The sequence below is a fragment of the Lissotriton helveticus genome, chromosome 2_1 (assembly GCF_964261635.1).
Source record: "Lissotriton helveticus chromosome 2_1, aLisHel1.1, whole genome shotgun sequence".
Taxonomy (NCBI): Eukaryota; Metazoa; Chordata; class Amphibia; order Caudata; family Salamandridae; genus Lissotriton; species Lissotriton helveticus.
In genome coordinates this window covers 1,622,909,815-1,623,053,993 of record NC_136059.1, presented here as the reverse complement: position 1 = coordinate 1,623,053,993, position 144,179 = coordinate 1,622,909,815, and the positions used below count along the sequence as shown (strand labels likewise).

Genomic DNA, 144,179 nt, shown 5'->3' with positions numbered 1-144,179 from the left:
TGTATTGGTTGTGACTTGTGTCTGGGCAGCCATGTCTGTCAGTTGCTCTAATGTTTCAGGATGCATTGTGCCCAAGGGGGGCTGAAGATCCTGTAGTTTTGGGGGTCAGATCTCATGCCCCCTTTAAAAATTGGATGGATGATGACTCTGCCATGACTCTGGAATGTGCTGACTGGACCAACAGTAGGAGAATAAGAGTGCCATATGTTTGGCCCAAAACTTGGTATCCACCTTATACAGGGCCAGAGGAAGTCGGTTTGCCCCAGGGGCCCCATCTGAATGGCCATTGGTTATGATTCATGCCGGTCAGATCACAGTTCCTCAGGTGCCTTTGATGCCTGAAATAGAAGCTCTTCTTGCTGGAGCGTGATTTCTGTATTGGTTGTGACTTGTGTCTGGGCAGCCATGTCTGTCAGTTGCTCTAATGTTTCAGGATGCATTGTGCCCAAGGGGGTCTACAGATGGCTTGGGGTGGTCGAGAGGGCGGATGGTATGGATTCAGCAGATATGCCCTCTTCCTTTTTGTGTACTCTAAAAGGAGCCGCTAAGAAGGATACCCATTCGTCTTCGCAAATGTTTGCACTGCTTTGCCCCTTTAGGCCTTGTGTCTTCCTGTACCTTTTGATTAGGATTTTTACTTGCATAGACTAATTTTGTCCAAAACTGGTCAGAGCTTTTTGTTTTTTCTCTAAATATTGCTTGCCTAAAAGCTTTTTGGGCTTGCTTGCAGTTGTTGTTTAACTATTCATCCCCCGGGCGCTTCCAAGCTTGTCTTATAGCTGAATTGCGCAGGGTATTTAGTTTTCTGGTCTCTGCAGAAACGAATGGTAGGTTCCTGTGTGTAGTTTTTCGTGAAATCTACAGGAATATATTGAGTAATTGACTTAAAAAGACTCCCAAACTGCAGTGGGCAAAATATCAGCAGGGCTTCTTGCATCTAGCAAGCCTCTACACGTTATCATTAATGTTGATGTGGAGGAACCTGTCCATTTGAACCTTTTGAGGTTCTCTGTAAAGATTCCGCTTGTAGTAGCTTGCTGAGCAACTCTGGAAGATAGAGTAATTACTTAGGGGCGATGATCGCTCTCTCCTCGGTCCACGATAGAATCATTTTCTGTCAAAGAGAATATCCCTTAATTACATAAGGTATAATCTAAGAGTGATTGGTGATTGAGTGTATCCATTTGTTCTTGTCCAGTATGTGGGTTTATCCAGGGATAAACAACCATTCAAAGTTGTATAACCCAGACTAATATGTTGTAATACCATATATTCTCCTAGTTTGCTATATCTATTACCGGTGGACTTTATTTGTTCCATAATATATATTTTACCCCCAGGCATATATCGTCGAACTCGTCTGCGGGATCTTGAAAGAGGTTTGTGTTGAAGTCACCTGAGATTAGACAAGGTGTTCTACCATATTCACTTATTAAGTTACACGTGACCCTGATCGGGTTCCAGTTTGGTCCTTACCTCCCTAGCATTTGGTGGGATGTGTAAATTAATCAGGAAAATTTGTTTGATGGGGTGGAATTCCTGATCTAGATGCCGGTGATCCAGTCTTCTTCAAATGCAAGCTAGTTGATGTTTACGTTTAGTTTACTAGCAACATATATCAACAGACCACCCCTGGGTCTACCGTACTTATACAGTCTTAAGGCGGGGGACTGGAAGTCCAAGTACCCTTCTATTGAGATACTTGTCTCCGACCATGTTTCCTGGAGGAGTATGATCTCATAGTTTTTTTAAGAACTGTATTGTGTCCGGTGATTGGGATTTCATAGTAAGGCCATTTATATTCCAGGAACACACTGTGAGGCCAAGATGAGTTCTGTTTCAATTGTGGGTACCCCCAGAAAGTGTTACTGGCATCCAGACCCAGTCGTCCGTCATGATGATTGAATTCTCTGTTACTTATTGATCGTTTCCTGCATGAACGCGACAGTGGGCAGATTTTAGTATTGAGAACACTGGACACATTGGACACAGGATCACACAGAAATTCTAAGTTCTGTACAAGCTGACCTGATAACTTCCAAACACTTACACATGTGTAAATACCACTAATTTGGTGATCCGTGTAGTCGTGGGTCAATCAAGGTACACTTACATAACCTTCAATGAAGGCGAAACTGTACCCATAGCATACATTTGTACATGAATGCTGAAATGTGTTTTGCATCCACAGAAAAGATACTACTGCTGTAGTGAGAGAAAGAGCACTAGCACAGGGGAAACACATAATTGTCATTACTCCAGTACCAACCTTAGAGGTTGTTACCAAAGCAAGTGTTCCAAACACAAAAGCACTGCATCCACGTTGAATACATAGGGCTAATTCTTTCACTGCAACAGATGTAGATTACAGATATGATCCTACACTGAAAACACCAGAATTTCTGAGAATATCCTCTCCCAAATGAAATCCTGCCTCTCGATCGGTATGAATGGATCATTTATACTGATGAATCTTCTCAGCCCACCATAGGAACTAAAAGCAATACTTTGCGGCTTGTGCAATTGTCAAAGGGCGCATGCATGGCGGAAAGTTCCGACCTGATAAAACACACATGAAAACCCTAGGGTACTGCACCGCGCAGCTGGCAGTGCTAAAAGCCCAGACACTGGCACTACAAAATATGGATTGTGAATTCCCCACATTCTTTGTGTATGATTCATTTTGTTGTGTCCAGTCATACAATGAATATTGGGGGCAGAAAATGTTTAGAGATTCCAAAGGTTCCACAATAAAGCACAAGCTGCATTGGGAACAGGTGGCAAAGCTGAAAGAATGCTTGCCATGGGCTCATATAATTCACATATTGAGTCATCAGTGAATTGGCGTGCACTTTGAAGGAAATTCATTGGCTGATGAAGCCACCAAGTCGACAGTGTGAACTGCTGCCGTTGCGGCAATCACTCATTCCAGCACAAGGATAGATGGACAAATAATCATATCTGTAAACGGCATGCGCAATAGCTCAGCCGTGGCAAAATGTTTTCCACTCAAGTACTCCTACAAGTTAGATGCCCAAAACATCCTGTATGCTCAAATTCTTGAAGGGTGGATCGAGTAATACCAAACATGGATCACAGATTAGGATTAATTCTAGCTGCACACGAGGGTCTGGTTTCAGCACACGCAGGTATCGCTGCAACTGTTTCACTACTGAAGCAGCGGTATTGGTGGCCAGGTCTTACTAAACAGACCAAGAGTTTTGTCCTCAAGTGCGACATATGTCAGCAGATGAAGGGTTCCACCATAGCACGCTCACTTCAAACATCACTACTGATATCAGACAGACCTCTTGCATGTGTCTACTTTGACCACTGCAAGTCCTTACAATCTGATGAGGTTTATAAGTACATCTAGATGGCAGTGGATTCATAATCTGGATTCCTGTGGATATGGCCTCAGCACTCGGCTGATGCTCAAACTGTTATAAAGGATTTGCGAGTCTTCATAGGGACATACCCAATTGGCACATTACATTCTGACCTTGGCCCTGTATTTAGCTCACGGGTGTACAAAGAAGCTCTGGCAAGTTTGGGTGTGGACTTGCGGCACTCCTCCCATATCATCCCGAGAAACTTCTATTGTAGGGAGGACGAACTAGGACTTAAAGCAATCCTTAACAGCTAGGGTATTAGGCTCGGGTGGCAGGTGGGTCACTCACCTATATGGGTTCTAGAGGGCACTTAACAAAATGCCAAGAAGTTCCCTAGTGGGCAGTACTTCATATGAAGTCCTGTTCGGGTTAAGAATGTAGGTACCATACCTCGATGCCAGCACAGTGGCAGATGAAAAACCATTTGACATCAATGATCGTTTGGTTGTTTTAAAGCAACTCAGTGATTTCCAGGCATTACAAAGCAACATCCAAGTAAAGCGCACCTCCACTAGAGAAGTATAAGCTCGGCCGGCAAGACCTACCTGGGTCTTGAACATTGAGGACCTGGTAAGAGAAAAGATAGTGGACAAAAAAGAATTTGGACCATCTTACAGAGCGCCTGTACCTGTCCTGGCTGTCGATAGAACGGGAACAGTACTTCTTCCGCCTCTTGCAGGCTTCAAAGATAAGAGATGTGTCTCAATTGATCTGATCAAACCACACTATGTGGCTGATACTCAACAGTAGGCCGAGTGGGCTCCTGGGTATCTACTGATCCCCTCGCGCTACATTACAGGAAGTTCAGATTGAAATGTTAATAATTTTTGAAGACTCCACTCCGTGAAGTGAAGGAGTTACCAACAATATAATGCAAATTGTATGTGTTAAAACTGAACAACATCAAACTACAAATGAAACACAGATCTCAATTCGACCTAACACCAACGTCTATGTGAATATGTTTCAAAAAGAGGCATCTGCCAATTCTTCAAAACCTGCTGAGCTACCAAAGATATATTGGACTGCGTCTGGCTACTTCATTGATTTTTACATTTTCTCTTTAGATCCAAGTGAACCCGAGTTACCGCCACCGCCTGTTCCCCACAGACAACAAATTTGTGATTTCTACCTTTGCCGCAAAAAGACCTACTTAGTTTTTCCCTGGCTACAGCTCTGGATTACAATTAGTCTACTGTTCCTAGTCCTTTGGATTGGTATAATGACTGTCTTCTTCTTTCTCCTGAATGGACATTACCTCCCAGAATGCTCTGCAGTGCAACATGTGAACTTTGTCCTTAACCTGCATTTATCATCATACCGTGAACAGGGGGACATGTCCTTAGTGAACATTACAGCAGTTCCAGTTCCTGAAGGAATAGTATGGGATAGAGTTCCCTCTGATGTATATGGTCCTACTGAACTTTTGAGAATACAGCATTTATTCTTAATTTCTCTTAGTGATATTGTCACCTTTAGTACTCACTCTGCTGTTTGGGACATTGAAACTGTGCATACTATGCTATCTGATTTAGAACAAACCGGTGCCTTTTCAAATGATGAGTTTTATGATGGTACATCTAATTTTGACACCATGTTTTGTTACCAAAAATATGGTCACCATTTTTTGCACGAAGCAAGTATCCCACATAATGTTTTCACTTACCATCAATGGGAACATTGCCCAACACCGTCTAAAGCTAGTTCAACCACATTTGCACTGAAGTTTGCTTATTTTTCTGGGTTTAACACTTCAGACCCGACCACTTATTACTATAAGCTTGCACCTACACCTGAAAAGAAAAAAATGCTCACAAACACTGACCTGATATACTCTGCTTCCTTTATTTCCAAACTATCTTTACAGGGTTTTGACGTTTGGAGGGACACTATGGACACAAAATCTGTCTGGGGAACCAAAGTTTGGCAAGTTTAGAGAACTGAGGCCTTATTTAGGGCATGCCTCATACCACATCAAATGATTTTCCTGAACGAGAAAGTGCACCAGACTTCATGGGCTAGCCAAGATCAAGGATCTGAACTCACCTCCGATTCCCTCACTTACGCACTTTGAGGGTTGGCAAAACTATACACTATACAGTGAGGATACATTAGATGCCATACTACACGATGGTTCGTACAATTCATCAGACCCCAATTGTAAGGGATTTCAGTCAAGATTCAGGGGTACCACCGAGGAGTTAAGTATCCATAGGCCTGACCAGCGTTATGTACAATCAGAACACTTGGGGTAGTGACAGCTTGGAGTGTTGGGAAGTAATGCCTAGAGTGGCTAAATACCTCGATACTGTTTGCAGGTGAACCAACACTTATCTCTTCTCTCGGATGACATAGATCTTAGGGATTGTTTGTGAGGTCCATAGAAGCCAGTTCACAAGTGCTTCTTGTATGCTATTTACAGTGAGCTATGGAAAATCTCTCAACAGGAGGCTGCTGAGAGACTATGTGAGATTGATATGGTTAATGTAAAAAAGGCTTTGGCAGTTGTTGTCAATGGTATGACCACACTATCATCCAGAATGTATTCACTGGGCAACAGTGCATCTTCTGCAATAGATATACTAGAACAGGATTAGTCCATTCTACAGCATGGACAATCGCAATTGTGATCCATTCTATTATTAAGCTAGACACTACAATCATTAGGTTTTGGACAGGTGCCCTGGCGTTACATTATCAGTATGACTCTGTTCTCTGTATACTATCTAACGGAAAGACAGATGGGAATGGCATGTAGAGATGCAAAATATACCATGTTGCACATTAAAAATTGGACCAATTACCTTTCACCATGGCTGAGTCACCATCCACAGAATGGTTAGCCCATGGCTATATTACACTGCTAGTCACAACATTCCAATTTCAATGCTATCTCCAATATCATGAGGTAGGCAGGTATGAAGAGCTAGGAGAAGAGTACACACACGAGTACTGGGAATTACCATACAGATTTTCGATGTAGGAATGGTAATACTGACGTTTTTCCTCAGCGGTTCTGTGAAAGTGCTTTAAGTGGGGACATTTCGTTTCATGGGGCCAGTAATGCTTCAGTTGCTAACTTGTATTGTCACTTAAAGGGTTCCCCGGCTGCTGTGATTCATCAGGTTTTCAAAGTGCTCTCGAATGGGAGCTATTTGATTCTGCATGATCAAGTATGTTGTGGGATGGTGCCAAGCGTCACATATCTGGTCACAGTAAGTTCCAGGGTTACTTGTGTGCAAGTATTGTTTCCACCAACCCACACAGTTAGGGAGGCAATGCTATGGCCTTTATTGAATGTTTCCTCTATAAGGTTTGATTCTCTGAGCAGACTGGAAGCCATGTTTTTTCAGAAGGATGTGGCCTTAACCTCAGCCCGAGAAACTTTTGATCTCCAGGTTGCAAGGTTTTCATCTGAGATACAGGCGCTGGTCCGGATGAACAGCCAGCTTCATTTTGGGGAAATGGTTCATTGTATCTTTAACATGTCTGATACGAGGGGGTCGTGCAACTATATAAAATTATAGATTCGGGACTAATGACCACCTTTCACACAATCTTCGGAGTTTTTCAGAATTCATACACTCCGTACTGGGAAGCGTTTTTGAAGGGGTTCCACTCATCCCACTACTTGTAGTGGGCATCCAAGCTTTAGTTTTCCTGCTACGCAAAGGACGGCCCAGTTCATTGAGAGATGGAAAAAGAACTACTTTTGCGATGTTGTCGTGAGCGCATGGTATGCCGCCTGGGCACACCTTGGCTTCGGAAGCTAAGCGATCATTGGTTCATATTGTTCAGACCAGTCTGGGTTCACTGCATCTTGCCTGTGTTCCGTTGTCTATTCTGCAGATTTGAATGCATGTTGGCCATGTGTCTGACCCTTCCACCAGTTGCGCCACCGGACATAGAAGTACTACTGGACCCCTTAAAGGCCTACATGTATCAATGTCCTCAGCATATTCCCATGTTGATGACAGCATTCTTAGAGGCTCCATGGGATGCTTCAGCTCCTCGCGGAACAAACAACGCCTCTACAAGAGGCTCACAGGTATCGAATGTTTCCTCATCAGCTGCCATTGGAACTGAAGAAGATCACCTTTGCTCTATTGACCTGATACAAGATGTGCTACAGGGAGCATTATCTGCAACCGCAAGCAACAGTGAAGTTGCGCTTCCCACACAGGACACATAAACATTTGGCTCTGAGTGATGCGAACAATTCTGCTTTTTTCCAAAACACAACCAAATTAAATGAAAACCATTGTTTTGTTTTATTATTCTGCTCTCACTGAGCACCATGGCTTTTGATGTGCTCAGTTAGTCTGATAATATATTGACTCTTTAGTGAACATGTAGAGTTTTTTTAATTGTAACCCCTTGGCTGCGGCGGTAATTCCGCCGCAGCGCTAGGGGGGCGGGGGGCCGCGCGGCGCTGCCATGCTTGTGACGGAACCACTCTGTCACGAGCCGCGGTGGCGCTGTGCTTGTGACGGAATGGTTCCGTCACGGCACCACCCGCCTAATAGAATGCTCAACGCAGGCGCGCAATCAGCGCCGCGCAGGCGCAGCGGCCAGGCCGTGATGGAACCATTCAGTTACCAGCACAGCACCACCATGGCTCGTGACAGAATGGTTCCGTAACGAGCATGCAAGGGGTTAATAGCATCCTTTTTTACATATAACATGTTTTTGATGTTTTTAGACACTGGTTTTAGGACAATGTTTTTATGCTTCTTAGTAGGCTTATTTTAGCATTAGTTGGCCTTGTTGACTTTTCAGATGAGGAGTGGGTGCTATGTACCCCAACCTAGGCCTTAGAAGCAAAGCGACCTTTTGCCTAAATTTGTCCTACTTTGCTCTTCATAACAGTTCTAGTACTGACCTTTTACCAATTCATGTGTTGAATAAATGTCAATTGGTTTCCTTGAAATGAGCATCATTTATTATGCATGAGGTCTCTTAGTAAAATCCCCTGTACATAACAGTATTAACATACTCTGTACGAAAGTCATGGCCAACTTCATCCTATGGCGACTGAACTACTTTGAATAATTACAATTATTGATTTAGGCTCATTTACAAAACCATACTCACAACATATTGATTGTGGTAGGAACCCTGAGGCTATCTTTGTGGTATAAAAGAACCGCACCTTCACTAGGTAACTGGAGGAGACCCTTCTACTTTGACGCTGACACGGAGGTCCATGCACGCTGAGGCTTCAACACGCAGCATTCTGACAACCTTTGCAGGGTGTCTAACTCGTAACCAAGATGAGGTGCTTCATTCTCTTCCATCAGGTAATGAGGTTGGCTCTTTCCTAGGGGATTCTTGGCTTCACACCTACATACATGCTAGGTACATTAAGGTACATTTAGGTGGGGTACACCTAGTTGGAGTGTGCTAAGATTATTGTTTTTATATATGCCTGCATACATTTCTTGCTTAGCACCATGGTAGAAATGTATCTACTATTTACTCTGTTGGTGCTTGTAATCACTTAAATTTGCTTCTGTCTATTGATTGTCGCAGCAAATATGTTTATACTAGAATGGCCCTGTTTCAATAAATGCTTATTGAAAATGTCCCTAACGTTTATTCTGTGTATCTGTCTGAGACTAAGTGAGCACGATTGACTGTTCACTGGTTGCCAGAAACTATTCGCTCCCTGGTAGTGTTCAGGGGCTGTGAGCTAGCTGATCTATAGGCTTACAATTCCTGTGGGGGTGTCTGGAATCAGTCTAGACACCAATCCCTCAGTTTATGTTGTCCCACAAACGCGCAGTTCTTATGTATTTTTTGGAACTACACAACAACTTTCCCATTTCGGCCCCCACCCACTCTTTTGCACCAGGCAGCCTACAAATCAACGGACCTTACCCTCGACTCTTATGCAGTGCCTCCCCCTCCTCACCTGGGGAGAGGTGACCCAGAGGCTGTTCCGCCTGCTCTTGTGTTTACTCATGACCAGAGCACTCTTCACGCTCCTGCTGCGGCTTGCACCAGGCTTCTTGGCAGGTGGCGGCTCTGTCAAGCAAGCTGCTACCGCTGCAGCAATACCGCCCGATGCGGACCGTGTCGAATGCGGACCCAGGCCTGACCGAGTACACCAGAACTGAGCAAGTCAGCCCTACCTGCTGCCCCAGCATTAACAGCACCTCCCGGACCGCGTTGTTGTCTGGTGTCGCCATGCCTATTCTGCCGACCGCGTTGCTGCAACACAGGTAGGGCTATAGGGTTAACCTAAAAACCTTCCAATCCCGGTGATGCTTGGTGTCAGGAAGAGGCCGGAATGCCTCACCTGACACCCATATAGCAACCTCAATAACCTGCACCTTCCCCATTCTAACCTATCCCCACCCTGTCCTGAGGCTATTACGATGCACCCTGGGGGAAGACTGATCTGCGACCTTCACTTTCTCTGGGAGCCGACATTGTTGTAAATAATTCGATTTAAAATATTTTGATTCTAAAAACATGGTTCTGTGCATTAAACATTGGTAAGGTATGTGGAATAGGCAGTGATCCTTGGAGTGTCCCAATCCTTCCTGCCCTCGTTGTCACAGCCCTTTCCTCTGCAGTCCCTCCTTCTTTTAGAAAGGTACATCCTTTTTCGCAAAAGAATTCTGAAATGTTCCACATGCATATCTCACGTGTCATCTCCTTTTACTTCATCACTTTCTTTTCACGTTGTTTTTTGCAAGTATCCTTGTGCATCACAGCCTTCCCTATGCTCTGTCTCTCTCTCTCACACACACACAAACATACTGACATTACTCACATGTAAACACAGCATTTTCTTTTTGGGATTGTATTTCAACAGATGTGTATTACTCCTTCACACACTTCCACACATAATTGTAATTACAGTTGTTACATGCGGCCATCGCTCTCTGCCCTCTGCATAGAGGCCAGAGTTGGAGGAGCATGTCATATGAGCATATTCACAGGCACTGTTAGAAACTCGCAGTGCCTTCAGTCTCAACTCCAGATCTCCCAATTGTGCCCTGTCAGGAACACCTACCCACAACCCTTACACATAGAAGCAGCTTAGTTCACAGTATGCACTGTACAGACGTCTTGTGTTGCATGAAAAAAATGCAACATTTGGAAAAAGTAAATACAAGGGGCCTCATTTATGAGGCTGTGCGTCAATTTTACGTCGCTGGTGCGTCACTTTTTGTGATGCACCAGTGGCGTAAAAAATGCGCCTTGTTGCGCCATACGTACAAAGTGAGACATCTAGGTAGATGCGTCACTTTGTAAACCCCTGCGCCACATTATACCTGCGCCAGGTATAATGTATGCAAGTGGGGCGTATTGACGCAAGAAAGGGTCATGGAAGTGACGCAGTGAAATCTTATAGATTTCACTGCGCCACTTCTAGGACACAAATGCGTCAATTTCACAGCAGGCGTAAGACTGACGCAGGACCTTTCACATGGGGCTTGCCCCATGTGAAAGGACACATTGCTGGAGTTGCGTCACTTTTGTGACACACTCCAGCAATGCGTCACTTTTGCGCCTACAGATACGTCAGAAATACTGACGTATCTGTAACTCCTTGTGCCATGATGTGTCATAATGAAAATCATTGGTTTTGCAAGGAGGGCGCAGTGAAAAGTGACGCATCGCTGTTTTCACGCAGCGATGCGTCACTTTTCATAAATGAGGCCCTCAGAGTTCAAGATGAAATAAAACATGTAAAATGTAAACAAGCACTACATTTTTGGCATGAATTATCTGAATGTTTTTTTTCGATCTGCGTTTATGCATGTAAGGTTATGTACATGAATATAGGTCCAGAGAGAGACCTGTTTCAAAGTCAATTTCTAACTACTGCGAGGTATAAAACATGGCAGGATTCGCCTCACTTAAAGGTCTGCTCCAAGCACCTCCACAAGGTGAGCACAAGGCAGATAGGACGTAGGTGATTATGAAGGAGCAGCTGCTGTTGGGATTTTGATAAGGGTCAAAGCCAGGTCAGCTCATTTCAGCAAGTTACGAGGAGGCATGTTCAGTCAGTGCCATTGGATACATATGAAGTCAATCGGAGATGTTTCAAGGGGCGGGGGATCATGTAAGTAGAGAAACAAGTGAAGTGGTGGGTGCAAGCCAGGTGACTTGTGGTGCTAGAGATTGCCAACTCCTTTGACGGTAGGTGAATTGCACAATGCTTTTGATAGATGTGAAGTATTGACAGTGTGTAGTATGAGTTGTTCATAGTTTTAGAATCCCTTCCTTAAGCTCCCTGGTTGGATACACAACTATTAGCCTGAAGTCTGCTAGGGAGGGTTTTTCATGTTGGTGGAGAAGGTTGACCCCTTTGACTCCCTGCCAAAGGAGAGTTTTTAGGTCTGAATGCTATCTGTGGTTTTCAAGAAGGAAGAGATTGAATGTTGGGTAATTCACCACCTCCCATATGCCAGAGTGAATCCACTGAACCTAAAAAATACATTATATGAGATGGTTGAGTCTGGCCTGGGAGGAAGCTGCTGGCACCTCTATGATCAAGGCTGACATCAAGTTTACATTCCTCCTCCTCCATCTTCACCTGACTGTTTCTTGGTAGAAAAGAGATTCTATTGAAACAGGAGCTACCCAAGGTGGGTGCTTTGTACTGTGCAGTATTTGAAAGGTTTACTGCACAGCCGCGGCCGGTAGTAGTTGTACCTGCAGGGCGATTACGTGGGGAGGGAGAGGGGCAGGGTGGGGGGTAGTAATGTATGGATTATGGACTTTAAAAAGTAAGTAAACATATAAAAAAATAAAACAAATTTCGTTTCGCGCACTGCATCGCATTTGGTGATGCAGTGCACACAACGAAATTCGTTTTATTTATTTATATGTTTACTTACCTGTTAAAGTCCATAATCCATACATTACTACCCCCACCCTGCCCCTCCCCCTCCCCACATCACCGCCCTGCAGGTACACCTACTACCGACTGTGGCTGTTAGTGCATTCCTGGAGTGGGAGTGGAAGCTGGGTGTGCTTTGGGTGGAATTGTAAAGTAGGTGGGTGATTTGTAGTCAGCATCATGGTGAAGCACTAATGAATGTATTAAATCGTTTCTGACCAATAGAAGTCAAATAGTCACTGTTGGACCATTATTGTCCCCTGACAGGTAACTCACGATGGAAGTACCTCAGGGCTCTTCCCTGAGCTCAGCTCTCTTCAATGTCTTTATGGCCCCCCTGATTTCTCAAAATTCCTCATACTGGATTGTCATAACATCTTGTGCAGACGATACCCAACTGACCCTGTCCCTTGAAAAAACTGATTGTTTTTGCTTGCCCTTACCTGTTGCTGCTGGGGTATGGTCGTAAGCCCTGCCACATCACCTTGAATTTACCGCCACTCTCGCCGCAAGAGACGGCTGTTTGAGGGGCACTGCAGGCATTGAGAACTCCATCTCCCAGCACGCCCTGGACTGCGCTTATTGAGGACGTCATTGTAAAGCGCCCTGAGGCGCTTAAATCAACATTGCGCATCCCGTGGCACGGGACGAGCGCAGGCGAAGCCCGGGCCAAGGGAGGGCCCGTCCTTGCCCATCTGTGACCGACTGAGGCTGGCTGGGCCCACCCTCTTGCCTCCCCCCAAGAACTCTACGACTGGGAAGAGAATTCTAAGTAAGAACCTATCCTGCTGGTCATAATAACTGTTTAATATTTGTTTGACAACTGACTTGGACCTGATCTCTACAAAACAAAAATTACCTAATTTCATATCAGCAGTACCGAATTTGCATGCCGATTTGTTTTGTGGGGTTTGAGCTGAGATATAAAGTTGTACTGTGATCAAACTGAGTAACATCTTTAAGTATGGGAAAAAAGAAAATGCCCACTCCGAAGGCAGGTGCAGTTAAAAGAACTCCAACAGACACTCAGCAATCCTTACTGAATTATCTAACAGGGGTAATGGGGGCTTTGAATAAACAGATTTCCTCTGTAGAGGAATCAATAGAGGCCGGTTCTTCTAAGTCTACCACCGAGTTAACTCAACAAGATGATCAGGTGTCACCCACTCAACCCATGGCCCCAAAAATCGCTAAAAATGGGAGTATCCAATTTATCTCTGAAGAGATTTCAGTAAGTGATTCTGACTCCCAATTGCAACCTCCTCAGAAAAAACAGAAGAACCCCCCTATTCTGGATGAGACCCCACGTCCTGTCAAAACTTGTGGCATGAAGGGCAAAAATACGTCTGAACGGACTGAGTCAGTAAAAACGAGCAATAAAGGTCAGAAAAAGACAGGTCTGAGAAAGGGTAGTGCCAGGGATAAAGAAGAGAAGGGCAGAATCACTGACAAGTCCACCAATGATATCAACAAATTAACCATTCTGGTGGAAAGACTAGATCTCTATCTCAGAGTTAACATGGACCAAATGAGGGAAAGACTAACTCTTATCGAAAAGCATATTGCTAGCAATCACAGTTATAGCAGGGACCCAATCTTAGGGACCGATGAGTCAAGAGCGAAGGATGACAGTAATAACGCCCAGCCTGGGTTCCCTAAGATCCTGGATAGAGGCCATCTTATAACAGGGGATAGGGAGTTCTCTATGATGGAAAATGATACCCTAAAAGTAGGAGTTAACGACACAATAAGGGCCCCTCCCCCTCAGCTTTAAGCATACAACCTCCCAAATAGCTTAGCTATAGACGGTAGGGATGGGGGGTCATTGAGATCTTTCAGTGCCCTAGGATCCAACAGGCTGCTATGTATTGCTCAGAACTTCCATTCTAGAGCTCCGATCTCGCTAGGTCAAAGGGGGGATAATTCAGGCGCAGATACACCTCTTCATCTTCCCCCGGAGGCTACACCTAATGTGATTGTGCTGGTGTCACGGGGTCGGTGACACTGACGGACGGGGTGTGGATTTTATTAACTGTTCCTTTCCACCCCGTCCGCAGGACACAGACGGCCCCTTTAATGCCGCTTGGATTTCCTCGGCGGACCCGCCTTCCATTCTGACGTCATCCCTTGTGGACCAATCCGAGGAGGTGAGGGCGGATAAGGAAGCACAACACAGTGACGAGAGCGCGAAAGCCGGAGGAGGAAGAGAACCAGAAGCGAGGAAGACGGACGGCGTTGCTGTATCGGAACACCAGAAGACGAACCCGAGCTTGGAAGAGGACCCGACCGGAGAGACCGTCACGCCAGGAGGCCACCGTTACCGCGAAGCGCCCCGCCGCACTTCTGGAGAAGTGTGGCTGGACAAGGTACGGGGCCGTTTAAGGGGACTTCTTTACTCACGGGGTGGGACGGGGTAAGAGGTGGTTGAGGGAGGTCACGGGGCTGTTCATGTTCTCCGTTGTAAATTCCCCAGTCACTCTAGCTGTAGTTTGACGAATTGTCTATGACGAGTGATGGTCCCCTGGTGATCACCTCACTTCCCCTGCTCTTCTCGTCATAATGTATGGCTCAGAACAAAGCTAGTAAACCGGGGTATTTCCTTTCTGTTTTCCTCCATGAGCCCGACCCCTGGAGAAGTATCCGGAAACCCCTGGAAAGACGTTGAAAGCCCAGGGAGAAAGTGAAGTTCGAAAGTGGATTACCGCCACCCCATCACTATTGTTTGTGATTGTTTTGGACTCAGAGGATATCTGTCGACTGCATTTGTTTATTTTTTTGGTGAATAAACAACCATCTAAGACAATCCCCGGTGTTTTAACCGCCTTATTCAGAGCCTCCTCCTAGGGAAACCCTGACAGCTGGCAAATGCTCCACTGAAGGGCCTTGTGGAGGTTGAATCTTGGGAGTCTCAAAGAAACAAATCGCTCCATTGGCTGGGCAAGAGGACTGGGCTAACTGGCTTACTTTTTAGGGAATTTATGATGGTGAGAAGGGTGCAGTGGGTGGGGAACTCAGGGAAATCGCTCCCAGGAGATTGTATTGTTTTGACATTACGATCCCCGGCTCTGGTTAAGGAAATCCTCTGAGGGGTGGGATATGACGTTCTAGAAGCAGAAAGGATCAATGTTTTGCCGCTTGGTTTTTTCTATCCCCCCACAAATAGGCCCTTAGGCGAGTTAAAACCAGAACCATCTCGTTAATCCAGGGTGAACACTATGGTGTCCCTACATCCAACAGATTTAGTTTGCTATCAGGTCTGGAGGGAGTCGATTGACTGGCTAAACTTAATTCTGGTTCTCTTGTTTCGGGGAAAGCTTTCACCCACATGCACAGAGATCAACAGGTCCGTACCCCTACCAACATCCGGGACCCAAGTACGAAGGATCACAGTAGCGAACTTAATATCCCTACACAAGTAAATCACTCACAATTGAGCACTTTAATCGACCCCTACATGTAGATAACACCAGAGGAATTAACATTCCTATCTCACATAATCTCCCCATAACAGAGTACTCTGATCCATCAACGCACGAGAAAACGGCCCCATATAGCGAAGGGATTAGTATTAAAGAGAAATCTCTACCAGCCGAAGGACCAATCGATCATGGTCCGACGTGCTTGGATTCCACGGAAGATCGTAACTATAAAATATTGTTTGGGAATGTAGCGGGTCTCCGCTCCAAGATGATTAACGATATTTGGCTCAGATTTGCAGGGGATTTTGATGTGCTCTGTTTACAGGAGACTAGGGCCACTGCACCCATCCATATGGAAGGGTATAAAACTTACTTCACTCCAGCGATCCCCTCAATTTCTGGGAGAGCCAAAGGGGGTTTGATAATTTTTGTCTCAAATCTCCTTGAGATCAAGGAAATCACAACACCCAGAATGGACCCCATTTTTAAAATAATAAATCTAAACATGAATAAAAGCGGCATTTGCACATTGGTGAATTTTTATAATAATCTACTGCTGGTCCAATTAATATCAACTTCATAGGATATTTCCCTCTCCCTTCAGGAATTACAAAATACTCACTTAAAAAATTCCTTGAGTATTTGGGGGGGGGGGGGTTAATCTTACCTTCTGTACCCTGAATATAAACTTAACCTGTGGTCTTCAAGATGAGGATGGAAATACCTTAGCCCATTTTCGCCATACATTAATTGGGGATTTTTTGAACAAGGTTTTGTTTACCCTAGATTTGGGCTTGGCAAATGAATTAGAAGACCCCACTGTCCCACTTACTCCCACTTTTATTGGAAGGGGCGCCTTAAGCACTATAGATTTGATTTTTGTCTCATGTAATGCAGTGTCTCGCATTTTGAATTTTAATACGCACGACAACGCTACTAGCGACCACTTACCCAATAGCATCACAGTATCTTTTCCTCATGAATTAGGTAAGCAAGAGCCAATAAGGAAATATGGACAAGGAACCTTGACCCTGGACAGGATGAATGGGTACTCGCTAAAATGGGACAAAGTAGATCCTTTAAAGTTTACCACAGAGGTAATAAAAAGCTCATTAGCATATATTAACAAATGCTTAGATATAACTACCTCTGACGAAGAGATCTTGGGTAGCTTTTTAAACATAACTGACACAGTAAAATCAGCACTAGGCAGGAAATAAAAAGAAATAAGGGTAAACCCACAGGATGGTTTGACAAATCTTGCACCAAAGCGCATTCAAACCTTAAAGCAGCACTCCATAAAACATCAAGAGATAAACAAGAAATAGCCAATCTCAGAAGGGCGTATAATTTGCTCATAAAACATAGGAAAGCAGAGATGAAAAATGAATTATGGACCCAATTACATAATAGCTGCATCATGAAGGATAACACTGCTTTTTGGAAAATGATTAAGTCGCCCTTCCTCTCGAAAGCAAGGGGCATTCCAAAAGTTGACATGGCAATAGAGGAAGCTTCGTGGATCGAACACTTTAACAGGATATTTGGCATGACAACTCAATACTGTCACGTTCAAAATGTAAAGGAAAGGACTAGTCAACCACCTGCCCAACCTGTTTTTCTCATAGAACTTGGAGTTTCTCACTTAGAAGTTGAGAAAGCACTAATGGCCAGTAGGGGGGGAAGGCTCCTGGACCAGATGGTGTTCCAGTAGACCTCTTTAAACACAACCTGGACCTATGGACCTCTCTGCTGACCAGGGTCATCCAAGCATCCTGTGCAGTGGGGCTCATTAAAACATGGTCTGAGTCCATCCTGGTCCCGATTTTTAAAAAGGGTGACAGTGCCCATCTTGCTACCACCCAATATCTTTGCTAAACACTTTAGGCAAAACATTGGGGCGGAATATTTTGGATCGATTACAGCAATGGGCAGAGGAAAACAACAAACTTTCCGACATCCATTTCGGGTTCAGAGCAGGCCTGGGCACCACGGACCAAGCATTAAACCTGACTCTCCTAATCAGCAAATATGTTAATACAAAGGGCGGGAACCTCCACATGGCATATGTAGACCTAACTGCAGCTTTTGACTGCGTAAGCCAATGTAAACTGTGGTCGATCTTGTCAGTTATGGGAGTAGAGTTCCCCTTGCTAAACTTTCTATGGGAACTTTGGGGTATATTATCAAGGGGTTTATCTCCGCTTTTTTGGCTTTAAAAGCCAAGAAAGCGGAGATAAAATTATCTCCCTATTACCAAGCTGTCGCTAACACCAGTTAGTGACAGCTAATAGGAGATAGCGACCATCTTGGGCCCCGCTTTGCATGTCAGTGATATTTATCACTAATGACATGCAAAGTGGCCGTGCCAAGATGTTAGCGACTGGAAACAGTCGCTAACATCGCTATCTCCTATTACCAACTTTTGGAGATATTCGCGCTAAGCGCGAATATCTCCAAAAGCTAACACCTGCCCTGAGCAGTTCTTCACCATGTTATCCAATGGGAGGTGGATAACATGGCTAAGAGCATTTGCTCGATAATGCATGAATATCGCTGACTTTTCAGCGATATTCATGCATTGCGGCCGTTTTTTATCGCATTTGCGATAAACCTTGCTAATAGCAAGGTTTATCTGCGATAAAAATCGCCGATGTGCGTCGATAATTTTTGTCTCTAAACAAGTTAGAGACAAAAATTATCGCTAGTTGTTGGTAATATACCCCTTTATTCTAACACTACAGCTAGGCTGAGATTCGGCAAAAATGGTGAAATCACGGCCTCATTTGGAGTAGAGAGGGGGGTGAGGCAGGGCTGTGTCCTGGCCCCCTTCCTGTTCACTCTTTACACTATTGGTTAGGAGTGCAATATGTTAGAGGGGAGTCAGGACCTTCCATCAAGTAACAAACGCCCAATCCCTGTGCTATCCTGCGCCGATGACGCCGTGATTTTAGCTAGAACCCCGTTAGAACTTCAACGCTCACTGATGAGATACCACAGCTTCATGGCGGAGTTAGAACTCAGAATACATATCAAGAAAACCTTTGTTATGTCAATAGGGCCCAGATCAAAGAAAACGAGGGAAATATTTATTAAAAATACTAAAGTAGAGATCACTAAGACCTACCCATACCTGGGCATCCTAATAGACAACAAATTCTCATGGAGGCAGGCTATTGAGGCCAGAAAATTACTTTTTACCAGAGCAACACTAGCATTAGCCAAGTTTGCCCAAAGGTTAGGAAAGAGACCTACGTAGGAACTGATCAGTATTTATAGGGCAAAATGTTTAACCGTAGCAATCTAAGGAGCTTGGGTATGGGGTTACAGCTGGGTGGACAACCTTCAAAAGGTAGAGAACAACTTTCTAAGATTCCTCCTTGCTGTACCCCAAAGTACCTCAACATATAGCTGCCACTTGGAACTTGGTGTCCCGTTTATTACAGACATAATCAAACTCCAACCAATCATGTTGTGGCACCATATCTGGACGTCCATGAAATCCACTTTTTCCCAAGGAGTACTACAAGGGGTGCCGCTCGCAGCCGTCTTGGTGCCTGAATTACCTGTGGACTGTTGCCGTTCTTTGGATGGATCCATCACCGTTTTTTAGCTCACTGCACCATCCCAGCTCAGAACCTGGCTACATGCAAAGTAGTCTGACCCTGGCCCAGTGCATCATGGGAACAGGGCAGACCAAACTACCAAGCCAATTCTTTACTGGAAAGGAAACAAGCTTCCGGGGACCGGTTTCTGGCATTACAGCCGTCTTCGGCCCGGCTTGCTTGAATCCAGATGGTGCAGTGAGCAAGGGACTCACATCTGAGCATACCCTTCCACACTTGTGGTGGCCAAAACGATTCATAAAGGGGGTGGTGATGGACAGAGTATCTGAATTAAGCAGAACACTCCTACCCAGTCAAAAGATCAGGGCTTGATCCATCACCGTTTTTTAGCTCACTGCACCATCCCAGCTCAGAACCTGGCTACATGCAAATTAGTCTGACCCTGGCCCAGTGCATCATGGGAACAGGGCAGACCAAACTACCAAGCCAATTCTTTACTGGAAAGGAAACAAGCTTCCGGGGACCGGTTTCTGCCATTACAGCCGTCTTCGGCCCGGCTTGCTTGAATCCAGATGGTGCAGTGAGCAAGGGACTCACATCTGAGCATACCCTTCCACACTTGTGGTGGCCAAAACGATTCTGAATCGCCTCTATGAAGAGGTCAGCCCTGGCTTGCCCAAGCTCCATGGTGGGCTACCGCTTGAACACCTTTTACTCCCCGGCGGGTCAACCGCGCAATTTAAAACTTTGGAGGGCGCTGAGCCAATGCAATTCTCACTGGGGGAGGTTTTCAATGTAATTTCTAAACTGCCATTGGGTAAAGCCCCCGGGCTAGATAAAATTCCGGGAGATCTATTTAAGCACCAACCTAGGGTCTGGGCCCCCTACCTGTTGGAAGTTTTTAATGCAATCCTTGGGGGAATGGCGGTCCCTAGTACTTGGTATCAAACAGGGGGAATAGGGGGGGACGATTTTTGAGTGGGGTCCAATGCACTCGTCCTAGGAAGATGCAACAAAAAGTATTGTACAGAGTTCCCCAATGGGAGCTAAAAAATTAGCTCAGCCTATCTTCTCTCTCACTCATTAAAAGGTGGGGGTTAAGTGCATAGTGTAGACCCTTTTCAGAATGTAAGGATACCTCACACAGGCTAACGGCAGGACAACTACTGTTATCCCAGCCGATGACCGTCCAGCGTCATCATCGGTATCCTGCTCCTACGACAGGCTGGCGGTGCAATGCCCGTCGGGCAGCAAGGGAAGCTGCACTTTGGCGGAGATCTTCTATTCCGAGCCAACGGGTGTGTGGGTGTGAGGGGCCTATGAAAGGTGCAATAGTGAGCGTGGTGGTGTGTCTTAAAAAAAGTTAGTAGAGTCCTAATAGAGATTTTATTGGTCAGGCTCACTACTTTATTAAAAAAGATGAAGGGGTATTAAGGAGTGGTGAACAATGAGACCAAACCTTTATTCAACCCTTGTTATGAAAACGGTCCCTAGTACTTGGCTGGGAGCAGAGATTGTACCTATCTTCAAGAAGGGCTCTCCTCTGCTCCCAGCCAATTACAGGCCAATCAGCCTCATCGATGTTTCACAAAAAACCTTTGCGAGGCTGATACTTGACCGCCTGCAGGAATGGATGACGGACCACTCAATCTTAAGCATGTTCCAGGCTGGGTTTAGGAGTAAGGTGTCAACTACGGACCAAACTTTTCATTTGGCACTCCTATTTTGGAAGACGGTGCGGGTGGAGGGGGGTACGTTGTATACTGTCTTTGTTGACCTCCGCGCAGCCTTTGATTTGGTTCCGCGGAGTAAACAATGGACGGTACTCGCCAAACTCGGCATCCCCGCTGCTCTTTTAGACATCATTGTTCATCTACACACACATAATTATGCACAGGTGCGGTGTGGGAGGATGGGTAGCCTCTCAAAAAGATTTCCCGTTGGCAGAGGGGTAAGGCAGGGTTGTGTCCTTGCACCGACCCTGTTTTGCCTCTTTGTCAACGGGGTAATCGATTACCTAAATAATGTACCTAACACAGATGCACCTAGGCTCGGCGGCAGCAGGATGCCCGCAATTATGTTTGCAGATGACACCCTGCTGCTGTCGAAATCCCCAATGGGGATTCAGCGTGTTCTGGAGGGTTTTGAGGGATTCTGTGGAGAGCATGGTCTCGAAATAAATGCCCTGAAGACCAAGTACATGATTTTTAATCCCCCCAAAAAAACACGCCCCAACCCCTCTATAGGCCTGAACAGGCTAGAAAGAGTCTTTATGTTTGAGTACCTCGGTGTGACCATGAATGACAAATTGGAATGGGGCGATCATCAAGTTAAGTCCCAGCTCAGAGTGGCTCAAATAGCAGGGGGAATAATTAGGCTAGTCAACTCTAATAAATCATCTGTTAGACCGTTAGCCCCCCCGTTGGAGATCTATAGACTCCAGGCCAGAGGTGCGATTCTCCATGGCAGTGAACTCTGGGGACATGCTTGCAAAAAAGAGTTGGTCGTTGTAGAAAACAAGTTTCTTAGACAACTCTTAAAGTTACCGGCTCGTACCCCCCTTCTGCCCATCAGGTTGGATCTGGGTCTGAAACCTTTAGACCCAGTAGTGGATGTAAAGCCCCTAACCTTTTGGAGAAGATTATAGTCCACTCCTGAGTTAGCCAACTATAAGCTGGAACTGCAGGAAATTCTTGCTCTTCCTGCTATAGAGAACATCCAGTGGTTTAAATATCTAAAAACTGAGTTTGCCCGGCTGGGCCTTTCGACCCTGTGGAGTGATCCTGAAGTGGCCTGTCAGGGATTGTCCCGCAAACATTTGGTGGCAACTTTTCATGCATGCAACCTTGCATCTCACACACAGGGTACGCGCCCAGATTCCTTGGCTAACACTTTTCTTGGGGTGAAGGATTCCTACAAGTTTGAGTCAGTTCTTGATGACATCTTTCCGAATCTGGCCAGCAAATTATATCTGCAATGGCGGTATGGCACTCTTCCGCTAAGAGCATTTACCAGTAAATGGAATCAGCACTCCATGGAAAACTGCCCTGGCTGCAATTGTAGGCTTGAAGATGAATTGCATTTAGTCTTCTTCTGTCCTGCCTACATTGCGGCTAGAAGGTTTTGGTTAATTCCTTTATGTAAAAATCTAGGGTTTGCTAAATGCTCTGAGGCCTTTAGAATTCTTAAAACTGACCTCTCAAAGGTAACTGTTTTTGCAATGGCCAAATTTCTCGAAGCAGCATGGCACAAGAGATTGCTCCTAATTCCTAGGGTGTTTCATCCCTGATTCAGTTTATGTATCAGTTAGTGTACATACTTCCTGTATCAGGTCATTTTATGTAAGATTTTAGCTATACTGTTAAATCGCCTTCATTTTTAAATCGTATTTTTATATACTGTTTTAATTAATCAGTACTGGTCTATTTGATTCTTCTTATAGTATAGGTTGAGGTGTATTGGGGCATTCTCGCTTTTTATTTGTGTGTGTAATCCTGCTATTGATGTAACACTGATGTCTGATTTTTGCTTGTACTAATTCTATGCTCATCTTTTATGGCAAATTGCCGAAATAAAGATTAATGAAATGAATGACTTCAAGATTGTCTTTCCTTGGAAAACGGCCACAAGATTGGCTGGTTAGTTTACATCAAAACATTTCTGAATGACTTAGGGTTGACCAAGTATTACCATTCTCCTTTGTCAATTTCTGAGATTTCCAGAAAAGGGTTCAAGAAATTATGTATGACCGACTTGGAAAATTTACGGTTGACATCCGAAGCAGTTAAAAGTACTGTCCAACATCTGCTGACAATTCAAACCACCTTAAATATGCAGCCATACTTAGTTTTCGAGATGAGAGGTTACGAAAAGTTTTTGTTCACCCGTTTTAGGTTGAACATATTCCACCGATTGATCTCTTTCCCAGAAATTAACGATTGGTTAAGTAATTTGATACCTTGCCCCTGCGATGAAGCTTCAAATCAATCAACGATTCACACAGTTTTATTTTGTACGTTTTATAAGGAGCTGAGGAAGAGATGGATAATCCCACTATTGAAAGCCCTGGGATTAAGAAGCTGTCATCCCGCTTATCTTGTTCTGCAATTTTTGGAAGATCACCACCACGCAAAAAATGTTGCACGATTTCTGAAGTTTTGCGTGAGGCATAGATCAAACTTAGGTTGAGAGATCTGATGTAGTCGTAGTATAATATCCTGCCTTTTAATTTTTAACTCTATTTATTTATGTGTATTTTCTGTCTGTGTACTATTGCTCAGATTGCACTTTAGCACTTTATCTATTGGTCCTGTTTGTTGTTGTGGAAACTTTTTATTGTTTTATGGGAATTCTATATGTACTTTTATGGTGTTTCTAAATTATGAATACTGAATAAAGGACTATTTGATTTGATTTGATTTGATTTGATTTAAGTCAGAAACAAATTTTCGGAACTACCTGACTGTCAACATTCAATGGATGCAAGGTAACCATCTCAAATGCAATCCCAACAAGACAGAAATACTCCTCTTTGGAAAAATCCAACTGTTTTCCCCCTATGGAATGGTGGCCAAACTCTGTACACCCTCCCTCGCTACGGCAATGGTCATGAACGGCCTTGGGGTTAAATTTGACACTGACTTCTCTTTTCTCCCCCAAGCATCAGCTGTTGCCGGTATATGTTTCAATCTAATAAAATCATAGAAATCCTTTATTAATCTCCTGCCTCTGGTTGCTAGGAAGACAGTTGCCTTTGCACTAATATCATCAATATTAGACAATTGTAACAGTCTGTATGCAGGCTGTTCAAAACACATCATCCACAAATTCCGGATGGTACAGAATTCTGCCACTAGACTGGTTCTACTAATGCCTAGGAGAGGCTCCGCCTTTGCTGCACTTAACAGAGTGCATTGGCTCCCAGTCCACAAGAGGGTACTTTTCAAGTTACTTCTGTTTGCTCACAGAGTTTTCATCATACTGGTTCGAAATATCTCAATAACCGTTTTTGTCATTACTTGCCCCAACAACCGCTTAGACCCCCCCTCTGAAAATCTATTGAAACCGGGTGGCTGAACACGTAATGACAGCTAGGGGATGCTTTTTCCGCACTACAACGTGTGTTACATTTAAGTACAAAAATCAATTTTTGCCTACTCAAATAACTAGCCACCAATTTAAGCCATGAATAAAACAAATTAAAAATCTATTGAAACCACCTTCGTTTTTACTAAAATCCCATGCTGGAAAATATTTTGCAGTCCTAGGCTTGAGAGGCTGAACCTTGCTTCCCAGCAATATGCGGACTCTTGGAACAGAAGCCTTGTTTAAAAGAGATCTTGAAACCTGGCTATTTCAGGCTCCTGACTCCTTCTGTAACCTTCTCTGTTATTTCTGGGAATCCATAGTACTCTAAGCATAGCGCCAGATGCTCTCTTCTGCGTGACAGTTTGTGCTCTACAAATACCCAATTCATTCATTCAAGGCAGTGCTGCCTAAACTTTTCCGACCCACAACCCAATTTTTAGAACAACAAACCTTTGCTACTCAAATACCTTTAATGAGCATGAGGCACAGCTATCTGTTTATGTCACTAAAGCATCATGTGGTAGCCAATTGTAATTTACAGACAGCACGTTTCCATTGAAATGGATACTAAATTTGCTAGACATACAGTTTTACTGATAAAACTATACTGCACACATATGATAATGTGAGAAAATCTGGTTTCTATAAATATTTATAATTTGCGCATCACCAAGTAAAGTGTCTGGATTAGTTTTGACCATATTGAAATCTGTTTCCATCACACTTCAGGCTTACAAAAGTGCTTCATTTTTGCTTTCCTGACTGCTGAATGTGTACAGTTCATTGACAGGTATTTACATTTTGTTTTTGGTTTAACAAACAATATCCTACAGACTTTCCTTTCGCGCTCCCTGTACCCCAGAAATATTATCAAATCATAAAAGTAAAAAAAAACTCATCAATTTGCAGTCAGCAAAAGAAAAGTATAATACTAAACCCCATGTTAAAAGAATAAGCAGCAATTTGTCAGACCACATAGCCTAACAACGACCTCTGTCTTTGAATTACTGCAAATGTGACAAGAAAAACTCCGATATTTTAAAGCCTTCTTTGTTTATTGTTTGAACTTTCCCGACATACCAAGAATAGGCTTAAGTTAATGAAGACTCTTGAGTATTTGAATGAGAGCTTGGAGAGGAACTTTAGCTTCTGATATGTGAGGGCATTCAATTGAAGGGTGGTGAAAATAGGGACAAAGAAAGACTACAACGTCTATGACTGATTTCGGTTTTATGTCTCTGTGGAGAGGAAGGGGCAGATTTATCAACACTTTGTGCTGGTGCAAAGTCACAAAAAGTGACACATTCCGGTGCAAAACGTATTTACTTTCTAGGACAAAACTGTTAGAAAGTAGCCCTATAAGAAATTCAAAAAGCGTTTTGCACTACTTGCATCAACGGATATCCCATGTGCAGTGTATGAACGTTACCAAGTTTCCACCTATAGTTTTTTACTCAAAGCCCTTTCTACTGAAATTGGTATAGTGGGCTTTGTACTAGAAAATAATGCCTCCTTGATGCTTTGACAAACAAGGAGAAATTATTTTCTCCTAAATTTTAAATGTTCATATATTGCATGTGTTCTATACTGTCCAGCAAAAATATGATGTGTGCTTGGTGCTAGGCAGCCTGCTTGTGCTCCAGCAATGGGAAGACAGCAGCAGCACCATATGTTAGTAGACACGGCTCTGTGAAGCTCTCACTCCTGGCAAACAGCAGCACAACAACTTTGGTTGCTGGTCAGCATTGTGCTGAAATGTCATAAATCTGCCATGACGTTCTAGTCAGGCCTTAGAGCTCAGTACTGACATGTGGAATAGATTGTGAGCCATGAAGCAGCCGGTGCAATTCTGCACATCCCATTTGTTCAATAGTTCATACAAAATGAACCATAATATGATCAAATCTACATTAAAAAAAATCACATTACTATACATTCCATTCCTCATCTCACCGTTTACCAATAGTTCATACAAAATTAATTATATTTTGATCATGATTAATTTTGTATGAACTATTGGTAAACAGTGAGATGAGGAATGTGATGTGCAGTATTGTGATTATTTATGTTTCTTGGATACTGTTAACTTTCTGAATTATTTTATGGTTGTAGTGTACAATATGTTTTTATGGATTAGTGTTATGGATTGATGTTAAAAATGTCGTTTTTAACTGGTATTTTTGATGTTATAGAGGTACACAGGAATGGTGATATGAATGAAATCATAAATGATTACATTTATATGGAGATAGTTTGTCATAGAGGGGAGATTTTGGGTCCGTTTTGTGGCAACTGTGCCTAGACCCTGAAGGTGGGACAATGGAGGTCTGGGTGTTTTGATTCTACCTGTGCCCTCTTAAAATGCTACCACACGAATCCCCACAATTGTTCTTGTTCAGCAAGCTGATGATTCAACCTCAACTGGTCACTGCTGGGTAAACCCAGGAAAAGATTTAAACTCATTTACCACAGGGTTCTTTGGACATGGATGATTTATCTACTGGCAGAGTGTAAAGAACTGTGGGGCAAAGAAAGAGTGTGCTGGGACACTTGTGTCATCTCAAAAGTCACAGTGCAAACATCTTAGCCATCACAGATGCTGTAAGGGGCAGGGCGAGAGCCTGGGCCTTCTTCAGTGGTCAGCTTGGTATGTTTTTAGCAGCTAGTTGATCAGCCTGTGGCCATACTAGCTTGGTCATCTGGCAGAACCAGCTGTCTTTGGGGTTTCAGGCAATTTGGTCTCACCTATCACATTCTTGGAAAGCTGAAGGTATGTGAAGTTAAAGCCCTTCTTGAGTCCAAACAGTTGGTCAATGGATTACAACCTCTTTTGCTGACCTTTCTAATTTGGGGTTCTGCTTGGCTTCCAGTTGTCCTATGCCTGGTTTTAAAAAAAAACTTTTAATAGTGAAGTGTTTCTGGTGGCTCAGACGTAAAGCAATTGTAATCGGTTCTAAGAAAGCAGAGTTAAAAAATTACCCTAGCACCATGAAAGGCTAATTAGATTGGGTGGGTAGAAAATATAAATCCGGGTTCAGCCGATATAAACGTAGTTCATGAACTTGTGTCTTTAGCTTTTATGTGCTACTTCTATTGACTACTTCTAATCAATGGGTGGCTGTGCGTGTATCTACTGTGAAAGGCTGCTGCAGGAGAGGGTGGGTGGCTGAAGGGCAGTGCAGTCCCCCGTCCCATCACAATGTCTCTGGTGGTCATTGCCTCTATTCTGGGGAATTAATGTTTGAGTAGGCTGAGAATGATGCACATACAGGGACGCACTCCTGCACCTGAACTGTGACCAACCCTGCACGATGGCCTTGGCAACTTCTGCATTACACTGTGATATATAAATAAGTGGCTCTGTCAGGAAAGTGACAATTTCTTTGTTCAATGTAGTTAGTTTAGCCTGAACATTCAATTTTTAGTATCAAACATTACAAGCTTAATGAAAGAAAACAGTTAACATCACTTTTAAAAAACCAAATTGGGGTACGAGGAACACACCACAAGGACTTTCCCGACAGAACCTCTTCTTTATATATCATACATGCCCAGGTTCTGAGGGACACAGGATTCCCCATTATTGCTAATGCATGAAACTCTGAGGCTGACACCACAGCTTACCATTGCTTATGCTGACCTGGCCGTGGTTTTTCAGTGGTGCCCGCAGCTTCACCTTGGTGGATTTTGGGGCAGAGATAATGAACGGAATGAGTAAAACAAACCCACCATCCAAAGAATAATAATTATCATTATGAAAACCCTTTATTAAGCGTGACCGCAACCTGAAGGGATATCCCTCTGCAAGATCAACAATGCTGCTGTATTCTACTGTGTGTTAGCCTAGTAAACTGACAGATTTGCTACCCTTTTTCAAGGCCATTTTATTTGCTGTGGAGATTGGGCAATAGGCAATTCCAGACTGTAGTGTGAGAAGTTTTATGAAAAAAATACGCTGATTAAAGACTTCAGGAGAAAATGTACCACTGAAGGTGGTCTTGAAGAAAATGTGGATCTATTTTATGAATGGCACAAAAACAGATGTAGGGACATTTAAACAGAGCTGTCTCAATGACGGGTAACCTGTGTAAAGTGAATAGGACACATTTCAATGCAAACTTTTACAACGCATACCTTTACAACGTGGTTTTTACATTGCAACATTCATTACATTACATTGGAGAGGTGTGGCGCCGCGGCCAGGGCGACTGACGCTGGAATCTGAGAATCAGGGTTCGATCCCCGGCTCCGGCGGCAGGTTAGCCCAGCACCATGTGACTCTGGGCAATAGCTCGCTTAATCTTCTCTACGGCCCCCAGCGCCTAGAGACCCTTACGGGTGATTGTGCACTTTACAAATGTGGATTATTATTATTATTATTATTACATTGCATGATTTCAGTTCAAACAACTTTATTTCGGTCAATATGACCTAAAAAGTACAACACAATACATACAGGATAATTTAAAAGATTGCCTCAAAAAAACAATTGCATGATTTTACAACGCATGCCATCACAATGCGTTTTTAGAAAATACACTTACAACGCATTCCATTACAAAGCATAACATTACAACACATAATAGTTTTAGGGTAACAGTAGTGTAAGTGTTGGATAGATTAGGGATACAAATTACTGTTCCCACTCCAGTGAGTGCAACAGTAGGGTAAGTGTTGGATAGTGTAGGGGTAAAAATTACTATTCCCACTCCCATGAGTGCAACAGTAGGTTAAGTGTTGGATAGTGTAGGGGTAAAATTACTATTTCCACTCCAGTGAGTGCAACAGTAGGGTAAGTGTTGGATAGTGTACGGGTAAAAATACAATTTCCCATTACTTACCCTATAATGCGTTGTAATGGCATGCGTTGTAGTGGCATGCATTGTAATGGCATGCATTGTAATGGCATGCGTTGTAATTACATGTGTTGTAGTAACATCGTTGTAATGGTTGCGTTGTAATGGCATGTGATGTAAAGGATGTTGCGTTATAATGACTGTATTGTAAAGGTAGTGTGTTGTAAAGCCTGCATTGTAATGGTTGTTTCCCGTGTAAAGTAGAGGAAGGTTAAAAGACATCCCTGTAGGTCTCAACAAGGGTGTTTAGTAACAATGTGTTGCAACCTGAGAGAAGTGTTGGTTCCAGTCCATTAGTAACATCAACTATCTTATGTGACTGAGGGTGGAGGTGCATGACAGACACAATCTTTGGAGACCGATTGTTTGTAATGTTAGGGGCTTGCTGGGGCACCTGAGGGACAGGCATGGCATCCCATTGATGACTTCTACATGATTGAGAATCTGAACATCCGCTCCCCAATTTTCTAATTTTTTCCAGTTCGTGATGTTATTAATGTCAGAGTTTTGAAATAAAACTAATATATTTGAAAATGCATGAAAAATGTAAAAAGTTCTAAACCAAGCTCGGAATCAAAGAAAGTTACCCCCCAACCATTATAGGCCAAATAGACTGTATTGGTTTTTAAAATGTCATCTTGCTTCTAGTTTTAACCTAATTGTCGAGTCTGTGGTCCTTTCTAGTTTGTGTTTTTAGTCAGTGAGTGTGTATTACTACTGGCTACTATATAAGAAAATGGTGTTGCCAGATGCCCCATTCCGATTGGAGCACCTGCTTAAAAGCACATTACTTCATGTCTCTAGTATGAGCGAGGTGAGCTGACCTCAGTTTCTGTCCTTTGATGATGTTCACAGTATAGCCAATATAACCTTTGAAATTGACAACTAATGAATATGAGAGGAATACACACGTTCACAACGGAATATTGTTTATTCTTATTAAAACAAGGTAATTCACTCTGTTCAAAATACATACAATGAGAAGACGAACTGCGGATCTGGTGGCATTAATCATGTTTATTACATTCTATAGTAAAAATAGTATGCAGACTGTTGTTGTAGTCGGAGTAGGTGAATAATTCAGGCCATGAATGGATCTAAAGTACTTAAGAGCCCACATCGAATTCACACAGCATCTTCATGATATGGTCTTTGTTGGCCCCAGCAAATTCATAGAGCTGAAGAAATTTTTCACAGGGTAAAAAAATAAAAAAGAAGAAAATTAATCATAGTCATCATATACATGGTCGATTTCAATATGTTGTGTTAGAGACTAAAAGACGGATTCAATGATTTTAAATTTTTAATTTTTGAAACATAAGAATGAAAAATGATTCTTCACGATCCTTGTTTTGATTCTTGCACATCCCTTAGAGGGTAACCCGTTAGCAGTACTGTTCACCCAAGAATCAAGGCACAACTGCACAGATTCTACTTGGGATATGATATGAGACTGAAATCTGAGTATAGAAAGATGTAGTGATGCATTTAAAAAAAATGCTACTGAAGTTGTTTCATTTGAAAATGCCTACTTTTATTTAGAAATGTCTTAATTCTTATTTTCTACAGGTCAAACTATAGCATCAATTCTAGATTGCTGGTCAATGGGTATATTTTTCCTATCACTGGTAAAGTAACTGCAATGTACTTCCTCACAAAGGATTTTTAAAACGTTCAGTGCAAGAAGAATCAATCATATTTAATGTCTAATAAATTCGCTGCAGCAGACTGTATGTTCTGCAGCATATTTTTTAACTTTTACATTTCAAAAACATTTAACAACTTTCAGGAAAAACTGCCTCACTCATATTATGCACTTTGGGAAAGTAGTATGCACTCAGAGCTAAGGAGAGTACCCATTTGGAATGTACAGATATGTGGTGATGTCCCATGCTAAACCCTTAGTAATAATTACATTTCCTCCCTTTTAATTTGGAAACAAGTTGACAATCTCTCAAAACATTTCATTGTTTTTATCAAATCCGGAGAGAAAATACTGGCTCGAGTCTAGCTTTACTAGTGCATTATGTAACTACAGATAATCTTTATTCAGGTTAGTTTGACCCTTGTTCCTTGCCTCAGTGTGGTCAAACTAGAGGGTGGTTAGTCACTATACTAGCAATATGTGTGTCCTTTTTTAGATTTTACACTGTTGGTGCCTCACCCTAACCTTGTGGCGCTAATAACTAGAACCTCAACTAGAAGAGCTAAGAGCAAGCAAATACAGTGACTGCACAATAAGAGTGAAGTTATGGAAATCTTGGACTGTGACATGAAATAATAGGACTCCTTATGGCCTGTGGATAATCATGAGCCTGAGAAAAAAAGATGACATATGTATGGTAAAGAGAACCAACAGAACCCAATTGATCAGAGCGAAGCTATGACTCCAAAGCACCGGTCAATATTAAACTACGAGAGAATGGCATTGTGAAATCATTGCAAACATTTTCAGAAACGTAAGAGTGTCAACACCAATAAGAACTCAAGCGGTGGGGGAAATACTGTACTTTATTAAGGCTTATTATGGACAAAAACTTTCAACTATCCAGTTTGTCCATTGCTCTGGAGTGCATATAGTGCTTTGCTATTTCATACAATACTACAGCGTGTAAAGCACCAATACCACTGCAGTTCCCACAGTCACCCAGTATGTAACACCACTTTCAATACAATTTTCACATTGATCTCATATGCCATGTTAAAGATTGATCCGGTATGTACGGTGCCATTGTACTGCCACTTCCATATTGGCCCATAATGTAAAACACTATTCACATTCCAGTTTCCTCAATGGCTTTGTATAAATAGCATCATTACCATGCCAGTTTCACAGAGATCCGGTGGGAAAAGCATCATGACCAAGTCAGTTTCATATTGCCCCAATATGTCTAGCACCTCTTTCATGCTAGTTTTACAGTTGCCCCCCATGTAAAGAACCCTTACCATTCCGGTCAAACATTTACCTAGTGTGTAAACCGCTACTGCCATTACAGTTTCCACATACATTATGTAAATGACCATTATCATTCTGGTTTCTACAGTGACTCAAAATGTAACGCCCCATGTCCATGTCAGCTTCCATATTGGTGAGTGAATAGAACCCCATTTTCTTTTATGTTTTCACTTTGCCATGGAATGTAAACCAATAATGTTGTGTTGGATTCACAATGTATATAAACTATCAGTAGAATTCTGTTTGCATTTTGCAACAGTATTTAAAACAACAGTGACCTGAAGGTTTTCACAAATTTCACAAGTTAAAGCACAATTGTCTTTTCTTAAAGTAGCCTGTTCTTTAAGTGAAATGAGTGATCACAGATATCGTGCAGGTGCATGCTTTCATTGAAGCAATGTTTTTTTTTCTACATAATGTTGCTTTATGGTCATGTGGATCTTTAAATGTTTCAATATTTGTAGTTAACTATCAGTTCAGAGTCATATCAGTTCAACTATTCATGAACCCTTAATTAATGCAATGGTGTGCTCCTCGCAGATGAGACATTTGAAAAAACATGCATTTGTATTTAATCTTTGAACACGGAAATGCATTTAAATCAGCGCCTTTACTTTCTAAGGGGCATATCAACAAGGCCTGTGATAAAATTATCGGCACTTTAGCGTCCGTTTTTGGGCAAAAAGCGGCGATAATTTTATCGCCCTATCAGCAAAGACACGCTATTATGTGTTTTCATGCTTCTGCGCCCGTTGGATATATGACGGTACAACGCGTACCATTACAACGCGTACCTTTACGATGCAGGTTTAACAACGTAAGTCGTTACAACGACTTGCCTTGGGGGGGCGCTGGATAGTGAATAGTTTAATTTACTATTCCAACTCCAGTCCCCGTGGATAGTAGGGAAGGTGTTGGATAGTAAATTAAACTATCCCCTATCCTAGAGCGCCCTCCATTGAAAGTCGTTGTAACGACTTTCGTTGTAAATCCTGCGTCGTAACGGTACCGCGTTGTAATGGTTCCGTTGTAAAGGATGTTCCCCGCGCCCGTTTCATAAACGCCCAGCTTTGCATTGCTAATGAGATGCAAAGTGGGTGTAACACACAGAAATTACCAGGAAAATATCTCCTATTATCAATCTGCACGCTAACCTGCTCAGCGATAAGAAAAGTAGCGCTGATTGCGCTTTTCGCTACTTTCCTTACGCCTGCTTTCAATCTGACTCAGTCATTATATCCAATGGAAGGTAGATATTATGGCTAAGTCTGCCCTGCCCTATCATCAAGCTATCGCCTATGGCTGTGCGATTATCGCTGGATTTTCAGCGATAATCGCACATTTAGCAGCTATTGCTTGGATTTTATTGCTTTGGAGATATGCGTCACTGATAGCACTCTATCTCAGCAATAAAATCCAGCAATAGCTGGCGATAATTATCCTCGCGCTAAGAGCGCTTAGCGATAATTATCGCCGGCTGTTGCTGATATGCCCCTTAGTCTTCTAATATAAAGCACTAAATTCCAGCCGAGCAAGCAAAGAATGTGAGTGAACCTGCTAGGTGTCTGAAATGGAGAGTTTCTGGCTTTACCCTGAAAATGACTCTGTTCCTGAATCTTGAAACCTGTTAAAGAGTTTGCTGTCCATCAAAACTAATGGTGTTTTTCCTGAAATTACATACTCGGCTACTACTTACTTTCTCAATCATGTCCACAGGTGTGAGATTGGGGGAAAACATCCATTCCAACGCAGGCATTACAACGCAATGCCATTACAATGCAAGTTCGATTACAATGCATGCTATTACAGTGCATGCCATTACAACGCTGACCAGCACCTTCCCTGAAGTAAGAATAGTAAAGTATGTTGTAATGGTGCATGCGTTGAAATGGCTTGCATTGTAATAGCTTGCGTTGTAATGGAGCTTGCGTTGTAAAAACTGCGTTGTAAAAGCATGCATTGTAATAGTTTGTGTAGTAATGTCACACATCCTGGATTGGGAGAACCCATAGTCCCTCTGCCCTGAGCATCAGTAACTGCTAGAAACCAGTAAGCACATTGCACGTTTGTCTACTGAAGGTGTGAGAGCAGACAGCTCCTCTGGCCTGAGATTGTTCAAGTTCTAATGGTATTTTGTAGTGTCACCCATAATGTTGGCCGTCGGGAGAGATGGGACTGGGGCAGTGATAGCAGTGGTTAATCAGTAAAAAATTTAGTGCTCCGGAACTTCTCGGAAGGCTACTGCAGCCTGCACCACGCATTGCTCCTGCCTGCGCTGCCAATGACAGCACCGACATAACACCAACCATCAACTCCTACAAGTATGCCAAAACCTTAAATACCCCTTTCCTTCTTCCACTGTTTTAGCGCCCACTTTCTCCTTTCCCTCCCTTCTCTATCATCTCATTTCCACCTCCAGCTTCGTTTTTTGTGTGGTGATACTCCCCCAACCGCCATACTTCACCAATTTATTTATTTTGTTTTTATTTTCTTGTCCCTTCGTGCCTCCTTTTTCAAACTTTTGTTGGGGGCGGGGAACCTTCTGTACTCTCAATCCTCTAAGCCTTTTGCTACCATACCTCCCTCTTTGTCATTTTTAATTGTTCTTGGGTTTTTTCCAGTATTTTCCACCAAACTGCATTTCTTTTCTTTTTTTCCACTAATTGGGTTTTAGAATATTTGGGGTTGCAGAAAATATATATTTTTTTACAAATGTACGTGCTGCACACTCCATATAATGCATCGTGTGTTGTGCCGTATAATTCAGAATCTGGAATTCCTGCTTTTTTCAGTTCTTCCCTTCATACCCAACCATGGCTCTCGGGGTAAGCCAGGCAGAATTCTCACCATGCTGACGGCAAATAAAACTAATAGTGGGGGAAACAGATTTTCCTTTTCACCCCAAAGGTTTGAAGCTTTCTTCCTGGAGTCATCAAAACTATGGAAGATCACCTCAGCTAGGGGAACAAGTTCAACATCGACTTTCCAAGCGCACCTCAACACTAACTATGCCACTCCAGTAGGATATACCTTTCTCCTTCCCTGATCTCCCCTTACAACCTGACTTGCTTCAGACAGGCTCTGAGGCAATTACTTAACGTCTTAATGAAGTGAGAGAAAGCAAATCAATAATACAGTTCCCTATCATACAAAGGTAGATATTTATAACTCTAATTTTGATTATAATTACCATTTTTAACATTAAATATATAACTGTGTAAACAATACTGTACCTTTTTAGTGCCCCTGTAATACTGGAATGCAGGTAAACCTGTGATTTTAAAATGATCAATAAATTCCTGCAAAAAATATAAATGGATTAAGTTTTGCATTTCTCTACACACAGACTATTCCACTTTCATTCAGACAGTAAGAACAACAGATTTTGGGCCTTATTTACGAGGCCTAGCATCACTTTTACGCCATCGGTGTGTCACTTTTTTGTGACGCACCAGCGGTGTAAAAAATGCACCATGTTGCGTCATATTTACAAAGTGACGCATCTAGGTAGATGCGTCACTTTGTAAACCCCTGCGCCACATTTTACCTGCACCAGGTACAATGTATGTAAGGGGTGCGTTCCCACGCAAGAAATGGTCATAGAAGTGACGCAGTGAAATCTATAAGATGTCACTGTGCCACTTCTAGGACGCAAATGAATCAATGACTTACGCCTGCCTGATTGCAGGCATAAGACTGACGCAGGCACATTTAACATGGGACTTGCCCATGTGTAATGACCCATTGCTGGAGTTGAGTTTCTTTGTGACACACTCCAGCAATGCATTATTTTTGCGCCTACAGATACGTCAGAGATACTGACGTATCTGTAACTGCTTGCGACATGATGTGTCATACTGTAAATATGATGCATCATTGGTGTCGCAAAGAGGGCGCAATGAAAAGTGATGCATCGCTGTTTTCTCACAGTGATGCGTCACTTTTCATAAATGAGGCCCTTTGTGTACAATAGGGACCGTCCCGTGGTAACTTGTGCGCTTAATCATCAAATAACCACAATAAATTCACACTATAATTTCTAAGACACCTTTACCATTGCAAATGTCGTTGATCAAAAACTCGAATAATTAGGTTGGGTATTACAATAACTAATAGGGTAGTGGGCGCTCCAGTACTGTGGGTGCTGACCCACAGCGCTGCCGTCTGCGGAGTCTCATCCTAGAGTGGGAGTTGTTGTGATGCACCGCAGGTCAGTTGACTGTAACTGAACACTCCTGAGGAGAGGGCACCGTAAGACATTTACTTTCTGTGACTAGGCATCTTTTACAACAGGGTGCTAACAGTGGCGTAACATTATCACCCGCAGCCCCTGCGGTGGGGGATGGTGCCCCCAAGCTCCAGGAGGCCCCCTCTGGCACAGTGGATGGGCGGCGGGCTCTGAGAGCTCCTAACTGGATCCGGGGGGGGGGGGGGGGGGGGCTCCATCTACTTTGTAGAGGGGGCTCTCAAGTTACGTTACGCCACTGCGTACTAAAGCTGTCCGACTTGGTAATCCCCACCACAGGAGCTAACAAAGGGACTATTGTACTGCCTTCCACCCATGCTATTTTTTTATAATCAATTTAATTAGCATTTATAGAAACAAAACCATAGGAAGACAGCAGAAAACTGCACAACCACCAATTCTATTAAACAACCCTGCATATAGCTGTAAACCTTTAGTGCATAACATGACTCCACTAATAATGATCAAATATGGGTGACCTGGTCACTTGACTCTCAATCCAATAAGTGCAAATGCAACATCTACCTGTATCTCCTTGTATAAAACAAAACTGAGATAAGACTCTGTGCATTTAGTCAGAGGAGTGATGGACCTCAAACTACCTGCAGAACAAGCGCTACAACTCTGTACATTTAAGAGTGTGGTACAACAGACAAGAGGAAGAGCAGTTTGTTTTTTATCAGGTGCTCTGTATTTGTGTTTTATGTGAATTAAAATTTAAATGACTTTGGTAAAATTCGGATGATTTGGGGAATTTGCATTATGGTTGTTACGTGAAATTCCCAAATTTACGCTATTAGGCCACTTCATGTAATTACGCTGCCATTCACAGAGAAGTTATAGCGTGGGAACAATGCAAGTAACCTGAACACGAGTGACTGTTATTTGTGGCAATTGTGTTTTTCGCGCTATGGTTTGTTACATCAAAAAATGATGTGAGGATGCATTTTGCCCTAAAATATAAAGTTGACTGACAGATTTACATTTCACATAAGTATGTGTACTTTTATGTAATTTTCCTGATATTTCACGTTATTACGGTAAAGCAAATATGCACATTTCACACATCCCTAATAGTAGTTTTCTCTCCTTTGCGAGACCTCTTGGCTCCCCTAACTGTAAATAAATAACAATCCCATACCATCCAGGTCAATGGTGGAAGGATTAGTAGAGCAGGAATCCGCTCATGTACCTCCTGGTCAATTCGCTGGAGGGGTTCTTCGATATTTGGACATGATTCAAGTTCTTGTCCTGTAAGGTGTAGAATGGCAGCTGTGCTGTGTCTGAATCAAATCTTGTTCTCTGCTATTAAAGCAGAGTTCATTGTTGAAGGACAAGATAATCTGTCCAGGCTACAAAGCATGGACCTTTTATCTGGTTCTGTATAACGCCTCCAGAAGACAGACACTGTTTACATTTGAACTGACCAATCAGAGTGTCCAGACAGCATGGTTGGTGTCGGATCATGATTTCATTAGAGCCTATGTGTAAGTAGCCGGGTCTTGCATGAAGTTAATGCTGGTGTGCCTGCTGTCATTCTTTGTGCAGTTAATTAGAATTTGCAGATTAGCCTTTGATCTTTGGTCGAGTTCCCTGTCAGTACTTTGATCAAGTAGAGTCATGTCCTACAATGCATCTTTTTTAAAACATATAATTTAATTTGAGAAGAATTTTAAAAAGAAGGAATCATTTCAATCATCAACTATGATTAATATGAATTACAATCCATAAATTAGGGGTACAATTATACATGCACACTATGGACCAAAGGGGAGAAAAACCTCTAAGAAAAAGATAATGCATCTTGATGTATTAAGCAAAATTTATCAACAAATTTGCATGGGATAGTAGTGGCAAAAGTAAATGTTATAAGCATTGCCTGTTCCCAGTCTGGTTAACATTGGCAAAAGGGGGTTAAAACATTGTATCTTTCATATACATTAAATAGTGGTATCTATTCACATCCACTGGAAACAGAAACCAAGTTACCACCGGGGAGCCAGTCTAATTCCCAGACAGCCTTTTAAGAGCTAATCAGCTCTAAATGTTCCACTGCTGTCTGCCGTTTGCTGATTTTCCTGTGTGTTTTTGTGGGAGGTAACAGATGGGGGAAGGAAACCTAGGTGGATCTCAGCCTAAATTAGCATTTTATATTGCATTAAAATAAAACACGCCTCAATCTTCTCCGACAATATACATCCATCTGTACTGCACCATCACACACGCAATCATACAATATCTTACTCGGGGGACCAGGCATGGTGCTATCTGGAAGCATTTTAGTGGGCGATATTGACATGTCCTATGCACCTCTCCTACATTTTGCCCAAAGGTAGAATCTGGCTGTCACACAATCTGGAGGGCAGTTTGCAATTTTTTCATCCTAATCCCTCCTCGCAGTATGTAGGAGCCTTGCTTGCCAGTTGTGGCTAGGGCCATATCTACCAATCTTATGCATGCAGCTGATTTCCAAGCCTTAGAATATTGGTATATTTTGCTGTGACAAAGGATCACTCTGACCTACTACTCCCAGTTAATTCCTGTCCGGGTAGTGTAACTGACTCCACAGAAGGCTGGCTGCACCGTGGGGGAACCAAAGATCAGTCAATGTAAATGCTTTTGAAAATAGCCTCCTGACCTCCAATTGACCTTTTCTCCTTATTATAGGCCTCAACTGTGAGAAGAGTCATATTAGGGCAAGTAGTTTTTTCAGCAGTGTCGGTGTAATATGGGGGGTGGGCTGGAAAACTGAAACGAGGAAGAATCACTGTAATGACAATTACTGTATTTAATCTGGCCATTATCAAGCAGTCACTGGTGTTAGAGCCCCATTCCAGCTACTCAAAGGTATCTAGCCTAAAATGGGAACTAACACATGGGTCTGGTTTACTAGTCCAAAAACCGCATCTTATTCCTATCCTTGGCAAAGTAACCGGGCCTTATCGGGTCACATTTATCATCTGCTCTGAGCAAATGGTAAGTACGATCTTGTGATCCTTCACTGGTCGCGGGCTGTTGAGGATGTATGGGTGTAGGGAGAGATTCGGCCTGGGGGAGGGGTAGATTCATCCCGCCCCGTCAAGTTGCAGGCGATAGTTGGGGATCAGGCTGTGCAGATGCCAACATACCTTCTCCTCCGAAAGTATTAATTCTCCCCACCCCTCAATTCCGCTCTAGGTGACTCGTAATGAGGGCCTTGTCGGGTCACATTTATCATCTGCTCTGAGCAAGTGGTACATAGGTTCAAGTGATCCTTGACAGGTCGCGGGCTGTCGAGTATGTCTATATGGAAAGATTCAGCTTGGAGGAGGGATCGATTCATCCCCTCCCCATCAAGTTGCATGAGATAGCTGGCTATCAGTCTCTGCAGATGCCAGCATACCTTGTCTACCTAAAGTAGTAACCCCAATCACCACAGTTTCGACTCTGGCTGCAACAACAAAAAAGAGGACAGCCCAGTCAAAGAATGTGCCGCAATAAAAGAAGCATCTTTCTCTGCATCAAATCACACTTCGCTGCTATTCTGTTTAAAGCATAATAGCTCATCCATCTGCCTCAGCCAGTTTTCAATTATATTATATTATATTATTATTAATATACAGGTATTATACACCCCGTGAAGTAATGAGTTGATAACTGTTCCCTTTCTTCTTCCACAAAATTCTTATAATCTGTACAAATACTAAGAACTTTAGGGTATTGCAACCCATCTTCCTCTTTTGGAAAACCTTTTTATATATAGCCCACTCTCATGCATTGGTGTAGAAAAAACCAGGGCATCTACCTACCACTAGCTCGTCGATGAACTTCTAAACTAACACGAGTCACACTTAGGTTGCATGGAGACCTACTGGTTGTTATAACCTGTTGGGTTAGTTCAGTAAGTGGCCCTTTGTTAGAATTAGTCACTGGTAGAACATTAAACAGCACCCATATGTCTTTCATGTGCATATACATTGCTTGGTACTGCAGGACATGCTGTGTTGTAGTATTGTGGTCCCACTTTAATGACACTTAAAATATGATCCCCCAAGGGATCAATGTACTCTCAGTCTTGCCAAAATTTGAATTTAGACCTGCAGGCCAATAAAAGATGACAACAGAAGCGTACACACAGCTCACTTGCCTCTCGTGGTGTTTCATGCTCTTTCCAGCTAAATTTAAAATTCTTACCTTTGCTTCTTCTGTGTTAATTTTAAGGAATATTATGTGCGGGCGTTCTTCACACAATCCCTGTTAAATAAACAATAACACATGTTTAGTTTTGAGAAGTGTAAATTATGTGTTGTCCTGTTTATTGCTCTTATATAATCGAGGACATTGCATAAGACCAAAAAATGGATTATCATAGGGTCAGGAAATTGCAAATTGTCTGAATAGCTGAGCATATTGGCATAAACGGAGCTATATCAAATGGCACTGTGTATGCAGAGCAACCTTATTTTGCCCTGGACTTTATTTAATCTCTAGCTTCACTTTCAAAATAGTAACACATTTTTGTTCACTTCTTATGCATGGAAAGAGAGCACATGTAAAGCAACAGTGGATTGTTTCTCTTTTCACCCTGGAGCAAAATGTTATGCAATATGGACTGGCCGAAGTCCTGTCAATACAGACTGGCGCACACCTCATTCCCCATTAAGTAGCAAACAATGGAAAGTCTACACAATCTAAAACTTATTGGATAGCATAGACCACAAAGTACCAAGAGAGCTCAGATGATACACCCTGACACGGCCAGTACTAAGTTTCCGAAATTAGAATATTGTAGTTTTGCACTCCCTTCAAGAGAAGAAAGAGGCTGGTGGCTACTAATAGCTGGAATATGCCTTCTACCCAAATATCCCAATGCTTGTCGTTATGTCTTCAGTGGGTGGAATGTTCTAATGGCGTTATAGCCCATCTGACACTGACTATAATGGTTGTTAATGGCCTTCTCCCGTGATAGTGAATCAGGCCTATAACTTGAGAAGAGGGTCTTTAATAACCATTATAATCCGAGACAGTGGGATATAATTAGCTGTTAAATCCACCCAACTGATGTGTTTACATTTCAAATCTGCGTAAGAATGTGTAATTGACAAAGTAACTTGAAGGAGGTGCCATAATGCTCAGAAAATGTACCTGTGATATTCAAAATAGAGTCTGTAGAGAACAAATGTTCCTTTAGGGGCTGTAGGGGTTGAGGTATGCTCCATTGGAGGGACAGACCTCTAAAGGATACCTCAGCATTTGAGACAAGACTAGTGAATAGTTCAAGTATATAGACGAGTAGGGAGATTGAGCCGCTGGTCAGAAATCCTTGGATCCCCGACACACCAAGAACTCAATGGTCTTGACCCACTGGTAACAAAGTGCTTTGTAACCCTAATGGAACTGTCATTAATTTGGCATGTTTGGTCACCGCATTCTGGTATGGGGCAGACCTTACCTTGTTGGTGTTGACCCCTTGTCTGGCCCCAAAGCAAGGGCAGATCTAAAAACACACCAGTTTAGAAGCACAGGCAACCCGGAGTTAATTGGTCTTCTTGAGAGTGGTGGAGTAGACCCACAGGTCTTTCACCATCCAGCTTTCTGTGCTGGGCTGTTCCCCCACCCCCACACGACCCAGGAATGTCTTGCTAGCAGAATATCCTAGGACTTGGAAGAAATAGGCCAATGGATCTATGGGTCACATCTAAATGTATTTGATTTGTGCCAACCAGTTTAATCATCAAGAGAAAGCTTCACTAAGGCCTTTCAGAATGCACATCTATTGTATTTCCCTTTGTTGGTGTAACAATTGACATTTATGATAACAGCGCAGTGTCAAAAGTGAAGGTGCAAAAATATATACAAAATTATCCAAATATGACCAGTGAGGAGTGTCCCTTCTTTACGATACAATCCCTTGTACAACATGTATATTGGTCCTTGGTCATGTGAATTCCATATTAGACTAGGGCTAGAGACAGGATAGCCTAGGGGGTACTTGCTACCAGAATTAATAAGATGTTTCAAATGTATGGCCATATGTCGTGTGACCAGAGTGCGATTCCTGAAGAAATTGTTAAGACTCACCCCCTCAACAGGTTACAGCATTGTACTCCTGCGGGAGCGCAGAGCAAGCCCAGCTGTATGTCTTTCCATCAAAGGAGTTAGATTTGTACTGCTGGTGCTTGTGTTCTGTTGGAGGCAGGGCAATAATACAGTTCTGGGACTGTTTGAACCAGTCGCTGAGACTGGAGGAATGTTGGTACCTTGGGACATTACACATGGGGCACAGATCACCATCATCATCCACCGTCAGGCTTTAGAATCCTATTGCTGTAAGTCACTACATGTTGCGTCAACCCTGATCCACCACAAAGGGACAAGAACCCATGTCTTGGCAACAGTACTCATTACATTCATGAGATGCTTTAGACATGCAAGCGAGTGATAAACTATGCACGAATAGCATGTCCCTTCCAGCACATAAACAATATTTTTTTTAATGACATTTTGTAACTTCTATGTGTGCTGCTTAATGCAGCACACATAGAAGTGCAAAACATAATTTAAAAAATATATTGTTTATGTGCAGGAAGGGACAACTTTCAAGCACATCAAGGCGTTTTGCTGTTTCCATGTGTGCTGCACAATGCAGCACACATGGAACCAGCAACAATTAGGAGAAATTAAACAGTTCTCCTCGTTGCGCCAGGGTAAGACCAGGTTTCCCTGGTCTGCCCAATATTTATAACACCCTTGTAAATATGGAAAGCCTCCAAATTAATGTGTGTTGCTGTGGAATGGCCAATGCAACACCTATTGCCCTCCCCTTTCACGCTAAGTATAGCGTGAAAGTGTGCCATGTTAAGTGGCTTAACACCGCCTTGTAAATAATAAGACAAAGCCCCTATTGCCGCCACAACATATTGAAAAGTGAGGCTGTGGTGGGGATAGGGGGCCTGTAAATACAACCCTTAGTGTCTTGTTCCGGTATCTGCTCAGTCAGTTTTCACTAACTAAAAGCTATTTAAAATTGCCAGTGGAAGCCAGTTTGCAAGTGCCAATAACGCAGGGATAATATTTACCCATGTTATTCGACATTACCTACCATATACATCATACTTGGGTTCAGGGCACAAGTCCTAAAAAAAGAAGTGGGGGGACTCTCCAAGGTAGGCGTGGTCACAGGAAGTGACATCACGACAGGAAGTGACATCACGACAGGAAGTGACATCACAACAGGAAGTGGCATCACAGCAGGAAGTGACATCACATGTAAGGCAGATCTATCATTTGCATATAATGCAAGATTTAACAATTGAAGCTGCTTGGTACTTAAGCCTGTGACTTAAGGTCCCTGCATGGAGGAATTAGCAGCCCAAATGTGGATGAAGTTTGGCGAAGGTGACATGAACACATTTTCAAAACGCTACAGGAAAGTTTGACTGCAAGATTTAGTATACATTACAGGTTCCCAGAGAGGCTGCTTCCCACACTCGACAATGACTATTACACACAGTAGGGCTCCATATTCACGTTATTCTATTGATGAGTGTTATATGTTATCTCCCCACCTATTGTAAACTAGCGACTCTGTATTAAATAGTTTTGTCCCAGCTGCCTCTCTCTAGCTGTGGCTATATTTATTTATTTTATTTAAAAAGTTTTATATAGCGCGAACTTGATCCCGAAGGATATCAGAACGCTTTACAATTTGCAGCAAAGGTAACAAATCAGAACATTAGTCTAACATTGGGAATCTTGGCTGAAGACAATGGAGCTGCCGGGGCATTAGCTTGGGTCAATGCCTAAATTTTAGATATATTAACTGGCCATTATATTTATTTTAGCAGATTTATTTATTTCTATTTATTTTAGGAAATGTATTTAGTTTTGGTATATTTTAGTTTGACTTATTTGCCTTAATTTACTTCAGTGCAACAAAATATAAACATTGCTTTACTTTGTATTAATACTGTTTATTTTTGTGATAGTTCCTAAAAAAAGGGCCGATTATGACTCATGCATTGTAATGTTTGTTTCCCCCTTTACAGAGACTACTTACTATAAAATCGGGGTGGGCCTAGCTCATGATGTCATTTTGTGGGGACCCCTTGAAGAAAGCGGGCAGAACCTTTGCAAAACTTTGTGCCCCCCTATCCAGTAGTGCAATTATCCAAACACTGACAGGATTGAGCCTAAATTAAAAATATACTGACATACGTAATGCCAAGTCAGACGTCATCATGGAGTCATGTTTAAATGAACAATCCAGCACCATCCTACACCTCCCCATTCCACAAAATTATACAATTCAGACCAACAACACAAACTAGAAGGGGGCGTTGCTGTCATCATTAAACATTCCATGTGGAAACAGCGACACACGGAAGAACACACAAGGGTACACCATCATACTACTTACATTTTGTAGCCTGGTGTCAATTGTTCAATGCAGGGCGTAATTTGTGCCAGTGCTTAGCGCCGGCACTTAATTGGCAGGGCCGGGTCTAGTGGGACTCTGATTCTACACGCACAAGGCGCACAGTGCATGTAAAATTTTCATTTAACTTACAGCACACTTGCTAGTACTAATACTTAATTAACTCCTCAAGTCTCGTGCAGCCGCATCGCATTGTGTTTAGTTTTTCACATCTCAGTTTACCCTTAATTGTTCACGATCACTTGAATAATGAAATATTCTGAGTGGGAGAGCTCTTTGGCAGCACTCTGCCAGGTTTCTCTCTCGTCACTCTCATGCTGCTGTGTTAAAGAGCCTTGGTTCTACCGCACAAAGAATTAGGGTGACCAACTGGCATTGGTGCAAATTCAGGACGGTGAGTGTAAAAATTCAGGACAAAGGGTCAAAATTCAGGACACAAATTCAGGACAGGAGGTCAAAATTCAGGACAAAACTTTAGGACAATAGGTACGTTTTACAGACACATCAGAGGTTGTGCAATGGTATATAAGTAAGCCCAGCCATTTCCAAAAGTATTCAACCATTTGCAAACCTATCCATCATGTATCCTTCCATCTATCATTTCACTCATCCATCCCTTCATCCATCCCCTCATCCATCCTTTCACTCATCCTCCATTATCCATCCACCCTTTCACCCTATCCATCTGTACACTTATCCATCCACTCTTCATCCCATCCATCCATTCACTCATCCATTCAGCCATTTACCCTCTCACCAATCCAGCCATCCTTTCACTTACTAATCCTTCCACCCATCCACTCTTTTAGTCATCCATCCATCCTCCCTTTCTCTCTCCATCGACCCTTTCACTTAGCCTTCCTTCCTTCCATCCATCCATCCACCCATCCATCCATCCATCTACTCATCCACTCATGAATCCATCCATTGCCCCTATCACTCATCCATCTATCATTTCACTCCTTCACACATCTATTCATCCTTTTGTCCATCTACTCTCCCTTTCACTCACTCATCCATACTTACACCCACCCTTTCACTCATATGTCCATTCATTCACCCTTGCACTTATCAATCCATCCATCCATCATTTCACACATCCACCTACCCCCCATCACCCACCCACCATCCACACACCCACTTATCCATCCTTTCACCCACCCACCATCCAATCCACTGATCCATCCTTTCACCCATCCACCATCCACCCACCCACTCATCCATCCATCCTTTCACCCACCCACTCATCATCCATCCATCCATCCTTTCACCCACCCACTCATCATACATCCATCCTTTCACCCACCCACGTATCCATCCATCCATCCCTTCACCCACTCTCCATCCATCCATCCTTTCACCCACCCATCCATCCATCCCTTCACCCACTCTCCATCCATCCTTTCACACACCCATCATCCATCCATCCATCCGTCCTTCCCCTCATCATCCATCCATCCATCCCCTCATCATCCATCCATCCTTCCCCTCATCATCCGTCCATCCTTTTCCCTCATCATCCATCCATCCTTTTCCCTCATCATCCATCCATCCTTTTCCCTCATCATCCATCCTTCCCCTCATCATCCATCCATCCTTTTCCCTCATCATCTATCCATCCATCCATCTGTCCTTCCCCCTCATCATCCATCCATCCTTCCCCTCATCATCCATCCATCCTTTTCCCTCATCACCCATCCATCCTTTCCCCTCATCATCCATCCATCCATCCATCCTTCCCCTCATCATCCATCCATCCTTCCCCTCATCATCCATCCATCCTTCCCCTCATCATCCATCCATCCATCCTTTCACCCACCTCCTCATCATCCATCCATTCCCTCATCATCAATCCATCCATCCCCTCATCATCCATCCATCCACCCTTCCCCTCATCATCCATCCTTTCACCCACCCCATCATCCATCCATCCTTCCCATCATCCATCCATATATCCATCCTTCCCCTCATCATCCATCCATCCATCCTTCCCCTCATCATCCATCCTTTCCCGTCATCCATCCATCCTTCCCCTCATCCATCCATCCTTCCCCTCATCCATCCTTCCTTTCATCCATCCTTCCCCTCACCCATCCATCCATCCTTCCCCTCATCATCCATCCTTTCCCGTCATCCATCCATCCATCCCCTCATCCATCCTTCCTGTCATCCATCCATCCTTTCCCCTCACCCATCCTTCCATCCCATCCATTTATCCTGCCCTTCATCCATCCATCCTTCCCCTTACCCATCCATCCATCCCATCCATTTATCCTGCCCCTCATCCATCCATCCTTCCCCTCCATCCATCCATCCATCTCCTCATCCATCATCCTTCCCCTCACCCATCCATCCATCCCATCCATTTATCCTGCCCCTCATCCATCCATCCTTCATCCTTCCCTTCATCCATCCTTCCTTTCATCCATCCTTCCCCTCACCCATCCACCCATCCCATCCATCTATCCTGCCCTCCATCCATCCATCCTTCCCCTCCATCCATCCATCCTTCCCCTCATCCATTTATCCTTCCCCTCATCCATTTATCCTTCCTCTCATCCATCCTTCCCCTCCATCCCTCATCCTTCCCCTCATCCATCTTTCCCCTCATCAATCATCCAGCTACCCTTCCACCCATACATCCAGCTATTTACATTTTCTCTCCATCCTTCCCCTCACTCATCAATCCATCTATCCTCTCTCATTATCCATTTATTCAATCTTTCATTCATCCATTCACCCTTTCACTAATTCATCCAGCCATTCACACATCCCTTCACTTACTCACTCGCCCACCTTTCCATATTAATTTTGAGCTGAGCCCTTTTGAGAAGAGGCCCATCAAGAACTTCACCCTCGCTGCAGGGGCCGTTCCAGGACTGGGACAGAAGCCACCCAGGGCGGAGACAGGATCCACCACAGGGGGGGACAAGAGCCATCACAGGCGGGGGTGGACTGGAGCCACAACATGCGGGACAGGAGCCATCACAGGCGGGGGTGGACTGGAGCCACCACATGGGGGACAGGAGCCATCACAGGCGGGGGTGGACTGGAGCCACAACATGGGGGGACAGGAGCAGGAGTCATCACAGGAGAGGGAAGGTGATCCACCAGGGTGGGCATGCAGTATTCTAGTATCATCTTGGGCTTCTCGCTCCCTCCTGCACAAGACAACGAGAAGACAGGCTCTATGTCCAAAATGCCACCCCCCACTGTGATATACAGTACTTACAGAAGATACTCTAAGAGAACTGATTGAACTGATTGTCCTCCATACTTTGTTCATCAGTGTGGGTGCGATTGTGCCATTTCTTTATTGTATTACATTATGCATGTTTGAAGAACCGAGGTTTGCTTACAAATTAGGGACAGTAATTAAGCTCGGTGAAGAGAAGCAGGTGCTGCCTCGGTGTAATCAGGGGTGTAATCTGGCCGAGTCTAGGATGTTTGGGGCCCTGGGTAGAAATGGAATGTGTGAGCCCCCCTCTAAATAGCAGATACAAGACGCATTCAGGGCTGTTTGCATGCGAATGGATGCCCTGCTCCTGAACCTGCAGCACCTCCCTCTGTCACCTTCACGCACCTCTTAACAGCTCATCAAGGGCTGGAGGTGTGAGGGCTGCCATCCCGCTGTGCCTCTACAGTGCTGCTGCTGCTGGGGGTCGGAGCTTTCATACAGCCTCGGAGTCAAGAAGGGAGGTGGGGGCAAGCTGTGCCCGGTTCAAATTACGGAAATGCTTTATTTACTTTGTGCGCGCCGCGCTCCCGTTTTTTTAATGGTGGACGCGGTTTTGATTTAGCAGGGTGGACGGCGTCCACCCTGAAAAACCCTCGGAAATAAGTGGGGGGATGCCGTCCACCCGCGTGGTACCCCGACTCGTGCCCTGCTTGGGTTCAAACACATAAAATAGCTGGTGCTAATCCTATCGGAATGGAGGTATTTTGTATCTATTACATCATGTGACCTAATGACCCTGTAGGACAGACTAAAAGTGATGCTAATGGGGCCACACCACTTCTAATTCGCATTCTCTCTCTCATTCTGCTTTTCCTAGTTTACTCCACCGCATTGGAATGAGCGGAGGGACCCTCTGCCATCTTTCATAGAATTGCCTCAGCAATCCTCTTTCCATCCCTAAGTCTTCCAAGTCAGAACCTCATTTCAGTTGGTTTCCCATCCCATTTTGTCTTTCTTTTCTAATAATATTCTGTTCAGGTGATGCTTTCCTTTCTTTCTGTGATGATCTGAATTCTTAACTCAGCTCTTTGCTACTCTTTTAAACATCCCATCTTCCCATTTATGGCTGGGTCTAATACATCCACTCCGCATCTCTAACTCTCAGTGTTGTCTCTACTCTTCCTTCATGACGATGACCTTGCTGATGACCTTGTTTGTTCCTTCTAAATTCCTCCCCTACTACATACACCCTGTTACATTTTATGCTTTCCCCCAATGTCTACACTCTACTGACATTTCTGCACAGGTCTCTCTTGCTCCTCTATTTATTAGTTACTCCCCTCTCTTGACTTTGAATTTTCCTTTGAACTGTTTCCCCTCAATTACATCTTTATTATAAGACCATCTATCCTGCAACATCTTTACTTCCCTTTTGCAAACATCCTCTGCCCTGGTTAACCTCATCTAAAAAAAAATCAGTGATTCACTCCAAAACGTTTTAAAACTGATGAAGCAAAATCTCGTTCATGCTTTATCAACTAATTCCCCAGCCCCCTTCTACTCCTCCTGACACCTTGACTTGTTACAGGATATAATTCACTTCATACTAAGAAATGTTGCTGAGTTTCTAGCAAGATGCTATTGTACTGCAAACCAGACCAAAAGCAGTTAATGCAAATGCAAACACAAATAACCATTCTGTATCAGTCTAGGCAGTAATCCAGCAGGAAAGAACAATGAAACCTTGGCACACATCCTTCAACAAAATGGGTTCCTTATTTTTGCAAATAGATACCGTCTGAATTTGTAGATAAAAATGTTTTACTCCACAACCTCACAATCACCAAGGAGCAGATTATCAACAGAGCAGAAACGCATACATGAGGTCTTAACAGAAAGACTCCCTGCAACTCACTTGAACACTTTATTTGCCATCACAAATGCATTCGACAAAGGCATATACATCGGCCTACAGTTGAAGGTCCACATCTAAGGTTATTTGAAAGTTCATAGAATGGCTCCAACTAAAGCTAAAGCAAAATCTAGACAGATAACAACGCCTAAACAACGAAAAGGAAGGGGACCACGCGGAAGATTTTAGGTAGCCCTGCCCAGAATGTCTTTGATGGGTCAAATATCATGTCAGTTACCAAATCCATAAATTACTTTGTGGGGAAACACTTTAAGAAAAGGCAAATACAAACAGAAGTAACATCATTTAGAAATGATCATCTAAATCAAGGAGTTACTGGCAAATAGAGCATTGCATGTCTAGACCAATGTGAAGATTGTTGTGTATAACTGATAAAGATCTGTTGGAATGAATTAAGCTGTGGAGGCTGGTAATTGGGGTGGGAGATATTCATGTTTACCAAACTCTGTAGTCTTTTTTTCATCGACCTTGAGAGGATGAAGGGCTGAGTAAGGAGTTGGAGTTCAAAGCATGGAGTCAAATACAGATCATTGCCTTGCCTGAAGGCTTTTTGAATTAATTATTCCAATGAGCCTTCAGTCCCAACTAAAAGGCCTGAAACTATCTAAACTCCCTTCACACCTTCACCAGTATTACCAGTTTATGCTTTGCACCATTTTCTCCCATTCATCCCCCCACCCATACACTCTCATTCCCCCTCTGAACCATTCACTTCCATCCACACACACACATTCTGGTATTCACCCTCTCACTCATACTCCTTCAAACACTCAATCATGCATTCTCATCTACCCTACCACTCATTCACATAATTCACATTGCCTCACCCACTCACTGTTGTGCTTTCCATTATATTAATAAAATATATTATTGATGGCAGCCGGTTGCATTTCAGCCAATTCATGGTGTTTTCATGAGCGTTCACCTACCCACCTTATCATTCATATAGTCATCCACTCAGTTTCTTATTCCCTCCTCAAGACCATTCACTAACCTACACACTAACCTATATACATTCAACAATTCATTCACTTTCACTTACCTGACATCAATCCTCTACCCACTCATATCCACCCATCCGCATCAAGCTTCCCACTATCATTTACCCAATTCATATAACCAATCATCACATTTACCTACCCACTCAGGCAGCCCTTACATTCAATAACTCACCCATTTGCAGAAACAGACGAAGCATCACTCATTGAAATACCAGCTACATTTAGTGGCTTTGCTAGTGCTTGTTTTATTCTCCCTGCAGGTTCCATCTAGATGTCCCACTGTCCCAACAATAGGCATATGTAATCTGCAAGGGAGATAAAACAACCCTATGTACTCGTGACCCCATTGGTGCTGCAGGCGAGAGAGAGAGAGAGCAGCAATTACATGTTTTGCTGGAAAATGTCAGGTCAGCACAATTACAACTAAGATTCATGTGCATGCTCGTGCTGATTATGAATGGGCTCTTTTTCTGACTTTCAATACACTATATAAAACGTGACCTGACACGACAGACGGACGAAATATTTTTGTCTGTGGTGTCTTTCGCATGATTCCTAAGCTCGCCCTTTCTCGTCTCATCACAGGGTAGGTGTGGTCAGTGAAGCTTGCGGGCCACACCTCACCCTGTGAGGGTGGGGTAACTACTGCTAAATGGCATGCACACTTGTACAGCCCAGGCTTGGAAGCAAAATGCTGACAGCTGATTTTAATCGGCGCTCTAGGTGGAGAAATAAAATGGACGTCGCAACACTGTGAGAAAAGACAAGGGCTGTGCATGGGTAAACCAGGCACGTGCTCATGCAAGCGCAGAAAGCCTTGTAAAAATGCCCAAAAATTCCTACTTTTTAGACCTTCATTTTAGATGTGGTTATTTAAATAGGCTTTTATATTAGGAAGCCATAAAAGAAGTGGGGACGCAGCCTCAGCTCCCATCTATAGGAGCGGATGCTGGTAATAAGTACTTGCTGGAACCGAGAAACTTCTGCACGCCCCAGTTATTTTCACCTGCAGCAGATACGACTAGGCAAGAAGAAGCCCCAGGGAATATTGGCGACATGGGATTGAGTGCAGGGGAAACCTTGACGTGGGGAGAAAGATAAGTGGCTCACTGGATTTAACCTCCAAGGTGGCTAAGAACGTATTAAGAGAAGCAAACCAACATTCCTCCTTAGTAATGGAAATTTCAGCCTCGCCATCATCATCCATGTTGGATATTATGTCAATACTGCAAAAAACATTGCAAGGTACCTTTGAAGTGATGGTGCTTAACAATATTTAGAACTGTTTTTGTTGTAAGGTAATGCAGGTAAATTAATAAAAATAAATGAACGGATGCCCACTCTCGTGCGACCAGTGGAAGGAAATATGGAAAGTAAGCCACAGGAAGAAGAAATAAGAGGCATGGGCGGAATTTCAAAGGATGGTACCCCGGAAGTATATATTTACAGAATTCCAATGCGGATCAAAAAGAGGGGAGACCCCATTGTGTTTAAAAGACATATGCCATGCTCAAATAGGTCAAGTAGAGCTTTTGTGAGAAATCTAAGATAAAAGGCAAAAAAGGAAAAAAGAGTGAAATAAGTGGAAAATTGAGATAACACAGGCAACAGTTCCAACAACGAAAAGGAAAGGGAGGAGAGTGTAGGAAACTAAAAGAAAGAATCAAAGTGAGGCAGGGGGAGAAGTGAGGGGACTAGGGTAGGAGAGTGGATTCAGAGCTTGAACAATGGCTTAGGCCAAAAGATAGAGGCTACGAAATCTAGAGGAAAAGGAAGCAAGGAGATAGCAATAGTGAAAAGATTGGGAGAGAATGGTGAGTAAGATAACAAAGAATGGGTATTTCTTGAGCCACTGCAAAAAGAAAAGAAGGGTAATGGAGCCAGAAAATGAACCCCCTGAAGCATCACAAATATTGTTTTCCCTTTCAAAATTGCCAAGTCTGAAAGTAATATTCTCAAAAGATATAGAGCAAGTTGGATTTAACAGCTATAAAGCAGGGAAATAAATAACAAAGGCATTGCTTTTCTCAGAATCTGCTATACAGGAGTTTGAAAAAGTAGACAAAGAGATTTTGAAAGAAGGTATAAAGTACCTGAGAGGTAAATTGCAAATGAGGGCACAATAAGTAAGATTAAACCACCGAGAATGTAAGACTGGTGGAGAGTAGCTATAGAGGATCACTGAGGGTGATCATTCCTCCCGATAGTCTAAACGAGTGCACGAGGGTATTCGAGAAGAGGAATCAATATGTGCTCTTAGCATCTCCCGCTGAAAGAGTCTGAGGGGTTGAGTGATCTAGATTAATATATTTGTAGGTTTATATAGTGCTGCCTATGACCTCTGAGGGTATCCAGGCGCTGTCCATGGCCACGGGGAGATAAAGTGATTTGCACAGAAGTTGAGCCCATTCCGAGACTCAAACCTGGATCCCCAGCTCCTGAGTCAATACCAATCCTGATTAGGATAGAGTTTGTTCGCACAACTTGTTAACTCAATCATGGAATGTTTGGTTTTTGAGTAGAATGTTAAGTTTAGAAATCTTTAATGAAATAACATGTCTTTGAAATTTAGGGCCTAATTTGGATGTTGGTCGGAAAACCTCCGACCACAGGTCGGAGGCTTTCCGACCGACATCCAAGGTTACAAATCTGACCGCCGTATCACAGTAACAGTATTCAGATTTGAAACCAGTAGGTCAATCTGACTGGCTTCTGATGGGCTCAAGGAACTCGTTGGCCATTTGGAACCGGCACATAAACCCGTACGGACTGAGTATCCATCATCGAGATTATGATGTCAGTTTCCGACAGGTATTCAATGTTGGGCTTTCCGACATCAAAAGCCTGTCGGACACTGACTCTGGGGGCCTCTAGCACGGCCCCTCTTCCACAGTCTCCAGTTGGGGGCCAAGGGGGCACATTTGGTGCCCCCCTGTAAATCCCTGCACTGTGTGCCTGCCACAGGGTGCAGGGATTTACAGTGACTCTCATTTCTCTATGGGAACTTGCACTATGGTTGGTTTCCGACCACCACACAAGTTCCCATAGGGAAATGGGAGTCTGCGACCTCACCATGTGCGGTCGAATCGTAATTGCGGTTTCGGACTGCTGACCCAAGATTGGTTGGTTCCATAATAGCAGGGATGTCGGTCAGAAGCAACTCCAATCGACATCCTAATCAGGCCCTAAATGTCTACAGGAACCATGACTGTGCAATGAACCACCTGTTATAAATGGATTTATGTAGGTTAATAAAAAAGCCAAGAAGAGAAGCTGGGGTCAGCCTCGGGAGGAATGCTAACACTATTCTCCCCGAAAAATATTTAAAATTGTGATAATGCTAAAAAAATAAGAAGCAGTTAGGTTGTGGCTTATCAGTTACATCTATATAAAATGGTCAATAAGAGGGGAAGTATGGTCATTATGATGTGTACATCCATTTAGGCAATATGGAAGATTATGGAGCGGAACTGGCTGCAATTAAGGAGAACAAAGAACAGCTATTTTTTTGCAATCACACAGACATGGTTTTGGTACTGGTAGATTTTAACAACAAATTGGATCCAGAAAGTTGTGACCTATTGTCTAAAGATATTCAATCAGCGTGTAACATTAAATCTGCTCGTTTCCCAGCAGGGGCGACAACAGCATTTCATGCAGCACTGGTCAAATTCCTTGGCTTGATTGGGATGTTCAGCTTAAATGGACATATATTACTGAGTGAGATCGTCAAGCTAAGCAGACTTATACAACTGGGAATCAAATCTGTTCTACTGACTATATTTTTATACATGCTTTGCTCTTTTATGAAGTTGAGGATTTTATGGTGAAACAGATGTGTGGAAGTGACAATTACCCCTGTGATTCTTGAAGTAAATGTAGGAGATTTTATGATTAGAGAGAAGGTCCTCCCATTACAGGTAGATTTCCCTAGACAGTTTACAACTAGGGTCATGGAAAGACATCTTCTAGGGTTCAAAACAGTACAAAATGGACCAGGAATTGCTAAGGGAAGGACAAATGTGGTTTGATGGATTGTAGAGCACTGGAAAACATTGGAAGGACAAAGAAGAAAATTGTAGAGAACTCTTAAGATTAAGTATGATTATGAGATCCATACCATTGTCCTTAGTACTAAAAGGAGGTATACACTTTTGATAAATAGTAAGAAAAGGGTTTATAATGATGATTGTTGGAAACATCTGTTGGAAGCAATTGTAGCAAAATATTTTTACAAGGTCTGGCAATTGGTGCAACGTTGATCAGGAGGGAAGCAGAAAAAGTTAGCTATATTGTGGAAGAAGTGGTATGGAAGACATTCTTTGAAGAAATATATGGTACTGAAAAGGTAAAAGACCTAGGGAGGAAAGATGTAATATAGAAAACAATATGTTATTGCAGTTCTCTATAGACAATATTAAGGATATTATTCTATCTTTAAAACTAACAAGAGCATCAGGTCCAGATAATTTACCCGCCATTATAATCAAAACAAATGTAGATTGGTGGGCACATTTTTATTGTTTAGTGTTTTAAAGAATAATATTATTAGGTCTGGAAGGATGCAGTTTTAAGACCAATTTTTAAAAAGGATATTGCAAGAAAAACTACAGGTTAACTAACTTACTTAGTGTAGGTGAAATTGTTTTCCAAACTATTTTTGGAGTACACTGAAAGAATGGATAGATTCAAAGGACATCATTTCCATAGAACGGGGGGGAGCTAAGAAAGGACACTCCACAATAGACCATTGTTTAGCCTATGGAGATTTGCTCAAAAGTCAGTGGTGCTAAGGGGCAACTTCTTCTGTTGATATGTGGATTTTCGAGCTGTGTTTTACAAGCCTAATTGTACCAAAGCTTTATGAAGGGGGTCCCGTGCACACTGTGTCACTGTAACCAAGCAGTACCCAGCTGATGAGCCCATGAGGAGGGCAAAACCAGTCCTGCGTTGCTTTTGTTTCAGTTCAGGGAGGACTTAGATTGGTAGTTTAGTCTGGACTGTTCCTATTGGAGCAGGATCAAGACTGATTTGCATATAACTGGGTCCAAACGTGGGTGGCATGGTGTGCAAAATAACGATGATTGGAATGCGGCTGGGAGTGATTACCAGTGGCTGTGATTAATACAAGCATTCCATCCATCACTGTTTTGTAAATGTATTATGTTGCCCTAAGTGGGACAGGTATGCCCAGACCTGGGTCCTGTGCACACTGTCACTGGAACCAAGCTGTACCTGGCTGATACTAGGGCGAAACCAGCCCTGCGTTGTTGGTGTTCCAGTTCATGGAGGGACAGTTTTGTCAAGACTGTTCCCATTAGAGCAGGATCAAGACTCATTTGCATATAACTGGGTCCAAACTGGGGTGGCATTGTGTGCAAAACAATAGATTGGGATGCGGTCCGAGTGATTACAAATGGATCAGATTAATTCAAGTATTCCATCCACCTCTGTTTGTATATTTATTTTGTCAATCACACAAAAAATTACTGGGGGGTCTTAGCGATGCTTTTAAAGACCTGCAGGGTGATTATCCCCTATTCACATATAGTCAACTACAGAACACCGTGGGTCTACACAAGGAAGTGAAAGAGAAGTGAGTCAGCTAAACGGAGCAAAAACTAGAGTGCCAGTGTTCCGAGTGGGAGCGAGATATCCTGCTGCCAAGACCCATCAATCACCCAATGTCATTCATCATCTGGGTTTTGGTAAATCTTTATCAAGGAAAACCGATCTTGAAAATTGATCGGAAAAAACCTTGACACAAAGAAAGACTACGGGCTGACTGGTCACCCTACATAGTCCTTGCTGGCGTCCAGAGACTCACTTGAGAAGGTGAGAGGATCAAAGGGGTATAGGCAAAAAGGAGTGAAAAGTGCAGCGCAACGAAAAATAAGATAAGAAAGTGGTGTTCTAAAAATGACTAAGGAGTACTCATAACAACTTTATTCCTCGAGCCCCCTTGTCATCATTTAAAAAGCAGAATGTTGACGCTCGAAATTTTCAAGAGGTCAACCAGAATGGAAGGTCGACATGTTTCTGCCCTCACTAAGACCTAACTGTATCGGGGCATTCTTCAGGACCAGGCTATAGATATATAAAGCTGCTGCTACAAAAGTGAAAAATAATAACTGTGCGAAATTTATAGTGTAAAAAATACTCCACCGGTCATGTCCACCTCAAATGCTTTATGGATACATTAACCGGAACCTGTAATAGACAAATATTACGTATATGTCAAAGCAATGCTCCTTCACTGCACTCACTTCCAATCACAACATATTAGCGTCACAGAACGCTTGTACATTTTTTTTCTTTTTTTATGGTGATATTACAAAAGTTTTATCACTTACCCATAACAATTGGGTGTCGCCCTCACCTCAACCTGGTTCATTACTCAGGGAAGGAGGCCCCACTCTATAACAAGGACAAAACAACCCGTCAATGATGTACATACACCACGACTGCATAAGTCTTGTATTTACTTCAACTCGCCCCTGGCTAGGGCCAACAGTTAGCACAGCAACTCTAGTCTAGTCTTAGGAGAGTGCCCATCCTGCAAAGAATGGGACTCCCGTTCATCGGAGGTATCTGGTAACGTCCTCTTCAAATTGAGGGACAGTTCCCAAAACCCCTTTCTCTTCCTCTCTGTATCTCATAGCCTTTATCTAGTATAAGGTATCCTATTACTCAGATAGGCTGAAACGTCCAAAATAGATCATAGTATCACATAGCCCTTATCTAGTGCAAGATATTCTATTACTCAGATAGGCTGAAACGTCCAAAACCAACATGGATCACAAAGCAGAGTATGCCCCCACCTACATTATCAGCACGTCCCCCTTTCTAAAAGAGTCTGTATTTACGAGAATTCTCGCTGCATGAGCTGAGAGCTTAAATGAATTTCACATCTGGCTAAACCAGAGGAACCAATTTTTGAAGTAGAGTTGCTGTGCTAACTGTTGGCCCTAGCCAGGGGCGAGTTGAAGGAAATACAAGACTTATGCAGTCGTGGTGTATGTACATCATTGACGGGTTGTTTTGTCCTTGTTATAGAGCGGGGCCTCCTTCCCTGAGTAATGAACCAGGTTGAGGTGAGGGCGACACCCAATTGTTATGGGTAAGTGATAAAACTTTTGTAATATCACCATAAAAAAAGAAAAAAAATGTACAAGCGTTCTGTGACGCTAATATGTTGTGATTGGAAGTGAGTGCAGTGAAGGAGCATTGCTTTGACATATACGTAATATTTGTCTATTACAGGTTCCGGTTAATGTATCCATAAAGCATTCGAGGTGGACATGACCGGTGGAGTATTTTTTACACTATAAATTTCGCACAGTTATTATTTTTCACTTTTGTAGCAGCAGCTTTATATATCTATAGCCTGGTCCTGAAGAATGCCCCGATACAGTTAGGTCTTAGTGAGGGCAGAAACATGTCGACCTTCCATTCTGGTTGACGTCTTGAAAATTTCGAGCGTCAACATTCTGCTTGTTAAATGATGACAAGGGGACTCGAGGAATAAAGTTGTTATGAGTACTCCTTAGTCATTTTTAGAACACCACTTTCTTATCTTATTTTTCGTTGCGCTGCACTTTTCACTCCTTTTTGCCTATACCCCTTTGATCCTCTCACCTTCTCAAGTGAGTCTCTGGACGCCAGCAAGGACTATGTAGGGTGACCAGTCAGCCTGTAGTCTTTCTTTGTGTCAAGGTTTTTTCCGATCAATTTTCAAGATCGGTTTTCCTTGATAAAGATTGTACCAAAACCCAGATGATGAATGACATTGGGTGATTGATGGGTCTTGGCAGCAGGATATCTCGCTCCCACTCGGAACACTGGCACTCTAGTTTTTGCTCCGTTTAGCTGACTCACTTCTCTTTCACTTCCTTGTATTTATTTTGTCACCCTAAGTGGAATGTGTATGCCCAGACTTGGGTCCCATGCACTCTGTCCCACTAGAACCAAGATGTATCCGGCTGATGAGCCCACAACTATGGTAAAACCAGTCCTGGGTTGCTTGTGTTCCAGTTCAGGGAGGACCTGGCTTGATAGTTTCGTCTAGACTGTTCCTATTGGAGCAGGATCAAGACTGATTTGCATATAACTCAATCCAAACTGAGGTGGCATGGTGTTCAATATAACGATGGATTGGGATGCGGCCCAACTGATTACCAGTGGCTGAGATTATTTAAGGCATTTCATCCATCACTGTTTTGTATATTTATTTTGCAGGCCCATTTGTAGCATTTAATTAAAAGAACCTGGGTATATGATATGCCACCTTACCAAAGACTTAAAGTAAAATAAATTTGGCCATCCATACTAATATTATAAAGAGAGAGCCCAAACCTTTGAGGCGAGTAATCTCAGTAACCACAGCACCAATCACAACACCCAATACAGTGTGGGAAAGGGCAGTTGCAGCAGAAGGACATAGGCTATGTAGGCGGCCACCATATACATTTAAAAGGTAAAAGAACCGTGCCAGCAAAGTAGTCCCTTGTGGGCGTGTCTGCGTTCTGCTGTGGGCGTGTGCTGGGGGCGTGACAAACGCTGGGGGCGTGTGGTATGTTCCGCCCTTCATGCCATGTGAGTCGTAATTGCGCTACATCAAGGGGCAAGCTGGGGGCGTGACACGCTGGGGCCGTGACAAACGCTGTGGGCGTGTGTTCGCGCTGTGGGCGTGTGTCCGCCCTTTATGCCATGTGAAGTGCCAATTACGCAATTGCGCCACATCAAGAGGCACGCTGGGGGCGTGTGCTACATTCCGTACTTCATGCCATCTGGGTCGTACATTAATTAGATCGTCTGCTGTGGCAGTGTGCTGGGGGCGTCACAAAGGCGTTCACCTCAAAGTGTGGTAAGTAACCATTCGCAAGACTCCCTTGGGGGACTGCCCGTTTTCTCACACATACTGGGGGTGCGGAATGCCGTGTGTGCCTTGGCCTGGGTGCGTCTGAAAGGGCCGAACGCAGCGTGTGGCTTGGCCTGGGTGCATCTAAAAAGCACTCGGGCCGAAGAGCGTCGGTGTGGGTAATAAAAAAATAAGAACAGCGGGAAACAATCATTCAAGACTCACACAATTCTAATTGTTAGACGGTTGCCGCTGGCCCTCAAGCGGGGCACACGCGACTGAGGTTGTCTGCGGGGACAATTACTGCAGCCTCTCATGCGCGCTGTTACTGAACTATCACATTAAACCAAATTACATGCACCTGCTAACCAGCCAGGGCTGTAGCCGGGCTCAGGCGGTGGATCACTACACTAATTACATGCGCCTGCTAACATGAACCAGGGTTGCAGCTGGGCCTCAAGCGGGGGGACACGTGCCTGCTAACATCAACCAGTGCTGCAGCTGGGCCTCAAGAGGGGGAAAACGCGTATGACCTTATCTGAATACACACATTACACACATTCTATTTCATACCCGGACAACGTCGGGACGGGCTCCTAGTTAGGTATAAGACAATTGTAAAAAATTTTAGAGAGTGAGCAGAAGCACATTAGCACTGGTGAGCAGTGGTAAAGTGTGCCCAGCCCTGAGGCTAGCAAAAACAAACTCAGAAAAAATAGGAAGGTGAAGGCCAAAGATTCTGGGAGTTGATCCTACAGAAAGGGCCAAACCCAACGGTCTGCCTGTCTGGGCAGTGAGCGAGCTTGGTACTGCTTAGTCGAGACTGAATGCTCAATCTCCCATAGTTCTGCCGGGCAGGTCTCTTCATAGAAATAGCTAAATTAGGGTCAGCTGAGTCAGACCTTGAATATGTAGGTGACTTACTTTACTGTCTTGGTATTCCTTTTAAGAAGATAGAAGGAAATGAAAAAATTGTGAGATATGCTCCCTCTCTTTAAATTTGATGTCTTAAATGTTTATGGATTCAATAATCAATTGAAGAACAAGGACGTCAATAACATCAGACCTGAAGATGAAGATATAACAGGAAACATACCTAACAGATAAAATGTCAGAAGGATGGTTTAAGGATTGTTTAAGAGGTAAGGTTCCCCGTCGCTTTCAGTCTTATTCACAGTGGCTCAACATACTGCTTCATGAGAATCTGAAATGGGGACTACTGAACTTCGAGTTAGACGAGACAGTCGATTTATTACCCTGCATGCTGCCATCATTAATGAACACAATTAGAACCTCTTTGTGGTAATATTTGGCTCCAGGCGTGTTGCTGGATAAGAATGATGCAACCAAGGTGGGAGACCCAGCTGATAGAGTGCACTCCAAAAAACACAAAGCGAAACTGACAGGGGCAGATGTTTGCCAGCTACTCTGACCTGAGAGCCCTGATTGATTCCAGAGGGGGGCCTGCTTGTACCTTGCAGGGGGGGGGGGGGGCTCCCTCAAGTTTCGTTACGCCATTGTTATTGTATATTCAGCAATGATTCATGTGTAATGAACAAAGCCATTAGGCTTTTAAGTTAGAAGACAAGTGTTGATTATTTTTAGTAAACTGTCAACAATCTTGCAATGGTAAAGTGGGTGTTGATGAATACATGCTCATGCATCGATTGGCATGTGTACACGTGTGCGCACAAGGGGACCATCTTGGATCATGACACACCAGAGGTTATTGTGGCTTTGTTTTGGGGGATTAGAAATAAATAACACAATGTTGGAAAAAAAGAATTTGGGGGCTTATATATAAGCCCCTTGCGCTGCCAGTGCATTACTTTTCTGACACTCTGAGGGCGCAGGAGCCTGCTCCATAATTACCAGGCAGTATTAAGCCACTTTTTTTGGCTTAATGCTGCCTTGTAAATATTGTTCCTTTTATCACAGTTTTTTGTGTTAAAGGGGCGTGCAATAGGGGTATACAACCTTTACCACGCAACTTTTACCACGACCTACCATTACCACGCATACCATTACAACGCTGGTATTTACAACGCAGGTACTTTTACAACGCATACCATTACAACGTAAGTATTGGTAAGTATATAATTTTATTTAAAATATTTTAGGTTTGGGTTTTGGGTAAAGGGGTATTTTTAGGGTTCAGGGTCAGTTTTCAGTTTTTGGGTAAAGGGGTATTTTTAGGGTTCAGGGTCAGTTTTCAGTTTTTGGGTAAAGGGGTATTTTTAGGGTTCAGGGTCAGTTTTCAGTTTTTGGGTAAAGGGGTATTTTTAGGGTTCAGGGTCAGTTTTCAGTTTTTGGGGTACAGGGGTATTTTTAGGGTTCAGGGTCAGTTTTCAGTTTTTGGGGTGCAGGGGTATTTTTAGGGTTCAGGGTCAGTTTTCAGTTTTTGGGGTACAGGGGTATTTTTAGGGTTCAGGGTCAGTTTTCAGTTTTTGGGGTACAGGGGTATTTTTAGGGTTCAGGGCTGGGTTTGGGTTTTGGGGTTCAGGGGTATTTTTAGGTTTTAGGGCTGGGTTTGGGTTTTGGGGTACAGGGGTATTTTTAACATATATATTTAAAAATTAATAATTAAATATTAACATAAATAATTAAAATATTAAATATTAAAATAATAATTTATTAATTTAAAAAAATATTATTAATAATTATTTTACCATATTATTTACTTACCTATACTTACGTTGTAATAGTACCTGCGTTGTAAATACCAGCGTTGTAATGGTATGCGTGGTAAAGGGTCCTGCGTTGTAAAAAATGCGTGGTAATGGTCTGCGTGGTAAAAGTCCGCGTTGTAACGTCATATATCCGCAATAGGTGTTGCTGGGGACGTTCCCAGCAATATCCATGGCTTTTTGATACTGCCCCAGATTTACGAAAAATCGTAATTCTGAGGCAGCGCCAAAAACATACGCCTTCCTAGAGGAGGTGTAAGGGAGGCACAACAAGGAGAAATATTTGTATCTCCCCGTTTTTCCTTTTTTTAGTGTGCAGCACTCTGCAGCAAACACAGAGAGAGGAAAAAGCCTCTTGTGATTGTTTTTGTGCAGGAAAGTTTCTCTTCCTGCACAAAAATAATCATTTCCGCAATGCAGGCACCTTTGAACCTTGGTGCAAAGATACCTGCAGTGGCGCATGGCTGCTGATTGTGCGCCAGCTTTGGGGAAAAGGAGAGGAATATGCCATATCTGATAGATACGGCACATTCCTGCCATTTTCTATTGCCGTAGGACAGCCCAGCAGGAAGGACTGCCGAGCTGACATACTGTAAAAACTCATAAATGAGGCCTTTGCAGTGCTGAAAAATGCAAATTTGGAAACCCTGGTACGTTTTACATCTGCATGTTTTCAATATTTAACATAACAGGTAACTCTGTTATTTAAAGGTGCTTTTCATTGAGTTATGTCAAGTTATGTATTGTTATGTCTATAAACACGCTGATCATCTACATTTTTCTGCACTATCATCTTAATCATGTATGTTTTTTATGTGTGTCTTTTCTTGGACTTCTCTTAGTCCCATGTGCTTTCAATTACATTTAATATATTATTTGCTAACTAGAGCTCCTACACACATCGGTATATCTGCGCAGTTCTGTAATGAAAATGTGCAGTGTATGGTTGCTTGGATGTGATTTGTTAGATGGTGACTTTTGAAATGTCTACCTAAGTACTGATTTGTGTTGGTTAATGTGAAAGCAAAATAGGTTTTATCTCTATAGTGTGTTAAGTGTGTAGGTGGGTGTGCCAATGGCCTTTGACATTTCTGTTAGAGTTGGCATTGGCAACAATGATGCCCTAAAGGATACAGGAAAGGAAACAATATTACAGTGATACAAAAAAGGGGAGTAATCCTAAATGTTTGAGCTTATCACCAAATCTTGGTTATCAAAGCAGACTCTTGGATATGCCCTAAAATCTTGACTAGCGGTCTGGACTAAGCGATTAAAATAGTGGTTTACAATGATCACACAACCACCAGAAAAGTGGTGAACTGGGCAGAATATTTCTAACATTCTAAAGGTAATGCGACCACCAAGTCATGTTAAGGAGTGGAGATACATGTGTACACTAAGACGGCAATTGGCAATTAAATTGGAGCAATATCATGTGTATGCAACGGTCCATGACATAGTGTTACATAGCCGCCACGTTACACAGCAAATTGGTTATTTGGAATGAAATTCAAAACAAATGTATTTGCAGCCATTGCGATTTCGTTAATTTATAACGTAGAGAAATTGATTCCGACCTGCTGTTCCGCGGGTTCCTTCAAACATGATACCAATATTCCCAATGGTAGAACTGCTCAAGGCGACAATCAGTACTAAGAGGCTCATTCTAACTCCCAAGGACTTTTGGTGCAGTAAATCACACCTGGGACACTGAGATAGTGGTGAATGCAGCATTTACTCAGGAATGTCACACCTGGGACACTGAGACACTGGCAAATGCAACATTTACTCAGTAATGTCACACCTGAGACACTGAGACACTGGTGAATGCTTCATTTACTCAGTAATGTCACACCTGGGACACTGAGACACTGACGAATGCATCATTTACTCAGTAATGTCACATGGGACACTGAGACACAGGTGAATGCAGCATTTACTCAGCGATGTCACACCTGGGACACTGAGACATTGGTGAATGCAGCATTTACTCAGTAATGTCACACCTGGGACACTGAGACACTGACAAATGCATCATTTACTCAGTAATGTCACACCTGGGAAACTGAGATACTGACGAATGCATCATTTAATCAGTAATGTCACACCTGGGACACCGAGACACAGGTGAATGCACCATTTACTCAGTAATGTCACACCTGGGACACTGAGACACTGGTGAATGCTGTATTTATTCAGGAATATCACACCTGGGACATTGAGATATTGGTGAATACAGAATTCACCAATTTTGGTATTACCACACCATTCTGAGTTCTGCACCAAGGTACAGGAGATAACGTGGTAACACAGCATATGCTCTCCCAGTTTGAGGTGCGATAAATTGGAATCTTTTTCCCTTGATGAATTCCGTAAGGATTTACCAAGTGAAAGCATACCGGGAAAATCCCTGGGGTGCGGTACTTGCCACAGACCTAGAATCCTGACTCAGTATTCCCACAGGAATCGCAACAATGCTCCAGGTCTCTCCCACGGCGGGTTCAGCTACAGCAAGTCTTGTCATTTCCCAATGTTCTGATCAGGCAGAACCTGATAATCCTCAGCCCTTCAATTGTCCTTGCCTACAAAGTCACTTGAAAGCTGACAAGGCCCTCACCGTCAAACATGCTGGGTTTTGGTCCCTTAGGGAAATGATACTTGAATAACTACTTTCTATCTCTCTACCCATGTTAAAACAGCCGGGTTGACTCCTCTTGAATTTTTGATGGTTTTTTCTATGGTGAACCATGAGGTGTTGCACAAGTTTGTGGAGGACACTGGTAGGCGTGAGTCAAACTTACCGTAGACCTAGGCATGTGTGTCTGAGAGGGCTGAAAAAATACGTTTGTGAAAATTTACACTGGAGAAGAAAGAGTTCTTATGGGGCTTTTTTCAGGTCTGCACTGTCTCCACACTTCTCAGATCATACCGGCTTTCCAAGAGGAGTCTGGGAATGCGTCATGCTTGGGGATAGCTGACAGCAGTCCTGGGTGGGGGACAACTTGTATACCTTAGTAGTGGTGATACAGTCGTCCTTCTACTAGGCAGCACGTGAAAGAGTCTTCCATCATCACTTTGGACCGTGTCTCGTGTAATCAGGAGTGACACTTGTTAGACCTGGCACCTTGGCGTGGGTCTCCCTTCCACTTTTTGTTACTGTGCCTCATGTGTTTTGCTGGTGTTAGCTGCTCAGAGCGCTGTGCCACTGCCAATCTGGGCCACAGTGCAAGTGCTCCCTGTATAAAATGTATATGTTGATTGGATTCCTTGATTGGCTTATTTGGGTTACTATCAGACCCCAGACCCCAGTAAAGTGCACCAGGAGTGCCCAGGGAGTCCCTTCCTGCACAACAACAATCATCCCTGCAATGCAGGCACCCTTCCATCATGGTGCAAGGGTGCCTGTGCTAATGTTAGGCTTTTGCACCAGCGCAGGGGTGAGTACTGGAATGAGCCGCATTGGTGAAAATACGGCTATTCCTGATGATGCAGCTCGATACAGCAAAATTGCTTGCAGCACCACGCTGCACCACTTTCTTGGAAATATGCCCCAGGGTTTTGCATGAAAAACCATGGGTGGTTGCATGGGAACAACCATGTACCACTGATAGAACCGCCCCTTGATGTAGAATAACACTATCAGGCAACTTTTCAGCACCAAACAAGTCTTGCTCTGAAAAGTAAACTAAGAAAACATTATGCACATGGTTGTTTCACTTTTGTGGTGCAAACCCAGAGAAAATGTTTGTGAATCTGCCCCTAGATGATTCGTACAGTGAGGAAGGTTCACCCTCACCAGTGGAGATGAAAAAGGGGGGTTTCTCTTTCTAAAGGGGGTGGGAATCCGAAACATTTTCAACATCATTGCGTTTCATGATGCATAGATGACTAATCAAACTTATTTAAAAGAAATCAGACTAAGGAGATGACATTCAAAACTAGATAAATAATATTCATAGTTAACTAATGTAAACATAGTCAAAAACTTTATAACGTTTTTTACCCTGCTAATCTTAGGGACATAAAATGCGTAATAACAATCTTATCTCCCTATTGAAATTAATTTCTTTCCCCAAAGATACAGCAGACATATTTACCACCATTGACCATAACACTGCATGGGCGGAAATAATGAATTGCCTTATTATACTCAGATCACTGTCACCCTGTCTCAGAATACAGCTGCAGCCTCTCTGAGGACTTGCCTGTCCAAGGTGGCCTCAACTGCCTGAAGTTAAATGCTGGCAAGACTGGGGTCCTTTTTCTGGGGGGTCTGGTTTCTATCTGGACTCCCGACTGGTATACACCATCAATTGGCTTCCTTCTGGAGCCAAAGCCAGTTGTCAAGAACTTGGGCATCCTGTTTGATGCGAGCCTGACATTTGACAGACAGATTATGGGGTTTCTGCCTGAAGTCATGAGAAAAACAGTTATCAGGCCGTAATCATCTCATGGCTGGATTACTGTACTGTCGTATACTTGGGAGCATCCCGGGCACGTTTTAGGAGGCTGAAACGCGTTCAGAACTCGGCAGCTAATCTATTACTGAACCTTCCCAGAATGGCTTCGATCAGCTCTGCCCTGCATAAATTGCACTGGCTTCCAGTTAAGAAGTGCTTGACTTTCAAGGCTCTCTGCTACTTTTATTGAGCTGGTGCTAGCTATTGCCATCACTTTATCAAACCCTACCTTCCTTTAAGGTGTTTGAGGTCCTCAGAGTCTTTATTGGCAGTGAATCTCACCTTCAAAAAAGTATGAATTGTGGGCAGTTCTGTTCGTTTTCTTGGCTACAAGTTGTGGAGCTCTCCTTCCACTGGATCTCTGGCGGGATAAGACAGAGCTTTCCTTTTGGAAAAATCTTTAAACCTGGCTGTTCAGGTAGTTTCCAGATTTTTTCTTTGGGCCTACTGCTCACCTTGGAAGCTAGACTGTTTCAGCGCTGGGACACTTCTGTTGAAGTAGGCATGCGATTCATAAATGGCTTATTTTTATTAGTATTTGATATCAGACATTCTGAGATTTTTTTCACATAGTGCTACAGCTGCCTCTTGTCTTTAATTTGGAACATTGGGGGCACACAATGATTTGGGAACTTGGCAAAGGTTGTTAGAGTGTTCTCAACAAGGGGTTTGCCATGTGCACACCTTTCTTATCCATAATGCCGTTTTCATTATTACTTTTTTCGTCCTTCTATCTCCATTAAGCGTGCAGCCTTGGTCACGTGGCCTGCCTAGGTGCCTCGTGTAAATACATTTACAACAACAATAGAAGAAGCATTCCACTTCATCCAGACGCACAGCATACTCCGTGAATCATTTTCACAATGTAGTCGATAGTTTGTCCATAATACGTTCTCTTTATTCCATTACTTCAACATTTTTATCCAATTGTTATACTTATTCCTCCTGCCACATGTGAGGCGGTATCTGTACATCTAAGCTTCTTCTGAATCGGATATGCCTATCCAGGCCTTTTTCCAAAACATGTAGTATACAGAAATCATCAATATTAGTGGATGTCGTAAACCCAATGCATTTCAGGCTCTCTGTAGCCTTTCTTCAGGGGTACACTAAAACAGTAAAATGTTCACTTTATTATGTATTAATGTCATAACAGGTTCAGATTTTAAAGCTACGCAATGCCATATGGTGTAGTAGTTAAAAACTAACGTTTTCCCTCTAAACACACTAAATATCTCGTGCACAGAAACAACCTTTCACCACCTCGTTCACCCTCCCACCACTGATTATCTTCCGTCCCTGAACTATCTTTTAGTGCCAGTTCTCATTCCAAAATTTACTCTGTACTGAAGTTCTCCATACCTTTAATCACTTTGCCTCATTTACTCCTTCTTAACGTCTTGGCCTTTTACCCGTACCGTTAACAAATCCTTCCTCTTATCTTTTCAGTTCAGGGGTAACTCCTCCCATCTTTTCCAGCCAATATCGTGAACGGTCTACCTTAATCGTATGCTATGCGTCTGGATGAAGTGGAATGCTTCTTCTGTTGTTGTTGTAAATGTATTTACACGAGGCACCTAGGCAGGCAACGTGATCAAGGCTGCACGCTTAATGGAGATAGAAGGACGAAAAAAGCAATAATGAAAGCGGCATTATGGATAAGAAAGGTGTGCACATGGCAAACCCCTTGTTGAGAACATTTAAAGTGACTGCCTTTCAGCCATACGATTAAGGTAGACCGTTCACGATATTGGCGGGAAAAGATGGGAGGAGTTACCCGTGAACTGGAAAGATAAGAGGAAGGATTTGTTAACGGTACGGGTAAAAGGCCAAGACGTTAAGAAGGAGTAAATGAGGCAAAGTGATTAAAAGTATGGATAACTTCAGTACAGAGTAAATTTTGGAATGAGAACTGGCACTAAAAGATAGTTCAGGGACGGAAGATAATCAGTGGTGGGAGGGTGAACGAGGTGGTGAAAGGTTGTTTCTGTGCACAAGATATTTAGTGTGTTTAGAGGGAAAACGTTAGTTTTTAACTACTACACCATATGGCATTGCGTAGCTTTAAAATCTGAACCTGTTATGACATTAATACATACTAAAGTGAACATTTTACTGTTTTAGTGTACCCCTGAAGAAAGGCTACAGAGAGCCTGAAATGCATTGGGTTTACGACATCCACTAATATTGATGATTTCTGTATACTACATGTTTTGCTAGGGGCCCCCAAAGTCCATTTTCAACAGCCTTTCCATGGCAGTTGGACCGCCCTGGAAAGGCTGTCAGAAAGGGACATCGTAAACCCTATGTCAGTGCCTACACAGACACTGCCTTCATTGTGGGGATTAAAATCCAACAGACGCCCTGATGGGCTCCTTGAGCCTGTCAGAAGTGTTGGTCAGTCCCTCCGACCACTGCGGTCTGACTGACTGCATCATAATGCAGCAGTGGGACTGTTATGCTGGATGTCGGGGGGACCGCCACCGACGGCCTGTCAGTGGCGGACTCACTGTCATCATAATCAGGCCCTTTGAGTTATCCCATGGTGCCATTCAACAAGCCAGTCGGAAGACTACGTAATGTGGGGCAGTGATGCACTCCTACAAAACATTTCTTGTTAATTGTTTTTCAGATCTTCAGATGCTGCCATTGGTCTTTTCATTCACATTATTGCTGTCACTGTGCCTTCACTTTACAGTTTGCATCTCCTTTAAGCACAAAATGTCAAAGCTCTCACGAAAGTCGAGAGATCGGGTGCATCAAGGTACACCCACCGTAAATATTCTTATACATTTTGGTTTGGTTTAGGGTGACCAGATTCTCAAATCAAAAAACGGAGACAGTCATTGACATAGAAGTAGGATTACGGTTTGCCGTAACGATGGACATAAAAGTAGGACTATTAGACAGCTGTCATACACATAAAAAAGGACTACAATGACAGCTCCCTCCGCAGACCGAGATGAAGCATTACAGACAACAAATCTGAGGTCTTTTATTGGCACCCCTCTCCTTTACGCAGCATCATTAGTACTTTTTATTACCTTTACACTCTTAAGGACTATAGCATATATTTGCCAAAAATCAATAAAACATCACAGGCTAGCAAACGTCAGATTTGCTAGCTTTATCAATGCTTGTTTCTATAGCTGCGCGTCAGCACCACGTAAAGTACAACTCACTAATGTTGCTTAGTTGCTCCTGACAGAAAAGCATGGGAGGTATACTGTGGAATGATAAATTGCCAAAGGGCAGCCAATGAAAAACAGGGACATTTCTCTGTTTAACTGGGACACTGTTTGAAAACAGGGACATTTGAGTCACTTGGAGACAAGTGTCGGGACACAGGGACACTTCTCCAAAAATAGGGACCGTCCTGGGAAAACGGAAATGTCTGGTCACCCTAGTTCGGTTGCTCGTCAGACATAGGAAACCTGTTTTATACAACATGTGATTGTTTGTCAGAGCCGCGGAATCCAGTTTCAATGAAAGAGCGCGGCATGCTGACAGAAATATTACAATTCATGGGTTATTCTGTGATCCAGTCAAAACAAAACTAAGCTCTCTGACCTATGACCAGAAAAATGCTACCGTTTGTACGAGCTTTATTCCACAGGGAAATTATACTACTGACTCGCTCTTAAACTTCGAAGGCCAGCATGTAATAAATAAACAAACCATAAAATGGTGTTCCTCCTATTGTACTTACTTGAATTAATCTATCTGTCCCCTTGCACAGTCCGCATTTCGGAGAGGAGTAGTTTACGAAGACAAGCTTATTACCCGCACTTTTCAATGCAGAATCCAGCTCTCCCTAAGAAAAGAGAGAATTGCAGATTTGAGACACACTGAAGAGATTTCGACTGTTGATTTCATTGCAGCCCCTATGCTATGCTATTTAATGAGGTTAAACATTTATTATATATTTTTCACGCAGACAAAAAAACAGCCTTATATTGCAGAGTTCTTGGATACAGCGTTTTATAGACATAAAACTTCACACAGCAATCTGTCATACAATATCAAATACAAACCTTACATATGTGTTTTACCATCATATTTTCCTTTGATGGGCATTAAAACTAAAAAGTCTGTCTATACCTGTTTGATGTACTCCTTCCTGTTAAAATGATATACAATATAAACTGTGATGCCAGAAACGGCGCACAGACCAGAACAAAGGGGTAAAAGTGCATTGTGACCAATGAATAATAAAAATACCCTATTTTTCACTATTTTCTATCAGTTATATAGAACCCCATTTGACACAGGGTACACAATTATTATATGACGAAAAAGAAATTTGTCGGCTTTTCAATATTTCTCACGTTATGTGAGTGCTTCATTGTTTGTCCTATTTCCTCAGGATTTTTGACTTGTCACCAAGTATATGTTATATAAACCCAAAAGCCGTTGTAGAATCAGTCTCTACGGGCCTGCTAGAGGCACAAAATACCTTCTTTCAGTGGTTTTCTAATCAATTGTATTAACATACTGGTGCCCTCCCATCATAAACAAGCATTTGCAATGCAATAGGTATCGCGTTTGTGAGAGTTAGTGCTATTGGTATTGTAAATAAAAATGTCTTTTACCCATGTGCTATTTGTTTGGAGTGGAGTAGATGTATGTAGTGTGGAATTCAATAATGTGGGTTGAATTAGAATTGCTAGTTATGGAATTGAGTGGGGTTGGATTGTGTAGTGTGTAGTGTATTTGTGTAGTGGAATTATGTACCATGGTGAATAGGTAGGGGTGAGAGAGGCACAGAATAGATAGAAAAAAAGACAGAGAGGGATAAGTTGTTTGTGCACAAAGTGGTGAATGAACTCCAGACTGAAGAGGAGAAAGAGTATGTGTAAAAGAAGGGGAGAGCAGGCAATAGATGCATAACGAGGGAGTGCCTATGTATACAGAAGACACCCTAACAAGAGGAGGAAAGCATGGTTTTGAGGGTCGGAAAACTTGAAAATGTATGGGGAAGAAACTGTGCATGAAGGCCTGAAGTGAACCACATGAGAGAGACGGGAAGGGTGCGTGAGAGAGCGAGAGCGAAGTGTTAGAGAGTACGAGAGAGAGGGATGTGTCAGGATGGGGTTCTAGTGTTCTTAGATGCCAGTGTTGAGAGGGTCAAACTTTCTATTAAATGTACATGAGCTCGAGACGGTGGGTTACTTAAACTACTCCTTGTGGTATTGAAGCCGGTAACGAACCAGTGCAGGGTGTCATATTGGTGACCCATTGCATCTTTTTTTTCTATGAATTTGGGATGCAATCTGGCCTCTTGTCCCTGTTAGAGAAACCACTGGTGTCACATAGGAGGCAGCCTTGTCTGGTTCTCAAGGTTTTCCCTACGACTTCGTGCTTTTTGTGAGTGTCAGAGTTTATTCTCTGTTCACCGTCTAAAGCTGGTCCTATGTCCCAGTCCATGATGTTGCAACAACATCTCTGGTCATAAATGAGCCCAAATCATATACAATTACTATCTAAAAACACAATATGCACCAAACTGCACAAAGCTTAGACTTGGGCTTTGTGGGGCTGATTTAAAAGGCCATTACTCCGCCAGTGCGTCACTTATTTTAAGCACTGGTGACACAGTATGCCTGCCCATATTTACAAGGCCACATAAAGACACCCTGGGTGGCTTTTCATGGCCTTGTAAATATAGCCCCCTTTAACACATTATTCTGCGTGAAAGAGGTGTTCCATAGGTGTTGCTGTGGGTGTTCCCACACAGCATCCATGGAACCTGACACATTCCCAGAATTACATGGTTTTGTAGACCTGGGAATGCGTCAGAATCTTATGCCTACCCAGGGGAGGCGTAAGGAGGTGCAATGAGGAGAAATACTGTTATTTTGCCTCATTTTTCCTTTTTCAATGTGTGCTGCATTCTGCAGAACACATAGAAGGAGGAAGACACCTCTCATGATTGTTTCTGTGCAAGAAGGTGTTCCTTCCTTCCTGCAAAAAGAAAATCACCCCTACAATGCAGACACACTTGCACCATGGCACAAGGGTGCCTGCATTTGTACTTGGCAGCCATTGTGCATCAGCACAGGGGAAAAGGACAGGAATGTGCCGTTTCTTATAGATACAGCTAATTTCTGCCCATTTCTTTTAAATCATGGCAGTGCAATAAGAAGGCTTGCGGCACTGCCATTAGTCAAAATATTGTAAATTAGTCCCTGTATTTTTTAGTTCTGTCATGACCCACCGGCCCCCCAATAAATGGTCCACAAGGTGGCCCTTCTAAGCTAGGCTATTTGGTAGGGCAAGACTGCCTGAAAGGCCCTTAAAACTCATGGTCCACGGGGTATCTTTTTTTCATTCCTGAAATGTTTGCTTAAATCTGACACATTTTTACTAATCAAGATTAATATGTATTGCCCATTTGAAATCTCCACAATTAGCAATTAGCAAGAATGGCAACATTCCAGACTCTGAACCATATTTCTATATTTTGCCAGATAACAGAAGAGCGGTGTAATTTAGACCAAATATGGCCAGTTTCTAATGAAAATACAGGTCACCATCTGCTTCTATCCCGAACAGCAGTGCTAGTTGCGAGCATGAAAATAGCAAATGAGTGTGCCCCACCATAATAAGATCACATTGTGGGCAGGCACATATTGTCCACGAGTTCAGTTTGTTGATCCTAGCAGGTTTATACTGTAAGTCAATATAGGTAAAGTAATGTCACTGGTAGCATATGGCAAGTGTCAAATTTGAAAATATTATAAATATTGATGCTGAACTGCAATTCTCGACATACAAAGATCTTCATTCTTCCATTTGTCTACAGTTGGCTGCTGCCAGTTCAGACTGACATCCAGCAACAATGCATTTAATTTGTTTGTTTGTAGAAGGCTTTATTTCGATAAAATGTTATCTTAAAAAGCATCACAATAAAAACAATCTCACAATACAAATTCCACAAGATAAAACAAATAAGGAATGATCATACACAGTATACCATCCAATAATAAAAATTTGATAACACATTAGGATTAAGAACTAATTAAACATTATTATCATTTATCTTTAAGCCTTCTTGCTCTAATAATCCATACCCAGCTAAGAAATTTGGAGATGGTATTTAATTTAGAACCAACATTCTTTGTGGAAATTTTTATTGTCAATTTTTTAAAACTTTTTTTGTATGATGTAGTTATGAGACGTTCGGTTGAAATAGACCGTATTTGAAGCATTAAAAGGAAAGGATATTGGGGTATATTATCAACAACTAGCGATAATTTTTGTCTCTAACTTGTTTAGAGACAAAAATTATCGCCGCACATCAGCGATTTTTATCGCAGATAAACCTTGCTATTAGCAAGGTTTATCGCAAATGCGATAAAAAACGCCCGCAATGCATGAATATCGCTGAAAAGTCAGCGATATTCATGCATTATCGAGCAAATGCTCTTTGCCATGTTATCCACCTCCCATTGGATAACATGGCTAAGAACTGCTCAGGGCAGGTGTTAGCTTTTGGAGATATTCGCCCTTAGCGCAAATATCTCCAAAAGTTGGTAATAGGAGATAGCGATGTTAGCGACTGTTTCCAGTCGCTAACATCTTGGCACGCCCACTTTGCATATCATTAGTGATAAATATCACTGACATGCAAAGTGGGGCCCATGATGGTCGCTATCTCCTATTAGCTGTCGCTAACTGGTGTTAGCGACAGCTTGATAATAGGGAGATAATTTTATCTCCGCTTTCTTGGCTTTTAAAGCCAAAAAAGCGGAGATAAAACCCCTTGATAATATACCCCATTGTTCCTCAGATCTGTTTACATTAATGTGAATTAGACCATAAATCATGCATTTTGTCCTAGGTTATTGATTTCCAATGTTCAATAATTGTAGAGATGGGGAGATAAAGTAGTTTGCTAAGAATGGGATTTACCTCTTCCAATTTCTGCCTAAAACTGGCTGGTCTAATTTCAGTGAGGTGCTAGTGCTCATCGAAAGGCTACATGTATATACATAAATAATTAAATATATGAATATAATAATTAGGTGAATAAATATAAAGGCTAGGCAGAAAGCCTAAAGTTATCTACAGTGTGAGAGTGCATATGCAGCTTGCACTTTACATGAGAGACTGAAAATTGTGGCACAGGTTTACAATGGTTCATGAAACAGACCACTGGGTCAAAATTGCACCACTGTTTGGCAAATCTACATCAATACAATGATCCATACAATGATGTTGTCAATGGCATCACTCACACACAAAATGGAGGTTTAGGTCATCTTTAAACAATGCAGTATGGCAAAAGGAAGAGGCAGTGGTGCACATTTACAAGCCCTCACCGCCAGCTGAGCATCACTTTTTTAACGCTCCTCTGGCGCAGCACGATATTTCATATTTACAAGGTGGCACTAAGACACTTTGCATGGCTTAACAACACCTTGTAAATATTCCCCTTTTGGCCACAGTCCTCTGTGGCAAAGGGAAGTGCAATGAGTTTTGCTGTGGGGGTTCCACCGCAACACCAATGGCTTTTTGACGCTGCCACAGATTTACAAGGCTGAGGCAGCACGAAAAAACTAACACCATGGAACCACCAGGCATTAGAATGGCGATACAAGGAGAAATTATTATTTTCTCCTCGTTTTTTGCTTATTCCATGTGAGTTGCGGAAAGGTGTAAATCGCCATTATTGATTGTTTATGTGCAGGAAGTTGTCCCATCCTGCTCATAAACAATCGTCTGTGCAGTGCAGGCACCCTTGCAACATGGCGGCAGGGTGCCTGCGCTGGCGCTACACAGTTTTTTTGCACCAGTTCTAGGGGAAAGGCAGTTGTATGCATCCCTGCATCGCTGCATTCTGAAAATGTCAGAGCACGGCGCTGCTAAGTTTGGCGCAGCTCTGTGCGCTGACAATTGTTAATATGCCCCAGTGTGTCTTGCATGGAAGGTATACTTGAGCTACATTTTGGGTTTCAAATTCCTACTTGAAATAGCAAAGATAAAGCTGTGTAAAACGTGTTGTTTTCCTTAAATTACACATATTACACATGGTTTTACCTATTTTAGTTTATTGCCTTTTTGTCAAATTCTATGGCTGTTTTGCATTGTCCCCTCTCTGATAGTGCTTAATTTAATGGGCCCACAACCATTAATTTGTGGGGACCAGGCAAAAAGAAGGAACGGAAGGAAGGAAGGCAAAAATATGAAGAAGGATGACAAAAACTGAAGCAGGAAAGAAAGAAAGCAAAAGGGAAGGAAGAAGTAAAAGAAAGAAAGGATAGAAAAAAGGAAGGCAAAATAAGGAAGAAGAAAAGGAAAGGAAAGAAGGAGAACAAGGGGAAAGGAGGAATAAAAAAAGAAGGCAAAACCCTGGAAGGAAAGAATGAGTGAAAGGAAAGAAGGAAATAAATATGAAAGAAAGCAGAAAAGAAAGAAAAATGAAAAAAGCAGAAAAGTAAGAAAAAAATACTGGAAGAAGAAAATAAGAAATGAAAGAAGGCAAAAAAGGAAGAAGGAATGAAAAAGAAAGAAAAAAAAACAAACTAAAAACGAAAGTAAAAAAAGAAAAAGGTAGCAAAAAAGAAAGTAAGACGGCATAAAAGTGAGAAAGAAAGAAAGCAAGAAAAAAGGAGAGAAAGCAAGAAAGAAGGAAAGAAAGAAAATGGCAAAAAAGAAAGTAAAAACACAGGAAAGAAAAAAGATGTCAAAAAGAAAAGAAGAAAGAAAATAGAAAAGGAAAAAGATTGAAGGAAGGCAAAAAATGGGAAGGAAGGAAGGAAAATAAGGCAAACAGAAAAAGGAAGGATAGGAGTAAGGAAAGAAGGCAATGAAGAAAAAAGATAGAAAAAAGCACATGAAAGATAAATGAAAGAAAGAGAAGTTGGATGAGAAGAATGACAGAAGGGAAGAAAGAAGAAGGAAAGAAGGAAGAAAAGCTGGTTCACTGTATAAAATATTGCATTTCAAATCCAAATTAAACCCATTCTATGTTTAAATAAAAGTTATACAATGTGCCCTGTGCTCACTTCAAAGGCATGTTGTTATCACACCAGGAAACACTAAAGAAATAACAAAGAAAAAAACAAAAACACTGACATAGAAAGGGAACTTTGGGGCATATTACCAAGCAATAGCGATAATGATCGCTATTGCTTGGTTAGAGACAAAAATGTACCGCTGAGCTGCGGCGATTTTTATCGCAGATAAACCTTGGTATTACCATGGTTTATCGCAAATGCGATAAAAAACGGCCGCAATGCATGAATATCACCAAAAAGTCCGCAATATTCATGCATTACCGAGCTAATGCTCTTAGCCATGTTATCCACCTCCCATTGGATAACATGGCTAAGAACTGCTCAGGGCAGGTGTTAGCTTTTGGAGATATTCGCGCTTAGCGCGAATATCTCCAGAAGTTGGTAATAGGAGATAGCGATGTTAGCGACTGTTTCCAGTCTCTAACATCTTGGCACGCCCACTTTGCATGTCATTAGTGATAAATATCACTGGCATGCAAAGTGGGGCCCAAGATGGTCGCCATCTCCTACTAGCTGTCGCTAACTGGTGTTAGCAACAGCTAGGTAATAGGGAGATAATTTTATCTCCGCTTTCTTGGCTTTTAAAGCCAAAAAAGGGGAGATAAACCCCCTTGATAATATGCCACTTTGTTTCGTGAGGAAGTGCCCTATGTGAAAGAATACAATACAGTCACTGAATGTGAAGTCAACCAGTGACTTAAGTAGGCTCACTCATTGCCCCATGCTGTGTGATTTTGTGGGTGGAAGCAAAATATGAATGACACAACAACAGACTAATGGATGAAGAGAAGTGTCTGAAAGCCCCCTTAAGTAGATATATTTTACATATTACGTTAGAAATATCTTGGCTAACGCCAGAACTAAATAACAATTAAACAAAACAACGTTATTGTTTAATGCTTGTGTTCTGCTGATTTTTGAGAGGACCTAATTGTGGAAGATAGGGCTGGAGGAGGAAAGGCATTTGGATATATATATTTTTTCATTTGGGACACTGATTTCAAACAGAGAGCGGTTGCTTGAGAGCATAGTGGAGGTCTGAACTTGAGCAGCATTACACAACATTTACACAAGTGGAAAAGCTGGGACTTCTAGATCTTCAAGTTTGGTAGATATCTTCTTAACCTCATATGCTTACTTTGTATTCTAACCGAAAAGTCATAGATTCCAGTCTCAGTGGGTCCTCTACATCTTTCATTTTGCAGTGGTAGTGGTATGGGGCATGGATTACCAACTTCTCTAAGTTACTTTTAGAGTGCAGACATGGGGTACTAAAATGGTCACGACCAGTGCGTTAGAGGAGATGAATTATAGTTTCCTAGCAAACCAGTCAAGGAAATTTCAGTTGAGTTTAGGCCTTGCTACAGATAGCTTTAACTGTCAGTTATGAGAACTCATGTCATCAATACATCAAAAAGAAATATTGACAGAGTGTGGGGTTTTGGCCAGCTCTCTCCAGCCATTGGCTTTCAAGTGCTTTTTTGCAGTTTGCCATTGCTTGGGTCTGCTGTCCATCAAGAAAATGGCATTTTGATGATGGTTACATCAAGTAGTCTTTTTTATTAAACTGTTGATTCAACATGATGAATAGCATGATTCAGTCTATGTTCTTTTATGTATTTACTTTGCTGGAACAATGAAAGTTAATTGTCGATTAACAGCTTTACTACTGGCTGTGTAGGTGACTATGTATGCTATAAAATGAAGGCTCTGTGCTATTCACTAATTTTAGTTATTGCAGTTATTTTTACACAGCAAAGGGGCAAAGGCTTCCTTAAAGACCAATAAACATGTTTGTTATGATAGTCTAATATGTAATATTATGCTGGGTATTATGCTGGGTTAAACTGTTTTGGAGTGGATGCCTTGAAATGTCGCATTTACGTCTGGCATGCCTTAATGGGTGGGGATGACTCCAGGGTACAGCCTGACAAATTAGGTAGCAGTAGCTACTTTGGGCCTTTTCAAGATGCCAGAAGTCTTCGACCACACTAAAGCTGGGCTCGCAGGGTGTGGGGGGGTGTGGTGCGTGTGTGGTGTGTGCGGTGTGTGTGTGTGTGTGTGTCTATAGTGTACTATGTTAATCTTAGAGCCCTTTCACCATAGATACACAATAATTCATTTGGCATTCACTGTCACTTACTTTCAAATATTGTTTATTTAAAACTCAGAGGTAGAAGTCTGGTAGAATAAAAGTAGGATTTTCTCCAATCAGACAGTGGATACTCATGACTTTTTTTAGCATCTTGTTTCCTTTCAAGTGTTATATTTAAAACCCAGCAGACCTGTTAAGCAGGATTTGACATTCAAGCAGGATTTAACACTGTAATGTCACAGCTACGGCCTGCATATTCTCTCCTGCTCAGAGGAGTTATCTCTGCCCATCCAGGTCAACCTATTGTTTGCTCCTGGAAAGCATTTCACACCTTTTCCACATCTATACAAATGCTAATTACTGACTGACAGAAGTGGGAGAACAAATGCAAATTTAGCCTCCAGGAACCTCAGGCAGGGAAAAGGCAAGTTTCTAAAAGTTCATTTTCCTCAATAATTATTCAAAACCTGCATTAGAAAACTTCATACTAAGGCAGGAAGAATAAAGCTGTGCTGGGGAGCAGAAAGATATCCCTCCAACCCGCAGGTAATCACACACAAGAGAGTTTCTGGGTCATGTCTCAGGAACAACAAGCAAAGAGCAATCAGTTGTGACTTCAGTCTTGTCATGGATAATGATTATGCCATACGTAATATGGTCAATGACGTCAGTGACAATGCATTTTCTGATGCCATCTGTTTATAAAAATGAAAAAATCATGCCCTAGTTACAATCATTAGCAATAGACATAATTACAGGCTTCAAATGTAGATGGAGCTGTAAGATTATGTACACGAAGATACATGCAAAGCCATGGTACACATTTAGCGACAGAAAATTTAGTTATTGTTAAGTTCCTTAGTCTATACGGAAATCACTTTTTGATATAATTTAGGTCCATATTGACACATTTACAAAGAACTGTCCAAAATAAATGCAACCAGCATTGACCATGGTGGGTTTTTAAGTAGACTTTTCAAAATGGAAAAGTTATAGGGGCAGTTCTGACAGTGGCATTTCTCTTTCAAAGTTCCAGAGGAATATTTGTTCTTTTTAGAACAAAACTGCTGAAAATAATTATAACAAACCTGGTATGAAAATAAAGGGTTGGTCCAACACTGACACTTTGCTTGGGTTGGTATAAACATCTTCAGTACCTTTCTATTAGCAGCAAATACATGAAAACAGGAGCGAATCCTATTTTTCCAAGACCTCGTGGCTCTAGTTATATAAAAAACAATATTTAGAATTAATTTGTCATTTGTTCTTGTTATCTGTTACCTTTCCTTTCCAATTGAATCGTGTTGGTCTTTAACGTATTGCTTGTTATTTCAAGAGGTCTTTGGGTATAACTATTGCTGATTATAAAAACAAGCCAGTGTTTTTAGGTCTCGGAACTGCGTCGAGACTCTATTGCAATCATTCTGGCTTTCAAGGAGTCAAGGGAGACAGACAAGTGAGGTGCACGCGCAACCTTGGAACTGGGATCAGGTCGCGCGCGCTTTCTGTCTCCCATGGCTCCTTGGAAGCAGACTCACACGCACACACACACATACAGCCCCCCCGCATACACACACATACAGACCCTCCCCCCCGCGCATACACACACATACAGACCCCCCCCGCCGCCGCGCATACACACACAGAACCCCCCCCCCTTACACACACACTCCTCTGTGGTGCGCACAACGTGAACCCGCCCGGAGGGCTCTCGGCAGCGCATGGGACACAGATACTGCCGATTGGAGCAGTAGATTCAATGTTAGGCCCCTAGTCTACTCACCAGCCCCAATGCTGTCACTTCCGGCTGCCAGCATCCCAGGCTTCCGGGAACGGGTTAGTTTTCCCCTGGGAACAAAGACTTTGACACAAAAAACTCCTTATACGGCAACACAAACGTGGCTAGTAAAACACCCGGCATATCTGCACTCGTGTCTGGGGCAAACAGCCAATGAGGATGCTCCCCTCAGCCAATCCCAAATTCTCCCCGCCAATGTAGAGTAACAGGACATTGCAGAGATTTTAATGTACCAATTGACAACTGACAAGAGGCCAGGAGCCAATCACAGGACAAGACATTCTCCAATTGAAGGTTCAGCTTTCAGACTAAACTGAAAACAGATATGTTGTTGTTTTTCACCTCGCTGATTGGCTGTAAACCCTGGGCCCCTCCCCCGGAAGTGCACAAGTTTAAATAATCCACTTTTAGGGGAATGAGGGGGTTGTCGTAGCGTGGGTGCGAAACACAAGGATTATATCAGAAGGGAATAATAGAGCAGCGTTCAGAGCGGGATAAGGGGCTCACATAGGGAATTTATAGTAGTGACAGCGAAGGTGCACATGTGCATAGCACCAGGTAGAATGTCCTCCAGAGTCACTGAGGTTGTGTGCGTGCACGGGCTTGTGTCAGCAGCAGACCGACAGTCTGGGTGCATTCACACTGCCCTGTCAGTCACTCCTGGGCCGTTTCCCTGGGGTTGGTGGCTGAATACAGCCTAGGGTCATGAGTGACAATCATTAGTCTTGTATTCAATCCCCAAGGTCAGAGACAGTCTACAGTCTAGGGGGTACTATCAGTCTGAGGGGGGCAGTTCATCTCTACTAAGTGTGTTAAAGACTCGCGCTCACATGGGTTTCTGATGCTGTTTTTGGTATATCAGATCGCGAAATGGCACAACTGTGGCTGCTGGTTTCTGCTGGTCTGCACTGTTGCCCTCTGATACCTTTGGGTCAAGTTTGTGCTATACTTTTTATGTGTGATTAAAATTTCCTTCTCCTCTGGACACCCCCCATTGCTCCTCTCTCTCCCAGTGTTCACTCCCCAGACCCCCACACTTTCGTCCTTTGCTCCCTTCTTCCTTCCAAGCTGGACTGTACAGTGCAGAGGGCAGTTAACAAGGCTTGGAATTCAGGGAACCTCGGGGGTTGCCGGCGGAAGACCGCTCGTCTGTGATGTTGATGCCAGGTAGGTACAAGGGATACTAAGTTTTGAAATATTTTGAAATAAAAAATTAATTTTATAAAAAGTTCCTTTTCTGTTACTCCTGTGCCCACTCCCCATTTTTCCTCTCTCCCCCAGTGTTTGCTCCCCCTCCTTTTCATCCCTTGCTTCCTTCTTCCTTCCTCCATTTTCGTTTTTTTAACATTTATCACTAAAAAGGGGGTTGTTTTACAATTTATTAGGTTTAACTGGTGGCTGCCTTTTACTGCGGACCACTCTGTAGCGCTCAGATACCTTCAGGTCGAGTTTGCGCTATATACTTTTTAATTTACTTATAATGTTGTTCTCCTCTGTTACTCCTGTGTCCGCTCCCCATTGCTTTTGCAAAGTACTAGGCCTCACATTACTAAATGTTTGCGCTATTGGCGTTGCATTATTTGTAGCAATGCCAATAGCTCAAACTTTTACAAATGCGAGACTCATTGCACTACAAATGCTTGTTCCTTTTAATTTTGTTTTCAATGACCGGGCCATGCACACACGCACACCACCACTGCCATGCACACACGCACACCACCACTGCCATGCACACACGGACACCACCACTGCCATGCACACACGGACACCACCACTGCCATGCACACATGGACACCACCACTGCTGTGCACACTCAGACACCACCACTGCCGTGCACACTCAGACACCACCACTGCCGTGCACACACAGACACCACCACTGCCATGCACACACGGACACCACCACTGCCATGCACACACGGACACCACCACTGCCATGCACACACGAACACCACCACTGCCATGCACACACGGACACCACCACTGCCATGCACACACGGACACAACCACTGCCATGCACACACACACACCACCACTGCCATGCACACACGCACACCACCACTGCCATGCACACACGGACACCACCACTGCCATGCACACACGGACACCACCACTGCCATGCACACACGGACACCACCACTGCCATGCACACACGGACACCACCACTGCCATGCACACACGGACACCACCACTGCCATGCACACACGGACACCACCACTGCCATGCACACACGGACACCACCACTGCCATGCAAACCACCACTGCCATGCACACACGCACACCACCACTGCCATGCAAACACGCACACCACCACTGCAATGCACACACGCACACCACCACTGCCATGAACACACGCACACCACCACTGCCATGCACACACGCACACCACCACTGCCATGCACACACGCACACCACCACTGCCATGCACACCACCACTGCCATGCACACACGCACACCACCACTGCCATGCAAACACGCACACCACCACTGCCATGCACACACGCACACCACCACTGCCATGCACACACGCACACCACCACTGCCATGCACACACAGACACCACCAGCAGAGTGCTGAGTAGTGAGTAGTGAGTACAGAGTGCAGAGTAGTGAGTGCAGAGTGAGTTTCCAGAGTGCAGAGTAGTGAGTGCAGAGTAGTGAGTGCAGAGTAGTGAGTGCAGAGTAGTGAGTAGTGAGTGCACAGTAGTGAGTGCAGGGTAGTGAGTAGTGAGTGCAGAGTAGTGAGTAGTGAGTGCAGAGTAGTGAGTGCAGAGTAGTGAGTGCAGAGTAGTGAGTGCAGAGTAGTGAGTAGTGAGTGCACAGTAGTGAGTAGTGAGTGCAGAGTAGTGAGTAGTGAGTACAGAGTAGTGAGTGCAGAGTAGTGAGTGCAGAGTAGTGAGTGCAGAGTAGTGAGTAGTGAGTGCCGAGTAGTGAGTGCAGAGTAGTGAGTGCAGAGTAGTGAGTGCAGAGTAGTGAGTGCAGAGTAGTGAGTGCAGAGTAGTGAGTAGTGAGTGCAGAGTAGTGAGTGCAGAGTAGTGAGTGCAGAGTAGTGAGTGCAGAGTAGTGAGTGCACAGTAGTGAGTGCAGAGTAGTGAGTGCAGAGTAGTGAGTGCAGAGTAGTGAGTAGTGAGTGCACAGTAGTGAGTGCAGAGTAGTGAGTAGTGAGTGCAAAGTAGTGAGTAGTGAGTGTAGAGTAGTGAGTGTAGAGTAGTGAGTGTAGAGTAGTGAGTGTAGAGTAGTGAGTGCAGAGTAGTGAGTAGTGAGTGCAGAGTAGTGAGTAGTGAGTGCAGAGTAGTGAGTGCAGAGTAGTGAGTAGTGAGTGCAAAGTAGTGAGTGCAGAGTAGTGAGTAGTGAGTACAAAGTAGTGAGTAGTGAGTGCAGAGTAGTGAGTGCAGAGTAGTGAGTAGTGAGTGCACAGTAGTGAGTAGTGAGTGCAGAGTAGTGAGTAGTGAGTACAGAGTAGTGAGTGCAGAGTAGTGAGTGCAGAGTAGTGAGTGCAGAGTAGTGAGTAGTGAGTGCCGAGTAGTGAGTGCAGAGTAGTGAGTGCAGAGTAGTGAGTGCAGAGTAGTGAGTGCAGAGTAGTGAGTGCAGAGTAGTGAGTGCAGAGTAGTGAGTAGTGAGTGCAGAGTAGTGAGTGCAGAGTAGTGAGTGCAGAGTAGTGAGTGCAGAGTAGTGAGTGCACAGTAGTGAGTGCAGAGTAGTGAGTGCAGAGTAGTGAGTGCAGAGTAGTGAGTAGTGAGTGCACAGTAGTGAGTGCAGAGTAGTGAGTAGTGAGTGCAAAGTAGTGAGTAGTGAGTGTAGAGTAGTGAGTGTAGAGTAGTGAGTGTAGAGTAGTGAGTGTAGAGTAGTGAGTGCAGAGTAGTGAGTAGTGAGTGCAGAGTAGTGAGTGCAGAGTAGTGAGTAGTGAGTGCAAAGTAGTGAGTGCAGAGTAGTGAGTAGTGAGTACAAAGTAGTGAGTAGTGAGTGCAGAGTAGTGAGTGCAGAGTAGTGAGTGCAGAGTAGTGAGTGCAGAGTAGTGAGTGCAGAGTAGTGAGTGCAGAGTAGTGAGTGCAGAGTAGTGAGTGTGCAGGGTGAACAGTATGCGAGCGTGCAGGGTGAACAGTGTGCAAGCGTGCAGGGTGAACAGTGTGCGAGCGTGCAGGGTGAACAGTGTGCGAGCGTGCAGGGTGAACAGTGTGCGAGCATGCAGGGTGAACCTTGTGCGAGCGTGCAGGGTGAACAATTCCAATCCATACCACATAATTCCATTACACACCACATGCATACACTCCATAACACATGGCTAAAAGACATTGCCATTTAGAATGCCATTAGCTCTAACTCAAATATATCCGAGACCTATTGCATTTCCAATGCTTGTTTAAAAGCAGAAGATGTAGAAATCGTACTGTATCCAGGTTAAATGCAATTCCCGAAGCAAAATCATTCAAGCTCAACTAATCACAAATCCAGTAATTTCACTTGCAACACCAGTTGTCCCTTATGCCTATATCTTCAAAAGAATAAGCCAAATGAATTTAGCTTGCAGTATTCATGAAACCAATCTAACAAACATTGATAAAGCTAATAAATCTTGCCAATTTTTAAAGAAGAAATGACATTCAGATTCTCATGCACTTCAAAAGCTGCAAACAGCCCTTTCCCAATGCAAGATACATTATGTTATGCCATTACCAAAGGCCACTTAAGTTAGACATGTATGATTTGTGTAGCATGCTGCCGTATCTTAAACCTTTGCTAGACCTCCCATAGGCATAACTTGACCCTTTTCCACAAATAAATATATTTGCTTTTAGCCAATGCTTTTCTTTTATATTGATGAAGCCTGGGCAGCTTACTAAATGTTTTGCAAAAACCATGACAAAACAAAAAATGCCGTGACAAATCCAAAAGGCTAGCGGCAAACACATACTTTCTGAATTTGCCAATGCATGATAATACTGAAATCAATCTCAGTCTTGTAGTGAGAACGATTTAACGCAGTTCATTTTTTAGTGAAAGGATGCGTGTCCAAAAGCACAGACTTTATCCAAATACCCAAGTCCGAAAAGCATTTCTGAAAGCAAATATGGCTGTTGTGCTATAGGTCCAAATGTGTCCACTTGCCCACTTGTCAGAGACAGTTATTTGGAAACTAGGCACAGGATACAGTGGGGAAATGCTACTCAATCACTCTCCTTGGTGCATATGATATATGCACTGCAGAGGTGGAGTAAGGTTAAATATGGTTGGTATCCAAGGCTATCTATGGTACTCTAGGTATGATAGGTTAGGTACGGTAGGTGAAAAGGTTAGGAAAGGTATGTGATAATAAGGTTAGACATTGTAGGTAGATTATGTATGATAGGTTACATATGGTAGGGTGGTTAGGTATGGTAGGATAGCTATTGCAGGCATGTTATGTTAGGTAAAGTTGATTACATATAATGAGCATGGTAGCAGGGTGCCCGAGGTTAGGGATGGGTGATACATAGGTATGTATAATAGGCAGGGTTTTTTTGATTTGGTAGGTTTGATAGATTAGGTATGGTAGGTGAGGTATGCGAGCCACAGACATTCTAGTAAGATAATTATGGTACATAAGGTCAAGTACCTAAAGTATGATATGTGTTGTAGATAGCTTAGGCACAGTAGCCTGGGTATGATAAGTAGGTATGGTAGATACAGTTGATAGGTATGATTATTTAAGTATGGTATCTTAGGTATGATATAAGTGGGTAGATATGGCAGGACATAGCAGTTTTGTCTGATATTTAAAGGTATGCATTATTAAATCATTTCCTTGTCGTGCTGTCTACAAATTATAGCCTTGTTAATGAGAAGCACAAATGCATACCATTTTTAATGAAATATCTTTTTTGCATATAGATAAGGGGTTTATTTCCATGTTGGTGTGTTTTCTCATACTAATCTTAAACATACTCAGAATAATGATAATCTAAAAGCATTAGTAGAATTAGGCCATATTTTTAAAGAAGGGTTTTTGAAATAAAGGTCGAAAATTAATTGTTCTTTGGTTGCATGTGCCTCATTTCAAGGCAGCCACTCCAAAACAGTCCTTGACCGGTAGAAGATTAGAAGAGGACTGAACCTCTGCGAACTGAAAAGAGCCATGAAGGACTGGACCTGCTCCTTCTTGTACACAGAACAAGTAAGTGGACTCTAAAGGTCATAAGACTGGCCTCCTGTTAAAGCTACTGGGAGAAAACAGTTTAGAAGAGGCCTTTATTGCCTTTATGCAACTACCCAGTTGATCAGTGGCAACTGAACCTGGAGTGGGCCATCCTGTTGGCCTCTACCTGACACTCTGTGAGTCTTAAAGTGCCGTCCTTGAGGTCCTAGGGAGTTTTGGAAGTACACTCCTGTGGTGGATTGGTATTTGAAGGACTAAAGTCAGAAGGTAACATTTTTTATTAGGATGAACCTGGAAGGTATATCCAACTGATGCTCATTTGTGGTCAGCATCAAATTTCCACTAGGTCCCATTCTACCATGACCTGGACTATCATTGGCACTTTATGCTTCTTAGCTCTAGTTCTACACTAAACTACTTTAAACTTTAAAAAATCATATCTCCAGTTCCGCTTATTAGATTATTTCCATTTGTGTATCATTTTGTTTATTAACTATTAATCTAATATTTGAATTAATTTTAGGATTTTTATAGTTTTACATTTTATCTTTATTACTGTTTTGGCTCTTCATAAATAATTTGCATGTTACTGTAAGTAAAGCCTGTCTGCTGTCACACTCCCCAAATAATATTCCAATGTCTTACAACTACTTATTCACTGCACTTGTAATCAGGTTGCATAAGCTCCTCTGTTAAATTAAACAAGATTTTTGCACTTGCATACATATGTTTGTGTGATATTTATCATATTGATGTTAGCACTTGTGCTAAAATCCCTAGTGGTTTTTGCCCTGGTGGGTTTAGCTATAGTTCTAAAATCAATGGTAACAAATAAGTTGCACTCGGACTGGGGGGTAAACCTGGAGTTAATCACGTTAGAATTGGGTTTTGGTTTTACCACCAGCTCGTAGAGAGTACGTAGGTTTAATATGATGAAAGTGACAAACAAAATCCAAAGAGACCAACTAATACTCTTTGAGGCTGAAGATCCAATGGCAGAATAACTGAGGAGTGAAAATTGACCAAAGTGGGTAGAGGCATTTGTGAAAATGCATTGGTGGTCTAAGAATAAGTATATATTGGAAATACCATCCTCATGGTTTGACTTCCACATCCACCAGTGGTCTGCTATTGCATACAAACAACACCAGATAAGTAGCTCAGATTGTTCCGAGTGTCCTGGAACTAGCTGCATTCGGTGTCTCATAATTTTCTGCAGCTGGTGCATTAACACTCTGAGATATTTTTTCAGCTGCTTTGTCGTTTCTGATCATTTTTCTGCAGGCAGTGTTTTGTGGACCAATGCAGATAACACTGTGATTGAAGGCCAATACTCTGCAGCATAACGGCAGAGATAAATTGTATTTTGGGTATTTGCTGGTGATAAAGACAATTTCATGCTGACATAGTTCACTTTGTAAACTATTTTGCGGGGGAGGGTAGGCCGCACTGATGTATTATATAACAGCTTTTATAGGGCTCACCCTGTACAGAACCTTCTCCTAGGATTTGACATTTATATATCAACTCAGTAAAACCTAGTCATAATGAATATAGACAATATCCATCAATGATCATGCTTTTATACTGTTACCTACCTTCATGCTTTCCTAATTTCAGTTTGGCTCTCTTCAAATGAAAGTTCAGCTCAGAAAGATATCAAATATTCTAGTTGATGTTTGTTAGACCACCATCCTTACTTAGGTTGGCTACACCTCTTTGTAGACTACCCCTGAAACATTTCCATTTTATGACAGATTTACATATAGCAAATGATACACCCTTATGATACAGGTTACAACGTGAAATGGCACATCAAAGATCTCACTAGGTTCTGGGAGCAAGCCAATCGGTATTAAATCACTAGAGGGTGAGAATGACACCCGCATTGCCTGTATCCCATAGCTCCGGTTAGGTTCTGACATTTACGGGACAATTTATACTTGCTATGTCCCAATGCAAATGTGGCAATGCCAAGGATGTTTATAAATCTGGAAGTGTCTAAATATCACTTAGAAAAATACATTTGAACACAGGAATTTCTCATATTCCTCACAGGCACACAGACCATCTAGGTCCTCCAAAATGGTGACTACCTGGGTAGGTCGACAGGATTTCATTCCAGCTCTGATAATAATGTGCCCCAATTTGTAGCAAGAGTCCACCCCCGACCAACTAGAGTATTCTCTCAATGCTGTACACTCTCCTTCAAAGCAAATCTAACTTCCACGTGGACAGCAGAGAAGCGGATTTAGATGTTCTTATCTAGCAGTAATGCAGGTCGATAAGCGTCTGTGTGTGTGCAGATTAGGCTTAAAACGATCAGTTACCTGCTTGACCTGAGAGATAATCTTGGTAACTGAAGAGTGAAGAAAGTTGTACTGGATTAACACAAATCGGGCATTGAAACTGGCTTTGCAGGGTACTTTAGCGGAATATCACCTGCCATTCCGCGACATAGAACACTTTAGCAACATCTTTCTTCCCATACTGGGGCTATTGCATTCAGTTTTATTATGCTCATAATCCATTTACCTGTCTAGACAGCTGTTACTTTTTACCTTCCACCTCCCTAGGTTATCAGAGTACTGAGGCATCCGGTTCTCTTTCAGCAGTACCCAGGCCAGTGTTACCACCCTAGTCATCTGTTCCCATCATTGATTTACCTACCATCATTTAAAGCCTGCACGCACAGTACCAAATCGTGAAGTGCTACATAAGCTTCCCCCACTGTAGAAGTTTGGGCACTCGTTCAGCATCTACAGCCTGTAGAATCCTAAAACCTGATCTATCGCCCTTGATAGTAATAGGGGTTGCAAAATACCTTGGTTGGGCTTGGATTCTATGCTTGAGGTTGATCAACTCGCATCATGGTCCCAGTTAAATAAGCTACAAGGTCTCAGTTAGACTGTGATATCTTGTATTAACTGTTTTTTATTATGTTATACTTTTAACTCTTCAAATGAAGTTGTGTATAAATGATTTAATTCTGTCTTAGTTTATGTTTTTAACTTCATATTAAGTTATTTTAAACAACTATCCGTGCACTTTAGAAATTGAGACATAATGTTGGATGTGTAGCATGTCTTTTAAGATGAACAATCGAATAAAGACTTCTTTTGACTTGACTTGCTTCCCCACACCCCTTTGTAAATAACCCCAAAACAGGAGGAGGATTAATTTCATATGGAGCTGCACTGGGGCCACAGCTGCCTTAACAGTCTCCAGTTTTAGCTCCTTAAACCTTAGGGTGTAGGCAAGACTCTCCATTTCTAATCGACAATCTAACCAGGGACGTAGCTTCATGGGGGCTGTTTGGGGTGTTACACCCCCTAATAAATGTAGTTTCTGATTAATAGTTAGATACAGGTGCTTTGAGTCGGTTATGGTGAGGTGTGTGTTGGATTTCACCAGCAATATTTACACACACACACTCTCCCTCTCTGTTTTGAAAGACTTAAAAAATGTTGTTTATTTTGCTAAATATTGTGTTTTCCCTTACTTAGTGCCCCTACCAATCCACATTTGTCTCCCTTTCCTCTACCCCTTCAGTCACTTTCTCGCATTCTGCTGGTAGTATGATATATTTTAACATTATGTGCCAGTGTGATTGTCAGAAAATCTGAAGCTCACACCCCTCCAATCTTACTGACCAATTTACAACCCGGCATCTATCTCTTCTATATCCCTCTTTTCATCCTCATAATCTCTCTCGGTTTGCCACATCTCAAAGTGTAATGTTTTTAGGTTGAAATGCTTATGCATCGGAGACAATCGCAGCCGGCATGGCTCGCGGGTGGCGGGCGGGAGCTTGGGGTGTGTGTGGGGGGGCTTTGGCTGGTGTTGTGCAGTGGGGGGGATCGGAAATTTAAAAAAAGAAAAATGTACCTCGAGGCCGGGTCCCGCATCTTCTCTGCTCCTGCTCTCCTGCCTCCAACTTGAAGCAGGCAGCCAACTCCCTCTCCTAAGCCAATCACAACACTGGAATGCAGCGTTGTGATAGGTTTGAGCGCCGTGAAATGGCACTCAGCCAGGGGCTGAAGGGGTGGGCATTTTCTCCATGCAGGCAGTAATGCAGCCTGGGTGGAGAGCAGGGAAGTGTGCATGACTGGTTTGGGTGGTTGTAGAGGGTCGACCAAACAGTCATTGCACACATTAGTAGTGGTCAAACTACTCCTCCACTGCCCTGCTCGGAGAGCAGAGCAGTTCCGCCGCAAAGCAGCAGGACACAACTTATAAAATGACAATAACTCTAAGTTATTGTCATTTTATATTCCGGAGCAGAATGTCTTTTTGTGATGTAGGTTTTAAATAATATATATTTTAAGTCTATATTAGCGAGCACGCCCGTATATTTCATTTAACTTAATTTATTTGAGTGTGTGCGCCCCTTCCTTCTCATTGATGCCAGCTGCCACTGCTACTGGTGCAAGGCGGCACAACTAAGTAGATATAAGCCAGTGTGTCTGACTTTCCATCCAAAGTAGCCCAACACTCCAAAACTCCAAACACCCACCGCCGATAGAGGGAGAGGGATTCCATCCAATTCCAAAATGAACATTATGGATGTCAATGTCAGTTTTAAGCCTGGGCAGTGAACTCCACTCCGCTCGCGTAATTTGCAGAGTTTTCCACACTCCGTGTTACGCGGAGCTGGTGGAGTTCTGAAAAACTCTGCTTCGCGTTGCGGAGAGGAGTTATTTTTCTCGCTTGCATTCATCAACGTAAGTTGGAAATCGCAAGGGTGAAAAATCCACGTCCCGGCGAGATTTTTCCTCGTTTGCGATCGTCAACATCAAGTTGGCGAGCGTGAGCATGGAAAATCAACCTCACACGGGATTTCTGAATGCAGGCGATCAGATTTTTAATTGCGAGTGGTCGCGTATGCTCGTGACCGCTCGTGTTGAGAAAGCGCCCGCTCGCGTTGAGAAAGCTGCAGCTCGAGTAAAAATCTTCCCGAGCGGCAGAAAAGAAGCAGCGCCCACTTGAGCTGCGCATGATGCTGGTCGTGATGATTGCTTAGTATGGACAAGCACCTGGCACTGACAATCACCGCAAACTGCATTCATCTAAAGAAACTCCGCTGCTCTCGGAGCTCCGCGTAGCGCGAATTACTTTTTTGGGTACTTTGCAGAGTTAGCAGAACTCCGTGATCTCTGCCTAGGGTTAGTAACATTACAACAGTCTAGAATGTCCATCATACCATTCTAGAAGACCTGATACCCAATATTAGTATACAGATAGCAGGGCCTCCACTGGTGAAGTTGTTAACAGTGCTGCATTCTAACTTAGTGTATGCATGACACATATGTCAGCCCAACCAACGTATTTCAAGATACTGCAATAAGTAATGGATACACTGCTCCTGCTTTTTGATGAGCACGTCATGCACTAAAATTGAAGCAGTGAATACAGAGAAAGGCACCTCATGTCATTATGGGACCTAGAAGAGCTGTGTACCTGCAAGCAATGTGACAAAGAGATAGCCTAGCGCCACTCACAGACCTCTGAGCCATGGTGCAAAAGTGTTTGTGTGATGTCTAGCATAACTTTTGTAATGGATGTATACTCTACCAGTACACTAGATGAGTAATTTTTAAAACATTTCACACATTGGATACGCGTTGCACAGTGCAACACACATGCATTATGTAAATTGTCTTTCAAAATACATATATTTCTCCAACTTTGTGTCTGCCTCAAGGAGGAGGTCTTTTTTTACATGAAGCATGGTATGATAATTTTAGTAGATAGGGCGCTGTGTCAAAAAACATTGGTGCTTTTTCTAGAACAACCTGTTACCACCCATGTGCCGTACCCTTGATGCAGGGTGGCACATAGCAGTACAAATCGCTATTTGCGCTGAAAAAAGGGTACAATTTTGCAGTGGAAAGAAAATTAATTTTCAAGGCTTTGAGATGCTTTGTGTCACTTCGAAACAGCACAACGTCTAGATCAGTGGTCGTAGTGTATTACAAAAGTATGGAAACTATGATTCTGTGCCCAAAGGGAGCAGTGCAGTGCTTAATTTGAGACAGTGGTCTCTGGTGCTCAGCACCAGCACTTATTTATCAGCATCTGGGCTTTTCATGAGCACTAATTAAGGACACATACATTTTTGAGGAGATTAAGGGATTTGGCCAGAATCGTTGTGAAGATGCCTAGACTCGAACCTGGTTGCCCAGCTCTGAAGTCGGCAGCTCTGGCCATAACTCCATATCCTCTCCCCACGACGTTCATGGTTAGCAGTTGGTTCTGTTTTAGGCGGAGCTAACAGGAGAAATGGGCTGGTGCAAGCTGTAACCCGACGAGAGACACAGCACTTATTTTTTTTTACAAATTAACCACTGGAGCAGGGTGAGTAAACGTGGGGACGGGGTCAAAAGTGTGGCTAAAAAACAAAATATTCTGACACTTTTTACAGTCTTTTTGAGCCAAATGGCCATAAAAGACAGACGAGTGAGCTTGGACTCGAACTGCTTTTATTGAAGCAGTGAAATGCTTTGATGCTTCCTTTCACAGCGATATGTAACTCTGACAGCTCCGGCTTCGTTTCCTCCACCTCACATTTAGTTCTATATTTAAGAATAACATATACAAAACTTCAAAGAATTTCCAAGCAAGAAGCTTTTTTCAGAAAAGTATCCCCTCGTTTCAAACGTTACTCACTTGTGAGCACATTTGACTGGGCTTTACCAACTTAATTACAACTGTACAAAGACAATGCTTCTTTCTCAATCCCAGATTGGAATCTCATTGTGCGCCCCTTTTCTTAACCCGCCCATTCCATAAAAGCACAGCTTCTACCCAGGGGCTGTTGTGTAGGAGCCAGTTTCTTGGTCTGACTGTGTTTCAGCATGCCCTGTTCTCCCTCTCCTGCTAGGAGCACGCCCATCATGTGATAAAACCTGATGAAGGGGTGCTGAATCAAACCGGACCCAGAAGAACTTGTCCTGCCAGGATCTGACTCAGAGCCAAACACCCACAAGCTTCTTAGCCGTACACGTAGCAGAACGTAGGGCCTGAGCTAATATTACTCCATACACAAAAAGTGGTTTTCAGATTACACACCAGCGTTTTGTAAAAAGAAATAGGGTTTTGCAAACTGATCTAAGTAAAAATAGACCGGTTCACAAAATACCAAATAGCAGGGAGTCGCAGAACGACCTGCCTAATTGATATCGATTAGGCAGGTCACAATTTGTGTCCCTCTGAGAATGGCAACAATAACATCACTGGTGGCCTGCAGGACAAAAGAAAAGAATGCAGCCTGTGTTCCTTAAAGGAAACTTTTTTTTTAAAGATTCCCTGAGAGTTGGCAGCGGTCCTGTAGACCATTGCCTCCTCGCCTTGAAATGTTTGTGAACATTCACAAAGTGAAAAGAATCAACCTTTTTGGGAATCACATACCACTCCAACTTAGTGGTCCGTAACTGATCAATTGTTTGCAGCCAGAAATACAGTCGCAACCATTGATACATCACGGAATTTGGAAGTTACACGACAAAATGCCCTTTCCAAATATCGATTCGTAGGGGCAGATTTATGATGACTGGCGCATCCCCAGGGATGCGCCAGTTATTTTGCGCCGCTGCTCCGCCACCCATGGTGCGCCGCATTTACAATGTGGTGCACCATGGGGCAAAAATGGCACAGATGCGTGACGCATCTGTGCCGTAAAGGTGGCGCATAGCTGGCCTTGCTGGACGCAGCTCCAGCAAGGCTCGGGTGTGCCCCATCTTTACAATGCTGCGTCAAGACCTACGCCTGCTTCAAGCAGGCGCAGGGTTTTGACGCAGCATTGGCCTGAAAGTGACTGAGTGAAATCTTATAGATTTCACTCAGCCACTTTTGCGAGGCGCACCTGCCCCGGAACGCCCACCCTGCGCCAGAACGCCCACAAGTGGCGCAGGGCTTTACAACGTGACGCATCTGCCTAGATGCGTCACGTTGTAAATGGATCGTAGGGATGCGCCACGTTTACGCCACAGTCGCGTGACGCAAACGTGGCGCATTCCCAACATAAATCTGCCCCGTAATGTTTTTCTAAACCTCATTCAGAGATGCTTTTTTTAAACTGTAAATGTATTTAGAAACTATAAAAATGCTGTTTAATTGCTGCAAACTTATTTTATGAATCAGACTTTAATAATGCATTTTACACGCTGAATTTCACATATATCTGCTAAAAAAAGATTGACTCTTTGAGAAGGCATTTATTAAATATTCCATTATGTTTACAGTGAATCAGCAAGGCCTGACCAGATCCACATGAGTTTGGCAGGTTTTCTCAACCTGTGATAATTTTGAAAAATCTCCTTTGAACACGACTTAAACCCATAGATGGTATAGACCGTAGAACAAATGGAATTTCAAATGGCCTTTCACTCACATTTGCATTTATTTACCCCTCTACCATACACTTTTTTAATTTGACATCCTAACCTTTCCAAGTAGATTACCAATCATATCTTATAATGAATAAATCTGCTTGGAGGTGCAGTGTAATAAAAACATACACAAATCTTGCATTGTCAGACAGATTTACAGGCTCAAGCAGCATCTACACCATTGCTGTTGCTCAGTTTACAAAGACCTGGCAAGTTCAGAAATCAGACATGATACACTAATCTTACAGATGATCAATTGACACAGTGTTAGTGACAGGGACTGAAAGATATCCTATAAATATATATATTTGTAAATTATATAATTTTGTCACCAAACATTAGTTTATCAAGTTATGTAAACATACAAATAAAATTAAAAAAATAATAAAAAAGAAGACCTAGATTTTTGTCCGGAAATACCAGCTTTCTAGTTTATGTAAATAATGTTTTCTGAGGAAACATCAATGTATCAATTTAAAGAAGCCCTATTACCACACATAGATACATTTCTAGAGGAGGATACCCACAATATTCAATAATTATCACTATTATGATAGGGCCAACAGTACACCTAGGGTCGGCAATCTTGATAGCCACATACATTCAGGAATTACTATCATAATAGCACTAAGCCACAATGGGCACTTTCACACCAAACAGTGCTACCTTCATGCATGACCAGCATTACATTGAATGTTGGCATTGGACATGGACACTCGCCACCTTATGCTAAGCATACCACCATTACGCCACTAGCAGCTCAGGACATGGGGGAACAGGGATTTCCACCATTATGCCAAGTTCAGCATTAGACCTGGAATGACCTACATCATGCCATTGATGCTCCCAGTAGGCCACTAAATTTGACCATCATGCCATGATCAGCATAAAGCCAAGAAGTGGGGCACACTCTAGCAGAAGACAGCAGGGCTCAGGCTGGTTGGACCAGTTGCAGGTCCAGACAGGTTCCGTTGCAGCAGGACTGCCGGGCTGTTGCAGTCTTCTGGAGCTTTTCATGGCTCAGAAAAGAATGCCAGCCAACTGACCCTGGGAGTCAATCAGGTTAGTCTGGGAGGAAGGGAGCAGGTACAGTCTTCCTTCATAAAGTGCAGTTAAGACTTCAAGCAGCAGGGCAGAAAAGGCAGGCCTCAATCAGCAGGGCAATCCTCTGGTAGACGTAAGGCAGTCTTTCTTCTGTAGTCCAAAGGTCCAGGGGTGTACTGAAGAATGTGTCTCAGCTTCCAGTATTCATATCTGTTGTCAGCCTTTGAAGTGGGGGAAACATCAACGCTATCTCTACATCTGGTTCTGGAAAGTTCTTTCCTTCCCTTGCCCAGGCTCCAAGTATTCTAGGGCAGTGGTTCCCAAACTTTTTCAACCCGTAGCTCCCTTGACCTATTGGCTAATGGCCGCGGCTCCCCACTATGTTACTTTTTTTGTGAGTGGGGGATGTAGGCCAATGCCTCAGGAGTACTTCCATTTTTCTCCCTGAAAATAATTGGAATGAAGCCAATGAAGGTATTATAATCATATGACTAGACCATCACCATTTAATTTAGCTGTAACCGTGAGTATGAGTCAAATAATTTCCCCTGCACAGAGGATACTGGTCCGCTTTGCCCACACCCAACATGGTCAGTGTTTGTACGATGCAGTCTAGTGTTTTAGAAATCCTAGAAAAGCATGGAGAGGGTAAACGCTATGGTTCAACTTCCTTCAAGCGATAGCTTTCTGAATGTGCCATGCCGCTAATATGGCAGAGAAAAAGGACTACCACGCCCCCAAATATACACTGGGACAATATGGGGATTAGTACATAAAGTGCAATGGGAGGTTTAGAAACCAGAAATGAAAAACAGAGAGCAAGCTCCTTAGGCAAGCTGTTTAGTGTAATGAGATTATCCAGCTCACCTCAGCAGAATGGGATGTAGTTGTCTTAACCGCCAAGTTTTCAGTGTGCACATCAGTGACATTTCCATGTTTTTAGGGCACCTTTAAGTGACATTCATGTTTCTCATATGTGACACCTTGCCGGACACTATCATGAGCACTGGATTAAGAAACGTGTACAAAATTAAAATCTTGTTTGGTGAAATGTAGTGTAGTACCTGGATTAAATAAACCACCTTTACCTGAAATGGGATACTTTGTGATTTCTGAAGTTGCCCTGTGTCTTTTGCCAGGGTACCATACCTTCCCCATATTTTTTTAAGTTGCATTAAATAAATGCAGATGGCAATCTTTATCAGATAGCAGCTGTTTTATCTTATATAGCCTTTCATCTGTAAATTAGATATCAATGTTGGATTAAAAAAAATTTAAATGCTAGATTGGTAATCCAAAGTACTTCAAGTGATACCTGTTGATATTACCCCAAATTAATGACTCATAATTTTCTGATCTCTGAAGGATGGATGGCAGCTTTAGTCTTTCAGGGATTGTACCCTTGAGCTTCATTTAACAAGAGGATTCTGCTTTGAGTGTGAAACAAAGTGAGATGCTCCCACTACACTGATGGTTGATCACGTCTAACACAGTCCTCTTCACCACCATAAAAAGCTGTGTCCACATGACATACCACTACCAGTGCCTTTGAAATACTGCAATCACTGCCAATTCGGCTGCCACCAGCCAGTGCGCTGCACACTTATCATCACCACTTGCTTTTAAATTGTTGCAGGCTGACGGTATCATAACACTAGACTGGGGTACCTTCCAGTTGTGTGTGTTGTGCAGTCAGGTTGCTTTTTAGGTCTCGCCTGAGCCAGTGCATGCGTTGCTCTGGTGAGACTTTTAGTAAGGGCTTCAGAAAATGCTATCACTGTGGCCTAGGGCATGGGGTTACGTGCGCGGACACGCGCTTACGGAAAGGGACGTCATATGGTTTTCCTCGTCATGCTCATTAAGCGCATCACTTGCCGCACTTGATCGCGATTGTGATCACTTTCACTTTCGTGGGTTTGCGGCCGTGCTGCCGTGTCACTTTTATGGCCGCTCAGCCAATACTTGTTGCACCTGGTTAGGATATTGTGTTAAATGCTCTGTTAAGTTTGGTAATGTGACAAACATGTGTTTGCTTTAAGTAAACTTACAAGAATAGTTTAGAGGGCTTCCTTTATATTCCATTTCAAGTGGGAGAAATTACCAGCATTTGCAGATTTTTTTTGTCTTTATTTATTTACTGGCTTTGACATGAAAGCTTTGGCTGTATTGATAACGTGCTGGCCGGGTCAGCATAATAATGGCCATGTGGCAACCCTATCTGAGTGTCAGAGGACCAGCTTTCTTACTATGTCAGCATTAGCCGAAGACTTTGCACTCTGGAAAAAAATCCCCTTGAATACAAAAGACAGCTGGCCCACAGATGCGCCTGACAAGCATATTGCATTCTGGTACATGGAGTTTCAGTTTTCCATTATTTGTATGGCTATACAATCCCAAAATGCAAATGACATAGTTGAACGTTTCACAGTTGGCTAGGGGTCCCTTTAATATCCTGCCATGTTTACAGGGTTCTGTTATTACCCAGCTTCCTGTTTTGGACAATGGCTGGAAACAGAATTCATGTGGATGCAACTGGGGGGTCTGTTAAGTGCAAAAATGCATGTGATCTTATGTCGTACGTGAGATGCTAACCCGCTCCAGGCTTATTATCCAAATTAATGTTCGATTGGTGGCAGTTTTGCATCTAACAAAGCACCCTTTGCTAGCAAGAGTGGTCTTTAGCATAATAAGCTAACTTTTTTTTAGCATTTTCTGTCTTTCCAACTGGCGTTCAAAGATGCAAAACAGATTGCTATGCAAATAAAGCATCGAAACCTCCATTTCCTTTCAGGCCACTTATAATATATATATTTTTTTAAACCTACTCCCAAAACCTCAGAAGTTAAGCGATCAAAAATAAATACATGCCTTCTTCACCACCTAAAATTTGGAACTCTAGGGCATATTATCAAGACAGGCGATAAAATGATCGCTGTTTTAGCGGCAGAAAACTACAGCTAAAACGGCGATAATGAGCTTGATAATATGCTCTATGAAATTCCAATTGAATCCCATGTTAGATGCCCTTCACATGTAACATGGGTTACAATTGGAGTTCCATAGAGCAGATTATCAAGCCCATTATCGCCGTTTTAGCGGCAGTTTTCTGCCGCTAAAACGGCTAAAATGTTATCGCCAGTCTTGATAATATGCCCCTCTGTTCCTTCCTGTGTTTAGAATTTATACACACTTTCAACTTGAACCATCAGTGCTGCTTTTAACAGATAATGAATACTAGTTCTGCTGCAAGGCTACCACGATCCTCAAACGTATATAAAAAGGAAAAAAGGAAAGAAAAAAATCAATTGATGTGCACTATTAAAAATGACAAAACGTCTACATGCCCCACAGGACGAACCAGCTCTACGTAAGGACAGGCACACACTGAGCAGGAATGATTACTGGGTGCCCTATATGACAAACCAAACAAGAACACATTATTAGGACCCACGGCCCACACAGTGCAGGTCTGGTTTACGGGGCAACGTGCGCTAGGATGGGAGGGGGTGATAACTCAGCACATGCCACTATGGAACTCACCCAGGCTCGGCAGGCTACGCATGAGCAAGGGCTTTACAAGATGGGACCTTATAGGCATTTCCAGGGTTGGCGACCTATGGAAAAAGGGAGAGGTGATTCCTTTCACACAATTACAGGCAACGTATAAGATGCAGGGAAGGAACAATACCGATACACTCAAATTAAACACACCCTGATGAAGGCCATACCTCCGGGAGCCAAACTTCCAGAGTCCTCCCCACTCGAGGATCATTTATTAACAGACTCACTATCTAAAAAGGTAATCTCAATGACATATCGAAAGTTGATTAACAATCAGAAAGATCCCACTCAAACCCTAAAGGAGCGATGGAGGTGGGGGAGGTGGATGAGCAGGAGTGGCAGGAGGCGCTGGCGTCCCCACGAGAGGTGACGACCCCTTCCAGATTAAAACTTGTGCAATTTAGGATACTGCACAGAACATACTACACGAGAACAACACTACACAAAATAGGGAGGGCAGACACACCACTTTGCCTGAGGGGTTGTGGGCTCACGGGTAATTTTTATCATACGATATGGGATTGTCCCCACATTACACAATATTGGACAGTGGTCATGGCCACGATCACCCAGGTATGCGGATTTGAGGTCCCCCCTGAACGTCGGCGAAGCCTACTTAATGTGTGGGAGCTGAATGATCTCAACCACGCACCACAGGATTGGGCAACACTCAGTATTATAATAGCCAAAAGAAATATAGCACAGCACTGGGGAGCCCCAACGATGCCCTCCCATCAGCAGTGGTGTCGCGACCTTGATAGCGCCATGGTCGCAGAAAAGGCAGTATTTATTAATAGGGGATGCCCCTGAAAATGGACACGAGTGTGGGGGAGGTGGAACAATTATTGAGGTAATACATGTGCCTCTCCACCCAAAGACTCAGATCCGGAATTAAGTGACTAATAAACAGAAAGCAGGCACATCATGAGTAATCCCCCACGTGAGGCATGGGATTTCAAAACTGATACGGAGACGAGATGGGTACAAATGTGTTTACATTTACGGTTACTATGTACAGTGATATCATTTGGTATATTATATCTACTAGTCTATGTAACGGTCAATACTTGTGAACTGTTGCTGTGTATAAGAATCACAATAAAAAAAAATGTAAAAACCCAAAAAAATGACAAACGTAATTGAATGTTTGGGATGGGACCAAACCAGGCAAGCATTGGCATAGCCAATAGGTCTCGCCTTTGGGACAATAAGTGTTTAGCCAGGCAACAGTTAATGTTGTTGCACCAAGGATATTGTGCTGCATGACCAAATACTTATAAGGTCCCAAAAGCGAAACCTATTGGCTATGCCAATGCTTATTCTGGGAGGGAGCCTGTCCAACGTCTTGGGACTGGAGATGTTTACAGCACTGGTCATGACTGTGCTTGAACACTTGGGCACTCTGCTAACTGTCAAGGCCCGGTATCAAGTGACTAGACAATACTGTGCCTCTGGTTCCCTGATGCACACATGACCGGAGGGCAGGAGCTGCAAAGTTGACTTTTTCGGTAAACAATCGCATGTCAAACTATGTCTGGGCTGGCGTGGGGACTTAGAAGGGCATGGGCCCAGCAAGCTGCAAAACCACAGCATCCTGCACCACGCCAGAAATACTTGAACCTCGGGTTGCACGGTGCAACAGGCACCTCTGTTGCCATATTGCAGAAAACCAGCAGGGAAAGGGCAAGAACTGTAAGAGGCCTCTGTGCCTCAGAATACTCATCCTGTATTGCAGGGTGCCTGGCGTGCATCCAACACATGAAAAACTTCAGTTTAGAATGACCGCAAGCTTGTTTAACACGCTTGCGATCATAGAAATAGAAAGAGGACTGCACGAACACGGTCCTTGGAGGACAGGCACGTCTTTCCCCGTCCAATGGTTCCTAAACTGTGAGCTTGGTGAGCGGCGCCCCTGGCTAGTTTTGACGGCGCACCGGGGTGGCTGGTGTCAAGATCATTTGTGAGTGTGCTTGGGGCAGCCCTTTGAAATGTAAGTGGAGCAGAGTCCAGCTCCGCCCCTCCCACCTTGGCAGGATGGGCCATCCTGCCAACACCTAGTCTCCCTTTATTTCACTGTCTGGGAAGAATAATAAAGGCCAACTGTCAAATATTCACAGCCATGTGAAACAGCACACAGTCTGAAAGCACCAAATGCAGGAGAAAATGGCAACTTTCTAAAAGTGGCATTTCCAGAATGGTGGCTTAAAATCCAATTTTACATTTAAAGGGGATTTTATTTGCAAATATTTTAAAACCATACACAACATTTCTACCTGTTCCCAATCACAATGTAACACTTATTAAATGTAATAAGATAACTTAATGTTATCCTATGGAAGAGGGTGGCCTCACACTGGTGGTAACTTATTTGGGAGTTTTTCACTACCGGGAGATGTAAAACTTAATAACATGTCATACCTTTTAAATACAATGCAGCCTGCCCTATGGGCTGTCTAAGGCCTATCTTAAGGGTGTCTTATATGCATATTAAAAAGTGAGGTGTAGGCCAGGGAAAAGGTTTGTTTTGCCAGGTCGAATTGGCAGTTTAAAACTGCACACAGGCATACCAACTAAAGGCAGGAATAAAGTAGATAGACCTACTAGTCAGGTATTTTTAACTTAGGTTATCACTATACCCCACCCCCTCCTTTAAGATCCTCTTTATCATTGTATAAAACACCAATCAAGTATTTCCACATAGCAATAGGTTTTCTACTACAACAGTTCTCACAAATGTTATCTTTACTGAAATGTGAGATGTACAAGAGATTAACTAGGGGTTGTCGTCATCAACACACGATTGTCTGAATAATAGAATTTTTCTTTACTGTCTAGAAAACTGTCCTGATGAACGTGAACATCCTCTGAATCACCGAAACGCTGCGTCGACCCTGTTTTCTTAAAATTGATTGTCTAAAATGTTTTTTATTGTATGAATTATTTTTAACCTGTGGAATGTATTGCTCTTATAACATGTGAATGTAATAAATAGACACAAGTTATCCTTTTTAACTACCTTGTACGGCTTTGATTCTGTGGTGTTTGCTGACACAATTCTATCTCTTGTTTTTTTTTTTGAATATATGACCTAGTTTGCATAGATATTTGTGCTTTTGTATTCGTGACTCCTTGTTTTACGACTCTCACACTTTGGCATCAAATTGACAAGTTCATCTAATGTTAGTGTCGCAGTGAGAAATAAATGGTACTTAAATAATTATACATATGTACACATCTATCTTAGTCACATATTTATATTTCATTCAGCAGGGTCTGTTTTTCTGCACCCGCGGCTTACACCAAGATTGTATTTTAATTAGAATTATGAGGTCGGCGGACCTTCAGTAGGTGGAAAGGATACTCTCTCACCTTTGCGACAGTGTACCTTTTCCACTATACTCTAAATCAGGGCTAAGTGTACTGAAACGCAATACAAAAAAAAGTAATAACAGATGAAAAATCGAATTACTTTGAGTACAAATTATATTTCTCTATTTGCATTTCAAATATTTTCCTTAACAAGGGATTTCCTATTTTCTCAGGGATGAAGGTTACCATGAAACAAATTGTTTTGATGTGAAACCACTTTGAATTTAAATATGTGTTTCAGTCAAGTCATGCCGTAAAATGACAAGAGGTATTACAGCAAATGCCAGGCGACATAACGGAGGTGGTATAGACAGGAGTTGTTATTTTAACACCACCATTAATAAAAAATATCTGATGCCTCATTTGCATGCTGCTGCAGTTAAACTCTAGTCCTTATACACAACACTTGCAAACCTCTTTTGCACTGGTTATAAAGTGCACAATTTCGCACACTTGCCCTGAGTCCTTGTACTTTGAATATGCAATTGATTTGCCTTGATTCGCACTAAATCGCTAAATCCAAAAATTAAAACAACAAACGAATAAATGATATACTAGAAGGCACTGGTACATTAGAAAAGGACTGTGGTTGAGTCCTGTGTACTCTACAAGAGAATTTGGCGGGGATTCAAGAAAATGTAATTCGAAGTCACACATCGAGTTTGGCCAGTCAATAAGGAAATAATTTCAAAAACAGAAGAGGACCACTAAAGTACTCTGTTTAGGCCGAAAACGTGTTTGTGTATTATTCTGTTATGTTACACGTTGAGCTGTATGTTAGACTACACCATCCTAAACATTATCTCTTGTCACGTTGTATATTAAATTCTGTTATACTAAACCTACAAATCAACACGTTTTATGGTTCCAAAAATAAATTCATATGCCATAATATTCATCCCTAACTGTATATTTTATCCCATTCCTTACAGAAAACCCTCTTCAATCTACAGATCGAATGTTGTGTTCGTGAGTCAGACGCAGTGTTCCAGCTGATGTGGTATTTATTGCACAACAAACTCATAATGCCCCGGCATATGACATATTATATAAAAACAAGTTATAATTATGTGCAAAATTACACACCAGGAATGTAAAAAGAGGTGCTTAATGCAAATCAATTGCAGCACATTACATGCCAGGCACACCCAAACTCATTGTATGCAACTGCTCAAGGGGATTGAGCACATCCAAGTTTGCATTAACTCATAATGACATGAACACAAAACTCGTTCAGTTCTAGCCTTTGCGGCTTCATTTTGAAATGGGTTCGGTAGCCCAAGTGGCAAACAGCCAGTACTGTGGAGACACCACTGCCAGCCTCTCCTTCGCGGTTCTTTTGGAGAGCTGTGACGGGCACGCGTCACACGCACTCCGTGAAACAGGAGGCGCCTGTAAGACACAATCCTACCTGAAGGAACAAGCACCACCGTGAAACAGGAGGTGACTCAAGGCATTCTCCTACCTGAAGGAATAGTAAGGAAGCCCAAAGGATCAAATACATGGTAAAGACAGCCAGGTTCCCAGAGCAGCTGATATACCCTCAAATGAACAAGCATGTTTCATCAAGAAGAAAGCAAGAAAGGAACAGCCCTCCTGCTTCAGGTGTCTGTGGTGGATAGTCCCAAGCTTACCAAGCTGCACACTTCTTTGATCATCCTGCTGGCGCGTGCGACCCGGAGCGCTGCGGTAGAGTGTTTAGGAAGGCTCTGTGGTTCCCAGGAGAGGTGCCTGCAGGTGGAGAAGAGAGACAAGACGGAAATCTGTGCTGCGATTTATTCCCCAGAGTTCTGGAGGTGTGGTTCGACTCCTCCTAAATGAAGGTTGCCTGCCAAGTAGATGGGCGGGGCCTGTCGCATCTGCATAGGTGGAGCTGGCAGCCCAGGACAGCAGGATAAGCTTAGGGTTCTTTTGTGACTGGGTGGCTGATGCTAGAGCATCCCAAAAGATCTGACTGCAGAGGGTGACAGAATTTAGAGCCATTTGCATACAAAATGGAGGTGCAGCAAAACCTATATATAGAGAAACACCAAAGTTCTTTGGCACAGGTAATCCCCAATGAATGTAGCTTGTGCTATATTTGAAAGAAAATTAAGTTTAAGTTATTTTTGGTACAGTGACAGATACAGATAGACTATAAGGCTATTTAAACATAAGATGAAGGATAATAAATGTCAATTAACTGTGGGACAGATCAAAATAATACAGTCTTCTCATCCACCTGCTATACTTTAAGTGTACTTTAAGGACAATAAGAAACATTCTTCCTTGTATTCCCTTTGAAGTGCAAAAAACTGGAGTGACGACCCTCGTTCTTTCTAAAGTAGACCACTGTAGGCTTCTCTAACGAGTAACTCATCAGCTACTAGAAGATCTCAAACTACTTGATTCTCCATTAGGGCTCTGGGGCTGCGTCCCCCTTATATTTCTTCACAATCCTGCACAAGTATTAAATTGATCGATTTTTTTAGAGATACAATTGTATTTCTAAGCAAATCGATGTATTTAAGCCTGGGCTGTCTGTCCCAGGCTGCCTGCCCCGCCTTGCTCTGAGTCAGGAGATGAAAGCCAGGCAGTAAATCAACTTTCTGAACTGGGACGCACAATGCAGGGATTTTTTTTTTTTTTGCATATTTTATATAGCGCAAACTCGACCCGAAGGTATTGGAGCGCTTTACATGAGCACCGTATTTACATTACACATTCAGGCACGGGGAGATTGTGGGGCAGATTTATGTTAACTTGCGCATCCCCAGGGATGCGCCAGTTAATGTGCGCCACAGTGCGCCACTGCTCCGCCACCCAAATGCGGCGCACCATAGTGCAAGGCAGTGAAGATGCGTGACGCATCTCTCGGCGCACGGGCGGCGCATTGCAGGAGTCATGTCGCAAGTGCGACATGACTCCTGCAATGCACAGGGGCCACCTTTTCAATGCATTGTGCGTCACCCTTACGCCTGCTTCAAGCAGGCGTAAGGAATTGACGTAGAAAGTGACTGAGTGAAATCTCATAGATTTCACTCAGCCACTTTTAGGAGGCGTTCCTGCGCAGGAACGCCCCTCCCTGCGCAGGAACGCCTCCTTATGGCGCAGGGCTTTCCAACGTGACGCATCTCCTAGATGCGTCACGTTGTAAATAGGGCGCATTGTTTGTGCCGCCGTTGCGTCACATTTAGTGAGGAGGCGCAAGGCCTTCATAAATCTGCCCCTAAGTGATTTGCCCAGAATCACAGGATGTGGCCGCGACCTTGAGGCTCGAACCCTGGTTTCCAGCACCTTTATAATGAATCATTGCCATTGTAGTCTTTGGCAGTATTCTCTATAGGCCAGTGACGCTGTCAGCGTCATGGTTTGGGATGTTGGAGTCTCCCTCCCTGCATGAGAGCAGCCCTCCATCATTCACAGGCAAAGAACCCACCCTTTCCTATTCCTCACTTGTAACAGTGGATGCAAGCATGTGTGATTTGGTGCCCTGTCCTCGGTAAAGGTACGTTTTAGAATGCTAATCTTCTGTTACCCACCTTTCATGGTAAGCGAGAAGGAAAGAGATGGAAAAGCAAGGGTAGCTCAGAAAAATGTGTTCTGTTCCATATCAAAAACGTTAAGAGATTCATTTTTGGAGTGGGTGTGTTGTTGCACAGACTCTGGTGCTGACTTCTCTCTCCCACAGAGCTGAAGCCAGGGCAGTTACACCATCTGGGGTGTGTGGCCTTCTTTCAGTTTGGTTGATTTTGTCTGCCCTGGGGTGTGGACGGCTGTGGCTCAGGGTAGTCAACAGAGCGCATGAGGAGCATAGAGAGCTTGGAAAGGCAGGAGGCGGACTGGAGTCTTGGTTGGGGTGTGTGAACTCTGTAGGTTGGGTATGCAAGCTGGAATCCTCCCATTATCTTTTTATTACTGGTTGGATTTTCAAAGGGCTTGGGTGGAGTCACTGGGCCTATGGACTTGGGATTTTTGTGATGCACCTGTGTAGCACCTTGTAATTCTATCACTGGCTTATTGGCACTCGCTGTTCACGGACTGTGAGTGCTTTAAGGACTGTTGATGTGCCTGCTATGTTTCCAATCCATGGCATGGCGTTCATGCTGAATGTTGACAGCAGGTGCGTTATAACTGTGCTAGGTATGAACATACTCACCACCATTCAGCCCTCCTTTACTCTGCCGCAAGGCAGGCTCGTTAACCGCCTACAGCACGGGGTATGACACCAGGGGTCACACAGCTCTGTGACTTGCAGTGGTTAAAAGACCATGGCCATGCCTAGTGTCATGCTACATGCTGCAGTCAGTTGAGAGAGAAGCGAGCCCGCCATGCAGTAGACTAAATGAGTGCTGGCTGTGTAACTGGTGCTGATGTGTGTAACGGCTGTGAGAGCGTGTTTGTGTGTGTAAGTCCGCCTGTCTCAGTGTGTATGGCTGATGATGAGTTCTTTAACTGGGAAAAGGGCCTAAGGGAAGCGCCATTAAATACATTCACATTACGATTGCGGAGATACATTCCTCTTGCTTCAAAGTAGGTCTTGTAACTGGTGCTCACATAGAGCACTCCAATATCTTAAAGTCGAGTTCGAGCTATAGAAAAACAGCAAAAACCGCAAGCATTTGCAATGCAATAGGTCTCGCATTTACATTATTTTGAGCTATTGACGTTGCAAATGACAATGTTTTTTTTTTTTTTTTAAAACAAAAAAGGCATTGCCATTTACAATGCCGATAACTTAAACTTTTGTGAAAGCCAGACCTATTGCATTGCATTTAGACGAGTCTGAGCTATTGGTATTGTATTAGTTTGATACGCATTGCGATCCTGCGCAGATGATTTGGTCTTCTTGGAGTGCCCCAGACTGGGTGTTTGGCCTGGGGTACGCACGAAGGGTCAGGTGGAAGATTTCGATGCAAGGTTGAGTTGAGGGGTGGACAATGACTCACAAGTGGGAGCACCGAGGGTGGGGCTGCTGAGGGAGCCTTGGCTTGGGAGGTTGGTATTGGTGGTTGAACGCAGAAGTGAAGGGTTTTTGGGTGGGAAAATAGCGGTGGATGGCAGGGTATAAGGGGGAACAGAGGGAGTCCTGGGCTCATAGCCGCAGACTTTGAAGCGGGGGAATGGGTTAGCGTGGCTGGCTGGCTTTGCTGGCTAGATAGAAAAAAATGTGGGGAAACAATGGATGGCGCAGTCATGGGCACACACTGGTGGCGGAGTGTGTGCATATTTAGCAGAGGGACAGTACAGCAGTAAAACGTTGGATTTGAAGGGTGACGCCTGGTACCTGGCTGTACACCGCGCCCACCTACTGATGGGTTAGAATACATGGTCTTGCTTTACCGTACCATGCACACCTCCTGCAGGGAGAGAGTGCGGGCACTGCTATACTGTACCATGCAGACCTTCTGCAGGGATAGGATACGTGTTCCTTCCTGCTTTACTGTACCATGCACACCTCCTTGTTAGACCGCGCGTAGTTCCTGCACAATGGTCTATTATCCTTAAACTGAAACTGGACGCAACCTGGATCCGCAAACAAGAGGCGCTTGCTGTATAACATGCCCAGCAGAGAGCCCAGCATTTAGATATACCATAAAAACACCGGACTCTTAACATAACGTCAGAATACGAAGGACAACATTAAGGGGTATATTATCAAGGGGTTTATCTCCGCTTTTTTGGCTTTAAAAGCCAAGAAAGCGGAGATAAAATTATCTCCCTATTACCAAGCTGTCGCTAACACCAGTTAGTGACAGCTAATAGGAGATAGCGACCATCTTGGGCCCCGCTTTGCATGTCAGTGATATTTATCACTAATGACATGCAAAGTGGGCGTGCCAAGATGTTAGCGACTGGAAACAGTCGCTAACATCGCTATCTCCTATTACCAACTTTTGGAGATATTCGCGCTAAGAGCGAATATCTCCAAAAGCTAACACCTGCCCTGAGCAGTTCTTCACCATGTTATCCAATGGGAGGTGGATAACATGGCTAAGAGCATTTGCTCGATAATGCATGAATATCGCTGACTTTTCAGCGATATTCATGCATTGCGGCCGTTTTTTATCGCATTTGCGATAAACCTTGCTAATAGCAAGGTTTATCTGCGATAAAAATCGCCGATGTGCGGCGATAATTTTTGTCTCTAAACAAGTTAGAGACAAAAATTATCGCTAGTTGTTGGTAATATACCCCTAAATTCTCCACTAAGCGAGCATACACGCTCAAGTAAACCGCACCAGGCACACCCCCTACCCCCTGTTCTTAGGGATCCACCGCCAATCCCTCCCCCGGAAACAGACAGCATGTGAGTGAGACCCGCAGTCCAGGGATCCGGAGGGCGCTGGGAAGGCACACACAGCCCCACCCCCTCCGTGTGCAGCCAAGCCAGGGGGGCACCGGCCAACTTGCCGAGAGGGAGAGGTGGACTGAGCCCCTCCGGAAGCGCAGGTGGAGGGGGGCGAGCAGGTCACCTCAAATACAAGGGAGGGAGAGCAGAAAGGAGCAGGAGAAGTAGGCGCAGAGGGCACTGTTGCAGGAACCACTGGGCACTTTATGCTGGGAGCAAAGAACTAGCAGAACACTTTGTAAATGGGGAGTGAAAAGTGGAAACAAGAAGGGCGGGGGTCGGGTGGTAGAGGAAGCCGGAGGTGTTGGCGCAGAGCAGAGGGCAGGGTTTGAATGCTGCAGAAATGAGTGGGCACCTTATAGAGTCACCAAAAGAGGATAAGAACACCTTGAAAACAAGGGAGGGGAAGCAGACAGGTCTAGAGGACATGGATGCAAATGGCAAGAGTGCAATGTTGCAGGAACCACTGAGCACCACATGCAGGGAGCTAGCACGGAGCACAACACATTGAAAATGGGGAGCGTGAAGTGCAGCTCGAAAGCAGAGTAGTGAGGGGGTGTAGGAGAATGCTGAGAAGTAGGGGGCTGGTGTGCATTAGTGCACAGACAGGATGCACAGCTGCAGGAACTAGTGGGCCCCCCATGCAGGGTGCAAGGGCCGAGTTGAACACCTTGAAAACAGAGTAATGTGAGGGGAGGGGTGTGGGATGCTGAGAAGCAGAGTCTAGGTACAGATACAGAGACCCCCAAAGATCCCGCCACGCACACAATGACTGCTCATAGCCCGGAGACCTGGAGGAAGAGAGGCCATGACCCCCATGCAGTGCTCGCTCAGTACGTCCCTGCAGGGGGCACCCTATTCAGCCCTTTGTGTCCTCCTGTGCACGCCCTCAGCCAGGGCCACCCAGCACTCACCTCTTGAGCGGGTTGTGGATTATACATACTTTTTTTTGAAGAACCACAATGACTTCACCAAATATTTTGGGCTACTGAGTGTGGGGCAATTAGCCACCGCTAATGCATCGAGTCCGGGTGTGCCCCATATGCCTCCTGCGACCACTGCACGTCAGTGGGTCGTGGGGACTCTCGGTGCTTTAAACCATGAGGCAAAAATAAACATGCAGCTGTGATTGCTAAAGCCCAGTGACAAAGGCAGCTGTTTGTTATATTTGCATCGCGCTTTCACTTTAAGTGAAAGCACGATGCAAAAATTAACACACTGCTGTCTTTCCCAAAGCCAAATGAAACAAGCATTTACCTCATGGCCGACAGACAATGCTAGCAGTGCAGGCTTTCTCTCGAGATGCAGGACAGTGGCAGCAGCACACGGCATTGGTTTCACATGTGTACCGTGGTGCAAGATTTCTTCGCAATCAGATCAGATATTGTTAAAAAGAAAACATTATTAGTGAAACGTAACCCAATAGTAGACGCATAGCCCACAAGCAAGTAATGGTAAAAAAAGTGGCAACTGCAATTATTAAACCCACTGTGTCAGCCCGCAATAAAAGATCCAGTCCAGGTGGGCGGGTCCAAAAGAGGACAGGGTGGTAACCAGGAGGGACTAAAAAACCTCTGTTACAATCAGAACACACCGTTTAGCATAATCAGTGACACAAAATGGCACGCACCAAAAGAAATTACGAGCGGAGCCAAAACGTAGCTTCTAAAAGTATATTGATTTCAAACAGCCCTCAAACGCCAGGCAAGACCTAAAAACAAAAAAAAGTTGTGTTTCTTACTCTTGTACATAAAGTACACAGTGTGAGTTAATCAATGATGTGCTGTCAATTGCAGGCAATAGCTTAAAGACAAACTTTCATATCTTTATTGTGGGACATTCATCAAGTGTAAAGTGAATCACCCAACGCCATATGTGACCTCCCCAGAGCTTGCATTAAAAAAGGCTGTCATGTCTAGTCTGTGTCAGATAGATGTCTGATGTTCCAGATCAGTACAACATGCCAGCGCCGGCCAGTATTAACTCATTACTACAACCTCCAGTTTCATGAGAGGCCCTTGTATAATACCTACAAGTGCACACCCTTGTATTACACCCCCCAGTGCACACCCTTGCATTACACCCACCAGTGCACACCCTTGTATTATGCCCACCAGTGCACACCCTTGCTTTACACCCACCAGTGCATGCCCTTGTATTACACCCACCAGTACACACCCTTGTATTATGCCCACCAGTGCACTCCCTTGAATTAAACCCACCAGTGCACACCCTTGTGTTACACCCACCAGTGCACACCCTTGTATTACGCCCACCAGTGCACACCCTTGTTTTACACCCACCAGTGCACACCCTTGCTTTAAACCCACCAGTGCATGACCTTGCATTGCACCCACCTGTGCACACCCTTACTTACAATCACTAGTGCACGCCCAAACCCCCAAAACATAAGAGACACCAAATAAACTAGACGACAGCAGGGATATGAAAAGCACATGTAGAAATATTTATGTTAATAGTTAGCATCTTTTGTGCACTTATGGTTTAAAGCACACTGATTGTTTCTTTAATTAAATAAGCTCACATAGTGAACTTAGTTTACACCAGCATGGACAAACTGCTCCTGGGAGGGTCTTGCCCGATTTCTTCATAGCAGGGCACTTTTTTGGGCTGGAACTTTATAAAGCACGAACTTGTCCCAAAGGTATCGGGTAGCAGAGCACTTTACATGAGCCCCAGTTGCTTACACAAGGACACACTCATTTTTTGTTATGCATGGGGAGATTATGTGATTTGACCAGAATCACAGGATGGAAAAATGCTTTTGCCGAATTCTATATGCACTGTACGATTTAAATTTGCAATTGATGCACTATTTTGTATTAGTGGCCATTTCGAGCAATGATCAAAACTAACTTCTGTCTTATTTTGTATCTGCCTCACCGAAAAGCAGCTGCCAATACTTTCCCTGTATACGTATTTCTCCAAGGTTGAGCTTTGCTGTGCTAATGAACAGACTATTTTTTTATTATCACATACCTTTCTGTCTAGATAGGCCAGCTTCCACCGCTCAGAGCGGCGAGGGTAGGCAGAGTAACATGGACTGTAAGATAATGTGTGCCCGGTCTCAGGATTGCAACCCATCCTTCTGTATTTTCTTTGTTCACCAGCTACTAACTGGAAAATTCCAGTCTGGGCGTGTCTTTAGGGGTGTTGGAAATGTACTTTATGCCTTACCATGCTGACTAAAGTCAGTCCCTCTGCTGCAATCTAAGGAGGCTGGTCAGACCGGACTCCACTCGAGAGTACTTTCAATAAATGTCATTGGTTTGTATTCTTCACTGTCTGACCGACTCTTCATTTGTATGGAATGCTGTGAAGTGGTGTGAGTGACCTGGGTGACCCTAATCAAGTCACTTCCTTCAGTTGGCTCCCGAACAGGGACTCCATCGGGTGACCCATCCTCGCCTGTGGATAGGTGAGGAGTTCAGGCCACATCGGGTTGGAAGGGCAGACCGGAGATCACTGCACAAGAGAGTCTTGTACTAGCAGCTGCCCCGTCTGTCTGACCAGGCGGTGCCTCGTCCAGTGATCATCCCGACTGGGGTCCTGAACAGCGAAACCTTTGGATCTGACCATTTGGTCCGAAGAGTCGGCAAACTACGTTTGACCTGTGTGCACCAGGTGTGTTTGCTTTGGTTCTTTGTGGATATTGCGCCATTTTGATTTGTATTTGGCATGGTCTCAGGACCATTTTTGGACAAGAGCTTGAATTTATTTGAGTCCTTTATGAACATGGTACATGGGACATTAATCCATATTACAATTTACACATACTAAATATAACCAAAACAACATATAAGACTTCATAGCAGGGTTTTCTATAAAGTACCATTTTCTTTATATCAATCCAAGGGTGTAAAAATAAATAAGTAGTAAAATTGCTTAAGGCCCTATTTCCTAATTTCTCTATCACATTTCATATATTTTCCTGATTCGCAAAATAGTTCTAATAAAATTTAACACAGCACAACATGTGACGGCATTGGACAAAGAACATAAATAATTAAAACCATCCTGATATGAACAATGATTAAAAATGCCTACTATAATGAGTTAGTTGCATCTAACCTGGATGATAATGTGTGCCCGGTCTCAGGATTGCAACCCATCCATCTGTATGTCCTTTGTTCACCAGCTACTAACTGGTGGCAAAAAGTGACACAAGGGCTCATAAATAATCCCCAATATATTGAGCTGGCTAAGCATTGTATTAACAATGTGCCAATTTTTTGGGGGCAAAAAAATTATAACCCTTTTATTTGTTGGCGACACATTATTAACTTTCAGGCCAGCTACTTGGAAAGCAGAACATGCAACTTCTTGAGGAGATTTCTGCAAAATGAACACGTTAGCGGCCAATGACACTAAAGCAAAATGCGCGGCCCTTAACCCCAATAAAACCTCTTGGAGCAATCGAAAATTAGGCTTTATAACCACATCGTACACCTCTATTGTACTGGAAGAGTTTGTGGAGGGCTAAATAACTTCGGGGCATATTATCAAGATCGGCGTTAAAATTACCGGCGGTTTTTATCGCCGTTTTCAAAGCAGTTTTCTGCTGCTAAACCGGCGATAATTTTTAATGCCGTTCTTGATAATATGTCCCTTCGCACTTTTACAGACATACAGAGGGATGCCCTGGTGCACAAGCATTTGTAATGCATCGGTTTCACCTATGTGATTAATATTAAGCTGTTTTTGTTGCAAGTTATATCCTGATGTTCTTTATAGACTGGTGTTGTCTATTAACTGTAAATAAAAAACACACGAGTGCATCACGGTCTCTGTCACTTTTGACATTATGTAACACATTATAGACCATTACAGGACGCGATAGCGTGGCCGAGCGGTCTAAGGCGCTGGATTAAGGCTCCAGTCTCTTCGGAGGCGTGGGTTCGAATCCCACCGCTATCACGATTTTTTCTTTCACTTTCAGTGACACATCACCGTACTCATATTTACAAACTTAAAAACAAAAACTGGTAAATCACATGTGTTACCTACCTAGAGAGTGTTTCATTTGTTTTTTTTGCTGGAAAACAAAGAATTTTGACGAAGACTAAAGTCAGAGGTGTAGTCGTGATGAATATATAGAAATGTTGATGAGAAAGAAAAGAGTGGGCATGTTTGTGCGGCTGTCCCTCTCTTGGTAGGTATTTTATTCTTGGACCCATGTATGTTCTCTGCACGCCGATACAAGCGGTGTTTGAACTTTGAAGTTAGACGGAAGGAAATAGTTTTCTTTCTTTCGCCTGAACCGTGGGATGATTTTAGATTGTGTGTGTTTCCTTAGCAGCAGCGCCACCTATTGCGAATCTGTAGAACTGCATTAAAACCTTAAATGGGCGAACAGCAAGTTGCAGAGAAAATAGAGCACAGTTCTCAGCATTAAAAGTTTCATGCGGTGTCTTAGATGAAGAGGAAGGGTCCGCAGGTGGGAAGGAGGAATGAGGTGAGGTGAGGAAGTAGGCTGACCACAAGGGACAGAGGGGCATTTTAACAAGCTGAAGTATCGCCGCTTTCTCGGCACAATTCGCCGAGAAAGCGGAGATACTTCCAGCGCCCTATTAACTAGGGCATTGCAACGCCTGCCTCAAGTCCACTTTGCATGTCAGCGAGAAACATCGCTAATGACATGCAAAGTGGGCGTTCCCACGTCCAACCACATGTAAAATGTGGTTGGAGATGGGAACACCGTATCACCAAGGCAGGCGTTGGGAGGAAAAGACCTGCGATAAACTCGTTTATCGCAGGTCTCCAACGCCTGCTCTGACCAGGCGTTAGGCATTGATAACATGGGGGTGTGGATCATAAAGCTGAATCCACCCCCCCATATTATCAAGGCACACATTAGTGCGTGAAAACAACGCTTGTTTTCATGCGCTAATGTTTACTATCGTAGGATTTACTATCGATTACGTGTTGCGCGTTGATAATAACGCGCTAACGCGGTGAAAAAATTCAGCGATAGCCGGCGATAGTGAAATGTGCGATGTGCGTTTTGTAAAGCACATCTTGTTAATATGCCCCAGAGGGTGGAAAAAGGTGAACGGAGACTGATGGTTTGAAAGGGGAGAGAGATGAGGCAAAAGCTGCGGAGAAAAGAATGTCCGACGTGCGGAGGAACTACATTATACATTCCAAACCAGCACAGAGCACACACGTAATTAATAATAATAGGCCTAATTTACAGGGGTTCAGGGATCTTTGCGTCTTTGATTGTAGGCAGGCTACACAGGATGCCCATATGTGCCTTGTTACCTTTATGTCATGGCAACAGAGAAATAAGTTATATAATGTATTTCTAGCAACTTCGACCTCAGGCTAATAGGACTGATGAAGCAGGAACTGTTGCTTTATATAATGGCTTGCGTGATCAACTTAAAAATACCCTTTTGCTGGTTGTTAATCGGCTTAAACATGTGTAATTTGTTAGTTGATTTGACACTTGAAATTGAAGATCTGCAGCGGCCTAGGTGCACTGGCAAGAGATGGGGTTCTCAACGGGGATTTCCTGCATATACACTAGTATCACTAAAGACTGAAGAGCCTGGATAACCTATGTAAATCAAAGCCATATGAAAGATATTTCCAGGGAGGACAGGGAAGATCAAAGAAAAGAGGGACTATGCTTTAATTGTGAAAAGGAGGTTTATTTTGTAAGAAATTGTTCATCGCTTCAGGAAAAGCAGAAGGCTTACATGTGAACACCTCTCCCATTTGAGCTTTCCTAAAAAGAAAAAGGGGCAGATTTACAATAACTGGCGCATCCCCAGGGATGCGCCAGTTATTGTGCGCAGTAGCTCCGCCACCCATGGTGCGCCGCATTTACAATGCGGCGCACCATGGGGCAAAAACGGCACAGATGCGTGACGCATCTGTGCCGTAAAGGCGGCGCATTGCTAGAGTTGCGTCGCTCCAGCAATGCTCTGGGGGGCTCAAACTGTCCAATGCTGCATCAAGCCTTACGCCTGCTTCAAGCAGGCGCAGGGTTTTGACGCAGCATTGGCCTAAAAATGCCTGCGTGAAATCTTGTAGATTTCACGCAGGCACTTTTGCGAGGCGCACCGGCCCCGGAACGCCCACCCTGCGCCGGAACGCCCACATGTGGTGCAGGGCTTTACAACATGACGCATCTGGCTAGATGCGTCACGTTGTAAATGGGTCGCTGAGATGCGCCACGTTTACGCCACCGTTGCGTGACGCAACGGCGGCGTAAACGTGGCGCAAGTCGGACATAAATCTGCCCCAAAGTGTTTGCTACCAAGAGGACTCGCCTTCTTATTCCTGTAACTTTTACTATGCTAATGGGGCCTTAGCTAACGACAACAATGATTGTCTGTGGTCCCTCAGATTGAGTCATCTACAGTGCATTTTGTACACTCAAAATGTCCTTTTTCAAGAAAAGATTTTTACTGAGTCCATTTTAGATGGAGATGGAAATTCTCTGGTTTCTGGTAATGAACAATGGGAAACCAAGCCGATGATACTGGTGGAAGGCAATGATCAGGTTGAATTGTTAACATTTGATGACATTGTTTCTCTACTGTTTTATTTGGATTTTGGAACAGCCTGGCTTAGCATACATAAATCTATGACTAATTGGGTGAAAAAATACTGAACCCTGAATTTTGATTACTCTTAACAAAAATGCTCACTTCTACTAGTTGCACATTTTTCCAACAACTGTCTTGCTTCACTCTGCGAGAAAAAAAGAGACGCTTAATATTTCACAAATAAATCCAGAATTTCAAGATATTTCAATAAGATCAGAGCTAAGTCTCTACCACTGAATCGTATTTATGATTGTTATTGATCTGCAGGCACAGGATAAGCTGCCTTATATTTACAATTACTAATTAAGGAAATAACTGCATAAGAAAAATGCAGCGTTGAAAGACCATCTAGAAAAAAATCTTGCCAAGGAATTCATTTGTCACTCGGTTTCACTGCATGGGCACCAATGTTTTTCATCCGTAAACTGGATGGCACGTATTGACTGAGTGTGGATTACAGAGAGTTAAATGGCATTACCATCCACAAAGGACACCCCCTTTCACTTATATTGGTTTTGTTCGATCAAGTGAACATGACCAAGGAAGTTTCAAAATAAGATCTGCAGAGTGGCCACAACTGGTAAGGAGCAAAAATGTGGATGAATGAAATATCTTTAGCACCAAATATGGGCATTATGAATGTATTTCTTACCTAGATGATATGTTAGTATTTTCTGACATACTTAAACAACACAGAGTTCACATGAAAGTATATTTCCTTCGACTTTGGAACAACTCCTATGCAAAAGCGGAATTGCTTTTTAGACTAATAACATAACATTACAGGTGTATTTGTAAAGCGCACGATTACCCACAGGTGTCTTGGCCCTGAATAACAAATGTTTATTGTTACCCAACTCATTGGTACTAATTTTATCAACCTCAGATGGATGAAAAACTGAGTGGACCCGCCATGATTTGAACCTGTAACCATGAGATCGAACACAGGCCCCTGCAATGAACGCGTTAGTCCACTGAGCCACCAGACCCAGCTAATCAGCTATCTTTCCTGAGAATTCTAAATTGTGATCAACGAATTCAGATGGAACCTGTTGCAATCATTAGCAGCACCAAAGCAAACTTATTTGTATATATCCATGGACTTTATCTTTTAATTCTGAGTCAAAGGCCCAAGAAATCCACAGGTGGACAAGCAATCTACAATTGGCTGAGAGAAGACAACTGAGTGACGTTGGTCATCAGCAAAGAAAATGTGAGGGATGTGCTAAAGGACCTTAAAAAGGGGATGGCCCCAGGCCCAAACATAATACTCCCAGATGTGTTTCATATGCACCCAGGTCTGAAGTCCTAATAGTAATTTGTTCAAGAATTATAGTGCAGATACGGTGCCTTCCATTGTGGCAAAACAGTATAATTATTATAATCTACAAAAAGGCTGGACAGAGTCCCTGAAACTACAGACCAATCAGTCTAATAGACATTGACTGCAAAATATTCTAAAAAGTGATTCTAAGGCAACTTGAGGACCGAGCCTCCAGAGAAAACATCCTTTCTACCATTCAAGGTGGGTTTTTAGAAGGCCTGTCAACCATTGTTCAAATATTCATCTTCCTTCATATTGTGTGCAAGCTCAGCACCGCAAAAAGAATGCTTCTTTATGTAGTCTTCCTACACTTTGCTCCAGCCATTGATCTAGTTCCAAGGCAATGCCCCTGGCAAACGCTAACATCTATGGGGATCAACAATGCCCCAGAAGTGGCCCATGCAGGTAAGAGCAGTGTGGCTGGGTGGGGAGGGAGTCAACAGATGACAATGAGGGAAAATTACATAAAAAAAACAGAAAAGCACTTACCTTGCGCTTGCCGCATTGCTGACTCGGCGATGTGGTCAGTGCAAAGTAAGTGCTTTTCTTTTTTTAATTTAATTTCCCCTCTTCGTTGTATGTCGACTCCCTCCCCCCCTACCCCATTGCCCTTACTGGCACGGCCTGCTCCTGCAATGTTCTATTGTCCATAATTTTACGGTTATACACAAATACTACCTCACAAGTGAGACTAACCCACTATGGCTAAATAGTACAAAAGTTCCGCATTTGGAATGGAGTAAAAGAAGGGTGTTGACTCCGCTCTTGTTCTCTGTGTACATCAACGACCTCTACGAATAAATAGGGACAGCCACAGAGGATATCCCCATGATAAATGGATTTAAAATCCCAGCCTTATTATATGCTGATGACTCAATCTTGATTACCAAAACAGCAAGGGGCCTGCAAGTCCAACTGGCATCCATGAATACATATTGTTATGTTATGTTATGCGTTCTTTTATAGCGCACAAATCACCTGGGGGCATCTCGGCGCTTGGCTAGAACTAATCCCGAGATTGGAAGAGGACCGAATGAATTAGAAAAGGAAGGCTTTTAGCTGTTTCCTAAATGTGCCATAATTGTCAATTGTACGCAAGGGATCTGGTAACTCATTCTAGTATCTTGCCGCTAGATAAGAGAAAGCTTTTCCTCCCAAACGACTTAGGGCCATATGTATCAAGGAACCATTTTGCGATTTTTAAGAAATCGCTATTTCAGAATCGCAAAATGGTATGTATCAAGAAAAATGCAATTTTTTGCGATTTCTTGATATTCTTTAATTGCGAATTCACAAATTGTGAATTCGCAATTAAGGAATACTTTCCCATTCATTTCTATGGGCCTCCTGGCCCATAGGAAGGAATGGGAATCTATTCACAATTTGCGATTCACAATTTGCTAATCGCAAATTGAGAATAATTTCAAGGGTGCAGGGGTGTCCAGAGGACACCCTGTTGCACCCCTGAAATAAGTATGGGTGCACATGTGGTGCACATACATGCCCTAAGGGCATGTATGTGCATCACATGGCACTTTGAAAAATGCTGAAATGTGCATTTTTCAAGGAAATCGCAACTTACCACCAACTAGAAGTTGGTGGTAATTTGCGATTCCTTAAGGGCATTTTGGTATTTTTTTGTTTAATACATTGCATTTAAGGAATCGCAAAATTTGCGATTCCTTAAATGCAATCGCAAAATATGGAATGGCAAATTTTGCGATTTCTTATTTTGCACCCAAATTCTTTCATACATACCATTTTGCGAAAATGTGTTCTCAATCGCCGAAATTCTGCGAATTTCGGCATTTGCGAACCCATTTGGCCTTGATACATATGGCCCTTAGTCTTATACGTGGTATTTGTAGGAGACCACACGTACCAGACCTCAAGTTCCTATGAGGAACATGTTTGATAAGTCTTTTTTGGAGGTATTTAGGACCTCTACCATTGAGTGCTGTGTATGAAAGGCAGCACATCTTTAAAAAGGATCTTTTCCTCACCGCTAGCCAGTGGAGTTCTCGCAACAGGGGCGCCGATGCGGAGCCCGCTGGGCGATTCAGAACCATCCTGGCTGCAGTGTTCTGAATCACATGCAGCCTGTCTAACAGGGTCTCTCCTACTCCAGCCAGTAAAGCGTTGTCGTAATCCAATCGACTAATAACCATAGCTTGGATCAAGATTTTGCGATGAGCGGTAGGCATGAAGGGGAGGATCTTTCGCAGCAGACCCATGCTATAGTAGCAAGAACGAGTAAAGTAAATATCGGAAAATCAACATCTAAAATCATGACATTAAAGACTAATAGAAAGAAGAAATGTGTTTTCCACATAAATGATTTAATTCTAGAAGGAGTAGAATACAATAAATATATGGCGGTAGAAATAAACAGAAATCTAAAGTGGACCACACATATTCATAGTGCTCTCGAAAAAGCAGAGGCTTTGCAAGAATGGTCAGGAAATCCATTGTCAAGTGCGCAGCAGTATCTAATCCTGCTGAGGAGGTTGCCTGTTGCTAAACAAAACTTTGAAGATGAAAAATACTGCGATTTCTGCTAACTGCATCTGTGGTGTCCCAGAAGACCTGAAACCCGTTTTATTAGACAGCCCCTTGACCAGTTTCATGAGAATGAAGACTATTAGTAATTTGCCTAAACAAGAACAATTAGATAAGTCAGATATCAATTTTGTTTGTCGGGGCAAGCAACAAAATGGACTGGAAGATTTTTAAGGAGAAGTTGGAACCAGATAGCGATACTGTTGCAGATGGGAGATTGTTTTGATCATGCCCTTGGCCATTAAAGTGATACACCTGGGGCAAAGGCTAGCTTTACTTTCAGGAATAGATAAAAGTCTACCGGTTATAAGACAAAGGGTCCTTTTTAAACTTATTAATTGATTGATTGGCCATTTTTAATTGTGTATTTAGTTAATAATTTTAAATGTGTTTTGTTTTTTTATATTTTATACTGTATATGTTGTCGCTGCTACATTTTTGTAAACATGTATTTCTCTAGTGTGCAAGGGCAGCCTTGCTCTGCATGTAGGCCAAAAACACTGTAAATACATTCAAATTCAATTACTTGACTAAGCTGGCTACTGCTGCTGAATTAATATAGTACTTTTTGAATGAAATAGTAAGACGCCATGGACTTCCTGATGTCAGATGGGGGAAACAGATTATTTATAGGTTTTGGAATAATTTATTAGAACAATTAGGAAACATCAATTTTTAAATCCACAAGTTACCATCAACAGACAGATGGACTGAAAGGCTCACTCATATTATTTAAGAATTCTTATGGTGTTTCATATTAGAACATCAGAGAGGAATGGGTCTCATGGTCTCCACTAGCTGCGTTTGCTTATAACAATTCACTGCATAGTTCTATGGTATCCTCCACCTTTTTTGTACTTATGTGTTTCAGTTTAGAGTCGGAACTCCTGTATTTACAAGAGTTAATGTACCACTTGCTCATGCACTATGGTCATTATAAAGCATTCCCTAGCCAGGGATTTACAATCTATCCCATGCCAAGTCCTCTTAAAAGAAATCAGCAGAAAGGTGTAGAATGTCATCACCCACACGTCATAAGGGGCCTTGTTTGGTTGTCCATAACACACTTAGTCTCATCCCAAGATTTCCCCCACTTGTGGGCCCATTCACTATTGAGAATTCATGTGTTCTGCAGCTGTCATGCTTAAATTGCCCAACAGATGGAAGCTTCATTCTGCCGTCCACATTTCCAAGATAAAACCACCAAGAGAAACCTAAAAGTCCCAATGTCCTCTAGTATTCTATTAGTCCATTACTGGAGCACCCTGAATTTGAAGTGAAAGCTATATTTGATTCTAGACTTAGAAGGAGCTGTCTACAATATATCATTTTGTTGAAAGAATATAATGCAGTAGATCCTGGGATGCAGCCTTATTTGTACATTCACTCAGGTAACCTAAAACATCCCCAATATGTCGATGACATGCAACTGTATTTGAAGGTCTCCTCTAGTTAAAACATCCAGAACTTTCAACACTACTTGGGCCTCATCCAGACCTGGATGGCTACCAACCATCTACCTGAAGCTTAATTGACTAAAACAGAATTACTGATGTTCTTCAAGAATTAGCAACAGCGTGTTCAGACCTGTCTTAAAGACATGACACTGTACAGATTCAAACTCAAACGTTTCCCTAATGCCAAGTTTCTTGGATTCACCCAGGACAATGATCTCACCCTCAAAGAACACATTGCCAAGAAACGTGTGATAGCAGCTCTCTCTACTGAAGAAAGTGAAACCATTCCTCACAGAAAGTGATTTTAAACAGGCCATCCAAGCCCTCATGCTCTTGTAGCTGGCTTTTAGCAATGCTCTACTTCACATTCTCCCAGAATCTACACTGGCTTCTCTTGAGGGCAGTCTACATGCAGCAGCAGGCTTCATCAGAGGCCTAAGAAATATGACCACAACAACCCTATTCTGATGGAACTTCATGAGCTGCGATTGCCGGCATCATCTTAAAAATCAGGTACATCATAAACAAAACCATGATGGCAGGCACCCCTGGTTGACAAGCTTACCCTTTTATGTGGCTTTCAACCCACCAGCAGCCAGGACACCATCAGACTAGAGAAAAAAAGGCTACAGGTCTTGATGAAATGACATCCCCTTATCCATCAGGACAGCATCAACCCTTCTCCAATTTAATAAAGAGCAGAAGACACACCTCATCACAGAACAATACATCATGAGACCGTAACACCATCTTTCACTCTTAGAAACCAGCTACCCTACAATTATACTTTGTGTCTTTCCTGTGAACCCTGCACAGTGCTCCACTGCCTATTAGCTATGTTATGCTATATACATACTACATACATACAGACATTCAGTGCTTTCCTTCGTGTTGGGATTGTTTTTCATTTATGTTTCAATTTGGAAACCTTCACCTGAGCCTGCCATTTGCCTAGCCTCTTCCCTACTCCAGAGGCAGGGCACTTAGAGGCAGATTTACAATAACTGGCGCATCCCTGCATTTCAGCAGGGATGCGCCACTTTTTGTGCAACATACCTCCCCCCCCCGCGCAGGAACGCCTCCTTCTGGCGCAGGCCTTTACAACGTGACGCATCTCCCAGATGTGTCACGTTGTAAGTACCCCACACCATGGCGCATCTTTTGCGTGGCTGCTGCGTCACAAAAGTGATGCAATGGCGGTGTAAAAGAGGCGCAAGGGGCTTGTAAATCTGCCCCAAAGTGTTTATCTCCTTGTCCTGTTATCTTAGCTGGACTGGGCCTCACACATCAGGATCTTCCATGTCTTCAAATTCCTGAGCATTCCTGAACTGTGAGCCTCACTTCCTGCCCATCTCCCTCTGCTGCCCTTCCTCCTGGTATTTCCTCCTCCACTTAACCTTTCCTCCAAGTGCGTAAGCATACAGGTAAAGGGCAGAGGGCTTAAGGTAGCGTCCCTAAGATGACTTCCCTGTGGGATCTTATTAGGGACATGCAGTGCCTACACCAGAACCACTGCCATTATCTCTCCCCTTCCCTTTTTCACTAACATAAATTCATTTCTTCCACAGATCTTCTCTCTTTGGTTCCTTATCATCGCCCACATCAGTAATTTATGGTGTGTCATTACTGCCCTTGGGTGGACTCCACAGGCTCATTATGTGTGGTGTCAATTGATTCCTTGGGTTGCTCTTCTTTCATTCATGGGTGTTTTCCTAAGAACATATACTATGGCTGGCTGTATGAATGCTCATTCGTGAGTGCTTCTCTTGACTTTTCCTGGACTGACTCCTCAAAACATACACACTGCATTGTTACTTGTGCCATCAGCCCCTGCTCCCATCACTCCGAGGGATCTTTGATCCCCAACAAACCCACCCATCAGGTTTTACTGAACGCCCCAACAGGTTTCACTGAACGCCCCTTGAGATTTGCCCCTTGGCCTACCCACTAAACAGGTCTTGCAGAATACCCCAACCACCAAACGCTCCAAAGGAACAAGCCCCCAACCATGTGTCATAAGTTGTAGGCTCAGAGCCTCAAGCCTTCAAAACATGGAACACAGCCCACCTCTATGAACCCAAGTGACCCCAATAGCTCTACCACTCCTACGTAGCTCAGTTGGGCAAGTACCAGAGAATCCCATGTCTAGCAGATGCATGCTTTGACGTTCAACCTCCTCCGTGTGCCTAATTCTATTTCATTTTTGCCCATGATCGATTTCCCTTTTGTTGTAATGAAAATGTTTTTGCTATTTTCGCTTTTGCATTATTCTATGTAAGTTAGCATTTGTGGTGCCATTTTATGTTTGGCCGCCATTTTGAACCATAATCGAAACTAATGTCTGTCTCTCTGAAAAACGGTTTCTGGTGAGTTTAATTTTCTACAAGGCCTTGCTTTGCTAATGGACACTGTTTTTATTAGTGCATACCTTTCTCACCAGATAGAGGCCTTCTCCCAGCAGTCTAGTGGCTGGCAAGGACAGAGTGACCTTGGGTAGGAGATAGTGTGTGCCCGGCCTCAGATTCTAAACCTATCCTACTGTACATCTTTGTTTAGCTACATCTGCCTGCAAAATTCCATTATGGGCGTGCCTTTATTGGTTATGTTATGTTATGTTAACAATGATTTGTATAGCGCACTGACACCGGTTGGTTTCCTGGCGCTGTAGAGACAGAGTGTGGTCAGAGTTGAAAGTTTATGGAATTAGTGGTATGCTTGTTGGTAAAGCCAGGTCTTAAGAGTTTCCTGAATGACATGAGGTCAGGGCATAGCCTGAACTCGAGAGGAAGGGCATTCCATAAGCGAGGTGCCAGGGTGCCAAATCTGCATCCGCCGGTGCGCTTGCGTTTGAATGAGGGTGTTTGTACGAGACAGTGATGTGCTGAACGTAAGATTCGGGACGGGGTATATTATACGATCAGATTTGAAATGAATTTGGGACTTTTGCCATAGAGTGCTTTAACCATCATGCAGCTGACTTTGAAGGTGCAGCGCTGGGCCACCGGGAGCCAGTGGAGTGTTTTTAGAAGAGGGGTTGCTGGGTGCCATCTAGGCTGGCTTAGAATTAGTCTTGCTGCATGATTCTGCACCATCTGAAGTCGTTTCAGGAGGAACTGAGGAAGACCTAGGTAAATTGAATTGGCGTAATCTATGTGGGAGATCACAGTAGCGATCACCACCTGTGTCAGGGCTTCGCGAGTCAGAAGGCGACGAACCTTCCGGATTTTCCTCAATTGGAAAAGGCATTTGGAGACCACCTGACCTACTTGCGTTTTGAGTGAGAGGTCGCTGTTTAAGGTGATACCAAGTGTCTTTGCCGATGGTGAGGGGGTCGGGGCTTGGCCCATATCTGTTGGCCAGTAGTGTGGGCCCCAGTACTTAACACTGTCCCCAGTCAGGACCAGCTCAGTTTTCCCTGGGTTCAGTTTCAGATGATTCTGGTTCATCCAGGCTTGGATGAACCTCATTGTTGACTGGAAAAATGTGATGGACGTTTCTGAGTTATCGATTGTAAATAGGAGCTGTAGATCGTCCGCATAGTTCAGCGCCGTAACCTGGTTCTGCATTGTATATAAAGTATCTTCCATGTTTGCTGATGTCAGTCCCTCTGCTGCAGTCCTAAGACACTGGGCAGATCGGGCTTTGCTCTAGTGTATCTGAATATTGGTTTGTATTCTCTACTGTCAAACTGACTCTTCATTTGGTATGGAGGGCTGAGAGGTGGTTGTGAGTGACCCGAGTGACCCTAAGCAAGCCACTTCCTTCAGTTGGCACCAGAACAGGGAGTCCTTCGGGGGAGTGACCCATCCCCTCCCGCGGATGGGTGGGGAGGTCGGGCCATCGTCGGGTCAGACAGACGGGACGCATCAGGGATCCCTGCATGAGAGAGTTCCTGTACTTGCAGCTGTCCCTTCTGTCCCACCGGGTGGTGCCTCACCCAGTGGTCATCCCGGCTGGAGTCCTTAACGGCAAAACCCTTGGATCTGACTGTTTGGTCTGAAGAGTCGGCTGTGGAAAATAAATTTGTTTGAATATATCAGGCAAGTTTGTTTTGGTTCTTTGTGGATATGGCACCATTTTGGTTTGTATTTGATACGGTCTGAGGACTGTCTTTGGGATCAAAGCATAACGAATATGGGTCCTTTTTGAAAATGCCTGGAATTAGTAGTTTCCTGTTGTTGTTGTTATGCAGATGCTCGATTGGAAAAAGCTCAGCCGGCGCCTCCAGAAGGCATCCCTAAGTTTTATATGTATGGGAAACATGGTATTGGCCTATTATGTTTAATACATTATGGTGCAAATATACAAGGGACAATGCAGAGTTGCAGTGGCCGTTGACGAGCACTTTTGATGAACAGAAAATCATGTTTTTACAGGAAAAATTGTTTGCAAAACGAAGTAGGCAGTCTATATTTGATTCTCTTCAAATGTGGCAGAAGGAGGCTAAACAGAGACGATTAAAGATGGAAAAGGAGGCACAAAAGAGGAGAATACAAACATTGACTCAGAAAGCTGTAGCACATGATAGAGAGAAACAAGAGATAGGGATTGAATGTGAAGATTGGAGGTTTTGATTACATATTGATAAATCTTATGTGGCCAATAAGAAAATGATACTTTCATGGAAGAGTTATTAGATAATAGACCCCCACCCCCGTATGCCCCAGAGAAGATATATCTTCCTGTTCCATCGCCCTCACAGCCGCCTGTTACTGCTGCCTCCTCTGTCTCTGTTCCTGTATCTACTACTGCCGTTTTGACGGGTGTGGCATCGGCTCCTTCTCTTCTTTCTCTCCCTTCTGCTTCCTTGCCGTCTGCAGCAACTGTGACTGTTAGCACCCCCCTCACGCCCATTGTTTCAGCATCTTTCTCTCCAGCTTTTTCTCCTGTGACGTAGGCCTCAGCATCGTTGGTACCTGTCACTCTGGTTGCCTGTACTTCCCTGGTTTTTCATCCTCCAGTTTCCTTGAGTGATGGGACGCCTGTGTGCGGGTTTGGAGACACAGATTTGGCAAACTTTAAAGAGTGCATGGGTCCGTATGTGCGATCTGAGGTGGGAGATGCAGAGAAAACGGTAGTGGCTAACCAGGCTGTGCAGTGGGTCCGAAACCCCATTTACTGCGTGGAAGTTGTGTAGAATGTGATGAAAGATTATGAGCTCTTTGTACAACAGCATGCCCTTAAGCATATGTCTGCTACTCTGATTAGCCTTTGGGAGCAGTGTTTCAAAGATGCAGCAACACAGATTTTATATGATATTAAAGACTGTGTATATGTTAGTAATATGGAACCTGGCCAAGTTTTTTGTAGCTTTACGACATTGATTGCTTACTGGGGTAGGCTACTTGAGAAGAGCCCTACTTCTGTATCTCAGTTTCCGATGAGAGAGGTTCATCCTATATATCATCCTGAGATACCCAAAATAACAGATGGTCTTGGTAATGTTACGCGAGCGGCGGTGGTGGCCAGATTTCAGGAGCAATGGGTTTATACTCCGTGGAAAAGAAGTGAAGTATTGTCTCTTAAGACCCAATTACCCGACCCTAGGAAAAATCCTACTGCATAATATAAAGAATTGACTGATGCGACCTCTTCAACTGTAATGATACTTCCAGATATTGAAATGTTCTTGGGTTTATTGGTTCTGCTCGCTGTTTGGAGGTAAGTACACATGCAAGATCATGTTGTGGAGCTGGGTGGTACATGGGATCCAAATTAAAGTATGAGATCAGGAAAGGAAACCCAGTTATAAGCTTAAGACAGAGATACTTGCTTTGCCATGTCACATTATCACGTATATATATTCTCGTTTTCCACCAAGGAAGCTTGATTGGGATAAGTTATCGGCTTGTCGCCATAAGAAAGATGAGAGTGTGTGTGATTTTTTCACACGGTTTGAAGATGTGTTTCTGGATTATAGTGGCAGGATTTGTCCATTGAGGGAGGTGTCAGGTTGTTTGTTAATAGATTTGTTTCAAATTTGCTTCTGGAGATTGCGACTCGATTGCAGGTTTCCTAAAGCACTTGGTCCACCTCTTCCCCTTCTGTGATTTTGAATATGGCACAGTATTATGAGTACAGGGAAAATGTGGACAAGGAAAGGACAGAGAAGGAGCACAAGGCATGTCCCTTGTTGTTGCAGAAGTAGGCGGTCCCTACAGCACAAGGATCTTGTGGATGCGGTCGTGGAGCTGGTGGGCTGGATAGGGCTCAACATGCTGCAACCTTGCAGGGTCATTCTGATAATTACTTTGATGACCCTTGGGGCGGACAGTACTATCATGATGATTATGACACAGATGAGGTGACAGGAATGTCTTATAGCTAGGACCGCCAGAGACAGAGTGAAGGACCAGTTCTGATACCTGTAGATCAGCGCGGTCCTTATGTCACTGCCGATTTGCATGGTTCAGGTAAGGAATATTTAGTGGATACAGGTGCAAAAACAGTTCTATTGTTCGTTATTTGGTCCCTGGGGGGGCTGTGTCTGGCCATAATAATGTTTCGGTAGGTGTCTCTGGTGTACCGGTAGTAAGGCCCATTTCAAGACCTCTTGCATTGACAATTGGTCCTTTTACTGTGGATTCGCCATTCTCATTGACATCTAATTGTGGAGAAAATTTGATGGGTTTGGATTTGTTGAAGAAATTGCATGCTACGATTTATTGCTCGCCGGCAGGTGTTTATCTAACAATAGGTCCATATGTGGTACATGCTAAACAGTGTCTGTCCAAATATGCGCCCCTTCCTGTTGAATTTGAAGATGTGTCACCCACTTTGTGGGCAACAGGCGACAAAGATGTGGGACTGTTACAGATGTCGCCAGTTTCTATCCAAGTTAAAGACAATGCTATTTTGTCTCATATCCCTCAGTGTAAAATGCCACACGCAGATGAGCGAGCCTTATTGCAAATTGTACAGGATTTGATTGAGAAAGGTGTGGTTGAGGAGACGACTGCTAATATTTGTAATAGTCCTATTCTCCCCATTCTTAAAAGGACGCCTTCGGGTTCCTCTGATGATCATGAAAATGTTTATCATTTTGTGATTGATTTGAACAAAGTTAATAAAATAGTAGTTCCCCAGTTTTCTGTGGTCCCTGACATTAGTACTCTTTTGACAAAGATTCCTTCCACTGCCAAATTCTTTTCTGTCATTGACTTGAAAAATGCATTCTTCAGTGTTCCAATCCATCCAGACAGCAGGTATTTGTTTGGTTTTACACTAGCTGGCAGAAGCTTTAGATTCTGTCGAGCTCCTCAGCGCTATACTGAGAGCCCAAGTATGTATAGTGAAGCTTTAAAGGCCCAATTGGATCCCCTTTCGCTTCCTACAGGTATTGTATTGCTCCATTTGAGCTCCTTATCACTTCTGACACAGAACAAGGTTGTGGGGATAGTACAGTCAAATTATTGTTGCACTTGGCGCAGCACGGACATAAAGTGTCCCTTTCAAGTTTCAGTATTGTCCACAGGAGGTCACCTAATTAGGTCACCTACTGTCGAAGGAGGGTAGGAGTTGGACTACTGAGCGCATCAGCACTATTGTTAAAATGACCATCCCACAGACTCAGAAAGATGTGCGCGCCTTTATAGGATCACTTCCTACTGTCCACAGTGGATACCTAACGACTGCCTACTAACCAAACCCTTGCTGGCACTAACCACTAAATATGTGCATGGGCCCTTTTACGCCTGAATGTCAGCAGCCTTTTGAGCAATTGAAGACTGTGCTTTGTTCGGCTCCTGTGTTTGGTACACCTAACTATGGCAAGCGGTTTGTGTTGTACGTCTACGAAACAGCTGGTTGTGCACTTTCTGTTTTAACACCAAAATTTGGAGATACGCAACGGCTGTGTGCTTAATTCTCTGCTGTTCTTGACCCTGTCTTAAGAGCCCTCCACACCTGTCTAAGAGCGGTCGTGGCTGTGGTTGTCTCGATACGACAATCGGCTGGACTCGTGCTTGATACCGATATTGAGTATCCATTGGGACGCGTGTAAGTGGGGCTTCCTCCTCACATAAGTCTTGGCTATTTATTTTAAAGTGTGCTCAGCTGTAACTTTTAAATTATTATTTCGTTTTATCTTATTTTGGGTGATATAAGTCTAGGAGCTGGCTATTTTTTTCCTCTTTGCCTAGCAGTCCCCTTATGCCTTCGGTGATCTTTTTCTCACCTGTTTGAATGTAATTCGCCTTTCTGACGGCATCTCAGCTCCCCTTCCCGGGTTCCTCATCCGCACAGCCCTGGTCCGACGCAGGCTCGCCTGATTGAGAGGAGGGTGTGTGGGGAGGCCAAGCAACCACCTGATCATGGGGGGCGGAGTCTCCGGTACCACGTTTTCCTCGCTTGCCTACATAGCCCACATGCTTTACAGTGCGCGCAGCGGACGCGTGTAAGTGGGGCTTCTTTCTCACATAAGTCTGGGGTATTTATTTTAAAGTGTGCTCAGCTGTGACTTTTACATTATTATTTTGTTTTATCTTATTTTGGGCAATATAAGCCTAGGAGCTGGCTATTTTTTTCCTCTTTGCCTAGCAGTCCACTTACGCCTTTGGTGATCTTTTTCTCACCTGTCTGAAGGTAATTCGCATGCCGAAGGCATGCCAAAGGTAAGCCAGTCTGCACCCGTCCCCTGCAGGCTGGGACCAGGGGCAAGGCACTCTGCCCATCTCTACAGGTATTCCTCCCAAGAACTCTTTGCTCTTCAGGGCTATCAGGCGATCCTGGACCATATCCGTTTCAGAATTCAAGGAATTGGTATCTTAAACACCAATTCTACCGCGTCCTCTTTTCCCTTGTTAGGTCATTTGTCATATCCCTCGCCCCCTGCCGGGCACCCTCTTCTTTTACCACTTTTTTCAACACAGCCTGCCCCAAAGACCCTGTCAGTCTACCTTCTCAATACTCGATCCCTGGTCAAGCATCAGCTCGAGCTCTTTTCTTTTTTGGACTTAGTTAGGCCTGACATGTTGTTTTTAACCAAAGCATGGCTTTCTCCTGATTCCTCCCCTGATATCCTGGCAGCCGTTCCTGACCCTTATTATGTTTTGCGCTCTGATCGGCCAGTTGGGCAATCTGGAGGTGGCGTAGCGATTATTATTCATTCGGAACTTCATTTTTTGCCGATTCCTTCCTTAGTTATTCCAGCAGTGGATTACCTTATTATTAGATCGACCTCCACCACTGCCCCTCTAACTTGTGCCCTTTTCTACCGTACTCTGCAGAACATGCCCCTCTTCTCTCATGCAATTGGGGAACTGCTGGCCACCCTAGTTGTTAATAACTCTCGCCTCCAAGTGTTAGGCGATTTTAATTTTTGGCCTTCTGATCCCCGGGAGGACTCCCATTCCAAAGATTTCACTGATCTCCTTTGTAATTTGAATTTTGCTTGTAAAAAGTTCAATCGGGTCGGGGACAATCGATATTTGCCCGGCGGTATTGCCTCTGTGACCCTCTAGTTATTTAAATCAATGAAGAGGCAGGCGCTGGAGACTGAAAAGCAGGAAACAAGGTTTTTTTATTCTCTCCGGAGGAGAACACAACGAAACGGACAGAAGGTATCGTTCTGAGGTGCTCTAACTGTATTTCTGAGGCCTGGCCTCTTATATCCACATTTATGACTTTATTGCAGATTACACATACATGTTTAAAGCTTTGATATACGGAAAAGACATTCTCGGAACTCCCCTTTGGGCCCGTTCCCACACACATTTACAGTTAAAGTCCCCATCCTAGTCACAACAGGTGATGAGCATCGCGCAGCTGGATAATCCGCCGATTCACGGAATGTGGGGAGTTTGATCGGATCTCATGGGGTGGGGGGCTTTGATCAACCCGGAGATCCTTTGATGGGGGAAGCTTTCTATTGTACGGGGAGGGGCAAGGATGGTATCGGCAGAGCTGGGTGTCGGCTTGGGAACGGGGAGGACAAAACGGGCACACGGGGAAAAAGGGTTTGGCATCTAAGGGCCGGAGATCATGAAAGGAAAGCAGGGAGGTGTCGCGCTGGGAACAGGATGAGGGCCTGGGGCAGAGCAGCGCCGAAGAGGGGTTTATGACTCAAGGCAGGTGCAAGCAGGGGGGTGGTCAGCGTGCAGGCTTAGCGAAGGCAAAGGGCTATGTCAGGGGCCAGCGGCATGCAAAAAGGGTTTGTTCTGATCGGGGCATCTTAAAATGGCGGGCGCGCACGACAAAAGTGTGGCATCAGGGAAAAGGCAAGATGGCGCAGATAATGTTCACCAAAACGCACTAATTTTCCACAGTCCTCCCTTTAACATATTCAAGACATCTTGCTGGTTCATTTTCTATTCAGTTCTACTGTGGTGAGCATGAGAAAGAAAACGGTAGGAACCCTAGATGGAAAAGAGTTGTCAACAATACATTTTGAGGTTTCTAGTTTTTTTAGGAGGTGCACCTATTTGATAAACTTTGATAAATTTGTTCAGCAGGAAAGTCATAGGAATGAAATACAAAAACGGCGAGCAGCAAGTACATATCATAACGTGAACTGGCAGGTTAATACATATTTCGGATTCGGTTTGGAGCAGGATCAATACAATGGCGGCTGGGAGAGAAATGAGGCGTAGCAAAACGGTGGTTGAAGATGTCGAATGTTTGAAGTTTTATGAGTTCTCATTGTTCTTTGTGGTCTTTCGTTGGCGCTGTTGAGCACCGGCGGTGGAGCTACAAGTCCAGCTCTGTTCTAAGTTCTGCGTTGCAGGGCACGACCCTTTCCTCGCGTTTCTGGTCGGAAAGGTCCTTTTCGCCCTGTGTCCTTTGAGGTGATTGTCAGAAAGTTCCGATGGAAGAAGAGCGTTCAAAACAGTCCATAGGGTAGGTCAGAGGAAAAAGGGGGATGGAGCAAGGCCAAATTGGGAACAAACTAGGGGAACGAGAGACTTCAAATGGGCGGGCGTGCGACGGAATTCAGAGAGCGGGGACTTGTCGACAGGCACTGGACGTCGAGCAGGGGCATCAGGTCGACCCTTTCTTTTCATGCTGTCGGAAACAGTGCCTCGTCCTGCAGCTCCTTTCAGTCGTGGTCTCGCCTTGGCTAATGTCGCAGGTGTCCCTTAGTCTGCAGTCGGGCCTCGTGCTCCCACATCCGGTCCTTCTCTCCTCCAACAGCAGTACCCTTAAACAAGTTTGAAAAGACAGTCTTTAGAAAATTTGCAGATGAAGATAATCAAAAAGTCTATTTCTCTCCCAGCTCCAGGCAAAGAATGAAAATGTCCGTTATATTTAATGTTCACAATTGGCATATGAATGACCGGTGGCGGACCTGTTGGATTTACTATGACTTTCCTTCATAATCATTTATTACAGGCATGACAGTTCATCTGATGGTAACCCACCTTCGGGAGACAAATCTGGCAAAGATATGCCGTTCTCTAGAGTTTCACATTTACAAAAGGGTACAGTGAGTCGTCAACATGGTACTACACAGGTATTTTGCTGAGAGACGAACATGGCTAAACATTTCCTTTCTATCGGTGCATCCTGTTTTTCAACTACTGCGGGGTTCATTTTGATGATTTCTTTACCTTGGTCTAGTCTGTTAACCTTGTAAAACATCATTCTGGGTCCTACGTAACCTTTTACAGCCCGGTTACTTAACTAGGAAGGACAGGGGTTTTATGGGAAACAACCAGGGACATAGACAGGGGAGGTAACGGGGGTGATCGTTTTTCTGGTTTGGGTATTGCGACGATTCGGGGAGGGGAGGGTCGCGTATTCTGAGGTCCTTGTTTTATACTATAGGAGCCGTTGACATGTAGTTCCCTTATTTCGGGCCAGATTAGGGAACCTCTGTCGTCTTACCTGTCCTTTCCCTTACGGCCCAACCTGGGTTCATTGACTTCTAGCGGAAAAGGAGAGGTAATGACGCGGCCTCAGGATGATTGTATTAAAGACAAGCGTTTGTGCAAATACTGACGGTATTTGAAGCCAATTAGGTGGTGTGCTAGGGGTGGCAATCTGCCAATTTCGGGGCTAACCACTCGGAAGAGTGGTAGTGCAAAAATAGAGAGAGAGAGAGAGAGAGAGAGAGAGAGTGAGAGAGAGAGAGAGAGAGAGAGAGAGAGAGAGAGAGAGAGAGAGAGAGAGAGAGAGAGAGAGAGAGAGAGAGAGAGAGAGTGCAACGGCAGGCTAAATAGTACACGTGCAACAGAGAGGGCGGCAGTGCATTCAAGAAAGGCTATTTAGTGCATTACACAGTAAAGGGTATTCACGAGTCCGCGTTAGAATCTTGTAATCATGCAGTTTGAGCATTAGACAGGGTAGAGGGGACGTGCTTTGAGAAAAGGAAAGAAGAAAAAAGGAGGTACCATTTTGTCGCACTTTCTCGCATTCTCGGTCCTTTGACCAGTTGGGTCAACGCCTTAGTCACACACACACATTCCCTCACAGTTTCGCATCATACGTGACATGGGTTCGTTCGTCCGGTCCGGTTTAAGGGTGATCACTTTTTATCAGGTTGTGCTAATTTTTCGGGTTTGTTCGATACGTGAGTAGTTTGCAGGCGTGCTTAGACACCACCCTGCGGCGCTAGTCCGTTTCGTGTATTTAGACATGGCAAGGTCTCAGATCTTCGCCACACCTTGGCTGTAATCTCTGATGTAACCTGCAGAGGAAGGAAAAAAGGGGGGGGGTGGGGGAGACAGCATTCGCGCGCATTCAAATACATGGATTCATAAGTCCTTTACTTACCTCTTACTCGTCTTTCCTCCTTGGGGCAGGGTCCCCGGGGATATGGTTTTCGGAGTCGAGGGGGGGTAGTGTGTTCATGTAGGGCGTGTGCGGGGAAACATAAAAAGGAAACCAGAGGTGCCTAGTGCGAGGTATCTAGTCAAAGGATATATCTCACTATCGGGGTCCTTAAACCTCTTTCAACGCCGTGGCGTTCTAAAGTTCTTCGGTTCTTGGGTCCCTGCTACTTTGGAACGTTGTACTTTACAATATTTACATTATTTCATTTCACCCTCCTTTTACATTCCCTCATTTACACCATTCGTTTTACCCATCCTTGGAAGTCACGGTCTTCCTCTACGCGAGAGTTCATGAGTCAGTCGCGTACTTTTAAGGCGGAGTGTCGTGTTGTCGATCCGATCCGTCCTCCAGGGCTGGGCAACCATCTTCCTTTAACCTTAAAGAGAGAGCAGAGTAGGGTGCACAGAAAAAGAACTTTCCTACCCATCCCATATTGTTTTAAAATAAAGCATGCAATACCCGTCCATAGTTTCAAAGACTTTATTTTGCAAATTCATTTCAGCATATGGATTAGGAGGGTGTGGTAGTATTTGGTCGGTCGTGGCAATGGCTAAAGTGCGTACAGTGGGGGGTGTTGTTTGCAACAATAAAAACATCGGAAAGTTTTACTCATTCATTTGTAAGAGACTAAAACGTCTATTAATTGGCTGGGGGTTCGGGGACATATATTTCATAATTTAGAAACATAATCATAACAGTTGTAATCAGATTTCCTATATGCATACCGTACGTGTGCATCGTAAATGAGGTTTACATCAGTTATAAAAATATAATACATTGTACATTCGTAATCAACATTTGTAATGGGGACTCTTTCATACTGTTCGTCGAGTGAGCTCTCCTTGTCTTTTCTAGCCAAGTGTACAAAGGATCACAAAAATCTCAGAACATCAAGTTTATATTAGTGCGAAGGAACACCACGAGGTGTTCGTAAGTTCCGATTGATACCAGCGCCATTTTGGGCGGGGCCGGCACAGTCCGGAAGCAGCATCAGGGGGAAATGTTTCCATTACTGGCAGTTTGGACCAGAGTCCTTTTCGGCAGTTCTAGAATTCACGCTAACAGAAGGTGTGGCAATGTCATGTTTGTTTCGTTGGCGATCGAGGCAGCCGTCCCTTACCGGAAACCTGCAAAGGCCGAAGGCTCCGCCGGGGACCTTTGTATGATCTTCAAGGCTGCGGAGATGCTGTCGGAGATGGGGGCTCGTGCTCCATGGGACAAATGTTCGAGTTATACGGCTGGCCAAAGTTACTCTAGTGGCCGGGGACCGCCTTCCAGCGGATCCAGACGCCATTTTGAGGCCCTACAGGGGCCACTCTCGTCGAGTTTGCAAGAATGGAAGAGACCCTTCGGAGTGAAAGGAAGAGGTCCCTGTTTTGTGTGAGCGGGACGTTCAGCTGGGGTGCAGCTGTGATGCCCCCACCTGGGGGGGGCGAGGGAGACTCGTTCACATCGTCTCCTTCTCCCGGTGCACTCCATGCCGCTCCTTTTCATCGCCCCGCACGAAGGCCTCTCCACATCCGGTGTTCCCCAAGTGCCACCATTGTACGTTCGGTGCTGCGCAAATACTGGGGTGCCACCATTGTACGTTCGGTGCTGCGCAAGTACTGGGGTGCCACCATGGTGTGTCCGGTGCTGTGGAAGTATGGGCACCATCGCCTGACTGAGGGTGTTCGGCGTCGGGCTGGGGGCTGGGAAACCTCCTACCGGTGGAGGTGGGAGAGGCTCGTCCGCGTCGCCTCTCCCTCCCAGCCCAACTTGGACAAATTGTTGTGGAGGTACGTGCAGGACATCCCGCCGTCCAGGACTGCTGCGGCTGTGACGGAAGAGAAAAGGAAGAGGTGCCTCGCTCTCCTCTTGACATGTGGCGGGACTACCTTAGTCTTTCCAGGCCCGTTGCGGCCGGCCAAGGAGACATGTGGCGGGACTACCTGCAAATGCCCAGGCTGCGGGCTCCTGCCTCTCCTCCGGCTCCCCCATACGTTAAGATTTCCTGACCAAGAGTTGGCGGCGGGGCTCGCCTTATATGGGTTGCCGTTGGTTGGGCGTAGCCGTAACCCTGCCCTACTTTGGAAGGTTCCAGAATGGGGGGGGGCGAATGTTCTGTTTGACTTTCATTTTCTACAGTTTATCGTTATTATTCCTTGTTTGTTGTGTTAAATTAAAAGTTCAAGTTTATTAATGGTCTACGGATTTTGTTTTATCATTTCTTTCTTTCCAGGTTGCTTTTATGCTAAGTTTCTGCTAACAGGGGTCGAGTAACACGGAAACACGTGTAGAGGGATGACGCAGATTTGTACATTACATACACACGAACTCAGACGGGGGACAGTACAAGTACGACATACAAAGACCCAAGACAAATATAAAAACAGTTATTGGTCATAATTATCTCTTTCCGTCTGTGAATTTTAAACGAGGCTGGGTTCCCGTCTTGACATTGCCCGACCTAGGAGAACTTGATCATGCCGCTGAGATTTTCCTGGCGAAATCTGTGCCATCGGGCATAATCAAACGTGGTGGTTCTGTCTGGTCTGTCTATGTAAGTCGGGTTCTTCTCTGTCTCGCGCCTTTTCTCGTACTGTCGGTCTGTCGTTCTTGTCGGCCCTTTGCCTTTACTCACGCTCAGTAGAGTCGGGCATTGGGCTTTCCAGTGTCCGACATACCTACAAAAGCGCATTGGTCTGACCCTAAGTCTGGTCGTCCTTTGCATAGTGTCGGGGGATAAGTTGTGGGTAGCGGTGTCCTGGGGTTGTCCTGTCGGTATGTTTCCCTACTTGGTTTATCCTCGTCTTTTCTCTGTCGTTTCGTAGCCTCTCTGCGCCACATACCGAGACTGTCGAGCATAATTGGCGTCGTCTTATTATTTCGAAGGGCTATTTCTAACGTTTCTATTTTATCAAGGTCAAAGGATCCTGCCAGTGGCCACTGTTTGTCTTGCCTATCTTCGGTATACCTGTGCCATAATTTATTATAAGCTATGGTGACTAACCCATAGTTTATGAACATGTCCTTATTAGGGGTGCCTTCTAGTGGAGCCATATGGTCCACCTCTAACACCCGGTCCGGGCTAAACAGGCTATTTATCAATGGGGAGAAGACAGACATGACGGCTCGTAACGAGGGACTAAAAAGTCAGCACTGCCTATCTTATCACTAGGTGCAAAGACTAGACAGAATATTTCTATTCTACGTTGTTTGCAGGTAGTGAATACCTCATGGATCAAAAAACCAAAAGACCAACAAAATAACAATGGGGAGAATGAGTAGGACCGCAAAGATCTGCGTTACCTACCCTTTTCACTATCTGCAAAAAGGATGGTCTCTTCCCTGCTTGCAGACAGAGAATCTCCAGGAAACAATAGTTTGTGAACAACAGTTCAGTTTCAAGCAATTATTGAGTGGGGGAGAAAAAGAACAAGCACGGCTGCTACCCTACTTATCCTCCACTGCTTGCAAAGGGAGAGAGAGCCTGTTGCTTCTCCGTTTGCAGACAGTGAATCTCTAAATAAAAATAAACAAGGCAATACTAGTATTTTTGAACAATCAAGCAATCAAAACAAATTCTTTCGCAACTTGTCGTGGCAACACGACCTTACCCGGACCATGTGGACAGTTTCTTGTCTTCCGAATCCAGCGCCCGATCGTCCTCTTTTTCTCGTATTTCTCACGGCACTCCTGATGGTTCCCAGTCAGGACCGTAGATCACTCGAGAGAGGTCTGTTCGGAACTAGTGAAGTTCGGATGATCGGCTGCCAGACGAGGGTCTATTGGGCAAGAGCTCTCCCGATCGTTGCAGTCGTTCACTCTGTCGTCGGGACCTCTCCCACTGGATCCACGAGTCGCTGATGGGCCCCACGCTTGGGACGCCAATTGTAAAAAGTTCAATCGGGTCGGGGACAATCGATATTTGCCCGGCGGTATTGCCTCTGTGACCCTCTAGTTATTTAAATCAATGAAGAGGCAGGCGCTGGAGACTGAAAAGCAGGAAACAAGGTTTTTTTATTCTCTCCGGAGGAGAACACAACGAAACGGACAGAAGGTATCGTTCTGAGGTGCTCTAACTGTATTTCTGAGGCCTGGCCTCTTATATCCACATTTATGACTTTATTGCAGATTACACATACATGTTTAAAGCTTTGATATACGGAAAAGACATTCTCGGAACTCCCCTTTGGGCCCGTTCCCACACACATTTACAGTTAAAGTCCCCATCCTAGTCACAACAGGTGATGAGCATCGCGCAGCTGGATAATCCGCCGATTCACGGAATGTGGGGAGTTTGATCGGATCTCATGGGGTGGGGGGCTTTGATCAACCCGGAGATCCTTTGATGGGGGAAGCTTTCTATTGTACGGGGAGGGGCAAGGATGGTATCGGCAGAGCTGGGTGTCGGCTTGGGAACGGGGAGGACAAAACGGGCACACGGGGAAAAAGGGTTTGGCATCTAAGGGCCGGAGATCATGAAAGGAAAGCAGGGAGGTGTCGCGCTGGGAACAGGATGAGGGCCTGGGGCAGAGCAGCGCCGAAGAGGGGTTTATGACTCAAGGCAGGTGCAAGCAGGGGGGTGGTCAGCGTGCAGGCTTAGCGAAGGCAAAGGGCTATGTCAGGGGCCAGCGGCATGCAAAAAGGGTTTGTTCTGATCGGGGCATCTTAAAATGGCGGGCGCGCACGACAAAAGTGTGGCATCAGGGAAAAGGCAAGATGGCGCAGATAATGTTCACCAAAACGCACTAATTTTCCACATGCTCAGCACATATATTCCCCAACCCATATTCATGGTCACATCCTAGACCAGGTTTGGTCGGCCAATTTAGAATTTTCTACTCCGACTATTAGCCCCTGCCTTTAATCCGACCACCATTTGATTTCCTTTTCTTTTGACCTCAAAGAGGCGGGCAAATCTTCGCTCCCTCTCAACACCTGGGTTCGCAACTGGGGACGTGTGGACAAGTCCCTTCTTTGTTCTTCTCTTTCATCTTCTTGTCCTGATTTTGCTGTTTTTTCTCTCCTTGACCAGGCCATGGCCGTTAACAACTGGCTTTCTTCTGGCTGTGACCAGCTGGTACCCCTAAAGTTACTGAAGACTCGACTCCTTCACGACTCTAACAGATGATTTTCATCTGAGTTCAAACTAAAAAAACTGTCCCTAAGGCGAGCTGAACGTCAATGGAGGCTTAGTTACTGCCCCATTTTAAAATCCACATACGCATCCTACTGCATGACTATAAAAAATCTATCCTTTCTGCCAAATCGGACTATTTCACATCCAAAATTCTCCTTCCTTCCAATAAATCTAAGGATATCTTTTCTATTGTTCACGACTTTGCCACATCTGCAAGGGCTACTCTTAAACCCTCCCCTTCACAAGGTCTCTGTAATTCCCTTAATTAATATTTCATTGATACAATCATTACCATTAAAGCAAATATTCCCCCTCCCTCTCCCAATTTTTTTTGCCCTGTTCTTCAGCCCAACACCCAATTTCTGGATCAGCTTCCTCATATTTCAAGGGAAACATTTTCTATTTTGCTTTCTAAAGTTAAATCGGGCTCCCCTACTGATAGTTGCCCAGTTTATTTACTGAAGGAGGTCTTCTCTGCCTGTCCTGATCCCCCTCTTTCTTTGTTAAACAACTCTCTCACACTGGGGGTGGTCCCTGACCTTTTCAAATCTGCTAAAGTTATACCCATTTTGAAGAAGTTTCCGCCCTATTTCCTTACTCCCCTTTTAGGGGAAGCTTTTAGAGAGCCACTTTACATCCTGTTTAAGTCATTTTATCAAGACCTCGAACTTCTTGGATCCTCATCAAGCAGGTTTCCGTCCTGCACACTCAACTGAGTCTGTCATTCTCACTGTCCTCGACGAACTTAGATGTGGCTCCGACGCGAATTCTTTTCAGGCCTTGGTCCTCTTGGATCTTTCAGCCGCATTTGACACGGTCGACCATGTCATTTTGGTCGACGGTGTCAAGAGTGCTGGCCTACGGGGATCCTCTTTAGCTTGGATCTCCTCATTCCTGGAGAAACGTCATCAAGCGGTTCAGTTAGCCGGCTTTTCAGCCACTGCCTGCCCTGTCACTTGTGGTGTCCCCCAGGGTTCTTCTCTTTCTCCCCTTCTTTTCAATCTTTATATTCTTCCTCTTATCTTGGCCCTTCACAAACTGGACGTTACGGTATTTAATTACGCCAACGATCTCCAGCTCATCCTTAATATCTCTTCCTCCCCTTCTTCCATCCTCAATTTTCAATCTGTTATGATCTTTATCAGCGACTGGATGAGCATGAACCACCTTAAGCTCAATCCAGATAAGACCGAGCTGGTTTTTACCAGTGGTGTTCTTAGCCCCTGGTCTTCCACCTTCTGGCCCTCTTTCCTTGGTCCTTCCCCTCCCCCTCCCACACTGCTAAAAGTCTAGGCATTAAGGTCAGCAGTGACCTTTCTATGCATCACCAAGCCAGTGCTCTGGTGTCCTCATGTTTTCTTAATTTGCGCATTATATGTAAGATCTCCCCTTTTTGTTTCCACCGAGGCGCTTAAATTAATTTTGCTAGCCTTGGTTAACTCGCGTCTGGACTACGTGAATGCCGTGTATGTCGGCATACCCACCTACGAGCTTCGCCGCCTTCAACTTATTCAAAAACAAGCTGCAAGGCTAGTCTACAAACTTCCTAAATCCCATTATACCACTCCCCTTCTTAAATCACTCCACTGGTTACTCCTGACTGAACTCTCTCTATTTAAGCTTGGTTGCCTGATCTTTAAGGCCTTAGTTGGATCTGCCCCTGTGTTTGTTTCAACTAAACTTAAGCTTTATGTTCCTACTCGTGATCTTCGTTCTTCTACTAAAAGTTTTTTGCATATCCCTCACTTCAAAAGGAAGAACCATGGTGGCCTGTGTTTTTCTTACCTGTCCCTTTCCTTTTGGAACTTCTTACCTTTTACTATTAGAACTATGGCTCATTACATGGAGTTCTGCAAACGGCTGAAAACCTGGCTGTTCTCACAAGCTTTCGTTGAGTGAGCAGCTCTCCTCTTACATCTGCCCTCAGCGCCAAGAAACCGCTCAGTCAACGTGCGCTCAATAAATGCTTTTCAACTTCAACTTCAGCTTCATTGTTGATAGACTATCTTTGTCAGTTAACTGAAAGTTTGCATTCTATTCAGCAACAGGTCTGGGTGGCCCTGCCAGCGCCACCAGAGGATCCTGGACACAATATTCAGCCTGGTGATTACGTGCTCAATAGGACCTTCCAGCAGAAGAAGAGTTTGGAGCGACGCTGGAAGGGACCAAACAGGTCCTCTTATCCACATGTACCACTGTTAAAATCGCTGGCCGGAAGAACTGGGTGCATGACAGCCATTGCCGCAAGGTCCCTCTTCCTCTGCCCTATGATGAATGGGTGAAGGAGGGAGTCGGGTACTCCGAATGCAAGCTGGTACCCCAGTTTGTTCCTTTTAGTGACACAAGGTTGACCTGGACCAAAACAGATGAGGAAAATGATAAAGTAATGATTGCAGCGGTCCCTCCAGAAATAAAAGCTATTAAAGAGCAACTGTTTGTTGATCCAACGGTGCCTGAGACAGCCAGGTACAAGTTGTGTCCTTGGTTGAGGAACAGTGCACAGAAGGAGAAGTCAGATTAGATAGGGATTGACTGTGTAAGTCAGGTGTACTTTGCCATAGTACTGTCGGAATTAGTCCAGGGTGTTGTGAGACTTGTGTGCTGTTTTGAACATTGGACAGGATAAATCGAAAGGTATCCCTTTGGGGGTACTTTATCCTGGTCGCCATGGGATACATCAAGAGCTTAGGACAGAGCAAGCTCCACCGCCGGTGCTCAAGAGCGCCAACACATTGATTAACAATAGGAGCCTGTACCAGTGAGCTCTGATGGCCACTGGGAACACCCACATTTACGATTGTTTTTGTTGCATTTCTTACCTTGCTTGATCATGCATTCCTTTTGTCTGCCTATTGCTGAGGAGGAACAGCCTTTTACACCACTGCGTTCAATGAGAGGTTGGTCGACAAAGAGTAAAATAGTCTGCATACTAATTTTGGTGATTGCACTAGCGACAATATTTGGAATATCTTGGTTTCTTGAGGAGAAATTTCCTGTACATTCCATGGTAGGTACTACTACTACTCCCCATGAGCACATTTATGTTACTCTAGCCCCTCATAAAGAAGAGAATAGACTGTCTTACACTGACAATTTATCTATACAAATGTTGCATCATGCTCATAATGTCTCCAATACAACTTATCATTGGGTTTGTGGGTTGCTCCCTTCGGTCACTCATAAAAAAAAAAAATTGTTATCAGTGCCACTGTCATATATGGGCAGCTGCGAGGGTTGGTATCAATTGTTTCGGCTGGTGTACTTCCTATTTCACCTTTCTACTTTGGGTATGTCATCCACTGATTCTCATACTGCGCATGATTATGTACGCTTCTATCACGGGTTTACCCCCGTAGGACCGGCAGGACAAGGGACTCAAGGGACTGTCCCCAAAGTCATGTGTGAACACGTACCGTAAAGTGAAGAAAAATGCCTGGTTTCAAATAGAAATGGCTGATTTCCAATGGTTTAACACTTCTGATTACTTTCAATCCTGCTGAGCTCAAAATATTACCAAAGATAAACCAATACCTGTGTCAGTGGTCAATACGACAGCTAGTTTTTGTGCCCAGGGGACTGGGGACTTTTTGTTTCACTAGAGGTGGGCGAGCCAATACAAGACAATAGGCACTCCAGGCTTTGTGTATTCTGATGAAAGTTACGTCCTGTTGATTTAAGTGTTCTAACCCCTGTCTGTTTCCACA

General features: G+C 43.6%; 1 protein-coding gene and 1 non-coding gene across 2 annotated transcripts; one reads left to right on the top strand and one right to left on the bottom strand.

Moving 5' to 3' along the window:
* Nucleotides 1-30,093: 30,093 nt before the first annotated feature.
* Nucleotides 30,094-105,116, bottom strand: LOC144819873 (thioredoxin-like). The gene is made up of 5 exons (XM_078677596.1): nucleotides 104,963-105,116; nucleotides 70,628-70,732; nucleotides 40,557-40,616; nucleotides 35,371-35,436; nucleotides 30,094-30,359 (listed from the first exon to the last, which is right to left on the bottom strand). Exons 1-5 carry the CDS (start codon nucleotides 104,984-104,986, stop codon nucleotides 30,288-30,290), a joined length of 327 nt encoding a protein of 108 aa, XP_078533722.1. The 5' UTR covers nucleotides 104,987-105,116; the 3' UTR covers nucleotides 30,094-30,287.
* A 9,399-nt stretch (nucleotides 105,117-114,515) lies between these two features.
* On the top strand, nucleotides 114,516-114,597 carry TRNAL-AAG (transfer RNA leucine (anticodon AAG)). The gene has a single exon. It is a non-coding gene; the product is annotated as a tRNA-Leu (tRNA).
* Nucleotides 114,598-144,179: the final 29,582 nt, after the last annotated feature.

What these genes read in the sequence shown, in the direction of transcription:
- LOC144819873 (XM_078677596.1), bottom strand. Translation starts at nt 104,986, where the DNA reads ATGATCAAAGAAGTGTGCAGCTTG. An exon ending in TCAAAGAAGTGTGCAGCTTG is followed by an intron (nt 70,733 to 104,962) that starts GTAAGCTTGGGA and finishes CTCTTTTCTTAG; the next exon opens with GGAGAGCTGGATTCTGCATT. An exon ending in GGACAGATAGATTAATTCAA is followed by an intron (nt 40,617 to 70,627) that starts GTAAGTACAATA and finishes TTTATTTAACAG; the next exon opens with GGATTGTGTGAAGAACGCCC.